The sequence below is a fragment of the Canis lupus genome, chromosome 12, assembly GCF_011100685.1.
Source record: "Canis lupus familiaris isolate Mischka breed German Shepherd chromosome 12, alternate assembly UU_Cfam_GSD_1.0, whole genome shotgun sequence".
Classification (NCBI taxonomy): Eukaryota; Metazoa; Chordata; class Mammalia; order Carnivora; family Canidae; genus Canis; species Canis lupus.
Window position 1 is genome coordinate 2,965,061 of NC_049233.1, and position 139,181 is coordinate 3,104,241.

The 139,181-nt window shown below is 47.9% G+C and overlaps 5 protein-coding genes, 3 long non-coding RNA genes and 1 pseudogene across 39 annotated transcripts in view; 5 read left to right on the forward strand and 4 right to left on the reverse strand.

Moving 5' to 3' along the window:
- Window positions 1–12,702: 12,702 nt before the first annotated feature.
- Window positions 12,703–13,528, reverse strand: LOC100687642 (annotated as a pseudogene).
- Window positions 13,529–21,315: 7,787 nt separating this feature from the next.
- KIFC1 (kinesin family member C1) lies at window positions 21,316–34,067 on the forward strand. 5 transcript variants are annotated; one of them, XM_038553721.1, is made up of 11 exons: window positions 21,537–21,663; window positions 22,116–22,370; window positions 26,585–26,722; window positions 26,849–26,948; window positions 27,665–27,718; window positions 27,837–27,887; window positions 28,096–28,493; window positions 28,999–29,778; window positions 30,304–30,594; window positions 30,679–30,752; window positions 30,897–31,943. In XM_038553721.1, the coding sequence occupies exons 3-11, from the start codon at window positions 26,696–26,698 to the stop codon at window positions 31,021–31,023; spliced, it is 1,902 nt and encodes a 633-aa protein (XP_038409649.1). In that variant the 5' UTR covers window positions 21,537–21,663; window positions 22,116–22,370; window positions 26,585–26,695; the 3' UTR covers window positions 31,024–31,943. The 5 variants fall into 5 exon arrangements, with proteins under 5 accessions (XP_038409648.1, XP_038409649.1, XP_038409647.1 ...); XM_038553719.1 differs by lacking the exons at window positions 21,537–21,663; window positions 22,116–22,370 and adding exons at window positions 21,992–22,072; window positions 33,983–34,067 and having other exon boundaries at window positions 30,897–30,972; XM_038553720.1 differs by lacking the exons at window positions 21,537–21,663; window positions 22,116–22,370 and adding an exon at window positions 21,316–21,470.
- Window positions 34,068–35,291: 1,224 nt separating this feature from the next.
- PHF1 (PHD finger protein 1) lies at window positions 35,292–40,333 on the forward strand. 6 transcript variants are annotated; one of them, XM_038553737.1, is made up of 15 exons: window positions 35,292–35,420; window positions 36,139–36,316; window positions 36,409–36,490; window positions 36,599–36,694; window positions 37,125–37,225; window positions 37,319–37,467; window positions 37,668–37,763; window positions 37,941–38,009; window positions 38,110–38,233; window positions 38,339–38,406; window positions 38,575–38,679; window positions 38,804–38,993; window positions 39,083–39,177; window positions 39,453–39,533; window positions 39,695–40,333. In XM_038553737.1, exons 2-15 carry the CDS (start codon window positions 36,158–36,160, stop codon window positions 39,981–39,983), a joined length of 1,704 nt encoding a protein of 567 aa, XP_038409665.1. In that variant the 5' UTR covers window positions 35,292–35,420; window positions 36,139–36,157; the 3' UTR covers window positions 39,984–40,333. The 6 variants fall into 6 exon arrangements, with proteins under 6 accessions (XP_038409665.1, XP_038409666.1, XP_038409667.1 ...); XM_038553738.1 differs by having other exon boundaries at window positions 39,456–39,533; XM_038553739.1 differs by lacking the exon at window positions 39,453–39,533.
- Window positions 40,334–40,436: 103 nt separating this feature from the next.
- Window positions 40,437–42,091, reverse strand: CUTA (cutA divalent cation tolerance homolog). 7 transcript variants are annotated; one of them, XM_038553746.1, is made up of 6 exons: window positions 41,937–42,091; window positions 41,337–41,545; window positions 41,098–41,157; window positions 40,948–40,993; window positions 40,777–40,826; window positions 40,437–40,657 (listed from the first exon to the last, which is right to left on the reverse strand). In XM_038553746.1, exons 2-6 carry the CDS (start codon window positions 41,516–41,518, stop codon window positions 40,531–40,533), a joined length of 465 nt encoding a protein of 154 aa, XP_038409674.1. In that variant the 5' UTR covers window positions 41,519–41,545; window positions 41,937–42,091; the 3' UTR covers window positions 40,437–40,530. The 7 variants fall into 7 exon arrangements, with proteins under 7 accessions (XP_038409674.1, XP_038409673.1, XP_038409677.1 ...); XM_038553745.1 differs by having other exon boundaries at window positions 41,805–41,941; XM_038553749.1 differs by lacking the exon at window positions 41,937–42,091 and adding an exon at window positions 41,876–41,920.
- Window positions 42,092–42,196: 105 nt separating this feature from the next.
- SYNGAP1 (synaptic Ras GTPase activating protein 1) lies at window positions 42,197–75,777 on the forward strand. 15 transcript variants are annotated; one of them, XR_005367557.1, is made up of 20 exons: window positions 42,198–42,338; window positions 47,707–47,828; window positions 49,927–50,032; window positions 56,241–56,332; window positions 56,768–56,889; window positions 58,693–58,846; window positions 59,071–59,169; window positions 60,658–61,284; window positions 61,430–61,574; window positions 61,802–61,946; window positions 63,442–63,678; window positions 63,825–64,026; window positions 64,235–64,413; window positions 65,067–65,108; window positions 65,500–66,574; window positions 66,980–67,153; window positions 68,829–69,040; window positions 70,150–70,240; window positions 71,052–71,129; window positions 73,842–75,777. XR_005367557.1 is itself a non-coding variant. In XM_038553726.1 (19 exons), exons 1-19 carry the CDS (start codon window positions 42,233–42,235, stop codon window positions 73,953–73,955), a joined length of 4,041 nt encoding a protein of 1,346 aa, XP_038409654.1. In that variant the 5' UTR covers window positions 42,197–42,232; the 3' UTR covers window positions 73,956–75,777. The 15 variants fall into 15 exon arrangements, 13 of the variants coding, with proteins under 13 accessions (XP_038409654.1, XP_038409659.1, XP_038409652.1 ...); XR_005367558.1 differs by having other exon boundaries at window positions 70,137–70,240; window positions 73,842–73,906; XM_038553726.1 differs by lacking the exon at window positions 71,052–71,129 and having other exon boundaries at window positions 42,197–42,338; window positions 68,835–69,040; window positions 70,150–70,243.
- On the reverse strand, window positions 67,382–76,500 carry LOC119874144. 2 transcript variants are annotated; one of them, XR_005367560.1, is made up of 4 exons: window positions 76,274–76,500; window positions 69,659–69,798; window positions 68,734–69,052; window positions 67,382–68,170 (listed from the first exon to the last, which is right to left on the reverse strand). It is a non-coding gene; the product is annotated as an uncharacterized LOC119874144 (long non-coding RNA). The 2 variants fall into 2 exon arrangements; XR_005367559.1 differs by having other exon boundaries at window positions 67,382–69,052; window positions 76,274–76,497.
- A 131-nt stretch (window positions 76,501–76,631) lies between these two features.
- Window positions 76,632–79,450, forward strand: ZBTB9 (zinc finger and BTB domain containing 9). Its single transcript, XM_038553750.1, is given in 3 exon segments — window positions 76,632–76,822; window positions 76,994–78,427; window positions 78,429–79,450. Coding segments are annotated over 2 exon segments (1,386 nt in total). The 5' UTR covers window positions 76,632–76,822; window positions 76,994–77,074; the 3' UTR covers window positions 78,462–79,450.
- Window positions 79,451–87,488: 8,038 nt separating this feature from the next.
- On the forward strand, window positions 87,489–114,118 carry LOC119874145. Of its 2 annotated transcripts, none has more exons than XR_005367562.1 (3): window positions 87,489–87,576; window positions 111,893–111,999; window positions 113,581–114,118. It is a non-coding gene; the product is annotated as an uncharacterized LOC119874145 (long non-coding RNA). The 2 variants fall into 2 exon arrangements; XR_005367561.1 differs by lacking the exon at window positions 87,489–87,576 and adding an exon at window positions 99,830–99,945.
- A 21,723-nt stretch (window positions 114,119–135,841) lies between these two features.
- Window positions 135,842–139,181, reverse strand: part of LOC119874147 — a 5,505-nt gene continuing 2,165 nt past the window's right edge. Inside the window, exons 3-4 of the long non-coding RNA XR_005367567.1 lie at window positions 139,141–139,181; window positions 135,842–138,782 (exon numbers count right to left, since the gene is read on the reverse strand). The exon at window positions 139,141–139,181 is cut by the window's right edge and continues 719 nt beyond it. This is a non-coding gene — a long non-coding RNA (uncharacterized LOC119874147). The remainder of the gene's footprint in view (window positions 138,783–139,140) is intronic.

Genomic DNA, 139,181 nt, shown 5'->3' on the forward strand with positions numbered 1-139,181 from the left:
GCATGCATGCGCATGGGGAGGGAAAGAGAGGGAGAGAATGCCAAGCAGGCTCCACACCCAGTGCAGAGCCCAATGCAGGGCTCCATCTCATGACCCTGAGATCAAAACCTGAACAGAAATCAAGAGTCAAATGCTTAACTAACTGAGCCACCCAGTTGCCCCATAATAAAGTATTTTTCAATTAAGATATGTATATTGGGTTTTTTTTTGACATAATGCTATCACACACTTAATAGACTACACTATAGTGTAAACATGACTTTTATATGTACGGGGAAATCAAAAATGTTCCTTTGACTTGTTTTATTGCGATATTCACTTTATTGTGGTCATCTGGAATCAAACATGCAAATTTCCAAAATATGCCTGTAAATCATGAAATCTTACCTTGTCTTAAATACAGAAACATATAGTGGGGCACCTGGGTGGCTCAGTCGGTTTAAGCATCTGACTCTTGGTTTCGGCTCAGGTCATGAACTCAGGACCCTGCGACCAAGCCCTGCGTCGGGCTCCCTACTCAGCGGGGAATCTGTTTCTCCCTCTCCCTTTTCCCCTCCCCGCAGATTATGCTTTCTTTCTCACTGTCTCTCAAATAAATACATAGAACCTTTAAAAAAATAGCCTATTTCTTTCATCAAGGTACCATAGCACCACCTTTCCTATCTCATTAAAAATGTACTTCTAGGGATCCCTGGGCGGCGCAGCGGTTTAGCGCCTGCCTTTGGCCCAGGGCGCGATCCTGGAGACCCGGGATCGAGTCCCACGTCGGGCTTCTGGTGCGTGGAGCCCGCTTCTCCCTCTGCCTGTGTCTCTGCCTCTCTCTCTCTCTGTGACTATCATAAATTTTAAAAAAAAATTAAAAAAGTACTTCTAATTTTTTAAAAAGATTTTATTTATTTATTTATGAGAGACACAGAGGCAGAGAACACAGCAGAGGAGAAGCAGGCTCCCTGCAGGGAGCCCAATGCGGAACTCATCCCAGGACCCTGGGATCATAACAGGAACCAAAGGCAGACACTCAACCACTGAGCCACCCAGGTGCTCCTAATTTTTAATTATTTTAAAAATGTGTGCAATCTTTATGCCATTTAATCAGTTCTGTCCTTATAATAATTGTGATATGGAGAAGTTCTAAAAAAAAAACTGCTGTCCGTGGTCACAAGAAAGGAAAATACTTTGCATTTCAGTTAATATATATATATGTATATGCAGGGGAAGTATGATAGATTGGTCAATAAAGACTTTCACATATAAAAGCCTAAAATTGTCTGTAGGGAAGTGGACTGATAATAGGTGTTTGAGGAGAAAAGATTTCATGAAAGAAGGAAAGGAATAATCCCAATTGTTAAGAGCTTGTTTATCTTTAAAAAAAAAATGGGTAGTGGTGACTATCCGGTCACTTTGATATTACCATTCCCCTGGACATTTAAAGGGTAATATGTTTTATTTTTAAATGTAAATGTTTTGGGGGTGCCTGGCTGGCTCAGTTGGTTTAAGTGGCTGCCTTCCGCTCGGGTCATGATCCCAAGGTCCTGGGATCAAGTCCCACATTGGGCTCCCTACTCCGTGGGGAGCCTGCTTCTCCTCTCTCTCTGCCGCACCCCCCCACTTGTGCTTTCTCGCTCTCTGTCAATAAATAAAATATTTTAAAAAGTGAATGTTTTAATATGCCAGAAATTACATCCTTGAAACAATTTTAATTTATGATGAAGATTTTTAGATGGCTCCTTAAAAATATGCAAGAAGTACAAACTTTTTCAAAATTATTTCCAGAGTATAGGTGCAAAAAATTTAAGACAGCTGTTCTAAGCTATCCCAGTGTCCCCTCGCACAGCCCCCAGCCAGTCCCATTCCCCTCTGCCTCCCCTCTCACCTCTGTAGCAGGGGAAGAGAATATTTATAGGAAAGGTGGTCACAATTCAGCTCCTCCTCCTTCTGAGGTGTTCTCAGGAGCCAGTCCCCAAACTTGTCCATGGTAGCAGCCACAGCAGCTTACAAACAGCCTCCAGTGTCAGTAGTGTCAGGATGAGAAACATGGAAGACAAGGAAGGCTTTGTCCAAGGCCCTACGGAAGGGACTCTTGGAGGACAGGGACCCTGGGGCAAATGCCAGGACACATCCTCCTCGTCTCACATCACCTTCCTCCTCAGCCATACTAACTCATAGTCTGAGAGCTGACAGGATCAGGGAAGACTGGGATGGAAGCCCTTGCTCAGCAAATTGAGGACTTAATGGGGCATGGCCACAGCAAGTCTTACACCTGCTGAGCCGGACCCTAATTCCCTCCACCAAAGAGAGAGAAAGGAGAGAGAAGCCTCTGAGCCTTTGAAATCATCATATGATCATCCAGTGCAATGTGAATGGTCCAGACTAAATGATACATAAAGGCTGTCCACCTTTACTGTAAACTGTGACCTGTCAACTGAAGGCCCAGCTGAGAGCTATGCAAGCTGGTCCAGTCATGTCAGGTCCCTAGGCTCAGGGCCCAGCGTCTTGGGCCCCTACTGACAAAGGGTGAACAAGAGGAGCTAGTATGAGCCGGTAAGCCGCTGTCAGCCCATTCCAGCTGTCGCAATGGGAGGTTGAGAAAAGGCCTAGGGGAAACTGAAGCGGGGGTGCAAGAGCAGCAGCAGGCTCCAGCCTGCACAGGCCTACCTCTCCCTAAGTCTGCAGACCCGTTGAAACCCAATGCACTCTCCTCCTCATTTCTGGGCCATGCTGTCCAGAGGACAACTATAATTGGAGGGCAGGGGCCCAAGGGAACGTCTGTAAAAAGAGAAAGATAGTGACTGGTCAGCAGAGCCGGAGAGTACTTAGGACCTTAAGTGTTGGGGCAATAATGAGAGCAGGAGTTCTGAGGAAGAGTTGCTGACTGGGAGTGTCATCCAGGAGATTGTCACTGGGGCAAGGGTTGAAGGCCATTTCTTGTCCCTGTTGCCCAGGGCACTGGCCGGAAAGTCCATAACAGAAGTGGAAGCCCAGTGGAGACCTGAGGATTCCCCCACCCTGCGATAAGTGGGGCAGGGGGTAGGTAGGGCATGCCAGCAGAGGAAGCAGTGTGTGGTGGTGGACCTCATACCCGGAGCCTTTAGGGTCTCTTACTTACCTTAATAGGAAGACCTTGTTCACCACCGAAAGGTACAAATGATATCACAATTTTATGTAGAGTCAACTTATGTTATTATTTGCTGTTGCCCCAAGAGGGCTGTGTTAAGAGTCAAAAAACCTGGATGGGTTCAAACAAATTACTTTTGAGGTATGTTAAATTTTTGTTTAGTATTATGTACTGGCCAAGTGAGGACTTATGTTAAATTAATTCAACAAGGAAGCCATTAGACTGAGGTGGCACTAATGGCATGGTGGCCTATATTAGCAAATCAAAACCTAAGCTTGTAAATTCCTCAAGGATAGAAACCAAAACACTGAGGACAGTCACAGCCATCTAGGCTTTTTTTTCTTTTTTCAAGATTTTATTTATTTATTTTTGAGAGACACAGAGAGAGACAGAGACATAGGCAGAGGGAAGAAGCAGGTTCCTTTCAGGGAGCCCAATGTGGGGGTCAATCCCAGGACCTGAGATCACAACCCCAGGAACACACCCGGAGCAGAAGGCAGACGCTCAACCATTGAGCCACCCAGGTGATCTGCCATCTAGGCTTTAAGCTATATAGCCAGTCAAGTAATTGCCTTTCTTTTCTTCTGTACTTTATCTATATAAGTCTGTCCCCATGCTCTGTCTACAGAGCATGCCTAAGCACTTCTGATCTGCTGCTGCCCCATTCAAATTTAAAAATTCAAATTTTTTAATTTAAAAAAAAAATATTTACTTATTTGACAGACAGAGAACACAAGCAGGGGGAGGTGCAGACAGAGAGGGAGAAGCAGGCTCCCTGCTGAGCAGGGAGCTCCATAGGGCTCAATCCAGGACCCTGGAATATGACCTGAGCTGAAGACAGATGCTTAACCAACTGAGCCACCAAGGTGCCCCTAGTTTTTTAAATAAAATTAATAAATCTCTCTCCTCACAGAATTGTTATAAGGAGAAAATGACGTCAGTTTTTTTTTTTTTAAGATTTTATTTATTTATTTATTCATGAGAGACACAGAGAGAGAGGCAGAGATACAGGCAGAGGAAGAAGCAGGCTCCATGCAGGAAGCCTGATGTGGGGACTTGATCCCGGGTCTCCAGGATCATGCCCTGGGCTGAAGGAGGCGCCAAACCGCTGAGCCACCAGAGCTGCCCATGTAAGGAGTTTTTTGTTTGTTTTACTTTTTGTAAATTGTGAAGTGCTATATTAATATATTAATTTCTGATACCCTCACTTACATTTCAGGCAAGTTTACAATAATGCTACACAAACACCTTTATCTTTCCTTCCACATGGTAGGTTTCAGCACCAATGTCTTGTATGATATATAAACCTAGCACTTCATAGGATTTTTTTTTTAATTTTGAAATAATTTCAAGTTTACAGAAAACATTTAAGAATGGTTTCAAGAACTCTAGTATGCAGGGGTGCATGGGTGGCTCAGTCAGTTAAGTGTTCGACTCTTGATTGTGGCTCAGGTCATGATCTCAGGGTCATGTGATTGAGCCCCACACCAGTCTCTGCATCTCCTGGCACCCCTCTCCCCCCCACACACTCACAGGTGTTCTCTCTCTCTCCAAAAAAAAAAAAAAAAATACTGGTATCCTTTTCATCCTACTTCCCCACTTGTCTACATTTGGGTAAATTTACTCATTTCTCTCAACCCCAATATAACCATCTGTTATGGGTTGCATTTTGACACACAAAATTTGTATAGTAAAGTCTTAACCCTCAGTATCTTAGAATGGGACCTTATTTGGAAATAGGGTGATAATAGATGTAATTGGATAAATTAACATGAGTCATACTGCAGGAGGGTATATACCTAATCCAAAGTGACTAATGTCATTATGAAAAGAGGAAATTTGGACACAGACCTGAATATAATGAGAACACCACGTGTGCATGAAGGTAGAGAGAGGGTTGATGTGTCTGCAAGACCAGGAATGCCAAAGCTTGCCAGCAAACCACCAGAAGCTTGGTGGAGACTCATTGGATTAGACTTCTCTCTCACATTATTGTTTAGAAAGAACCAACCCTGCCAACACCATGATTTCAGACTTCCAGCCTTTAGAACCATGAGGCAGGGATGCTGGATGGCTCAGCAGTTGAGCTTCTGCCTTTAGCTCAGGCCGTGGAACCTGGGTCTGGGATTGAGTCCCACATCAGGGCTCCTTGCAGGGAGCCTGCCTCTCCCTCTGCCTATGTCTCTGCCTCTCTCTGTGTGTCTCTCATGAATAAATAAATAAATAAATAAATAAATAAATAAATAAATAAATAATAAAATCTTTAAAAAAACCCATGAGGCAATAAATTTCTATTGTTTAAGCCACTAAGTTTGTAGTACTTCATTACTACCCTAGTTTGCCCTAGCAAACTAATACACTATTCTAAATAGGAAATCAGCACCACTGTTCAAATCCTGGATACCATTCAAATTTCACCAGCTGTCTCAATAATATATCTAATAATATAATTCTGGCCTTTTGGGTCCAGAATTACATATTGCATCTGGTTGTCACATATCTACAGTCTCCTTTAATCTGGGCAGATCCTTTATCTGCCTTGGCTTTCCAGAATCAGTTTTAAAGATCACAGGCTTTGGGTGCCTGGATGTGGTTTCAGCTCAGGTCATGATCTCAGAATCATGAGACTGAGCTTCACATTGAGGTCAGGGCTCAGCATGAAGTCGCTTGAGATTCTTTCCCCTCCCTCTCCCTTTGCTTCTCCATCTGCCCCCCTATCTCTCTCTCTCTCTCTCTCTCTCTCTCTCTCTCTCTCTCTCTCCTCTCTCCCCCCCTATATAATAAATAAATAAAATCCTTTTTAAAAACCCCAAAACTGGGGCAGCCCGGGTGGCTCAGCGGTTTAGCGCCGCCTGCAGCCCACGGCGTGATCCTGGAGATCCGGGATCGAGTCCCACATCGGGCTCTCTGCATGGTGCCTCTCTCTCTCTCTGAATAAATTAAAAAAAAAATTAAAAACAAAACAAAACAAAACTGGGATCCCTGGATGGCTCAGTGATTTAGAGCCTGCCTTCAGCCCAGGGTGTGATCCTGGATACCCGGAATCGGGTCCCGCGTCGGGCTCCCGGCATGGAGTCTGCTTCTCTCACTGCCTGTGTCTGCCTCTCTCTCATTCTCTCTCTCTCTCTCCCCCCCCCCCCGACTCTCTCTCTCTCTCTCTCTCTCTCTCTCTGTCTGTCTCTCATGAATAAATAAATAAAATCTTTAAAATAAAATAAAAACCCCAAAACTAAAGAGCACAGGCTTTTCATTTCTGCAAGGTGTCTCTCAACCCAGGTGCCACATAAGAGCAAGAGAAATATGATGTTGTGTCTTTTCAGTGCACCAGTGAATTACATCAAGAAATGCAAGAAGGAGGGATCTCTGTGTGGTGCAGCGGTTTGGCGCCTGCCTTTTGGCCCAGGGCGCGATCCTGTAGACCCGGGATCGAATCCCACATCGGGCTCCCGGTTCATGGAGCCTGCTTCTCCCTCTGCCTGTGTCTCTGCCTCTCTCTCTCTCTCTCTCTCTCTCTCTCTCTTTCTCTCTCTCTCTGTGTGACTATCATAAATAATAAACAAAAATTAAAAAAAAATTAAAAAAAAAGAAATGCAGGAAGTGAATGCACCTCACTCCTGTACTACCAACCCAGTTTAGCAGGTTTCTCCTTCATAAAGTCATCACTTGTCTGTCTATAATTCCTAAGAATCTGCTACATCATCAGATCTCTATCTATTTGCCTTAGCATCCATTGATAACCCCCATTGGAATAATCTCCATGATAATACTTATTAAATACTTATTTTTAACTCCATCATTTCCTCTTCAGCTTTTAGTCAACAATCTACTATGAAAGAGAGCATTCCCTTCTCCCTCATTTATTCATTTATAATGGATTCCTATCTTACTCAAATGAACTAAAATCCATTACTCTCATATTTATTGTCTGGACTGTGGATTTCTATTTTACTTAATGAATTATAATCAGTTACTATCATTATTATTTTGATGTGCAAATTATCCCAAATTTAGCTAATGAAATAGCCTTTCAAGCTGGATCCTGTGTCCTTTTGAAATTTTCTCAACATTATTTGAGTGCTTCCTTACTTTCTCGACAAGAGGTTATCCATGCTCTCAATCTGTACTTTTGCTGCTTCAGCCCAAGAATCAGCTATGTCTTTTTCTGGCTTCTTCGAATAAGATGGTACTTGGAAACCCAAATCTGGGTGGTGGACGTCATTATTGCTACAGGGATGCCATTGTTTCTAAGCCCTTCTGTAAACCAAGCTAGGAAATATGTGAACATACACACACACACACACACACACACACACACACTATTCCAGTTACTACTGCTGCCTAACATACCCAAAACTTAGTGGTATAAAATAACCATTTTATAATGCTTGTGGAATGATGTCAGGAATTCAGGAAGGACACAGTAAGACAGCTTATCTTTGCTCAGTGATGTCTATAGAGATCCTCAGCTGGGAAGACCTTAAGGCTGGGGGTAACTTAACTGCTGAGGTGGAATCATGTGGAGGCATCTTCTGACAGTTCATGCTAGCTGTCAGCTGGATCTCTGCTGGAGCTCTTGGCTGGAACACCCATAGGAGTCCTCTCCACAGAGCCTGGGCTTCTTCACAACATACTAACTTTGGGGTAGTTAGAATTCTTATATGGCCCTCATGGCTCCAAAAACAAGTGTTGCAATGAAAAGGGCAGAAGATGCATCACCTTTTAGATCTAGCCTCAGAAAGTGTACAGCATGACTTCATTGCATCTTATGCATTACACGAGAGTCATAAACCTGTTCATATTTATAGGGAGGAGATACAGATCTCATAAATCCACCTCTTGATGGAAACAGTGGAGAGAGTTCAAGAGAGAGAATGGTAGGTGAGTAAGAGGAGAACAAGAGCACAGCCAGCTCTTTCAAAGAATGTTGCCCTAAAGGGAAGTAGAGAAATGCAGGAGATATATAGGAGATATGGGATCATGAGGAAGGATTTTTTTAATGGGTATATTCTGGTATTTTTATCTGCTTATAGGAATGACTAAGTAGGGAGGGAGGAAACAAGGGAGTAAAGTGGTAATTATAGGAGTGGTAATATTCCTGTCCCTGGATTTTCTTTTCTTTTCTTTTCTTTTCTTTTCTTTTCTTTTGTTTTCTTTTGTTTTCTTTTGTTTTCTTTTCTTTTCTTTCTTTTCTTTCTTTCTTTCTTTCTTTCTTTCTTTCTTTCTTCTTTCTTTCCTTCTTTTTCTTATTTCTTTCTTTCTTTCCTTCTTTCTTTCTTTCTTTTTTTCTTTCTTCTTTCTTTTCTTAAGATTTTATTTATTTATTCATGAGACACAGAGACAAAGGCAGAGACATAGGCAGTGGGAGAAGCAGACTCCCTGCAGAAAGCCTGATTCGGGACTTGATCCCAGGACCCCAGGGTCACAGCCTGAGCCAAAGGCAGATGCTCAACCACTGAGCCACTCAGGTCCCTGGTAGGGGTGGTGTCCTTTAGTGAGAGGGCTCAGGGTTCAGTGTGTAAATAGAGGAGTTGGCCTTAGAAAGACACATTTGTAGTGCCTGGAGGGAAGACAGAGTCTAATGGCAGAAATGTAGTGAGTGAGGGAGATGTAGTGGGAGGTGGAGAAAGTTTTCTTCTGTTGCTTCTAGTGAACTAGGAAATAACATAATCAGTTGGGCACCAGGGGATAGATTCACCAGGGAGAGAAAAGAAGGTGTAGACATTTGCAGGGTCCCAGTGCAAGAGTAAAAATGGAGGCCTACATATCATAGGTCTAAATTTTTTTAAAGTCACTAATCAGGCTAATGGACTGCTAAGTATGTTCTTTACTCATACCTTGACAAATGTACCTTCATTACAAAATAAAAAAAATATGTAAAACAACACAATTAGAAGAACAAAAAATGACTACATTTAATTATTATCACATGTCCCTAAGTATTCTATTGGTGGATCAGATATAGTTGGATGAGTAATAAAGATATGCATTATTTACAAATTAATTATATATATATTGTTTTAAATTTATTTATTTATTTATTTATTTATTTATTTATTTATTTGAGAGAGAGATGGGGGGCGTTAGGGGAGGGGCAGAGGGGAAGAAAGAGAGAATCTCAAGCAGACTCCCCACTGAGTGCAGATCTCAGTGCGGGGCTTGATCTTACAACCCTGAGATCATGACCCAAGCTGAAACCAAGAGTCAGACACTCAATTGACTGAGCCAACCAGGTACCCCTAAAATATATATGTTATAAAATGAATTATATTTATCTTTACTTTAGCAAAGTCACTATGTTATTATAGTCAAGATTTTCACATAATCTGTGTTCTATTGATGGTAATGGGCTGAATTTAAAAGTTAAATGCAACCATATTCAAACTTTACAGTATTTGAATACATTTGCATACAGATGTATAATGAAGTTAATGTCAGATTAAAATTTTGCTCATGCTTTCAAATATTATTTTTCTAATGTTTAAATCAGCTATCCAAACTAAAGTATAAAATCCTGGTGCTGGCACAAAAATGACACATAGATCAATGGAACAGAATAGAAAACCCAGAAATAGGAGCACCTGAATGGCTTGGTCAGTCTGCCTTCTGCTGGGGTTGGGCTTCCTGCTCAACAGAGAGTCTGCTTCTCCCTCTCCCCACCTCCCACCCCACTTAATTGTACCAAGAGCAGTATTACTCTTTTTGAAGATCTCATGTGCCAGTAATTTTATTTTTTTAAAGATGTATTTATTTTAGCCCACACAAGTGGGTAGAGAGGCAGAGGGAGAAGAAGAGAGTCCTCTCCCCAGCTGAGGGGAAAGCCTGACCCAGGGCTCATCCCAGGACCCTGAAATCATGACCTTAGCCAAAATCAAAGGCTGGATGTTTAACCAGCTGACCCATCCAGAATGCGCATAATTTTAAAGGGCCACAATATACTCAGATTTTGCTGGTAAGAATTTCTGGATTGCATGATAAATCTTTCCACTGTTTGTGGGGCCTGAAAGGAATATTATCTTCCACTGTATGGCTCTGGCTTCTTGATATCAGTTAGGTGATATTTTTAAGTCACTGATTTTACCTAGATCATCTTGACATTCCAACACAGGAGATACTTGTTTCTCACATCCTCAGAAAACTGGAAATAAATCATCCACAGGAACTGCATTGAAGCAAACAACATTCAAAATAATGTGAATATCCACATCGAGGGAAGGAGACTGCATGATATAATTTCTAAAGCTTATGAGAACTTGGTGGAGGAGATTAGCATTGAGTCCATAATCAACATCCAGTTTCCGACTTTCTTTACCATTACAAAACTTGTCTAAGACCTTCCTTTATTTCATTCTTGTCCAGAGGGCAGGTTAGCTCAGCCCTGACTCTGCTATCTGCACTGGACCGTGAGGTTTCAAAGTCAGCTGAAGAAAGAGAAGAGAAAAGAGAAAGAAAGAAGAAGAAAGAAGAAGAAAGAAGAAAGAAAGAAAATTTCAACTTGGGGCATCTGCCTTGGACTCAGGTCCTGATCCTACGGTCCCCAGAAGGAGCCTGGAGCCCGGGTAGGGCTCCCTGTTCAGCAGAGAGTCTGCTTCTCCCTTTCCCTCTGCTCCTCCCCACACTAGTGGTTTCTCTCTAGCAAATAAATAAATCTTTTTTAAGAAAGAATGTCGGGGGATCCCTGGGTGGCGCAGCGGTTGGCTCCTGCCTTTGGCCCAGGGCGTGATCCTGGAGATCAGGGATTGAATCCCACGTCAGGCTCCCGGTGCGTGGATCCTGCTGTTCCCTCTGCCTGTGTCTCTGCCTCTCTCTCTCTCTCTCTCTGTGTGACTATCATAAATAAATTAAAAAAAAAAAAATGTCGGGACGCCTGGGTCAGCGGTTGAGCGTCTGCCTTCGGCTCAAGGTGTGATCCTGAGTCTGGGGATCCAGTCCCTCATGCGGTTCCCTGGGAGGAGCCTGCTTCTCCCTCTGCCTATGCCTTTGCTTCTCTCTTTGTCTCTCATGAATAAATACGCAAAATCTTTAAAAATAAATAAATAAACATAAAAATTTTTAAAAGAATGTCATCTTAAAAAATAATAATATAAACACCTTATTAACAATCGCTGATCATCCCTGTGGGCCAGACACCCAGGGCCCACCATGAGTCCTGCGCCACCCCTGAGCCTCTCACTCTGACTGATAGGGTGAGCAGTCATCCTTGCCTCCGGGCCTTTCCCGTTGCCGTCGCGGTTGCGGAGAGTGGAGAGGCTGGTGTCCTCTGTGAATTGCACGCACACCCGCCTGCACAGTCCCTGCAGCACCTTCCTGGTCCTGGTCAGCTTGATGGGCTGCAACAGCTTGTGTCCACAGTGGCAGCACCGTGGTGGTCAGATGGAGAGCTCCTTATTTTGAAAAAGAAAGAGATGGGGGAAAACATCATTTTAGGCTTTAAAAAATGTGAAGGCCTGGATGTGAGAGAACATCGTCCATTTTTGAGGAATTTAAAAAAGCTTTGCAGCTGGATTTGCCCAGGAGAAGTCTGGCCACGTGGACATGGGCAGCGCACTGGACCATTTAAGCCATGATGACAGAAATACACATGTAAGCCTGCCTTCTTTTTTCAAAGACTTTATTTTTAAGTAATTTCTATACCCAGCATGGGGTTTGAACTCATAACTCCAAGATCAGGAGTCACCAGGCACTAACTGAGCCAGCCAGGCACCCCTGTAAAAGGCCTTCTTTATAAAGAAAATATAATGGGCACCTGGTGGTAGAGTCAGCACTGCATGATGTTGGGTTGTGAGTTCAAGCCAAAGGTTGGATGTAGAGATTATTAAAAATAAACTCTTAAAAAAGAAAAGAAAATATAAGATCAGATATAAATTTTTCTTTGAAGGATAGAAACCTGTTTTTATTTATTTTATTTTTTAAAAGATTTTATTTATTTATTCATGAGAGACAGAGACAGAGAGAGAGCCAGAGGGAGAAGCAGCCTCCATGCAGGGAGCCTGATGTGGGACTCGACCCCAGGTCTCCAGGATCAGGCCCTGGGCTGAAGGCAGTGCTAAAGCACTGAGCCACCTGGGCTGCCTAGGAAATCTGTTTTTAGTTAGCAAAGGGCTCACTAACTGGACTTGGAAAACTTCAAAAAGCTAAATACAAATCTCAAAGTGAATTCATTTTTGCATTGCACTTACTGCTCTCAAGACTGTGGCATCCAAAGGGAAGAGAATGCGTATGATTGTACATACTGTGCTGAGGTTGTCACATCCATGATCTCTTGTTTTTGTCATTGCCTCTGTATCTGCTCATCTATCTGTACTCCTCACTGGTTGAGAACTTCCAAAAAGGCAGGGACGAGTCTGTCCTGTCTCTGCCGTGAGCCCAGCATCCAGCACAGTATGACACATGCACACAGCCCCTGACTCCGTGCCACAACTGACCTGGCTTCTTGTGTTTGTTTTAATTGCTGAGTCAACAGCTTTCTTCTTGGTCGCTTGTTTTATACTTATTAGATAAACCAAAAGAACTGTTGAGTTGGTTTTACAAACATGTGTAGAGGCATACATGGCTGAAATTAACCACCTAACAATAGAACATGTCTATGTTCAGAGTCCATCAATGGTTGGGGATTTTGAGGTATTTTCAAGTATGGAAAACTGACTGACTTAGCATCTTCATCTCCAGCACATGCACATTGTCTCATGTGATAATTAAGGAGTGTGACGGTCCTCCCAAATCCATAGTACATGTTTGCTGCAAGAGTTAACTGCAATTTTCTGGTCTTTATCTCCAACCCTGGCTAAGCCAACACAGTGTCTCCTTGTTGAGTATCGATTCTCCAGAAGTTGCTGTGCTGCTTGGATTTCATTCATATACTAAGAAGGTTCATAGGTCTTCCTTCTTTTGATGAGATTTTCCAAAGACTGCTCCTTTACTTCGATGTCTAGTAAGGAGAGTGTGTGTGTGTTGTTCAGTCTATTCTTCTTCACTTTGTCAAAGAAGCTTTCTGGTCTCCAAGTGTCTGTCCAAAAAACAATAGAAATTTTCTCTCCACATTTATACAACTGTAAACCACAGCAGCCTACAGCATTTATTATGGAAGCATTTTGAATAACTCGATAAGAGATTCCCAGTTTTGTTCCTCCCAGAATAAGATCACTGTGTATTGTATCCCCAAGTGGATTATCAACCATGAGGAAAGCAACATCATTGATATCAGCATCCTTCAAAATATTATCTGCTTCTTGTTCCACTTCTTCCCTATCAGCAAGAATCAATTTTCTTCCATGCTCTTCCAGGGTTTTCTTCCCTACTGTCAAGACTAAGGTATAGGCTTCCAGATACACTTGAGTGCAGCATTTTACAGCTTCCAGGCCCTTGAATGTTGATGTTCTTGGCATCACCCAAGCCCAAGCTAACCAGGTAACACATTTCAAAGTCCAGGGGGACAGAGACCACCAACTGCTCCCTTTCTGAAGAAGCAGTTAAGGATTGGAGTGCTTCTTACACTGAATTTGCATCCTGCATAAACATGAAGCAAGACAGGGGCACCTGGGTGACTAATTCGGAGACTGCCTTCATCTCAGGTCATGATCTCGGGGTCCTGGGACTGAGCCCCACATCAGGCTCCCTGCTCAGTGCGGAATCTGCCTGTTACTCTCTTTCTGCCTCTTCTCCCCCTCCCTGCTCATGCTCTCTCTTTCCCCCTCTCTCTCAATTAATAAAATCTTTAAAAATATGGAGCAAGACATTTTTAAGTGTAGTAACACTCTTTCTTCTTTTATGACTAATTTTTTCTGAGGAGCACTGATCAAAGAAAGGAAAATGGCTCCTTAGACCTACTTTGAAGGGTGTATCTTCCCTGAATCTTTGACACTGCTTTGCAGAGCGATAGTGGACCTCACTCCAGGGAGTGTCTGTCTCCTGTGAAGCCTATATGTGAGGAGAGAGGGTGTGGTGGTGTTTAGTGATGCCTCCTTGGCAATTGGAGACTGAAGAGGGAGGTCTGCTCTACAGGCCGGGATCATGAGCATTCACCCTCTTTTTATTTAACACCTTGCATTTCTCATCAAAGAAATGACAGTAAAATATAGAAAGCCCCATTTCTTTCTTCTAACACAACCTCTACCCTACTTATGTGACCAAATATTTCCCAGTCTGGATATGAAATCTTCCATTATGAGAAACTCTCTAGGATGTCCATTCAATATGGTTTGTAGTTGTGGAATTTTGTGATCCGGACATATGGTAGAAAAGAGCATTCTTGTAGCAATTTGAATTGGAATCTAGATGGTGCCTGGCCTCTGAAAGTGCCCTCCAGCCCAGTGTCATATGAGAATTCATCCCCCATCCCGCTGCCCCTCCAATTCCACATCTGTGCTGTTAGCTGAGTTTGGATAGTCCGTGAGAACGGGGAAGAATGAGATGGCAAAAGAGAATCCAGCCGTCTGTTTGTAGTTAATGCTGGGTGCTCTCTTATCACTCTGAGAACTGGAAAGTTATTGGGAGAATAAGTACCACATGGACTAAAAATCTCTATTGGTCTTTGGGTAGAAAAATGCAAACAGGAGTTTTGCCATGTTCCCCGTCCAATCTTTCTGTCCTCAAAAACATCTCAATGAATATCATGGAGGGGAGGGGGCAGGGATTTAATCCTCCATCCGGGAAAACTTTTTTTTTTAAGATTTAATTACTTATTTGACAGAGAGAGAGCACAAACAGGGGGAGCAGCAGGCAGAGGGGGAGGGAGAAACAGGCTTCCCACTGTTGGTCCTTCCAACAGGGACCTCAGATGCTTGGATTCAGGACTCAATCTCAGGACCACGGGATCATGACCTGAGCAGAAGGCAGATGGACTGAACCACCCAGGCGCCCATCAGGGAAACCTTTTTTTTTTTTTTTTTTTCAGGGAAACCTTTTTAAAATAACTTTTCATGCCTAGGTATCATAACCATGTTACATGACATTTGAAAACATAGTGAAAAGTTTTGCATTTTTATTATTTTTCTTTTTCTTAGGCATGCTCTTTTTCTTAAACACAATTTTGAATGTAGTGTATATGCAAGGGGGTGAACTTCTTCATGTACCTAACACCCTAAATGCTTTCCTTTGTGGAGAATCCAGATGTAGTGATGTGTTTTTGAAAGCAAATATGCTATACTTTTTTTTTTTACTTGAATAACTCACAAGGAAGGAAGCTAGATTTAGAATCTAACTTGGCAAGATAATATGTAGATATGGTTAATTATAACAAAATCAGCAAGGTCTCAAACTTGGTGTTATCAATATAAGGTCAATGGGCAAATGTAACTTCATATAACAAATATAGTTTTAACTTGAAGTGAACACACATACTTCGCTATGACAAATTCAATTTTCTACAATAAAAGAAAACAAAACCTTAAATTTTAGGTTATAATTTCTGGAGTTAGAAGTAGCCTATCAGAGAGGCTACCTGATTTTATCCCCCTTTTATTTATTTATTATTTTTTAAAATTTTACTTTATTTAAATTCGATTACTTAACAAATAGTGTATCATTAGTTTCAGAAATAGTGTTCAGGGCAGCCGGGTGGCCCAGCGGTTTAGCGCTACCTTCTGCCCAGGGTGTGATCCTGGAGCCTCGGGATCAAGTCCCACGTTGTGTTCTCTGCAGGGAGCCTGCTTCTCCCTCTGCCTGTGCCTCTGCCTTTCTCTCAGTGTCTGCCATAAATAAATAAATAAATAAATAAATAAATAAATAAATAAATAAATAAATAAATAAAGTGTTCAGTGATTCATCAGTTGCATTTAACACCCAGTGCTCATTACCTCACATACCCTCCTTAAGGACCATCACCCATTACCCCATCCCCCACCCATTTCACTTCCAGCAACCTCCTCTTTGTTTCTTATAGTTAAGAGTCTCTTACAGTTTGCCTCCCTCTCTGATTTCATCTTATTTTATTTTTCCCTCCTTTTCCCAATGATCCTCTGTTTTGTTTCTTAAATTCCACATTTTCCCACTTTTTAAAATGACATGAAAAAAAAAAAACAAGTAAAAAATAAAATGAAATGGTAGCTCCTCTTTAACTGCAGACAGAGCATGCCCAAAACTAATTTTGTAAAAGCTTCTTCCCTTGGCCAGATGTTGGTCCATTGCAACCTGGAGTCTAGCTTGATATTTATTGTCTTTTTTTTTTAATTTTTTTAAAATTTATTTATAATAGTCACACAGAGAGAGAGGCAGAGACACAGGCAGAGGGAGAAGCAGGCTCCATGCACCGGGAGCCCCATGTGGGATTCGATCCCGGGTCTCCGGGATCGCGCCCTGGGCCAAAGGCAGGCGCCAAACAGCTGCGCCACCCAGGGATCCCGATATTTATTGTCTATAGCTATAGCTCTACCTGTATGTGCCTGTACCTAAGCCGCACTGAAAGACCTCATGTCAACAAAGTGCTTTTCTTGCAACACTTCCCATTAGACATCACTCTCATTTGTAACTGATTTGAACCAAGGTTGAATTACAATCTTTTAAAATTTATAATTTATTTCTATGCCACACCTGCTACTGTGGAGTGTTTAAACGGAATGGCATTTAAGGTCTGTTTCTCCAATTGACTCTAAGTTCCCTGAAGGCGGGGCTGTGTCAGTTTGGGTTCAGGGTTGAATCACAGGCAATAGCACACATAGAAGATGCACGGCCCCAATACGTGTTCTATCTGAGGTATACGTGTTGTTAGAAATATATGCAAATTAAATTTACATCACATAATATAGTTTTGTCATCTTCTATTTAATAACTATCCACTGGTGGAGGGGTACCTGGCTGGCTCAGTCTATGGAGCATGCAACTCTTGATCTCAGGGCTGTGAGTTCAAGCCCTATGTTGGGTATAGAGCCTAGTTAAATTTTTATTTTATTTTTATTTATTTGAAAGAGCTTCTCTGCACTCTTTCCCCTAGAGCCTGTAGACAAGGACCCAGGAGTCACCTCAGTGCTGTAATACTCTAGGAAAAACTGGACGCCTTCCTTTCCAGAATAAACCATAAGACCTACTCCTCTCCTGACTTCCTGTGGAAATGAGTGGGTCTTCTCCTCACAGGACCAGTAACTATATGTCTTGGTTTTGTTACCAAATAACATCCTGGGATAAAGGGAGAAAAACTTTGGGGGAAATCAATCACCTCTGGCTGGGTCCTCTCAGACCCACAGAAGTAGATCCAACCTTTGGAACCTCAGCTTCCGGCCTGTAACCACATCTCTACTCCTGCCAAGATGGAAGCTGCTTTTTCTGAATGCTTACTTATCTCATCGCTCACAGCTGAGATGAGAGCTTCCTCTGGAAATCTTTCTTCAGCGCCTCACTTCTGAGAAAGGTGATCTAATAGCACTTGTGTTCCTTTCACCATATGGTATTGTTGTGGTATTATTGTTGTCTGCCCCTCACTCCAAAACTGGAAGCTCTGAGAGGAAAGAGATTATGTTTGTCTTCTTCATCAAAGCCTAGCACAGTGCATGGCATGAGTGGGCACTTCAGAAATGTTGAATGAATTGTACTTGAAAACTGAATGACCTATTAACATTTTTCATAATAGTTTTATTTTTTTATTTTTTATAATAGTTTTAGAAATAAAATTCATCCTTTAAAGTGTACAAATCAATGGATTTTAGCATAGTCACAGAATTGTTCAATCATCACCCTACTCTTTTCTTTTTTAAAGATTTTATTGATTTATTCATGAGACACACACACACACACAGAGGCAGAGACACAGGCAGAGGGAGAAGCAGGCTCCATGCAGGGAGCCCAACGTGGGACTCAATCCCAGGACCCCAGGATCACGCCCAGGGCTGAAGGTGGCGCTAAACCGCTGAGCCACCGAGGCTGCCCCATCACCCCACTCTTAAGACCAAGGGGTCTGAGGATCAAGGCAATGACAACCGATTTTGTGGGAGAAGGTAACAGAGGCAAAATACCTGTAAGGGTCAGGGCCTAAGTAACACACTTTCCAGGAGAGTGAACACAAGAATTTGCTGGGGTAGGGTGGGGGGATGGAGGGTGACATCTTTCAGACAATCAAGGTAATTTTACTGCACACCTTGCCGTCTGTGGAGAGGTCTACAAAGGGCTGGGGAAGAGAAAAGGAAACTGCCAGATAAGCCAGAAAGAGAAGCAGAGGAGGAAAAGATGAAGGTTTCAGGAATGTGATTTCCAAGGTAAGAAATCCTCCTCAGTTTGCAGGAGGAAATCTCTGGGGAAGAGTCAAGGACCACCAAGGGTGATCCCACTCAGCCTGCTCCTGAGATGAGCAGATGGGTGAGACTCTACTAAGACTAGGCTTGGAGAACTCTTAATATCCCCCTTGGCTCAATACTAAGGTCATGGGGAGAAGTGAAATCTTTACAATATCAAGTCTTTCTCTGCAAGCACACAGTTTATCTTTCCATTAATTTAGATTTTCTTTAATATCTTTCAGTAAAACTTTATCATTTTATCCACAAAGGCCGGCATACCTGTTCAATTTATTAAGTACTTTATATCTTTGTTGCTATTGCAAATGGTATATTATTAAAATGTTTGTGCACAACATTTAACAAAGTGCACAAATCAAGTATATACCTTGGCTTTATATATGTATATGTTCATGTAACCAAATGGGAAATATTTTAAAAAATGTATTTATTTGAGAGAGAGAAGGTGTGGACCTGGGGAAGGCAGGGGTGGGTGGTGCAAAGGGGGAGGGAGAGGGGGAGAGAGAGAGAATCTTGAGCAGACTCCCCACTGGGCACAGAGCTCAATGCAGGGCTCAACCTCACCACCCTGAGATGATGACCTGAGCTGAAATCAAGAGTTGGACACAACTGACTGAGTCATCCAGGCACCCCTTAAGTGGGAAATATTATTAAAAGTTATACCTTCTGATGGTTGCTGCTGCTAGAATTGCAATAGATATTGTATATTGATTTTTGCTATATTGTTTTATATCCAGCAACCTTGCTAAACTTACCAATTCTATCTTAATTTTCTTTTGGGGTTGCTACACACACAGTAATTTCATTCATGAATACTGACGTTCCTTAGTTTTTTTCCTTAATCCTTATATATTTGTTGCTGTTGTTTATTGGACTGGCTAACCTTCCACTATTGTATTGACTAGGGTTATTAAGAGCAAGCATCCTTGGCTTGTTTCTCAACTTTTTTTTTAAGACTTTATTTATTTATTCATGAGAGAGAGAGAGAGAGAGAGAGAGAGAGAGAAGCAGGCTCCATGCAGGGAGCCCGACGCGGGACTCGATCCTGGGTCTCCAGGATCGGGCCCTGGGCTGAAGTTGGCACTAAACCCCTGAGCCACGCGGGCTGCCCCTTGTTTCTCATCTTAAGAGAAATGCTTACTATTATTGTGACGTGTGCTGCAGGATTTTTCAAGATGTCCTTTATCAGGTTATGGTGCATTCTTTAACAGCAACAGATGTTAAATATTTTGAGTAGTTTTTACATGCCAATTGACATGAATAAACTGTTGCCCCTTTAATGGGTCCATACTTGTAGTCTAACGTTTGTTTTTAACTTTGAGTAATGTCTTTTGCCGTAAGTTTCTTCTCAGTTCTCCCTCTTTTTTTTTTTTTTTTTAAGATTTATTTATTTATTCATGAGAGACACAGAGAGAGAGAGAGAGGCAGAGACACAGGAGGAGGGAGAAGCAGGCTCCATGCCGGGAGCCCGATCCTGGGACTCCAGGATCATGCCCAGGCCAAAGGCTGGCGCTAAACCGCTGAGCCACCCAGGGATTCCCTCAGTTCTCCCTCTTTACCCATCCATTAAGTGTTGGTCTTATCACCATCCCCCCCCCCCCCCCCCCCCACACACACACACACTCCTCTCTCTTCTTTTCAAGCTCCTGCTTTTTGTAGGTTTCCTAGGCTATCAACCGTTGGGGGATGACCACCCAGTTTTCAGACACTGGGTTTTTCAGATCCCCAGTCTGCTCCCTCCACAAGCAGGTTTGAATTTAAGTCAAAGCACTGGAATAAGGACGCCTGGCTGAGGTTGAGCATCTGCCTTCAGCTCAGGGCGTGATCCCAGGGACCCTGGATAGATGGAGTCCCACATAGAGCTCCCTGCATGGAGCCTGCTTCTTCTGCCTATGTCTCTGCCTCTCTCGGTCTCTCATGAATAAATTAAATCTTAAAAAGTAATAATAAAAAACCTCCCACTGGAATAGAAGATGGGTGGCTTGATTCCAGCTCTGTCGATCTCCAAAAATGCACCAAGACAGAACTCCCCTTCCTTTCAGTCTCATCAATAAAATCCCTGTCCCACCTCCAGGTTGGTTGGAAACTCCGACGAATAAATGCAGTACAATCACTGCAAATTCCTCGCAGGTGAAGGGTTTGATGTCTTTGACACTAAGATTGTTAGAGGTTGTGTGGGGTAACATATAGCTTGGATTTTGAAGCTGCTGGAATCTAGATCCACTCCCGATCATGAGTGTGACCTTGTGCTTGGATACCTAACCTTTCTAAGCCTACCTTTGTCCAGCTTGCAGAGAAGGGATGCAAAACACTCGACCGTAGTAAGAGCTCAATGAATTTAGCGATTATTAAGAGATAATGCACGTGCAGACAGCCTGAGAAGCATAGAAACTTCCTAAATGTAAGCAGTCTGCCGTCCGTGGGATGGAGGCTCCGGAGCCCTAAGGCAGCTCCAGCACCGGTACCGGCGCCCAGGTACCGAGGACATGGGGTGCCGAGGGGGACTGCAGGGAAAACCCCTCTGAGCCTCGAATCCCCACTGTCGGGCTTCCAGGAGCGCCAAGCTGCACCTCAAGTCCCTAGGTTTGGGGGGAAATGCCAAAATGACTGGGGAGGGGGTAGACGCGGCCACTCTCACGCCACCGGCGGGCTCCTGCTCCCACTTCCCGGGAGCTTTAGGGACCTCGCCTCCGCGGCGAGGCGCCGAGTCACGAACCCTAATCGCACAGACGCGGCCGGGGGTAACGGGGGTGCTCCCCGCCGCACTCGCTGGGGGCGGGGGCTGCCCCGTCGCGTCCCTCCCCCTAAGCGAGTCCCGTGTGCTCTCGCGTGATTCCTTTCTCCCAGCGTCCCCGCCCCCACCCCGCTGAGTTCGCGCGGCGCCGTCCGGGAATGCTCTGACGTGACGTGCTGCAGCCGGGAGCCGAGCGGAAGTGCAGCCCGACCCCGGCTGGAGGCGGGGTGGGCGAGAGAGGTGGGAGGGCAGCCGGAAGTGTGACTAACCTCCTGCCTCCCGCGCGCCGGCGAAGCAGGAAGGGGAAGGTGCCGGCCTGGCGGGGTGTGGCCTCCAGAGGCAGGGGGCGCTGCGATTGGTCTCGGCCGTGGCGACGGCGACGATTGGCCCTTGCGTGCGGAGGGAGGTGAGAAGGGTGGCGACGGTTGGAATTCAAAAGTGGCGGGTGTGGCGTCGGTCGGGAGCCCCGGAGCCCCGCACACGCGTGGCTTGTGTCGCAAGCCGGAGAGAGAACGCGGGTCCCGGAAGCCCCGGCGCCCTGTCCTCTTCCGGCGGGCGCCCCTGGCGCGTGTGGGCCGGTGCTGGCCATGGAGCCGCAGGTGAGTAGGGCCGCGAGGGGTCTCCTGCCCGCGACGCTGGCGAGCCCCCGGCCCCCGGCCGGCCTCGGTCCTGCCTCGTGGAGAGCAGAGGCCCGTGCGTCCTCGCGCAGGGGACAGGCGGGAGGGAGAGGGCTGGGAGCAGCCCCGGGGCGTCGGGGTGCACGTCTGCCAGCCCTCCCCGCTCTGATTGATGTCTCCAGGATTTTTCGATTTCGAATTCTCGGGCTTATCTGACTCTGTACCCACCTCTCCATTCCTGCCAGCGATTGCAGTGTGTGATTGAGAGGAGTTCTGAGATTCCGTCTCCCTCGGGGAAGTGGTGCCTGAGGCCAAATCCGCGCTGATGATCTTTCCTGTTCTCTCCGGTTGCTGTCGCTTCGGAGGGCGGGAAGGGGATAGAGGGAATGCGGTAATCTGAACTGAAGGATTCCTCATTCTCTCTCCTTCGTCAGGTTTTACAGAGATCTCTGCCCCTGGGACTTAGTTTCTTCTCTTATCGGTGGCCCTACTGCACTTCACAACCATCAGCAGCCTCCCCTCTCCAGTCGAGAGAGATGTGTGACAGCCAGAGTGTATTGACTTTTGGTGCCAGAGAAATGCTCCTGCCTGGATCCTCTGTTTGCTAGTATTTCACATTCAGATTTACCCAAAGCAGGTTTCAGACTGAAGAGATATTGTTTGTATCCCGACAGCTAAAGAGCAGATGAGTATGATGTGACCGTGAAAAACAGTAGAAGCCTTCTCATATTTACTGAGCACCTACTGTGTACCAGGCACAGTGGTAGATACTTGGGATGCAGCAACAAACAAGACAAATCCCTGTCGTCCCTACAGATGCCATTCTATGAGAAGCTGCCATTCTGTGGGGAGCCAGGAAATATAAGTTACATAACTCTATTTCAAAGTGATGAATGCTATGAACAGAAGGAAAAACTTGAGCAGATTAAGGAAGAGGAGGGGAGGCCAACTTGCAGGATACAGTATTAAATAGGGTGGTCTTAGTAAGCTCCATTATGAAGATGAAAGTTGAATAAGTGCTTTGAACAAGATGATGGACAAAGGCTAGTGATTACTGAGGGAAGAGCGTTCCAGGCAGAGGGAATCTGCTAGAGCAAAGTCCTTCAAGAATTGTGTAGCAAAAGCTAAAATGGAGTGAGCAAGGGGGCAAATTGTGGGAGGGGAAGTCAGAGCATGGAGAGTGGGATTGTCGACCCCATTGCTTCTTGTTGGGGCTTTGTTGTGAGGCCCTTGACTTTTGGATGGTTTTAAGCAGGTAAGATCTGTCTTACATTTTAAGAGGATCACTCTAGCTGCCACACTGAGAGTAAACATCAAGGGTAAGGAAAGAAACAAGGAGGACTGTTAGGAAGGAATACAGCAGTTTTTCTCAACTTCCATACTATTGACATTTTTACTGTAGGGGCTGTCCTATACATGGTCTGATGGTAGCAGCATTCCTGGCCTCTGCCCACTAGATGTCAGTAGCAACTCCCACCTAATCAATGTCAAACTGTCTCCGGACCTCATCAAATGCCCCCTAGGGAGTCAAATCACCCCCAGTTGATAACCAGTGGAGAATGATAACCTGAGAGGTGATGCTGACATGGATCGGGGTTGTAGCAGTGGAAGTAGTAACATGTGGTCAGTTCTGTCATCCTTTGCTGACATTAGATGTGGTATGTAAGAGAATGAGAAGACTTGGGATTTTTTGGCTTGAACAACTGAAAGATATATATCAACTGGGATGGAGAAAGCTGTAAGAGGACCAAGTTCGAAAGGGATTTGGACATTAGAAAGTCCATTTGGATGTAAGTTTGACACGTTTATTGGACTTCCAAGTGGAGACATTGAGAAGGTAGTTGCATAGAAGTTCAGGAACAAGGTCTGGGCTAGAGGTATAAATCTTGGAGTTGTCAGCGTATGGATGAGAGTGCACTGGAATGTGGATAGAGAATAGAAAGACCATCATTAAAGTTTGGAAAGATGAGGAGGACCTGCCGTGAGAGATGGGGAAACCAAGAGAGGATGGTCTCCTGGAAGCTCAATGAAGAAAGTGTATTAAGGACGTGAGAGTGAGCAGCTCTATCAAATGCTGTGATAGGTCAAGAAGCAGGAAGATGCAGAGTTGACATAGCAACACACAATGTACTTGTGACCTCAAGGAGAGTAGTTTTGATGACACAGTGAGAGTGAAGGCCTGATTGGGATGAGTTTAGGAGAGAATCTGGACATGGTCAATATTCTAGTGAACACTTAAGGGTTTTGCTGCAGAGAGTAACAAAAAGCTGACAGGTAAAGCAGAGTCAAGAAACTCTTTTCAGTTTGGAAGAAATAATAGCATGTGTTATAATACAGATAGGAATGATCCAGTAGAGTGAAAAGTTGATGGTGTAGAGGAGAAATGGAAGGATTGATAGGATTCTTTCCCAATAGATAGATGAAGGACTGGAGTCTGATGTATACATGGAAGGGAAGCATTTCTCTTATGCTTTTCATTGTGGATAGTTGGGAGTCATTGTGTCTGGCTCTATATCACAGATGGGAAGAGAATTAATACTGTACTCTTTGGAGTTGTCCTTAATAAACAAACCTTTGAGGGGCACATGGGTGGCTCAGTGGTTGAGCATCTCCTTCGGCTCGGGTGATCCTGGGGTCTTGGGATCGAGTCCCACATCAGGCTCCCTACAGGGAACCTGTCTGGAAGGGCAGGGATTTTGTTCATTACACTCACCTCACCTTCTAGAACAATGTCTGGTCCAGAGCAGTCTTGCAACAAATCTTAGTGCAACAAATCCTTATTGGATGAAGGAAGAAAGGAATGATGAATTTTCTCTACCTGTCATATCCCTCATCATCTACTTCTTCACATTGCTTCACACTACTTTTTTGGTACAAATCTAGTCTTACTACTCTCCTAACTAAAAACCACCATCAGGGTCCCTCTTGCCTTCAGTAAATGCTAGACTCCTTATCATGGCATACTGCCTGCCATGCACACTCCATGTGTCAGCTGAACAGAACAACTTGGCATCCTTGCATGCACCCGTCCTTGCTTTCTGCCTGGGAGGCTCCTCCTTGGCCCAGGTCCCCTGGCTAAGTCTTTCTCATCATCCAGGTTTTGCCTAAAAAGACTTTTTAGAGGTGTTCTCTGACACTCTCCGCATCTGAACTACATGCTCATTCCCTCCTTGGGGTATACTTTTTTTATGATACCACTCAGTAAAATTTTAATAATCTCTTTAAAAATGCTTCTCTGCCTCTCTCTCTCTCTCTGTGACTATCATAAATAAATAAAAATTGAAAAAAAAATATTAAAAATGCTTCTCTTCTCCATTTTCCCTGAGTATTTTGAGGGCAGGGATAACATCTATTATTCCCAAACCCAAATCATTTTCTGGCATAGTGAGCACTAAGAGTATTGAGTGAATAAAGTGAGCCAAAGGGCAGAGAGACTAGCCTTGGAATTAAAAGTTAACTATAGTGAAGATTAAACATTGATCTGTATACATATTACTCTCCTGATGGTCAGATAGGAGCAGGGTTTGCATAATTAAGGACCTGGTTTTAGCATGGAAAAGTTCTCTGTCCTGAGAAACCCTTTAGTCCTGGGCAAATTAGAATAGTTGGTCACCCTAGTCGAGAGTAGCCATGGAGTGGACATAATATAATCTCTAAGCACCAAATTGCAGTGCTTAGGAGAGGATCTCTCCCACTGCCCCCGCCCAATACCTGTACTTTGGTGGTACATGTGTCATGCTGCTTCTTAGTTCTCTTCATGCAAGTCGGCCTACTTGTAACTCTTTTTTTTTTAAAAAAGATTTTATTTATTTATTCATGAGAGACGCACAGAGAGAGAGAGAGAGGCAGAGGCAGAGACACAAGCAGAGGGAGAGACAGAGGAAGAAGCAGGCTCCATGCAGGGAGTCTGATGTGGGACTCAATCCCGGGTCTCCAGGATCACGCCCTGGGCCAAAGGCGGCACTAAACTGCTGAGCCACCCAGGCTGACCTAACTCTATTTTTTTTAAGTAGGCTCTTTTGTATACTTTTCACATGCCTGACCAGAAACTATATCTGGTTCTCCACATAAATGAGGCTAAAGCCTAAACTCCTTTGCCTGGCATTAAAGACACGCATGGCCTCCAGAACCAGACTGTCTAGATTTTAACCGTGGCTCTATCTTTTACTCACTGATGAACTTAGATAAGCTATTTTACCTCTAGATGCCTTCCTTCCTCATCTGTGAAATAAGGCTAATAATAGCACCTTCTCAGTGGGCTCCTATAAGGATTAAGTTGATACAGATGAAGCATTTAAAACAATTTCTAAAATGTTACCCGCTTGAGGTGCCCGGGTGGCTCAGTTGAGCATCAGGCTCTTGGTTTCGGCTCAGGTCATGATTGATCTCAGGGTCGTGAGATCGAGCCCCACATGGGGCTCCTGCTGGGTGTGGAGCCTCTCAAAATAAATAAATAAATAAAAATAAAAATAAAATGTTACCTGTTCCTCCCATCATCTAGTCTTCAGCCTTACCCATTTTCCAGTCTCTCCCTTAACTGTGATCCTACATTCTAGCTGAAAGAGCCTGTTGATTTCCCAGCCATATATCATGTGCATGTTTGAAGTTTTGCCTTCTGAAAAGAGTGTCCATTTCTCTCTGCCTGTGTAGGTACTACCCTGAGAGTTAGCTGAGGTCCAGCGTCTGTCCAGCTCTTCCCGTAGAGATTTCTCCCTCTTTTGCATCATGTTGCACTTCTATCTGTGCCTTTTGGCTGGTACATAATCCGTGGGCCCCGGTTTGTACACGAGAGGTACTCAGTCAGTACTTGATGGTGGTTGATAATTAGGCTAGAACAGGAAGGGGAGTTCTTAGGACTTTTGGGCTCCAAGGGTTGTCTGAAGGGTCTCTCTTTTCCCAGCAGAGGTCCCCCTTGTTGGAAGTGAGGGGGAACATAGAGCTGAAGAGACCCCTGGTCAAGGCTCCTTCTCGGCTGCCTCTCCCTGGAACAAGGTTTAAGAGGGGGCCTGACCAGATGGAGGATGCCTTAGAGCCTGAGAAGGTAAGCTGGGTTTGGAAAGCTTTGCATGCACGTGTGTGTGTGTGTGTGTGTGTGTGTGTGTGAGAGAGAGAGTGTGTCTAAGCCAGTGAGAGAGACTAAATGGACTCCATTCTTGTCTACCTCCAGAAAAGGACACGAGGACTGGATACAGTGACTAAAATTGCCACATCCCAATCCAGAGCACCAGCCCTCACTGCAAGAACACAGACACAAAACCAGATCACAGGTGGGCTCTATGAATGGGCAGAAACCAAGGGCATGAAAGTCCAGCGCTCTTCAACTCACTTATTTCTTTTCTTTCAATTTTAGCTAATTTTGGATAAGTAATAGGTTTCACTTGTTTCAGAATTACAAAGGCACAAGGGGCGGGCTGGGTGGCTCAGTGGGTTAAGCATCCGACTCTTGATTTCGCCTCAAGTCAAGTCTCCCATCTCATGAGATGGAACCCTGTGTCAGGCTCCACACTGGGTGTGTAGCCTGCTTGGGGTTCTCTCTCCCCCTCTCCCTCTGCCCACCACCCCCAAATTCCAAACGCACAAAATGCATTATACAGTGGAAAGTTTCCCTCCGACCCCTGTCTGCCAGCCACCCAGTTCCCCTCCCCAGGGACAACTGCCTTGTCCCTTCCAGGGCCAATTTATGAATGTTCAAGCAAATCTGGACATGTTCTCCAACATTTTATTATTATAAGTGGTAGCATACTTAACCCAGTTCTGCTCCCTGCTCTTTTTGCTTATCTTGGTCCAACTTACTCCTTGGTGTCTTGAGTAATTTCTGGTCATGGGAGGGATATCTTTAGAAGCTGGCCAGATTTCAGGGATGAGGGAAGTTATCTTATTTCTCACCCTCAGAGAAAGCAATCTCTCTGCCCCTGGCCCAGCCAGAGCTCATGCCATCCTGAGACTGATTGTTCTACTTTTTTCTGCTCCCATCTCCCAACAGCTCCAAAAGTTCCCAAGAAGACAGGACCCCGATGTTCCACAGCGATTGCCACGGGTAATAGTGCTTCAGAGTGGGGGCTGGGAAGAGATTCGGAGTATGTGGAAAGGGAGGGTGATGGAGGTAGAAGGATACTGGTGCTGTGATTCCTTATGTTCACTCTCCAATTCTCTAGTGCTGAAGAATCAGAAATCGGGCCCTGCTGTTCCTGCCCAGAAGCCTGGAGGTAGGTGACTGCCATAACCATTGGGTGAGAGGCTAGGAGCGGGAAGAGAAGAGGTGGTGAGGACTCCCCTAAAAATCTGTTTGATTCCCTCCCTGTCTGGAGGGGAAAGAGATGTAGCATCAGGTGTGGAGGCTTTAAAGGCTAGGAGGGGGGCAGAGAGGGAAAGCCACGACCTCCCTGACCTTTGCCCTTTCTATGTCCATCTCAGCAGCTGCCCCTCCAATGGTGGGAGGGAGGAAACCCACCAAGCGTCCGGCCTGGGACTTAAAGGGTCAGTTGTGTGACCTAAATGCAGAGCTGAAATGCTGCCGTGAGAGGACTCAGACACTGGCCCAGGAGAACCAACAGCTGCAGGACCAACTCAGGGAGGCCCAACAACAGGCCAAGGCCCGGGGGGCAGAGTGTAGGACACTGGAAGGGGAGTTGGCCAGGGTGCAGGCCCAGGCTGAGCAGGGCCAGCAGGAGTTGGGGAGCCTCAGGGCCCGTGTCCTGGAATTGGAAGAGCAGCAGTGCACACAGGAGGGCTTGTTGCGAGAGCTCCAGAAAGAACAGTTAGAATTGCAGGAGGAGCGGAGGGGACTGGCTGCCCGGCTGGAGGAGCAGGAGGTAAGGGCCATCGTCTCAGCAAACGCCAGCCCACCTTTCTGGGTTACCCTGAAGTCTCTGGGGGTTGGGAGTCCCTGACCACCTCTCCAGCAGTATTCCTCTGTCCTTCTGTCCTCTGTCCTTCTCCACCCCTGCTCACTCCTGTATCTTGCTTTCTGCCCCACTTCTCCCTACTAGATGGAATTACTTGTCATTTATCAAATGATTTAATCATCTGTTTGGGGCAGTTTGCATATGCACTTCCCTCTTTGTGGAATGTTCCTTCCATTCTCTGTCTTTTTGTTGGCGTATTCCTATACTTTTGGGTATCATTGTCCTTGTGCCCCTTTTGGCTCTTTCCATAGCACTCCCTAATCTGGGACCCTGGTTCCTATTTTCTTACCTCTTTCCCTGGCAGACTCAGTCCCTGGGGACAGGGACCACCCTACCGCCACCACCCCACATCATCGTGACTTGTCCTTACTCCTCAGTGTCTCACTCTCTCTGTCCATTCTGTTCCGGACAGAGGCGGTTGCAGGCATCAGAAGCAGCTCTGTCGGGCAGCCAAGCAGAGGTGGCATCTCTGCGCCAGGAGGCCACAAGCCAGGCGGCCCTCCTGGTGGAGCAAGGAGAACGTCTCCACGGGCTAGAGATGGAGCGCCGGCGACTACACAACCAGCTACAGGAACTCAAAGGCAACATCCGCGTGTTCTGCCGGGTCCGCCCTGTCCTTCCAGGGGAGCCCACCCCACCCCCTGGCTACCTCCTGTTTCCCTCTGGCCCTGGCGGGCCCGCTGATCTGCCCACACGCCTCAGCGTTTCCCGGTGTGATGAGCGCCGTGGGACCCTGAGTGGGGCGCCAGCCCCTGCCACCCGCCACGACTTCTCCTTTGACCGGGTATTCCCCCCAGGGAGTGGGCAGGATGAAGTGTTTGAGGAGATTGCCATGCTTGTCCAGTCAGCCCTGGACGGCTACCCAGTATGCATCTTTGCCTATGGCCAGACAGGCAGTGGCAAGACCTTCACAATGGAGGGTGGGCCTGGGAGAGACCCCCAGGTGGAGGGCCTGATCCCTCGGGCCCTGCGGCACCTCTTCTCCGTGGCCCAGGAGCTGGGCGGCCAGGGCTGGACCTACAGCTTTGTGGCAAGCTACGTGGAGATCTATAATGAGACTGTCCGAGACCTGCTGGCCACTGGGCCCCGGAAGGGCCAGGGCGGGGAGTGTGAGATCCGCCGGGCAGGGCCTGGGAGTGAGGAGCTTACTGTCACCAATGCCCGATACGTTCCTGTCTCCTGTGAGAAGGAGGTAAGGACTGAGGGCCTCTGGGGCTGGAGAACGGGGAAGAGCGGATGGAGGGGGCACAAGGTGCAGGTGGATGGAAAAGGAACAGGAGAGAGTGGGAGGATGGAGGAAGGGCAGGTTGCGTGGGTGGGTGGTCACATCAGTTTTGGCCTATGGGCCACAGGATAAATTTGTCTGCCTTTGGGAACGAGGGGGTAGAGTGGTGCATGTGGCCGAAGGCTTCCTGGCCCCCACCCACCGCATCTCAGGCCTCATTCCTACTATAGCTCTAGCCGCTCTGCTGTCTCCAGGCACTGAAGCTGTCCCTGGCCATCTTGTCTAAGATTGCAACCCTCACCCTACCTTCACACACTCGTTACTTTGCTTTATTCTCCTCCTTGGTACTCTCAGACACACCGTGCATTTTACTTAGTCATTTTGCCTCTTCAGTGGCTAGAAAGAAAGCTTAGGGTGCTCTGGTTCCTTGCTACTGACATAGCTGTCTGCTGATTCCCAGCCTGCTTTTGCCCTTTGCTACCCCCACCCCAGGTGGAGGCCCTGCTCCATCTGGCCCACCAGAACCGGGCAGTGGCCCGCACGTCCCAGAATGAGCGATCATCTCGTAGTCACAGCGTGTTCCAGCTGCAGATCTCTGGGGAGCACACCGGACGAGGCCTGCAGTGTGGGGCCTCCCTCAACCTTGTGGACCTGGCTGGTAGTGAGCGGCTAGACCCCAGCTTAGCCCTTGGCCCTGGGGAGCGGGAACGCCTTCGGGAAACACAAGCCATTAACAGCAGCTTGTCCACCCTGGGGCTGGTCATCATGGCCTTGAGCAACAAGGTAGGAATGGGGATGAGGGCCAGTGGGACCTGGGGTAGGTTGGGGTGCTCCTATCCTAATCACCTATGTCCTTCAACCCTCTAGGAGTCCCATATTCCTTACCGGAACAGCAAACTCACCTACCTGCTGCAGAACTCTCTGGGTGGCAGCGCTAAGATGTGAGTGAAAGGGACAGACAGAAGGGGTTGGCTGGAGACTGTGAGGCTGGGATCAGGGGTGGGAAAGGGGAAATAGTGGGAACCTGGTGCAGGCTCCACCCAGCCACTGATGTTGGGGTTTGGCTCCCACTTCTCTCTCTACAGGCTCATGTTCGTGAACATTTCTCCCCTAGAAGAGAACGTCTCTGAGTCCCTCAACTCCCTACGCTTTGCCTCCAAGGTGCAGTTACCACCAGGCCCAGGCCCTGTCAGGACTCCTGGATGCTTGTAGGCTTCTCCATTCTGACCCTTTAGGGATCCATTCAGTCCTTTAGGCCAAGGGCACATTCATCTGGAAAGGATTCACATTTGCCGGGCATCTGGGACACTACCTCTCTGAATCCATTTTTAGCTATTGGGTTTTGGGGTTTTTATTTTTTAAAAATAGGTAGTTAAGAGGTCAAAACTGTATAAAAGCTATGCACAACATGGAAGTTTTACCATCTCCCGTGTGTACCCCATTCTCCCTACCTGTCCTGGTAGAGGCAGTCATTTTTGTCATTTATCATTTTACTTATCCTTTCAGTGTTTCTTCTTGCAAATAGAAGCAACATGCATATTATTCCCTTACCTCTTATATAGAAGACATCTATTTTTTCATATATGTATGTTGTTCTGTACTTTGTTTTGCTAAACAGACATTCCTGGGATTACTCTCCCACCAGCACACAGAGATTACCCCATTATTTTGATGTCTGCCTAGGACTCCGCTGTGTGGCTGCACCAAAGTTTATCCACCAGTTCCCTCTACTGGACACTTGGGTTGTTTCCACTCTTTTCTCTATTACAAACAAGGCCACGTTGACTAACCTTATACATAGATGTCATTTTGTATTTGTTCAGTTATAGCTATCTAGGGAGATTCCTGGAAATGGGATTGCTGGATCATAAGAGACTTGGATACGGGCGCCTGGGTGGCTCAGTTGGTTAAGCGCCCGACTCTTGATTATGGTTCAGGTCATGATCTTGGGGTCATGAGGTCAAGCCCCACATCGCATGGAGCCCGCTTAAGATTCTCTCTTCCTCCCCTTCTACCCTCTGCTCCTCATGTGCACACATTCTCTCTCTCAAAAAAAAAAAAAAAAAAAAAAAGTTTTTCAGACCATTCCGAGTAGAGTGAATCCAGATTCCAAGACCCACTTAAACATTAAATAGAAGGCCATGCCATGAATTCTCTAGGAGACTTATGCTCCTTTCAGTAAAGTTTCTTTACTGTCTGTCTCTGGAGGGTGATTTTTTTCTCTGGCTGCTCCTTTCCAAAGGGATAGCCCTATGATGGGTTCTGGCTTTATTTAGGATCTCTGGGCAGGTGTGCCCTTCTGCTATATTCAGGTCTTCTCCCCAATAAGCATTGGTTGCTGCCATAGAAGTGGTCCATTCCCTAGGTACCCTGCCCTGATTTTCTGCTTTGATCAGGATTTCCCTTGCTATCTTGCAAGTTCAATTAAAGTTATAGCAACGTCATTAACAGCCAACACCATAAACTCTTTAGTATCCTTAAATTACTATGTTATTACATTTTACCTGATTGTATCAGAAATGTCTTTAACATATTAGGTTTGTCCCAATTGGGATCAAAGCAAGGGCCACCCATTTCATTTTAATTCTTTTATTTTTTAAAATTTCTTTTAATCCGTAATAATCTCACCTCCTTTTATGTCTTTTTGTTGTTGTTGTTGTTGTTGAAGAAATAGGGTCATTTGTCTTATAGAAAATACCATATTCTGGATTTTGGTCAGTTGCTTCCTCCTCCTTCCATACTTTTTGTTATCTAGTAGTACACTTAAGGGCTTGGATTTGAATTTGATTTGAATCAGGCTTATTTCTTGACAAGAAAACTTGAAACGGTACAGTACACTTCATTGCATCAGAAGTCACCTAATATCTAATAGCTTTACTTTTTTTTTTTTTTTAGAATTGCTTTACTTTTTTTTTTTTTTTTTTAATTTATTTATGATAGTCACACAGAGAGAGAGAGAGAGGCAGAGACACAGGCAGAGGGAGAAGCAGGCTCCATGCACCGGGAGCCCGACGTGGGATTCGATCCCGGGTCTCCAGGATCGCGCCCTGGGCCAAAGGCAGGCGCCAAACCGCTGCGCCACCCAGGGATCCCTAGAATTGCTTTACTCTTAAATGAATTAAAAATCATCAGATTTGGGTGTTACCAGCTTGTGACCATTTGAAAACTCCCTGTTGACCTAATGATTTCACTTAGTGATTTTTGGAATAATGATCGTACCTAGATTTGTTACTTCATCAAGGAGTTTAATTTTCTCAGTAACTTTACATTTATTAGTCTTGTCTCTTCTACAAAGAATTTTTCCCTTGCCATTTATTTGGTTACTCTGAAATCTAGTCTATGTAGCAGCAAAGGCAGGATAAATGTAGGATTCTTTTTTTTTTTTTTTTTTTTAAGATTTTATTTATTTATTCATGAGAGACAGAGACAAGCAGAGGGAGAAGCAGGCCTCATGCAGGGAGGCTTGATCCCAGGTCTCCAAGATCACATCCTGGGCCAAAGGCAGGCGCTAAACCGCTGAGCCACCCAGTGATGCCTGTAGGATTCTTTATCAATTTTCAGTATTAGAAGTTGATGTCTTGGCAACTTCCAAAGGTGACCAAGTGAGTTTTGGTTTGGGAGGTGTCATTTTGCAGATGCTTATTGATTTGATATATATCCTTTATAGTCATTATTCCTTCTGATGTTCAGATTGCCCCGTCATTGGCCAATGGGAGCTCCTTTAAGTTGGCTCCTGTGTCCTTTAGACAGGACCCAGTAGTCTTTATTCTAGACTCATCTTGTACCTATCCTGCGTAGACTTGGGATCATTTATTTTCCAAGGAGCCTTTGTTCTTAAAGGAGTGTTGTTCTATCTAACTTATTAACAACTAAATGGTAGGAAGGCTTGGGGTGTCCGGGCCATGGTATTGCTGGAAATGGAGGCTCCATCTATCTCTGCTCCTGTGTGTGGCTTCTATCCCTTCTCAGGCCTCTTCACTTCCTCCAGTCCTGGTGTGGTTAGTGGGCATAGACCTAACCTTAACTGAGACCAGGCTGAATCTGCCTTCAGAGCCTTTGTTTTAGTATTTTCTGAGGGCAGCCCCAATATTGGGGGTGGGGGGTGATCTTGGAGAAAACTGTTATTTTGGTTACTCACAAAATATTTTTATTCTAAAACCTCTGCCCGCAGGTGAACCAGTGTGTTATTGGTACGGCCCAGGCTAACAGGAAATGAAGACAGATCCAGATCCTCTGTTTGGGAAGGGGGGGTGGGGGTGGCGCTGAAGGATGCTTTGTTGGGGGGAGGGGCGCTCTGTGACCTGGGTCTATCAAATAAAGAACAAGTTTTTTTTCTTTAAATAAAGGTTTTGTTAACAATGGCCCGTATCTGTAAAAATGGGAACTGTGGATCGTCTACTCTGCCGAGTATTTGTGTTTTGCAGAGCAAGGGTTTCAGCTTTTCTCTACCTGGCTATCTCCTGGAGACTAGATGGTTACCCTGGTTGTCCGCCTCTAGGAGATGTGCCCACTGGCCGACCGCCGTCACTGGTTTGCCGCAGGCCACCCAGCTCCACGCGGAGAGCTCGTCTGGTGGGTGCGGGAAAGTGGAAGCCCGAGTCCAGAGGCCGGGCCAGCGAGCCCTCCTGCAAACTGCGGGCTCTCCCTCCCGCTCTTTCCTTGCCGTCCCATTCGAAGAACTGGGGCCGGCCCGCCCGCTGCCCATTGGCTGGCTCTCGGCGGCGTTACCGCCTCGCTACTAGCTCTCCCGGTCCGTGTACCCGCCCTACAGGCGCTGGGTGGGCTGCACGCCCGCTGACTCGCTCGCGCCAACCGCCAACGGCCACCGCCCGGCAAAGGAGGGGCTCGGTCCACCCAGGTGCCGCGCGCGGGAGGGGTCACGCATGCGCAGAAGCGCGGCGGCGGTGTGGCGGGGGGAGACTTACCACGGGGAGGGCGGGGCCGGGGCAAAGGCGGGAGGAAGGCGGGGCACTCGAGGGAGGAGGGCGTGGCGGGGGCGACGGGACGGGTGAATGGGGGGCGGGGTCGTGAACTGGGGCCGAGGGGCGGGACTTGGAGTGACCATGGAGGTTGGGGGGGCAGTTAACGGATGTGGCATGGGGCGGGGGCCAGGCTGGAGACCAGCTGCGGGGAAGGGGGGGATTCCCTGCTGCCCCGAGGGCGGATCTCCCTCCGAGGAAGGGGCTGCAGGGATTCCCTCTCGCACTGGGTCTTGACTTTCCACCCGCCCCAGCCGTGGGGAGGCCGCCACCCGTTCGGCGCCCTCCAGGCCCGTTGGAGGTGAGGGAGGTGGGGTGAGGTGGTGCCCGCCCCCCCCCCGGCTCCTCCTTCCCCTCAGTCCTCCCCTCCCACTACCCTCCCCCCGAGCCGGTTTGTCCCTCCCCTCCCCTCCCCTCCTTCCCCCCGCCGCCTCCTCCTGCCGCTGCCGCTGCTTTGGCTGCTGCGTCATACGCCCCAGAGCTGCCGGGACGGAGGGGCTGGGCCTGGGGACCCCCCGGCCCTTGCCTGCCCGCCCTCCGACGCCCAGACGTGCCCTCCCCGCGCGGGGGGTTCGCCTCGGTCTCCCACGTCTGCCTCTGCCCGGCTCCCGGCGGCCCCAGCTGTCACTGGTAAGGAGGCGGCGGGAGGCGCCCGTGGGGGGGGGCAGGGAGCCGGGGGTCGGCGCGCAGGGCGCGGGCGGGAGAGCCTCGCCGCCCAGGCATCAGCTCGCGCTGGGCTGACTCAAGTCCCCTCTCGGACTCGCTGTCCTGGGGAGTAGAGACCGGGACTGGGACACGCCCCCCTCCCAGGGCACTCAAGGAAGTTATCTAACCCGGGGGACAGGGAGCCCCGTATTTGAGGGTGACCTGCCATAACCTGGCATCGGGATTATTGTTCTGGAGACACAGGGGCCCGGGGAGGCAGCCGTTTCTAATTTGGAAAACATTTCCAGAAAAGCTCCCAAAACACATTCTCTGGGTAGCAGAACACCCCAATTACAGTATCTCTAAACAGAAGGTGACAGTAGAAACTGAATGGTAACCTTTGCTTCTGCAACCATCATTCCTCCTAAAATCTCAAGGCCAGGATACAGTATCCCAGGGGAGCTCTGGAAGCTGGGAAACTAGAGAACTAGGTTGGGGGGTGGGGGGTGTTAGGGAGAGGAGAGCCAGTCACCAGAGTTGGAAAAGCTGGAGTCATGAAGCTTGGGAGGGGTGCTGTGTGATTTCCTATCCAGGTATTTCATATTTGGAGACTGGTAGCACAGCTGCTTGAGTCCTTGAGGCATAGAAAAATGGGGACAGTTTCTCAACATTCATAACCTTCTCCCATCCCACTTCTGGATAGCCCCCCCCCCCAGGATGCAATGGCACAGCCCCCCCGGCTGAGCCGCTCTGGTGCCCCCCCACTTTGGGACCCAGCCTCCCCTGCTCCCACCTCAGGCCCCAGGCCTCGACTTTGGGAGGGTCAAGATGTGCTGGCCAGGTGGACGGATGGACTGCTATACTTGGGGACCATCAAGAAAGTAAGACCTTTGACTTCTGACTTATTACCTTCCCCCCATTCTCCTTATGTAGTTCCGATTCCTGTTTCATCTCCTGTGCTCATCCATTCCAGGTGGACAGTTCCCGGGAGGTGTGTCTGGTCCAGTTTGAGGACGATTCCCAGTTTCTGGTTCTATGGAAAGACATTAGCCCTGGTGAGACCTTAGAGGCCCAAATATATGCATGCTGTGGAAAGCAGAAACCTGGCTTGGGGGATGTAAAGGGGGCTTAAGGACAGGCCCCACAACACTGTTCCCTCACAGCTGCCCTCCCCGGGGAGGAACTCCTCTGCTGTGTCTGTCGCTCTGAGACTGTGGTCCCTGGAAACCGGCTGGTCAGCTGTGAGAAGTGTCGCCACGGTGAGAGGGCAGGATACCTAAATGGTCTAGCTTGCCCTGAACCTTCCAGGCTGCCTCTAAGTCTTCCCTCCACCACTGATCCTTAGGCCACCTGTCCTGGCTGAGTCCCCAAGCCACTGCTCTGGCCAGTCTGCTCAACTCTGTAACCTCTCTTCCAGCACAGGGAGAAATAGCCATGGAATCAGGAGGTGTGGGCTTTGTAGACAGAGGATGGTTCAAATACACCTTTACTAACCATAAAACCTTGGGCAAATTCCCAAGCCCCTAGGAGCCTGTCTCCTCACCTGTAAAATAAGGGTAACTTATCTACTGCAGCCAGATCACAGTCAAAGATGAAATGAGGTGGCCCAGACTCCTCCTATCCCAGTCACTAGCACACACAGGTATATTGTGCAATAAATGGTCTACCATCAATATTATCATTATTCAGCTTATCACCAGGACTGCCACGTTCCAAGAGCCCCAGCCCCTGGAGAGGGAGAGGGCACATCCTGGGTCTGTCGCCAGTGTGTCTTTGCCATTGCCACCAAGGTAAGGTCACCATTCTGTGGGAGCCTCCCCCACCACCTCTCCCAAGCCTTCCTGTTCCCTACCCGTCTGAGGTGGCCTGTTTCCTCCCTGCAGAGGGGGGGTGCACTGAAGAAGGGCCCCTATGCCCGGGCCATGCTGGGCATGAAGCTGTCACTGCCATATGGACTAAAGGGGCTAGACTGGGACGCTGGACATCTGAGCAACCGACAGCAGAGCTACTGTTACTGTGGTGGCCCTGGGGAGTGAGTAAATGAGGGACAGGGGTGGAGGAGTGGTGGGGAGGGAATGAATGATGGAGTGGGTGGGGGGATCCTGGGGAATGAAGGAGAAAAAATAGGATGAAGGGAGTGCTGAAGAAAGCAGAAGTAGGTGGTGAGTAGGGTTTGGGGCCATTCAGGTCGGGGCAGTGTCTGGAGGTCACCAGTCCTGTGTTCCCTCTCAGGTGGAACCTGAAAATGTTGCAGTGCCAGAGCTGCCTGCAGTGGTTCCATGAGGCCTGCACCCAGTGTCTGAGCAAGCCGCTCCTCTACGGGGACAGGTGAGATGGGGCTGGCTCTCTGGGAGCCAAGGGAGAATACTCTTGCCCTGCTCTACCCTCTCAGGCCCCCATGCTGCTTCAGCTCCATGTCTCCCCAGCCTCTGAAGCTCACCTCCCCTACGCACCCCATCCTTATTCATAAGTCCTCCACGCTCTCTCCCCCTCGCCCACTTCCAGGTTCTACGAGTTCGAATGCTGTGTGTGTCGGGGTGGCCCTGAGAAGGTCAGGAGGCTACAGCTTCGCTGGTGAGTGGGCACCACCTCCACATGGCTCCTCTCTCAGCACCCCCAGCCTCCCACCTTGGGCTCTCCAGGCTTTTGTATTGACAAATCATTATTTCTCCAGGGTGGATGTGGCCCATCTCGTCCTCTATCACCTCAGCGTTTGCTGTAAGAAAAAATACTTTGATTTTGACCGCGAGATCCTCCCCTTCACCTCTGAGAATTGGGACAGTTTGCTCCTCGGGGAGGTAAGGGGTATTGAGGCTTTGGGGGTGAGAGTGGAACAGGGAAGGATGGAGAAAGGGAGAAGGGAGAGGGACTACTTCTCCCCTGATCCCATTCTCCTTTCCCAGCTCTCAGACACCCCCAAGGGAGAACGTTCTTCCAAACTCCTCTCTGCTCTCAACAGCCACAAAGACCGGTGAGTTGGAAAGAGGTTCAGAAAGAAATGCAGACGCAAATATGGAAGCCTGGGAGGGAAGGGGCTGCGACTCACCTGGAAGATCATCTCTGAAAAAGATTGAATAATAGCATCAGAGGGGCCCTTTATTATGGCACTGACCCTATATCATTTCTTTTCTCACCCCAGTTTCATTTCAGGGAGGGAGATTAAGAAGAGGAAATGCTTGTTTGGTCTCCATGCTCGGATCCCTCCCCCTGTGGAGCCCCTTACTGGAGACAGAGCCCCCACCAGGTCACTGGTCCAGGGAGGATGGGGAAGTTCTCAGGGTATTAATGGAGGGAGGCATATGTATGGATATGGGGAGGTCTTTGGGGTGTCCGGGAGGGGGCTGGGGGGATAAGGAGGCCTCTTACAGCTTCCCTTCAGGGCAGGGCCCTGGGGGAGGGGTCTCACGTCCCCTGGGGAAGCGCCGGAGGCCGGAGCCAGAGCCCCTGAGGAGGAGGCAGAAGGGGAAAATGGAGGAGCTGGGGCCACCCTCAGCAGTGCGCAATCAGCCCGAGCCCCCGGAGCAAAGGGAGCGGGCTCGTCTGCAGAGGGCACTGCAGGTACAGGGGCAGGGGCACCCCCGTGGAGCCAAATGGTGGTGTGGGAAGGAATCAAGGATTCCCTCTCAGTCCTTTGCTCCTTCTTCTAGGCCTCAGTGTCTCCACCATCCCCCAGCCCTAACCAGAGTTACCAGGGCAGCAGCGGCTACAACTTCCGGCCCACAGACGCCCGCTGCCTGCCCAGGTCAGTGCTCCTTCCTCATTCCAAGCAGATGCATGTACCCTTAGAATCTCTCCTTCGATTGTCTACATCTTCTGGACTTTCTTACCCAGAATTATTGTCCGTCTCCCACTTGGCTACCCACTTCTTGTCCTAGAGATACTTCCAGAACCAATGTCTGGATCTCTAGTGTTCTGGGGATGGGGATTCCTTGGGGCTGTTTGAGCTTTGCTCTTCTTCGTGGGAGAGGATCCTGTTCCCCTGCTTCGGGTCCTGACTTTCCCCCTCCCTAAACCCAGCAGTCCCATCCGGATGTTCGCTTCCTTCCACCCCTCTGCCAGCACCGCAGGGACCTCTGGGGATGGTGAACCCCCAGACAGGTGAGATTCTACCCCTTTACCTGTGCCACCCCTCTTCACCTGTGTGCTCTTAAGTTCCTCAGTCTCTAATGTGATATCTTGGTGCCTCTGATTCACATGTCAGCTCCGTTTTTGGTCCATCCTTATCAGCATCTGGACTCACGATTGCCTTCTCTCCCTAGGTCACCCCTGGAACTTCACATTGGTTTCCCCACAGACATCCCTAAAAGTGCCCCCCACTCGATGACTGCCTCATCTTCCTCAGTCCCAGCCCCCTCCCCAGGTCTTCCTAGACGCTCTGCACCCCCTTCTCCCCTGTGCCGTAGTTTGTCTCCTGGGACTGGGGGAGGAGTCCGAGGTGGGGTTGGTTACCTATCCCGAGGGGACCCTGTCCGGGTCCTTGCTCGGAGAGTACGGCCTGATGGTTCTGTGCAGTACCTGGTTGAGTGGGGAGGTGGGGGCATCTTCTGAACAGCCTGCCTCTGCCTACTTCCCCATTCACACACACCGGCACTTTCATACCCTGACCTCTGACCTCACCTACAGCTGGGATGTACCTGGGGAGGTAGGGGGATAGTTCTCCCTACTGCCCAGGCTGGAATCCAGGTGAGGGGTCTGGGGAAGAGGCTCTCTCTTCTCTATTCCCTTCCCGATTCCTGACCCTTCCTCCATCCCTCTTCCTATTTCCTTTGATGTTATTTTGTTACAGCTTTTTAAATATTTTTTAAAATTATTTAACCCCTGGGGACGGAGACTGAGGAGGGGGGGAATGATAAGGGGTCCCAGACTCTGTATGATTGAAATAAAGGTAAATAAACAAATCTAGCAGCCCTGGGTCATTCTGGAAGATGAGAACACCAGGGACTAGAAGCACTTCTAATCTTCCCAGCCAAATTCACATATGTGACAAGGAAAAAGGCAGAGTGAACTACAGACAGGATTTATTAGGGGCCCAGTCATCACCTGGAAGTCAAGGGCATTGAAGTATATGAGAGGAACATGGCAGAGACAGGGTTCATCACGGTAGGGCTGTGCTGGAGTCTGAAACTGACTCTGTAACCTGGCGCACCCAATGCAGGTATGGGGAGTTCCCCTGCTCCACAGGCAATGCAATCACTTCAGCCACTTCATAAGGGTGCACAGAACTGTGGAAAAATGGGAGGGGATCACTCAAAAGATATACCTAAAGGAGCCCCCACCCCGAGACCACCCAGCAAGTGCCCGACCCCCACACCGTCATGGCTACCCACGTCAAAATTCTCACCGAATGAAATCTGTCAAAGCTGGAACCAAGGAACTTTGGGTTTTAATCATCTAAGAGGCAAAGATAAACATGACTGAATCAAGGAGTGGGGTTGATTCCAGGATATCAGATGAGGGAGAGGGATGAGAGTCAGGGAATTGAGGTTTCATCGGATGGGAAAATGTTTCTCACCATCAGCACCTCATTGTCTTCCTCAATCTTTCCTTTCCACTCATAGCTGAAAAGGTTAGGGAGAGTGTTTAGGGAGCAAAGATTGTCCTCAAGGAAAAGTACTGCCCATAAGCCCCTAAAATTAGGTTAACCCCCCAACTCCTGACTCACATGGATGTAATCTGAGGGATGAGGTTAACGCAGGCTGCCAGCCGCTTCTCCACCACAGCCCTGAAGGTGAAGACAAAGCCTCATTCAGAACGCCCTATGACCTGACTTTCTGCACTGGCAGCCCAGAGACAGGGTTCCAAAGCCCGAGATCAGGCAGGAAGCTAGGGAGCGCACTCTTTCCCACCCCCAACCCTCTCCGTCATGATCCTCCTTCCTGGCTCCACACTGAGGCCCCCCACCTGGCGATCTCCTTGGCGACCTTCTCGTTGGGGCAGGTGACAAAGGCTGCAGAGACAGAGCCGGGAACATAGCCGGAGCTTGAAGCCGGCGAAGGCTGGGACGGGGGGCTTCCTGAAGCCATGGACAGCAGAGCTCGGGGTAGCAAAAGCAGGCGGGAGGCCACAGGCAACAGCGCCGGCATCCAAAGGAGAGACAGGAGCAGAGCGGCCTGAGAGCACGAAATGAACCTGGTGTCACCCCACAAGTACCCGAGGAAGTCGCATCTCGGGAACCCTTCCCTTGAATAGACAGGCCTGCCCACCCTCTTCTGCACACCGAAGGAAAAGGTCCCTGAAGCTGGAAGAGAAACTTGGTTAACTAAGGCAGACTCGGCTTTCGCTCCCCCCTCAGGAGCCAACCTCTAGGGTTTTGGGTGAGGGCGGTGGTCGAGGCTTCGAGGACCGGAAGGGGCGGGGCCGGTCACTCACCCCTCCGCCGAGCAGGATTGCGGGAGCCCGCCCTCCCCTCATGCAGCCTACGCTGGCAGGGAGTTGAATACCAAAAACCGCACGGAACGCCGAGAAGGGACCCCAGACCCAGGAAGAGCGGCCTCTTCTTACCTGGGCAGCACCCACGTGATAAGAAAACCGCACACACCACGTGACAGTAGAAGCCGGCCCCGAACCCCCAGAGCCCGCCAATCCTGGCCCTCACAGGGCCCGGTTTGCCCCGCCTCCTGCTGGGGGAGGAGCGAAAGGGAATTTGGCCAATCGGCAGCTGGATCTGCAGACGTGCACGGAAATGGCACGCGCGTTTCCGAGTAAACCGGAAACAGCCAATTGCGGCCTGAGGAGAGCCGCAGCGGCGTTCCACTGTCACGTGAGGGGGCCGGTCGTCTTCAGGCGGCCGTGCCTCAATGAGCTGCGCGAGGAGGCCAATCACAGGCCAGCCCCGCAGGCCACGTGACGAGAGACCTGGCGCTAGAAAAGGGGGCTGGAGACCCCGCCGACTAGATGCGTCAGGTTGTGGCGTGGGGAGTCGTCCTTAACCCCCAGAGTGTGCCCAGTTACAGCCCCTGCGCTGTTCCCGAGGCCTTAAAGAGTGGGCGGGTCTGAGAAGATCGAAGCTCAGGGGTGGAGAGCGCCCCCTGCCTCTTTGGCCAGGACGACACATGCCGGGTTGGGTGGTGAACCACGATAATCTGAGGAGCCAGCTGGCCCTGGGCAGGGGACAGTGATTAGGCAGGGATGGGCAATGCAAGACGATGGTCAGGTGGGAAAGATGCATTTTAAAAGGACAGTGAGACCCTGTAAGTGGGATAAAGGGTGATGAAAATGGGGCTGAGGGCAATTCAGCCTTCCTAATTGAAACCCCAAAGGAGGAGACAGACTGGTGAAGGGGGGAGCCGAGGAGAGAGAGGGCTTCGGGTTGGGGTTATGGAGGACACAAGGAAGCAGTGATAGTCCTTTTGTCCCTTACTCTCCCTCCTATTTAACTCTCCCGGACTAGTGTACCTCTGAGTCTTGGGTCTCCTTCCCTTAACCCATCCCCCTAGGAGCCAGGACCTGTCCTACATAACTTCCCTGGGGCCCAAGCACATCCAGTGACCCAAAAATGGAGAGAGGGGCCAATGAGAGGAGAGACCGGTGGGAGGGAGGCAGCAGAGGAAAGCCTCTTGCCACTCCCCCTACCCAGTATTCCCCCTCCTTTCAAGTTTTGGGGTCTCCACCTGCTGGGTGGGTGTGACTGGGTGTTGATCAGAGTTCTCTCATAGCTGCATCTCTGAGGATGGGGTCTTCCTGAACTCTGTCTTTGGGTTTGGAGTTTCTGAGCTAGATCTCTGTAGGGCCTTTCAGTATTTGCAGTGGGATCTTTTTCCAGACCAAGTTTCCTTTTTGTTTTGGGAGTTTCTGTGTTTCTGGGAGCTTGATGACTCTTTCTCGAGGTCTTTCAAACTCTTTATGAGCTTGGGGGTCTCTGCATTTAACATCTCTGAGCTACATGAATATCTCTCCCTGCCCCTCTGCCTTCTCCCCATCCTCAAACCCCAGGTCTGGAGTTTCTCTGTCTCTTTCTTGAGTTATCAGTCTCGGAGTCTGCAGTTTCTTTTCTCTGCGATTTAAGTCTGGGGTCTGGTATCTCTCTGGATCTGAGTCCCCTAAGAACTAATTCTAGCTCTGTTTTTTTCTGAATCTGGATCTCATCTTTTTCTTTGACTCTAGGTCTCTGATCTTGGTTCCTGAAATCACTGTCTGATTCTAGAGTCTAAGACTTCTGTGGCTGTGGAGAACCTTTTTGAAACTGGACACTCATATTTTGACCTCTGACCCTTCCCTCAATGGGGGACCCGGGGTCTTTTTTTTTTTTTTTTTTTTCTCTGAGATCAGAGTCTCTTTTCCTCTAGATTTCAGGTTTTGTGCCTCAGATTAATCCCCACCCCTGGGGTGGGCAACAAGATATCTGTGGTCTGGGGTCTGTCAGTCTCGGGATCTGAGGTCTACATCTTTAGAACTGTACTCTCTCTCAGTCTGGTGTGTGTTTGAGTCAGGGGTCTCTCTCTCTGGTTCTCACTCAGTAGGGGTGGGGGCCGCAGAGTCTCTCTCTCCTCCTCCTCCTGCTCTCTCCTCTCTTGCTCGCTCCCCCGCCCCCCCCCTCTCTCCCGGCTGCCGCTGCTGCCGTTGGCTCCTATTCTCCTCCTCCTCCTCCTCTCTCCTCCTCTCCGCTCCTCTCCGCTCCTCTCTCCTCCTCTCTCCTCCTCCTCCTCCTCCACCTCCTCCTCCTTCTCCCCCTCTCTCTCCCCCTCTTTCTCTCTTCTCTTTTTCCCCCGTCCCCCCGCCCCCTCCCCCCCAGGCCTGATGAGCAGGTCTCGCGCCTCCATCCATCGGGGGAGCATCCCCGCGATGTCCTATGCCCCCTTCAGAGGTACGGTGGGGAGGGGAGGGGGAGGGCCAGTGGGGGGGGGCAAGAGGGGGAGGGGCAGGGGCGGGGGGGGGGGGGAGCAGAGCCGGGGCCAGGGAGGGGAGCAGCTGAAATGGAGGGAGAGAGAGGACCGGGAAGGCTGGGATGGGAGCAGTGGGGAAGGAGAGATTGGAGGCCAGAGGGTAGGGGTAGCTAGGGGCCGTAGGCGCCAGGAAACAGGCTTTGAAGGGGGCTGAGGGGAAAATGATGAAGAGGAAATAGATCGCCAGAAATGGTGGGAAGAGAGAAGGCTAGGGTTGGGGGAAGAGCTGCAGAAATAATTTGGAGGTAGGAGCTGAGAGATGAGGAAAATATTAAGGAAATAGGAGGACAGAGTCTTAGGAGAGGGGCTAGGAGGGAGAAATGAAAACATAGGGGTGAAAAAAGCAAAGAAGATGGGGGGTAGAATACGGTGGAAGGGCTCAGAGGATGGTAGGGGGTTGAAGAAGAGAGGAGGATGGAGGGAAAGAAGAAGGGGCCAGATGGAGAGAGAGGGAGGCAGTGGGGGGTGGGGGAAATGGAGGGTCCAGATGGAGGGAAGAGAGGAGAGAGGGAATGGGCTGGGGGAGGATAGACCAGGGCAGGGGGAGGGCCAAATTATGTGTGTGTTTATTGAGGGGGGAGGGGGCAATAGAAGTAAGATTTGAGTGATGGAAGTAGAGGACAGGTTAGGACCCTGTCCTAGACTCTGACCCTCCTTAAGGCCTTTGAGCAGTGAAATGTATCCCCTGGGGTCCTATCCGCTCCCTTCACTTCACCACTTTTACCCCCCTCCCCCACCTCCAGTCCCTATTACCATTCCCCCCTCCCTCCTCTGGTGTCCCTCACCTATATCTTTCCCCCCATATGGTGTCCGTTCCTTATATGAGTCCCCCTCTGTCCTTCCCTCATATCAGTCCTTTCTCTGGTCCATTCTCTCTCCCTCTGTTCTATCTGGTAGCTCCCTTATATCTCTACCACCTCTTCACCTGTCCTTCATGATCCCCTTGTCTAAATACCCCTGTTAGGTGCACCTCGTTTCCTCTGCCCCATGTCCAGTTGGGCTCTTCTCGTATATTCCCTTGTCCCCAGGAATTTACTCTCATTTCTGCGTTCTTTTCTCTGAAATCTATCCCTGTGATTTGTCTCCCAGGCCATCCTCTGTCCCTGCCTCACTCCCCATCTTGTCACTGCAAATCTATGCCTACCCACTTTCCCCTAACACCTCAGCTCTTACCACCCATTCCTCTTTTCTTGTCTCCTCTACTTCCTGGGGTGTTGGAGATTTGGGTGCAAAGAGGCAGGTTTTGATGGTTGGAACAGGGCCTACAAGGCATCCCCATCTGATCCCTGTGGGACTTCTTATCCTAGTAAATTTTTCCCTTTCCTCAGCTGTGTTGGTCTGTCTCTTGCATCTGCCTCTCAGAATCATCCTTACTTAAGTCTAGACAGTATGTGTGTGTGGGGTGTATGTCTCCAGAGTGGCTTCTAAGCTAAGATCCCTGTATCCTTCCCTGCTCCCCAGGAGGAAGGTATCCCCTGAACTCTAACCTGCCTCCCTGTGGTTGCAGCCTGAACCAGCCCCTCCAAGAATTATTAGATATATCAACAGATTTCTCCTCTGGGAGTCCTCAGAGTCTGAGTGCAGTGGGCATGTTGCCTGCAGTGTGTGCAGTCTCAGAGCCCAGGGACTGGTGATCTCTGTATCTGGCGGGTATCAGATGGAATCTCTGAGATGGCTCTAAGATGGTGAAAGTCTCAAAGTGTTGGGGTTTCTGAAGATTGTATGCTAGGGGTTCATCTCTGACTCTTATTTGCAGTTTGGGTAAATTTGAAGAACACGTTTGTAGACAGAAAGGGGCTAGACTTTTCAAAAAGTTTCCTGTTCAACGTATTCAGTTACAGTGAAGTTTAAGGGCCAAGTTATTTTCCTGCACTGTACTCATGATTATCTTGTAAAGGTGACAGAATTTGATTCTTCTTCCTCTAAATTGTTTCTCACTCTGATACCTTAAACCCATTTTTTTTTTTTAATTTATGATAGTCACAGAGAGAGAGAGAGGTAGAGACATAGGCAGAGGGAGAAGCAGGCTCCGTGCACCGGGAGCCCGACGTGGAATTTGATCCCGGGTCTCCAGGATCGCGCCCTGGGCCAAAGGCAGGCACTAAACCGCTGCGCCACCCAGGGATCCCTTAGACCCATTTTCTATCCCTTTAATGTCACCAATTTGATTTCCTTCTCACTTCCATAAGGCCTGTTGTTCCCTGTGATGGTGTGTGGCATTGGGATTTAAAAGAGAGACAGTTTGCAGGGATAGGGGATTGGGAAGAACAGCTAAATTGGGTAAGATGCCCCTGGGGGCACCTCTGAGCATGGGCAACGCTTGGTCTACTGTTCTTTTCTAGAAGTTTGTCTGCATCCCCAGCTTGAGCTTTTGGAGGCCCCCTCTCCATCCCAGGCCTGGATCTTCCTTTCTTCCTTCCCCTTTTTTCCTCAAGCTCCTCACTGTGCCTTGGAGAGGTTCCTCACCTGTGGAGTTGGCTTTCATCCTGTCTATGGAGACTAAGTGAAGAGAGGGGGCAGTATAGAATCTCTGATCTCTGGGCATGGAGTGAGAGAAGAGATTGATTCAGTCTCTGTTCCTTCAAACAAAGGCATATTTCCTACCTCCTCACTCTCTAGCCGTGCCCCCCTATAGCCAGATGTTGACAAGACCTATCCTTCCCCTACCATCAGAAGAACCAGAACTTTCCCTAGAGGTTGAGCAGGGTTGGGCTAGGGGAGGAAAGAGCTGAGAATAGAGGGGAGGCAGAAGAGGCCCTCTCCTGTCTCTGACTCTGAACAGGTCATCTCCCTCCCTTCCTCTCTTTTCCAGATGTTTAGCTCTCAGAATTTCAAGACCAAATATTCCTACACCCCTACCCCATCCTTCTTTCTCACAGCTGTGTAGCTTTTTCCACTCAGTTTTACAGCTGGGGGAGCCACCTTCCCTCCAAGTCCTTATCTTCTGCAGTTGTCTAGATGCCCTCCCTCTTCCCTGTCCCCTGCCACCACCATCTGTGTGTGCTTTTCTTCTGCCAGTTCTGCTGTACCCTCAATCTTTTCATTTTTTGGACATGGATGGAGATCTTGACTATCTTTCTCTGCCTCTGAATGTGTACCCTCTGTGTCATGATATAATTCCCCTCCTGGAGCACCCCTCTGTATTTCTTTCCTCAAGTCTGCAGAGCCCCCTGTGATGTGATTTCCCCTCCTCTCCTTCCCCCCAGACATACAGGCTTATCTTCTGTTCCCTTAAAATAAGTTACCATGTGCTTCCCCCCCATCTGTGATCTCAGGGCGGGTGGGGTCTCCTACTCCCACTTTGTGGACTCTTTTCTTGCCATTTTGGGCCTCTGTCTCCTAAGTGCATAGAACCTCCCTTACCGTTTCTGTGTGTCTCTGTCCCCTAGATGTTCGGGGACCCCCTATGCATCGAACCCAATACGTTCATTCCCCATATGATCGTCCTGGTTGGAACCCACGGTTCTGCATCATCTCGGGGAACCAGCTTCTCATGCTGGATGAGGATGAGGTGAGCAGAGTGGGAAGGCTGGGGAAAGACCTCTGGGTAGCATGGAGAATGTAGAGAGAAAGATAAGGAAAGGTTTCATTAGCGAAGGGGTGAGAGACACAGAGAAGGCAAAAAGAGAAACATTTGCAAGCGGTCTGAGGAGGATGGCCACTGAGATTGAGATTTGGATTGGGGTGTGCAAAAGTGCGGGCATTCTCTCACCTTGGCCAGGGGATCTTTCAGGGCCATGTGCAGTGTTGGGGAGGAGATGTGGTTCTGAAGACTTAGGGGTGGCTCCTGTTGTAGCTCTGCCCAGATTGTGGGATAGGTTAGGACAGGAAATAGAAACAAGGCCTTGGGGAAGGGGTGGCAAAATGGGCATTGCTTTGGAGGGACCACTTCCTGAGTGGTCCTCAAGAACCCTCTCCTGTTCTCCCCCCACCCCAGCAAGACCCATCACTCACCACTCCCAGGCCTGCCTCTATCATGGGAGGAGTGGGGACTGAGGGAAACTGGGACTGAGAGGGGGTCAGAGGGTACTGGGAGAAATGATAGCATTCTGGATCTTGGTGTGAATGGTGGTGAAGCCTGGGAAGGTACCTGAGGTCAGGGTTTAGAGAGACCAGTTGGGCTTTCACCAGGCACATCAATGGGGGGTGGGGGATATAAGGGAAGAGGTGCCTGGGGAATGAGGGGAACTGGAAGTAGGGGACATTTTCTGAAGAACTTCAAGTGGAAGTTGGCAGGGACTAGTCAGAGTGTGGGAGCTGGGGCCCATGCAGAGCTGTTAGAGTGGGGGTGGGGGGTGGGGGGGGTGGCGGGGGGGTTCCAATTGGGCACTGGGTCAGCAGCAGAGGACTCATCAGAGGAAACAGAGGGTACAGATATGAAAGGTAGATGCCCAGATTCAGGGAGTGGGGGTGATTTGGGTAACCTGCTTTAGAGAGTGATAGGTAGCCTTGGAGACAGGTGAGGTCATGAGAGATGTGCTTCTGATCCTGTTGGGGAGGGTGTGGTGAGGCAGGGCTAGAATCAGAGTTGGGGTTAACCAGGGTTTGGAGGCACCTGAGAGCCAAAGGAGAGTGTAGAGAGGCTGGTTAGAGCTTCCAGGTCACAGAGTGAAATCCAGGTGTCTAGGGGAGGACATGATGACTTTAAAGGCAGAGGTGGTTCAAAAGTCCCAAGTTTTAGGCATTGAGGGGCATTTGAGTGATTCACTAGTGGTTGTAGGTCTTGACCAAAGGTTGGAGTCTGTAGGATGAACTGGGGGAACTGGAACCAATAAGAGTGGGGATTGTTGTAAGGATGAGGGTGGGGTAATGAAGGAATGAGAGCTGGGCACAGGTCTGAGTGGGAATGGTGGGGGTGGATGGGGAGGTGAGCAGTGTGTAGAACCACACGGGGCTGGAAGTGGGTAGGCTGTGGATCTGGGGCTAGGGGCTAGCAAGGTGGGGTGGTTCTTGTCCAGCTGGAGAAGATTGGAGGATTGGAACTGGGGATGAGGCTCAGGGAGAGGGAATGGCTCAAGAGAAGGAGGCAAGTGACTGTGGTTGAGTGGGGGGCAAGGGAAGGAGATGAAGGGTGGGGGGAGGTGACCGGGCCCTCTGAGGGGAGCGGGGAGGTTGGGTCCCAGTCTGGCCGAAAGCCGGGCCGTGGGAGGGAGACAAGCTGTAGATCCTGATTATAAATGCAGCTTCTGCTACCCCCATGACAGGCACGGAGGGAGGGAAGGTGGTGAGGGAGGTGGGAGGTTGGGAGAGAAGCGGGGACAATGGAGGAACTGAAGGTCAAGGGGAAAGGGGATTACCAGAGTAGCAGACTCCCCCGGGGTTGCGGGCATAGCTGAGTCGGCTTCGGGAGAATTTCCCGGAGGGGTTTTCAAAAGAAATGGAGGAAAGAGGAGGGTGGGACGGGAGGGAAACGAGGGAGAGAGACTGGGAGAGAGTGGGGAGAAAGAAACCGACTCATCCCGAGACACTTGGAGTGTGTGCAGGGGCCGGGGCCAAAGGTGGGCAGGCCCGGGGGGAGAGGAAAGGGAGGTTCCCATTTCTCGGTGGGAAAGGGAGAGGCGAAGGCCGGCCGGGGCCGGTGAGGTCTGACACACCCCCGCATCCCGTAGATACACCCCCTTCTGATCCGGGACCGGAGGAGCGAGTCCAGTCGCAACAAACTGCTGAGACGCACGGTCTCCGTGCCAGTGGAGGGGCGGCCCCACGGCGAGCATGGTACGGCGGCCGAGCAGGCTCTCGTGCCCTGGACAGTCGCGGGGACAGGGCTGGAGGTGGACGGGGCTGCAGGGGAGGGGTGGGGGTCGGGAAAAAGAGAGCTGTCTAGGGGTGGGAGGAGGAGGAGGAGGAGGAGGAGGAGACGACGACACAGTCTCTCATCCCGCGAGTGGGAGCCTGGAAGGAGAAGGCGCCCTCTTCGGGGATCTGGAGCGGGACCGGGGTTGTGGGTGAGAGGCCCCAGTGGTCTTTGCTCTGTTTCGCTCCCCTTTTCCTCTCCAGCAGTGAAGTTTGCCTGTTTTCCCGGTACTTATAAAAATAGTCTCCTTAGATCTTTAGCTTCCCGTCCCAGCGTTCCTGCCCCTGCCCCTCCCAGCCCTTGGTCTGGGATCGTGGAGAGAATGACCTAGTTCCTGCCCTTCCCCTCCCCCTCAGACCTTTGCCCAACCCCCACGCTCCCAATTCCTCTTCCAGCCAGACCTTCTGGCCTGTGGGCCCTCCTTCTTTTCTTGCCCCCTTTTCCCTCTTCTCTTCAGCTGCTTCTATTTTCTGCAGTCCTGTTCCCCCCCCCTTCTCTTTCCTCCCCAATTTCTCTTATTTTCCCCACCCCTCCTGATTTCCTCTTTCGGACCCCTCCTGGTCCCGGTGGAACTTCATCAGACCCCCCATCATCTCCTTTCTGTCTGTCTGTGGAGCTATCTGCTCAGTCTGTCTCTCCAACTCTCTCCCTCTCTCCATCTGTCTCTTCCCCTCCCTCCCTCTTTCTGCCCCCCCTTCTACCCCCCTCTTTAGTCATTTAAAAAAAGATTTTTGTCTTCCTGAGAAGTTCGCTTAAAAGGTTTCCATGGGAACAGTGAGGAGAGATGAAGGCAGAGAACAGAGATCTGCAGCCAAGGTGCAGAGAGATGCCCTCGGCCCCCAGAAACCCCCTTGTCACTGCCATTTACCACTGCATTTCCCTTCCAGGACTAGGGATCCAGTTCCTCTATTCCCCCAACCCCTGGTGACCCCTTTCTTCCACCAGCAACCCCTCCCCTCAGGAATCCAGTATCCCAGTTTCTCTTCCTCCAAGAGATCCAGTGGCCTTAGCTCCCTATATATAGCCCTCTTCTGATAGGCCCAGGTCTCATTGCCCTTGGGGGCCAGCTCTGGGACCTTGGGTGGGTGGGTGGGTGGGCAGGGATGTGTGTCATTGTCATGGAAACCTCTGACCATGGGGGTGTGCAGATAGCACATTTCTGTGAAGCAAAACCAGGGTGGTGGTGGTGGTGGTGGTGGTAGTGGTGTGTACAGAGAATGCGTGTGATGTCTGTCACATCTGTGTGTGTGTGTGTGTGTGTGTGTGTGAGTCATGTCCATGTCTGGGAAAGATTTGTGTGTGTGCACATGTGCCTACCTGTGTGTCCAGGCCAGAATTGTCACATGCTCATGGAGCATGTTTATCATGTTATCAGGTGGTTGATACCACTCTGCCCACTAATCCCCATCTTTCTCCTTATCCTGAGTCCTCAAGGGTCTGGGGTCTCTATGGGTCTCCTGTGTGTTTTGGGTGGGGGCACCCATATGTGTCCGGAGTTGGGGATGGTGTGTGGAGGTTGCTGTGTTGGGGGTTCAATAGGGGTTGGAGGAGGGTCCTGGAGTAAACATAGTTGGGGGGAGGGCTTGGTGAAAGAGTTGACGGCTGGCTGATGGCTGGTGAACATTGGGGGTTTTCAGGGGGACATAGAACGTGTAAAGGGCATGGAGGCTATGCAGGGGACAGAGGGATCTTTGGGGGCTTGGGGGCCTGGGTCCGCGAAGGTGTGTGCTGAGGCTGTGGACGCTGGAGCCCAGGAGAGGTCGCCGGACCTTTGAGGGGCATTGGAATCCAGGGCTCCTCCTCTGCTGGGTGGAGCCGCCGCCCCTAGTTCCCTCCGCTGTTTTGGTGGGGGGTCCTGCTCGGGAGGGGATGGTGGGAGACCCGGTTGGTTTTGGGGGTCCCCTCGCCCCCCTCCCGCGTCTCTCTCGCGCTGTCTCCGGGCGACGGGGCTCGTGACAGAGGCGGCCACGGCAGCAGCGGTCTCCTAGCAACGGCGGCGGGGCCCGGGCAACGGCGGCAGCGGCGGGAGCGGCGGCGGAGGGAGCCGTTCCCGCGGCCGTCACCGCGCGGCCGTCCGGGCCGCCCCGGGCCCCGCCGCCGCCCCCAACGCGCCGGGCGGCGCGAGCCGGGCCGCGCCGCCCCCTCTCCCGCCGCACCCCGCCCCTCCCCCGCGCAGGGGCGGGGCCCCTCCCCCACCGGGGACACCCCCGACCCCCCCCAGGGGGCGGTGCGAGGTAAGGGCGGGGCCGGGGGGACGAGGAGCGCGCGTGGGGGCGGGGGCGCGCGTGTGCGTGGGCGCGGGGAGGGGGGGGAGCCGCGGCGGCGGCGGCGGCGGCGGCAGCTGCTCCCTCCGCATGTTCTCGCTGCATCTTCCGAGTGGGGGGAGTTATGGTAACTGGAGGGGGACAGCGGAGGTGGGGGGTCGGGGACCGGCCTCGGGGGGGCCGGGGTCTCGAGCACGCGGGGGAGGCCGGTGTGGGGTGGTCTCGGAGCCCTGTGGTGGAGACGGCAGCCCGTGTGTCGGTGTATGTGTTCGTGTCCATGCTCCTGTCCCCCGTGTGTCAATGCCATGTGTACCCGGGGCCCAGTTCCTCATATGCACACATGTGCAGTCAGCCGTGTGCAAGCTTGTCCTGTTTCATCGTGCCTCTGTCTGATGCCTGCCGAGGAGGCTGCTGGGCGGGCCACTGGCCATACTGATACATGTCACCTCTGACCCTGAGCTTGCATGTCCCTGCCTAGGGCTCATCTCCAGTCAGTCTCCTGTGTGTAGGGATGTGTGGCTGCATGAACAGGATTTTTCTCTGTCCCTGGTGGCAGCTGTGTGTCTTTGCATGTGTTCCATCATTGGCCTGGGTATCTGTGTCAATCCCAGCACGGGTGTCCAGGGCGTGTCTGGATGTGGGTGGTGTGCGAGTGGGGGAAGGGAGTGAATGTGTGTGAGTGGGTTTCTTGGAATCCTACTATGTGTGGAACACCTTTGGGCTGGGCAGGTGTGAGCCCCTCATCTGTCTGGGAGAGGGGGAAGAAAAGCTGAAAAGGAAAGGAGCAGGGAGAAAGTAGAAAAGTGGGGAGAAAGGAGGTGACGAGGAATGAGGGAGGCTTGGCTAGGATAGAAGGACTAGCTGGAGAATGGGAATGTAGGAGATATTTAAGCCAGATTGAGGAGAAGAGAGCTTAAGATGGGGAACTGGATGGAAATGGAGAGAGAAGGGGTCTGGGAGCTGGGGAGGTGGCGTGGGGAGAGCAGAAAGGCCTGTTCATAAGCTATCTCTTGAGAGAAGAAAAGGGGCAAAATGAGAGGGCACTGGCTGGTGTAGATTGTATAAGATCAGGCTTAGCTGGATGAGGGATGGCCACTCAGGCATAGAGGCTGGCTCACGGTGAGGCCTGTCACCACAGGGACTGACATTAGAGTTTCCTGTCCTCAGCACAGAGTTTTGTCCCCCCACCCCCCTGTTTCTCTGCTCTGTCCAACTCTGTTCCTCATCCTGCTCTGGCAGCCTCCCTCCTTGGCTCTCCTCAAGAGCTGCCAGCTGGGTATGACAAGGAAGAAAGGCTGAAGGAAAGGTTAGGGATTTGGCGGATTGGAGGGCAGGGGGAGATTTCTGTGGGTGATGGCAAGATTAGACAGGTTGGAGAGGTGGGAGTCCAAGCCCTTGCTGTGTGTGTGAGAGTGCAATTGTGTGTGTACACAGGGTGTGTACATGTGTGGGTGTGTGCACAATGCCTGTGTTACGGGTGTGTGTAGGTGGCTGTTATGTGTGTGCATGTGTGTATACATTGTGCAGGGATAGGATCACAGTGTAAACTTACCAGGTTTGCTTGTATGTATACATGGGTTTGTGCTGTGTTTCTGTACATGTCACTGAATGCAGCATCAATAACAGAATGTCCTGTGTTTCTGTCATCCTCTACTTTCTTTCCCGTGCTAGTGAAAGTCTTTGTAACCATATGTGTATGTGGCCTCCATGTACCTGTGACTTATGTGTGAGCTCCTGGATCTTAGTTCCTGGTAACATGTAAGGTTATGTTACTTCCAAGAACCAAGTAAACCAGTTAGCAAATTTGTTCTCTTTCTGTCCATTCTTTAGTTCCAAAGCAAAATTTTAGTGGATTTGAAGTTTGTCTCTGTGCCCTTATTAGGGGAGCTTGCATATGAGAAGTGGCTGAGTTTGGTTCTTTGGAATGGGGGTGAGGCAGCCATACCTGAGAAAGGCAGAAACTAAGAAAAAGACTTGCTAACCCCTTAGATGCATTGTTTAGTGTGTCCTAGAAGGGTAATTGATGCATTTACTCATTTTTTCCTTCTTGGGAGAGCAATCATGGGTGCAGGCGTCAGAGTCAGAGAAGGGCTGGGGGAGAAGAAGGGATCGTGATGGAGTGGATATGGTCATACTTTTCATGTGAATGAAGAATGTTTGTGCTTTTGGGGTACCAGGATACCTTGCTGTGATTGGGATCATGGTATATTCAAACATGTAGCTTAGAGATTAAACTGGCTTGTCGTGCGTGTGTGTGTGTGTGTGTGTGTGTGTGTGAGGGTTAGGTGTCCATTTCTGTAATGTGCTGCCCACATGATTGCCCAAGGGACTGGGGCCACATGTCCACACCAGCAGGTGTCTGGGTCCAAATGTGTACTCCCCTGTTGCAGTGTTCACATATGTCTAAGCATATCCCGTGGGGGTATGTGGGCCTCAAGGTCTCAGAATGTGGATCTGTGGCACTCCCCTGCTCACAGTTGTCTGTATGTCTCATAAGCACCTAGATCTCTATTTTTTTGTATTGTGGTTATATACACGTACCCCCACAGTTCAGTGTGTGTTTCTGTGCTCTCTACACACTGTTCCCAAGGGTTGCAAGGGTTCCTGCGTCATGGGGCCCACATTATTGTGTGCGGACCTTCTAACACCTGGGCTTTAGAGGCAAAGGGAAGCTGGAGACTGATTCTAGGGCAAGTTGCTGGTGATTTGCAATTCTGGAAGTAGACAGTGAAAATGTAGCTGTGGTCCTGCCTAGTTCTGGAACCTAGAGAGTTAACAGGCAGCTCTTCCGGTCCCCGCCCCCCCCCCCCCAGCCTGTAGCTTCTTGTTGCCTTGGAGATGGTAGCCCCGCCCCTGATGCAGCACCTGCCCCCCCATTGGCTGCAGTGGTGACTGTGGGGCTGAGGGGGGAGCCCAGGCCTGGGCAGCCATTCTGGAGCTAGAGCCGGAGCTTGGCATGCCCCCACTTTCATTCTCCTCTAGCCCCTTGGCCCCTCTAAATTCCCTGGCAGCAGAGCTTCAGCTTGCCTCCTCGAGCTGCCACCCCTCCATACTCCTGGCAGGCTGAGCTTCATCCGCATTCTCCTCCCCTCCTCCTCTTCCTCTCCCCACCCTTACTTGGGAGTCCCCTGAACCTCCACTGCTCACCCCCCCACTCTCTGCCCACTCCCCCACTCCCCTGCATTCCTTTCTTTTCCTCCCAACCCCCCTTCCCTTCTGAGGCCCTGCCACTGCAGTGCACGTGGACCGGCCCCTTCTTCCCCCTCCCCCCATCTGCCCCTTCCCTGAATTTCCTGTCCCCAGGCTTCTTCCCCTGCCACTCCTCACAGGTCCTTTCTAAGACTTCCCCCCTCCAGACCAGGGAGGGGGTCATGGGAGGCAGCCCTGGCCCTCCAGATGGACAGGGGTTCCAGGATGGGGGAGCTGGTGGAAGATGTGCCCAGCTGAGGGGAGGGGAAAGCCTGCCTCAGGTCAATGACTTTTAACCCACTCTCCCCCCCAGCTAGCCCCTTCCTGGGGGGGTGGGCACCAAGGACCTAGCTTGTGTGGATCTTTAGTGTCCTTTTACCACTGAGGTTTTACTGACCCCCTCAGCCATGCCCTTCTGCTGACTGCCAGTCCCAGTCATGGGCCTAAGGCCTCCCACCCCATCCCCTTCGGGGGGCTCCGGCTCGGGTTCTTTACCCCCTCCTTCCCGCCGCCAGCCTCTCAGCCGACGCTGCTCTTCCTGCTGCTTTCCGGGGGGTAGGTGAGGCTGGAGCTGAGGGGTAGAGGGAGGTGGGCGAATGGGTTGGGGTCAGTGGTGGTCACCTGGGCTGACAGCGACCCCTGCCAACCTCCCTTCTGGCTCTTTGCCCCCCTCCAGAATACCACTTGGGTCGCTCGAGGAGGAAGAGCGTCCCAGGGGGGAAGCAGTACAGCATGGAGGCCGCCCCCGCTGCGCCCTTCCGGCCCTCGGTGAGTGAAGGCGCTTGCCAGATGTGGCCCAGCTGCGCCCCCTCCCCTCCAGCCCCAGCTGGAGCCCAGCGTTCTAAGAAAGGGGGCTGCAGGGAGAGAGAGTGAGAGTGCGCGCACTTGCCTCTTCCCATCTCTTTGGTTTCCCCCTCCTTGGCTCTGTCCCCCTGCTTTTCAGACCAGCCCTCCCACCTTCTCCAGGCTGGTGTGTGTGTGTGTGTGTGTGTGCGCGCGCGCGCGCGCACACACAGCTTGTACCCTTTGGGAGCAAAGGAAGACAAATTGGTAGCAGGTCTCCCATCTCCGTTTCCTCACCTCTAGAGACTCCCCTTCACCCCCTCCCACTTTCATCCAGGGACTCTTTACCAGCTGAGGGGGGAGTACGTAGAACTGACCTTTCCCCAACCCACCCCTATCCCCATTTCACCCCCACCCCAGCAAGGCTTCCTGAGCCGGAGGTTAAAAAGCTCCATCAAACGCACGAAGTCACAACCCAAACTTGACCGGACCAGCAGCTTTCGCCAGATCCTGCCTCGCTTCCGAAGTGCTGACCATGACAGGTACAGGGATTAGAGCCGGGGTGGATGAGTTGGATACAGTACAGGGGCTCTTGGGTGAGACTGGAGGGCAGGGGCTTGTCCGGGCTCAGAGAGCAAAGGCCTCAGATTGGATGAGGGATGTTTTGGGGCAGGAGACAGAATGGAGAAGAGGCAGTAGCAGGAGAGGGGCAGGGTGCAGGGAGAGGACAAGCAGAGAGGCAGGATGGGGAATGAAGGTGAGGCCAAGGAGGGCCTCTTCCAGACAACAGAAGGATGGGTTCCAGCCCAGGATTCAGGGAGCTCTACTGGACAGAGAAGTAGTGGAGCCCAGGAGGAACATTGAAGGGATCCAGAGAAGGGGGCAGTGGGTTGATAGGAGAGGGAGCACTGTGAGCTAGGGAGCAGGGTGTGAGGGAATGGCAGCAGGTTGAAGTGGGGATGAGGCTGGCAGGTGCTAATGGAGGAGGGAAGGGGAGGCTGGCACAAGTGTACAGGTTGATAGAATGGCCAGGGGAAGCTCTAGGGTTAATCACAGACTAGAGAATGAGGAAGAAGCCCTCAGAGAATTCGGGAGGGTACTGTCAGAGAGTACTGTCTCCAAGGCCTAGGCCAGCGGTGCAGGAGATCTGATATTGCTTCTGTTGTCTGCTTCTTGGGTCCTCTTTGGGTTTCTCCCTCACCCAGTCACTCCCCAGGGAGAACCCTGTCCTTCCTTTTCCCCCATGTCTGCCCGCCCCCAGGATTGGGCAGGTAGGAAGGTTGGGATAGGTGAGTCACACCTTCCCCTACCCCCCTCCCATGTCACCAGAGCTGGATTTGAGCCTGGTGGGGGGGGGGGGTGTGGGGTGAGGGCATGGTATTCCTGGCCGCGGGGGCGGGGGTGGGGGGTGGGGGGCTGGGGGAGCGTCTCGCTGACGGCAAAGGAGCCCAAGATGACGGGGCTGCTATAAATAGCTTCATGGAGGCTCCCACACCCGAGCTCCCCCTCCCGCTTTCCCACTGCTCTCCACTCTTCCTCCCCTAGCCATCTCCCAGCCGCTCACTATCCCATCCCTCTGTATTGTGTGGCCCATGTCCTCCGTCCCTCAGCCCTCTGTACCTTCTGCTGTGGGGGGGAGGGCAGTTTCTGCCCCCCCCACCCCCGTTCCCATGCCCATCTTTCCACCTGCTCCTCCTCATCTTCTCCCATCCCGTCTTTCTGCACGTGGCTTTGCCTCCACCTGCTCCCTCCTGCCCTACCTCCTCCTCTTCCCCAGGCCCCATTTCCTAGTTCTTCCTTCTCACTTCTCTGCCCATAGCTTTCTCCTATTTCTTGTAACTTACTTTCCCTCTTTCTGCTGATTTTGCTCAACCTTGTCCTCTTCATGCATTCTTTTTGGAATCACTAAATGTTTCTTAGATGCTAGCTGTGTGCCAGGCCCAAAGAGACATCTTCTTTGTACTTCTGGTTCTTGAGTTCCACTTTTTTTCCTTTATATTGAGACTCTGGTTTCAGCTAGAAGTCCTACCTGGAAGTGTCCCAGGCTCACCTGTTCTTTTTTTTTTTTTTTTTGTCTCATGGATCATTTTGGGGTTGAGATATTTCCAGGTGTCCCCAGTACCCCCTCAGGTGTGAATTGGGGGTAGGGGTCTCTTAAAGCATCCTGACTTCTCTCACTTTCCTCCTGTCCTTCCTTAAGGATAGGCCAATGTTCTTTTCATCTGTGTCCCCGTGGGGGAAGGGGATTCACGGGGCTCTTTCCCCAGGTCTCCATCCTAGAGCTGGCCCCTGAGTGTGTAAGAAGAGTGAGGCCCTGACCCTGTGGCCTGACCCTTCCCCGCCAGGGCCCGGCTGATGCAGAGCTTCAAGGAGTCACACTCGCATGAGTCCTTGCTGAGCCCTAGCAGTGCGGCCGAGGCCTTGGAGCTCAACTTGGATGAAGATTCCATTATCAAGCCAGTGCATAGCTCTATCCTGGGCCAGGAATTCTGTTTTGAGGTACTGGGTCTAGTGGGCTGGGGAGGGCAGGAGTGATGGAGGATGAGGGCACAGAGACCTGGAGAAAGTGGCACAGGTGGGGATGATGAGGAAATAGAAAACCTCTAGGCCTGGGAGAGAGGAGGGTAGGCCAGGGAGGGGAAGACATGGTGATGGGGGGTGTCTCAGGTGCTTAGGAGTCACCTCCCCTCCAGAGCCCCATCTCAACCCCCACCTCTCTCTAGGTAACAACGTCTTCAGGAACAAAATGTTTTGCCTGTCGTTCTGCGGCCGAAAGGGACAAATGGATCGAGAATCTACAGCGGGCAGTAAAACCCAACAAGGTATCGGGAGTAAAGGAGACAAAGACAGCATGGGCAAGGCAAAGGTCAAGCCACAGGGGAAGCTGGGGGCCTAGGGGGCAAGGTGAGCCAAAGGGAAGGGAGGCCTGGGGAGGAGGGGACCTGGATGACCAGGAGGTGACCCCCACTTTTCTGAACTGCCCACTTCCTTTACCATTTTTTTCTGCCTCATGGTCTGTTTCTCTACTGTAGAAGTCACAGACCTAGAGTGTTGATCTGTCTTCTATGTAGGCAGCGGTGCCCCACCAGCACCCTGACAGCCGGATGCCGTGCCCCTGCTTGCCGCATCTCCATGAGACTCTTCCCGTTGTCAGTTAGCCAAGCTTCCAGACCTTAATTTCCTCTCCATAAAGCTGGTGGGAATGGGGTGTATGTGGGAATTGGGTTTATGTGGGAATTAGATGATCTCTAAAGTCCCTCTGGCTCAGAAATTCTGAGTCTGCATTCTTCCCAAGGCTTCTATTTCCTAGGAGAAATGCTTCCGGTTCCACCAGCTCTTCTTGGATCCCAGGGTACAGTAAGCTCACAGCCCTGGTGACCCTTCTCTGGGGGATGCCTTGTTTTTCGTTGTCTATAACTAGACCCAAGAGGCTGGATGCTGTTTGACCCATGCAGAGTCGGAACACCTGCTCTCTTCACTCAGCAGCATCCTGAGCTTCACCAGGACCTTGTGGTCCACTGTATGCCCCAAGCCCTTGCACACGAACTCTGCATATAGCCTCACCCATCCTGTATTTTTACAACTCGCTTTTTTGTTTTTGCAATCAATCTCTGGTTGTCTTTGGGGAGGACCCCCCAATTCTGCTCTTTAAATTCCACCTTATTACCTTTGGTTTATTCTTCTAGCTTTTGAAATTTTTCCCAGTGCCGATTCTATTGTCTGATGTATGAGCTACCATCTATATTAGTTTTCTAGGGCTGCTGTAACAAATTACTATAAACAAGATCACTTACAATGAAAGAATTTTATTCTTCCAAGATTTAGAAGACCAAAAGTCCCAAATCAATGTGTTGGCAGAACCTTGCTCCCTCTGAAGCTCTAGGAAGAATCCTTCCCTGCCTCTTTTTTGGGGGTTTTTTGGGTCATTTTTTTCTTCCTTGCCTCTTGATAGCTCCTTGACTTATAGCTGCATGGGTCCAATTTCTGCCTCTGTGTGTGTCCGGTGTCTAAATCTCCCTCTGCATATAGATATGAGGCATTGGATTTAGGGCCCACTCTAATCCAGAATGAACACATTTTAACATGAGTAGATCAGCAAGGACCCTTTTGTCAGTGAAGGTCACATTCATAGGTTCCGAGTGGACATGAATTTTGGAGAAGGGTACACTATTCTACGCGGTACACATCTTCTCAGCCTTATGATTGCTGTCTTAGAGGCTCTGTCTCGTTTTCCAACTGTCTCTCCTCTTCTGGTGTCTCTGTCTCCTCTCCCTTCCCCTTTACCTGCCATTCCCACCCCACCACCCCAGGACAACAGCCGCCGGGTGGACAACGTGTTGAAGCTGTGGATCATAGAGGCTCGGGAGCTGCCCCCCAAGAAGCGGTACTACTGCGAGCTCTGCCTGGATGACATGCTGTATGCACGCACCACCTCCAAGCCCCGCTCAGCCTCAGGGGACACCGTCTTCTGGGGCGAGCACTTCGAGTTTAACAACCTGCCGGCTGTCCGTGCCCTGCGGCTACATCTGTACCGTGACTCAGATAAAAAGCGCAAGAAGGACAAGGCGGGCTATGTTGGCCTGGTGACTGTGCCCGTGGCCACTCTAGCTGGGCGCCACTTCACAGAGCAGTGGTACCCCGTCACCCTACCGACAGGCAGCGGGGGCTCTGGGGGTATGGGGGGCTCAGGAGGGGGTGGGGGCTCGGGAAGCGGCTCAGGGGGCAAGGGCAAAGGAGGCTGCCCAGCTGTGCGGCTGAAAGCGCGTTACCAGACGATGAGTATCCTGCCCATGGAGCTGTATAAGGAGTTTGCAGAGTATGTCACCAACCATTATCGGATGCTATGCGCAGTCCTGGAGCCCGCCCTGAATGTCAAGGGCAAGGAGGAGGTTGCCAGTGCACTGGTTCATATTCTTCAGAGTACGGGCAAGGCCAAGGTGAGTGCTGTGCCCTTAGGAATAGGTGGCCTGGGAGTGGGCACTTGCTTGGGGCAGGGGATGGATAGTAGGGATAGGGCACTTCTGTCTTCAGAATGAGCTTAGGTTATACAGAGGCTGATCCTTGGATTTTTCCGGGCCTCAGGACTTCCTTTCAGACATGGCCATGTCTGAGGTGGACCGGTTCATGGAACGGGAGCACCTCATATTCCGCGAGAACACACTCGCCACTAAAGCCATAGAAGAGTACATGAGACTGATTGGTCAGAAATACCTCAAGGATGCCATTGGTATGGCCCACTCTCAGGTCTTCTTCCCAAACCTACCAGATGCACATCCCAACCCTAAACTTGGCTACTCCAGACCCCAAGTCACCCTTCCTCAGCTTGATGCTTCTAAGCCTAGAGTCCCCGGACTCCAGCCTCCAACCTTGGGATCCTGGGATTCCCCAACCCAGGCAGCCCCCATCCCTGCCCTTGACAAGTGTGACCACCCTCTGTTGTGTCCCCCACCCCAGGGGAATTCATCCGTGCTCTGTATGAGTCCGAGGAGAATTGTGAGGTGGACCCCATCAAGTGCACAGCGTCCAGCCTGGCAGAGCACCAGGCCAACCTGCGGATGTGCTGTGAGTTGGCCCTGTGCAAGGTGGTCAACTCTCACTGGTGAGACTGGGAACGCTGGGTGGGGGCTGGGGCCCGGGTCATGTGTTCATCTGTTCATTCATCTGTCCATCCGCAAAAAGGACTGAGTACTGGTCATGGGCAAAGCGGTGTGCTGGGGGCTGTAGAGCAGACAGAGAGGAATGAGGCCTGGCCCCTTCCCTTAGAGGGCCTCGCCCAGAATGGATAGGGTCAGAGTGGATACACAGAAAGCCACAGAACACTTTAGTGTGTGTTAAGCACCAAGTGAGGGTTCCCCCAGGCAACATAAGATCAGAGGAGGCCAAGCTTTGATTGAGATAAACAGGGAAGGCTTCACGGAGGAGATGTTCCCCGGGGCTGGGCTTTGAAGACTGGGTGGGGTTCTGATAAGTGGATATGGTGGACAAAGAAGCCATTTTAGGAGAAAGCTATGGGATGGGCATGTGTGTGAAGGTAAGGGGCCTGGGAGCTTTCGGGGGGCCAGCAGTTAGCTCAGGTTTAATGGAGCATGTAGCTCATAATGGAGAGTGCAGGAGAAGAGGTCCGGACAGGGGGTTGAACTTAGAATCTGGAAGTTCTCAGCTGCCAGGCTAAGGAGATGGAGTTCATCGGTAGGTCATGGAATGCCATTAGTGGTGCTTGTGCCAAGAAGTATCATGATTGAGAAGAGTGGTGTGGAGCGTGGGGCATGACTGGAGTAGAGGGAGCAAAGTCCAGGCTATTTGGAGGTAATGGTTGATGGATGAGGTGTGGATCAGGACGGAGACAGGGAAGGGAGAAAGGGGCCCACTGTGAAGGCCTCTCTGAGGAAAGGATCAGCTGGAGCTGTCAACTGCCTGGGAAGAAGGGAGCTTGTCTGTGGGGAGTCAGGGATGACTCAAGAGGCCAGGAGGCTGGTGTTTGAGACCTGTGGCCTCATTGGCAGAACTGGGGAAGTCAGGAGGAGGAGCCAGTGTGGGGGCGATGGTGAGCTCTGCTTTACACTACCGGAGTCAGAGTTTAAGGTGTCAGTGGGACACTCAAGTGGAACAGGGAGGTGGGGGAGTGAGCTCTGAGCCACTGCAGGGAGTGGGGGTCACGCAGGGGCACCTCCATCCCCATTGCCCTGGAATCCAGAAGAGTTGGGGGGTCCGAGCTCCCTGTACCTCAAGTGACCCTCCATCTCTCTCCCATCTCTGTCTCTCCCTGGTGTCTGTTTTTCTTCTCCTCCTCTCCTTGTCTCTCTCATACATCCTCCGTCTCTCCCCTGCATGTCTCTCTCCCCTCACCTTCTCTCCCCCTCCATTTCTCTCTCCCTGATCTGTCTGTTCCCTCTGCCATAGGCCTCTTCTTCCAGTAGCCTCCCGTCTTCCTGCTGCAGACCCCCCCTCCCTGTCTCTCCCCCACTCTGTTTCCACACCCTCACCTCCTACCACCCCCCTCAGCATGTTCCCTGGAAGCTGAGGGTCTCTGGGGCTCAGTCCTGGTCTCTCTCTTTCTTTCTCTCTCTCTCTGTCTCCCCCTCCCTTCCCCTCAGCGTGTTCCCGAGGGAGCTGAAGGAGGTGTTTGCATCTTGGCGACTGCGCTGCGCAGAGCGGGGCCGGGAGGACATCGCTGACAGGCTAATCAGCGCCTCGCTCTTCTTGCGCTTCCTCTGCCCAGCCATTATGTCGCCCAGTCTCTTTGGGCTTATGCAGGAGTACCCAGATGAGCAGACCTCACGAACCCTAACCCTCATCGCCAAGGTCATCCAAAACCTGGCCAACTTTTCAAAGTGAGGGAAGCCTCAGGTGGGGGTAGGGTGGGGATGGAGGTGGCAGGAAGGGTCTCCCAAGTCCCCAGAGACCCTGAGACAGGCGGGTGTGAGGCCTGTGCGCGCGCGTGTGCGTAACACCTCTACCTTCTGGATGCCTTGGCCAGGTTTACCTCAAAAGAGGACTTTCTGGGCTTCATGAATGAGTTTCTGGAGCTGGAGTGGGGTTCCATGCAGCAGTTCCTGTACGAGATCTCCAACCTAGACACGCTAACTAACAGCAGTAGCTTTGAAGGTTACATCGACTTGGGCCGAGAGCTCTCCACACTCCACGCCCTACTCTGGGAGGTGCTGCCCCAGCTCAGTAAGGTCAGCAGATGCCCCCCTGCCCCTTCCCCAGATGTCTCCAGAGGCTCCCATGGCCTGAGAGACCACTCCCTGCACAGTGCTTTCTCTCCTCCCTGTCCCCAAAATGTGTCTCCACTGCTCCCCCAGCTTGGACACCCTTCCTCCACTCCCTCTGGCGCTCTCTTCGAGCTGGGCGCTCAGCCCTCAGGTAACAGCCTCACCCTTCCAGGAAGCCCTCCTGAAGCTGGGCCCACTGCCCCGGCTCCTCAACGACATCAGCACAGCTCTGAGGAACCCCAACATCCAAAGGCAGCCAAGTCGTCAGAGTGAGCGGCCTCGGCCCCAGCCTGTGGTGCTGCGGGGCCCATCAGCAGAGATGCAGGGCTACATGATGCGGGACCTCAACAGGTGAGTACCTGGGGCTCCCCGCACCTGTGCCCTAAGGGCCTCTACTTTTCTCTTCCGGATACGCTTCCCTGGGCCCCCGTGCATCTCTCTAGGGCTTGAGAGGAAGGAAAAAGAGGCAGGCTCTCAGAGAAAATGGTAAGGAGACAGGTAGAGTCAGCGGTTAGTCTGAGAGCCCATTAGGGCCAGAGAGAGCAAGAATCTCAGAGCCCCAGGAAGAGTGCGGAGGCTCCTCCGGCTCCAGCTTGCTATGAGCCTGGGGTTCCTCTCAGTCCCTCTGCCTCTGTGCCTGTCCCAGAGCTGAGGTTCAGCCAGCCACGTGGGGTCAGCCATGTGGTAACAAAACGTTGAACTAGTTGTACTAGTTGGTAAATAAGCACTGGCCCAGCCACCCACCAGAACTGAACAGGCCTCAATCCAGCAATTGAGAAGTAGCATACACACCCTAGCAGGACCTCCTAAGCCCCAACATCTGTTCCAATGCAGTGGCCTCAACTGCTGCTTGTTCTGCTGACCGCCCCACTTGTTCCTCCAGCCTAGTCTCCCTCCACAATGCCATCCCCATTCCACCATTCCCACCTCTCCTTCCATGCGTCCACACCTTCCACCCACCTCCTTCTCTGTCTGTGCTTGCCCCTCTTCCCATCTCTCTCCAGCTCCATCGACCTTCAGTCCTTCATGGCTCGAGGCCTCAACAGGTGAGGGGCTCTCCCCTCCCCCCGGCCCCCTCTCCTCTCCTGTCTGCTCCCCCTCCCCCTCCAGTGGCCTTCACTCTCCTCTCCTCTTCTCTTCCATGCACCCTCATTTCCTCCATACTTGCCCAGACCCACCCCTCATCCCTCTTCTCGGTGCCCACACCTTCCCTCCTCAAGGCCTTGCTCCCTTCCCAGAGGGGCCTTTCCTTCCTCCTTCCCACGTGTCACCTCCCGTGCTCCCTTCCAGCCCTCTCTAGAGCTGCCACCACCAGCTCTCCACCCTTCCCTGCGGGTCCCACTCCTCACCCCAAGGCCTGTGCCAGACCACAGCAGGCTCGATTGCCGGCAGCGTCGGCCTCACCTCCTGTTCCTCTGCCCCTTTCCCTTCCCGCAGCTCTATGGACATGGCTCGCCTCCCTTCCCCAACCAAGGAAAAGCCACCCCCACCACCCCCTGGTGGGGGTAAAGACCTGTTCTATGTGAGCCGTCCACCCCTGGCCCGTTCCTCGCCAGCATACTGCACAAGCAGCTCAGATATCACGGAGCCGGAGCAAAAGATGCTGAGCGTCAACAAGAGTGTCTCCATGCTGGATTTGCAGGGTGATGGGCCCGGTGGTCGCCTCAACAGCAGCAGTGTATCCAACCTGGCGGCTGTTGGGGACCTGCTGCACTCGAGCCAGGCTTCCCTGACCGCGGCCTTGGGGCTGCGGCCTGCGCCTGCTGGACGCCTCTCCCAGGGGAGTGGCTCGTCCATTACAGCGGCTGGCATGCGTCTCAGCCAGATGGGTGTCACCACGGACGGTGTCCCTGCCCAGCAACTGCGCATCCCTCTCTCCTTCCAGAACCCTCTCTTCCACATGGCTGCTGATGGGCCAGGCCCCCCAGGGGGTCACGGAGGGGGTGGTGGTCATGGTCCACCTTCCTCCCATCACCACCATCACCATCATCACCACCACCGAGGTGGAGAGCCCCCCGGGGACACCTTTGCCCCGTTCCATGGCTATAGCAAGAGCGAGGACCTCTCCTCAGGGGTCCCCAAGCCCCCCGCTGCTTCCATCCTTCACAGCCACAGCTACAGTGATGAGTTTGGACCCTCTGGCACTGACTTCACCCGTCGGCAGCTCTCACTCCAGGACAACCTGCAGCACATGCTGTCCCCTCCCCAGATTACCATTGGTCCCCAGAGGCCTGCCCCCTCAGGGCCCGGAGGTGGGAGCAGCGGTGGGGGCAGTGGTGGGGGTGGCGGAGGCCAACCGCCTCCATTGCAGAGGGGCAAGTCTCAGCAGTTGACAGTCAGCGCTGCCCAGAAACCCCGGCCATCCAGTGGGAATCTGTTGCAGTCACCGGAGCCAAGTTATGGCCCTGCCCGTCCACGGCAACAAAGCCTCAGCAAAGAGGGCAGCATTGGGGGCAGCGGGGGCAGCGGTGGCGGAGGGGGTGGGGGGCTCAAGCCCTCCATCACCAAGCAGGTACGTGAGGGTGGGAAGAAGGACGGATGGGTGAGGAACAGGGAGGGTGGAAGGAAATGGCTTTGTGGAAGTGGGGGCAGAATAGAGTCTGGCATCTGAAATCATACTTTTCTCACATCCTCTCATTCATTAAAGAAATTGTATACAGAGTCCCTGCTAGGTGCCATGTCCTGTTCTAGGCACTGTGGGTTTGACACTGAGTGCCACACACACCCTGCCCTCATGAAGCTCACCTCTCCAGAGGGGAGACATGATATGTAATTAAATAGCATTCACAAGGAGATTGAGACTAGAGCAGGGGAATGAGATGGGAATGGTCACCTTCTTTAGCAGTGCTCTCTCCTAAATGCACCCTACCTTTTCCCACCTTTCCTCTCTCTTCACTTCCACCTTGCCCCATCCCAGCATTCTCAGGCACCATCCACACTGAACCCCACAATGCCAGCCTCTGAGCGGACAGTGGCCTGGGTCTCTAACATGCCTCACCTGTCAGCTGACATCGAGAGTGCCCACATCGAGCGAGAGGAGTACAAGCTCAAGGAGTACTCTAAGTCGATGGATGAGAGCCGGCTGGATAGGGTACGCTGGGCCCCTCATCTTCCCATTACCCACAGGGGCAACCTCTAGATGCTTCTCAGGGAAGGACCCAGGGGTCAAGTAGTTACAGTGGAAAGAAGAGACAAAGACCTGATCTCCTTTCTTAAGAAGTGTCCAGTCTATTAGGGGACACTGGGTACACAGTCTGTCGGAAAGCCAACTTCCAACTTTATTTTGTGGCTTATACACATCATAGACTGCGGAGAAACGTTTTATGTTAAAGCTTATTTCCATTTTATTTCCATGTTCTTCCCCAGGGAGAACAGAAGCCCCGATTCCTATGACTACTCAGGAAAGGGACAGCTAGCTACTCTGCCAGCAGTGTGAGCTGATAAATTGGGTGGGGGGCCAGAGGGCTGCAGTTGTACTACAGACCATGTCCAGCTTACCCAGGCATTGTTCCACCAGCACAGATGATAGAGGGTTGGTGTTGGAAAGTGGTATATGTTGGCCCACGTGTGGAAAGACCAGATCCTCAGCTGGTGGTGGCCTAGAGCAAAAGACAGCAAGAGCTCAGGGCACACACACATAGCTCAGCAGTGCTCCTTGGAGAGGCTGTTGCTCCAAGGGCTCTGAAGAAGAGGGTGGCTGTAGGATTAGGTTAACGTAAAGACTGTACGACTCCAACTCGGGGAAGCAGAGAGAGGTTTCTTGGGAGCTGTGGTTTTTGAGCAGAGGAAAATGTTGGGACTGTCTAGATGGACTTGGTATAGCAAGTCCCATGAGAGAATTAAGCCCTAATGCCCAAGGTAGCCACCTTTGGTAATAAATGACATCTCTCCTTTGCTTCCAGAGTGGGGTTGGTTCTGTATGTATCATCTTTGGAGAATGAGAAAATACTCTCAAGTCGTTTTTTCTGTACTATGACTTGGATGAGATATTTTTGTTGAGGAAGGCTCTAGAACAGTACCATCCAGTAGAGTTTTCTGCAGTAATGAGAAACGTTCTATGATCTGCATCGTCCGTATGGCAGTCACCAGCCTCATGTGGTTGATGCAGCTGAGGAAGGAAATTTTGTTTTATTTACGTTTTAAATAGCCACACATGGCTAGTGTCTACTGTATTGGATAGCACCACAGCTCTAGACTCTAGAGCCAGTAGGGCAGATAAAATGACTCCTCTGTGCCCTTCGAGCCCCAGAATTCCAGAATCATTATCAACAGAGGCAGTCTTAGATTCTCAGCCTGGAGTTGTTTAAAGCCCAGACCTGGAACCCCACATAGCCTCTCCTTATCCAGTGTCTTTTCTTCCTGGGTCTCCCCACCCTCCCCATGTGCTCTGGTTGGACTGAGGAGTCACCTTAAGCTTTCATTTCTAGGTAGGATCACTCAAGGTGAGTGGGAGGGGAGTCTGTATATGTTTGTGTGTGGGTCCTTGTGTGTCCAGATTTACATGTGCGGGCAGGTATATACTGCTCAGGGCATGGGAGCATATGATCTTGGTCCATTTTAAAGGAGCCTTAGGTAGCTCCATAGAAGGGTCTTCTCAAAAGCCACCATGTCTGGTATAATCAGCAGGCAGGGAAAGGACTGCAGAAGGCACCTGGGTTATCTGTCCCTTACCATGCAGTGGCTGCTTGGTAGGCAAGAATGGAGACGGGGTGGTGGGTCAGGGTGAGGCGCCCCTCACAGTGCGGGGTCGTTTGCCCGGCGGGCAGGTGAAGGAGTATGAGGAGGAGATCCATTCACTGAAGGAGCGACTACACATGTCCAACCGGAAGCTAGAAGAGTATGAGCGGAGGCTGCTGTCCCAGGAGGAGCAGACCAGCAAAATCTTGATGCAGTATCAGGCCCGACTGGAGCAGAGCGAAAAGAGGCTAAGGCAGCAACAGGTGGAGAAGGATTCGCAGATCAAGAGCATCATTGGCAGGTGAGGGGCGGCCTGGGGAGGGGTCACAAGGGAGAGCCTGAGGCTGAGGAGAGCCAGCAAGTTCCCCCTCTAGCCTTCAGCCCCAAACTCAGGACACCATGAGGAAAGCCCACCACCTGCTCCCAGAGATTGCCACTCACTACCAATCACCAAATGGGGAGAAACTTCTCGCTCAGGGCATAAATGAACCCTGATCTCTCTCCCGATAGAGTAACTTCTTAAATTCTTGGACTCCCCACTGGTTAGTCTCAATCCAGCCTGTGATGTTCTCCCCAAATCTAAGCAGAGACCTCTAGCCAGAGTAGCCCCTAGCCATTCCTATCCTGGGTAGCCCCTCCCTCCAGCCCTGAAAAGATGTTCTCTTAGAAACTGAATGACCAAAAAAAAAAAAAAAAGTAAAAGAAACCGAATGACCCTTCTGTTAGCATATGCACATTTTCAACTGCTCTGCCAAGGCCTGGCTTCCAAAGAAGGTATCTCAGCAAGGCGGTCAGCTTATCCTGAGAAGTGGTGGGACTCCAGGCTGGACTCTAACTAGAGCCAGTCCCATTTTGATCCACTCTGAATGTAGTTTGGATTAAGATTAATTAGAAGAAAAAGGCTTGACTTGAAACTTACTTTGAAACCCTGTTGTAATTGACATCCTTGATGGGAAATCGTTTTGAGAATCTTCATCAAAGGCACGGAGGTGCTGGGAATGATGATTGTAGAGACCCCTCTTGGTCTTGGGGTATCCCAGGGGTGGCACTGGTGGTGTCCTAGGTTCAGTGAGATGGAATGGGAGATGTAGAAGTGAGGCCTTCAGCCACAGAGGGGCTGTGGGAGGGCACTGTCCTGAATGGGAGGGTGGAGGGCCAAGGGGGCATCTGGGTGATAGAGGTCTTTGAATCCCAGAAAGCTGTCCTTAGCAGGGAGATGTGAGGGTCCCTGAGGGGAAGGTTAGTATAGGGAGTCTTTGGGTCATAACAATAGAAGGATTCTGAGGGCAGAGGAGAAGGACGCCTGAGGCTTTTCCAGAGAGCTGCAGGGGCTCCCCCAGGATCAGGAGTTCCACTGGCAGGCTCCGAGCCCGTGCCCGCCACTAACCCCACTGAAGCCCGTCCCTTCAGGCTGATGCTGGTGGAGGAGGAGCTGCGCCGGGACCACCCCGCCATGCCTGAGCCGCTGCCTGAACCCAAGAAGAGGCTGCTCGACGCTCAGGTGGAAATTACAATGTCATTTATCTTCTCCGTGTCCCATCCCCATCCATCCCACTGTCCTTTGTGCACTCACTGCACCAGCCACCCAGCCCCATTGCCATCTGTCTCCCACTGTCCTCCATTTGTCCACTGGCTGCTCCTGGCAGCACCCCCAGTGACCCCATCTTCATCCCATCGTCTATGCCTTTGTCACTCCTAGCAGTGTTAGCCCCACCCCTGTGCCTTTCTACTCTGTCTTTCCCACTCCTGTCTGGGTCTTGGAGCATCCAGCAGAACCTCAGTCTCTTTGCCCCCAGATCCCACCCAGTTCCTGGCACCCCTGCCCCATCTGTGCCTGTTCCTGTTCACACAGGGAATTCAGCCTCCTCTGAGCTCTTCTTGGGCTACAGGGGCTAGAGGCTGTAGTTTGCTAGAAGAGAGCACAGGGCAGTACGAGTTCTAGCTTCCCAGGTTCTAAATGGCCCCCATCACCTCTTGCCTCCTCAATTTTCCTATCTCCTGGATAGCTCCCGAATAGCTTCCTCCTCTGACTCTTCAGCTCTTGAAAGCCCCCCCCCCACCCCCACCCTGTAAGCTTGCCTTCCCTCAGTATTTAACCCCAGTGAAGGCCTCTGGTCCTTAAACCTGTCCAGCTCTCCAGCGCCCTCTGTCCTCAGCCAGCTTTTAGAACTTCTATCCTGCACCCTTGCCCCTTGCTCTCCCCAATTCTACTTTCCCACCCATGCTGCTCCTTCCTCTGCTCTGACCGCCAGGCTTCCCCACCACTACTGCCAAGGCTCCTGACCCCATGACCCCACTCTCTCCCCCTGCAGCTCCTCATCAGGTAATTCTCCTGGTTCCTTTGACCACGGGCGGAGGACACAGGGGGAGGTGACTCCGGACCACTGCAGGTTGGTCATGAAGCCCACTCCCCTCTGACTCTCTGGAGCCTTTCCCCACCCCACCCCTCACTGCTGCCCTCCACATACCCTACCCTCCTGACACCTCCTGCACAGACCCATCTCCCAAACCACTGCCCAGAGAGAGCACTTCTTGCTGCTCCGGGAACTGTTCAGGGACACCTTGCCAACACCAAGCATTTTACCTGGGACACGCCCAGCACATCCCCACATCTCTCTTTGACAAAACCCACCGCCCAGCCTCCTCTCAATCCTCTGCCTGTGCCTCTCCAGTGTATGTCTGTCACCCCCCATTTCACCAGAGCGTCCTTGGGAGTTTGGGACGTTGGGAGTGGGGCTTGTTAAGGGGTGGCAGTGATGACGGGTTGGGGGACCCTGGCTAAAGGGGCTATGCTGACTGCAGCAGGTAAGTGGGAGTTTCCTCTTCTTTCCCTAATCTCAGTTCTCCACCCCTCCTCCCACTCCTCACCTGTTTCTCTCTTCCTCCTCCCTTATATTGGTGAGATCGAAGGCATCTTTAGCTCTTATTGGGCCCCACTGGGTAGGAACTAGGAATGGGGAGCTAACTCAGGAAGACTTTGGGGGAGGGAGGCTGGAAAGAATGCTTTTCATGATGGCAGGACACTAGGCAGGGTGAGTGGAACAAGGAACAAAAAAAGGAGCCTCGGCAGATGTCAGGACGCAGACCAGCCCATGTGGCGTGGGAGTTGGAAGTGGGGTGAGCCGTCTTCCTAGATAAGATCATGGGCTCAGTAGCCATGTGGATTCCGAGGCAGAGATGCCAGGAACAGCATGTTAAATAAACTCTGTTCTTCTCAGCGGAGCTCACTCCTCCTCTCCCGCCACCCAGTGGCCTTGCAGGATGCAGTCCTACCTACAAACCAGTAAATGGGAACCTGTCAGCCACTGACATCATTTCTGAGGGGCTTTCTTTCTGTGGGATTGATCTGCAGTGGGCAGTGGCTCCTCACACTGTAATTTTAACACTCTGCCTGCCCAGCCTCTTTGTCAAAGTAGTTCGTGATCTGTAAACAGATGCTAAAAGGCACCAGGGGACCTCACCATTTAAAGGACTCCTGCAGTGAATTCTTTTGTAAAATGAATAATGGCACCCTAATTTATCTACGTTCTAAATTTGGGTCCATGGGGGAGTAGGGGGCATGCCTATGTTCTGTTGCCAGCAGACAAGCAGAGAGAAGGGAATCTGAGGTTTCCTTCCCTTGCTGTCCTGCCATACTCAGGATCCCCTACCATACATAATTTCCTCTCTCGCTGACTTGGGAGAAGTGTGTGAGATGCTCAGCAAGCTAAGAGGGTGGCTTTGCTTAAGGCTGGGGTTTCAGTGACCTGAGAGGTGGGTTCTTTGATTTGGAAGGGAGAGCTGATCTCGAGGCCTCTACTTAGAATATTTTTGTATCCTACAGAGATATGGTTACATGTAATGGGCCTAAATGCCCCATGGCCCGGGAAATAATCTGGACACTTTCTAAATCACTTTTAAGCACTGGTCCCTCTGCAATGTAACCGTTCGCTTAAAAGTTAATTTTGTGCCTGTATCTTAAATAAAAGGCAAGTGAGTGACCAGAAGTGTCATACAGGAGTACCACAGTGTGGTTCCTCTCCCAGCATAGGAACAGAAACCAGATGTGAGGGCAGGAGGCAGGAGGCAGGAGCTGGTCCAGGGGTGGGAGTAGGGTCTGCTACCCCTCTCCCTCTAACTGGGATCCCAGGGAGAGGGATTGAAAGGAACATGGAGGTGGAAAGGAATGAAGCAGTTTTGCTTCCTGGGGACACAGGGATGGGGGCACGCTGTGCCTCTGCAGACACTCCTAGTCATTTCTGCCCAGAGAGAGGCAGCCCTCCCACATTTTTTACCATCCCCCATCACTTCCTCCAATCCCTTGCCTTCCCCCCTCCCCCCCACCACCCCAGTACAGTTAAACCTCTCTAACTTGGACTGGTATATTGGAGAAGATGACTGCTCTGAACAAATGACAAAACTGAATGGCAGTGTCTATTTAATGAAATGTATGTCTTCAAAATACATACAGTAAGTGGGGCTCAATGAACAAGGCTTTTCCACTCGAGGTCCTCAGGGAGCATGCGTTAATGAATAGATAGATTCAAAAGCCTGTTAGCTGGTACCCTCCTACAGACACGTTTCTACTGTTAATTTGCTTAGCACACCCTTTCTTCAGAGCTAAAGGAAAACTCAAGCCCAGTTTTTGTTCAGATTATGAAAAAAGTCCAAATCCGCAGGGGTTTGGATTAATGAGGTTTTGCTGTACTGCCTCCCCTTGTTCCCTCAACACAAAGTTCCTACCTCGGATTGGGGGTGGGCTGGGAGGGGGTTCCATCTAAGAAGAGGAGGGAGGCTGGGTAGGGGAAGATCCAAGGGGTTAGGTTGGGGTGAGGTAGGAACTTGTTTCATTTGAACTGGTTTCCTGGTATGACTCCCTGGGTTGAAGGCCTGTTAGGAGTCGGGGGTGAGATTCTCTTCTCCCTGATCCCAGAAGATGTAACTTCCTCTGCAGGTGAGAAACAAAATAGGAGGATGGGGTGAGGGGTTGTCCTGGGGGCAGGGAGGGAGACACGGTTTATGGAGTGGGTTGGCTACTGGGGGGGCACAGCTCGGGGAGCTGGCACCCAGGCTCCCGCGAAGCGTCTCAATAAGTCCGCGCTCTCCTCTTTGGTGTCTTGCAGGAGAGGCAGCTTCCCCCCTTGGGTCCAACAAACCCGCGTGTGACGCTGGCCCCACCTTGGAACGGCCTGGCCCCCCCAGCACCGCCCCCCCCCACCCCGGCTGCAGATCACTGAGAACGGCGAGTTCCGAAACACCGCAGACCACTAGCCCACCCAGCATCACAGACCTCCTCCTCCCTCCCCATGCACCCTGCCCTGGAACAGCACCCACCACCAGGACTGGATGTTGCCAAGGGACAGTGGGATTGCCTCCCTGAATGCCTCCTTGGGGGGCACCAATCCCCCACCCCCACTGCACCATTTCCAGCGGGGAAGAGTGGGGACCCTTAGCTGCCCCTTTTCCTTCCTGTTGGAGTGCTGCCCCCTGTGACCCCCAGGGACCCTTGCCCCAGGACACCACCTACCCCACACAGACCCCTTCAGTCCGGGGTGCTATCCCCATCCTCTGCCTCATCGTTCCCCTGAGCACTGGGGGACAGACCCTCACCCCCACCCTGGGGGTGTGGCACCTCCAAACTTTCAACTTCAGGGTGATTTTTTAGCAGTAACCAGAGCTGACAATCTAATTCCCCTCCACCGCCCCATTTTGGCCTCCCCTGTCCCCCTTGTAATGGGGAGGGGACCCCGGGTGAGGGGGCCCTATTACCCCTTGATTTCTCAGGAGCGTCTGGGGGGGCTCAGCACGCACAAACTCCTTCTCTTCCTACTACTCTTAAATTTACTCCCTCCCCACCCAGAACCCAGATGGGGTGGAGGGGCCACCGGGGCAGGGAGGGGGCGGCAAGGGGGGAATGGGAGTTGTCTCCCCTTCCTCCCACACCTGATCTGCTCTTGGCTGGTCCCAGAGCGGGGTGAGGGGGCTTATGCCCCCCCCTCCCCCAGTGTGTTGGGTGGGGTGGAATTGAGGTTAGGGTGAGGGGTTAGGGTCTAGGAGGGTGTGTATGTTAGGGAGGACAGACTAGGTGATCTGCCCTACCCGGACACACACAGCCCTCCTTGCCCCTCCCCTCTCTCTTCTTGGTCTCTACTCCCAGGGGGAGGGGGGAACTTACTCTAGGAAAAGCCATGTCTCTCTCCCCCAGGGTGGGGGGACCTGTGTTGGAGGAGGGGTGTTGGGGGCCCCCTTCCATGACTCTGTCCCCCCCGGGGGAGGTAGGACAGGGCTGGGCTTCCCTCTCATCCTCCCCCCTCCCCAATCTCCCTCCACCTCCCTCCCTCCCGCCAGCTCCACAATTTTTCGGTGTTTCTCTGTACATAGCTCTCTGGCGGGATAGGGGAGGTAGGATGGATGGGGTTTAGGGTGGGTAGGTCATGGGAGGGGAGAAGCCCCTCCTTGGCACCCCCTCTTCCCTGACTGCTATCCCCTACCCAGCCCTGCCCCCTCATCCTTTCTTGCGTTTGGTATTGAGACTCTTTCCAGACTTCACCCTTCTTTCTTTTGTATGAACAGTTCTCCTTCAGACCCATCCCCCTACACACATACACCCAGCCGGGGCCAAATTTATACTTATATAAAAGTTGTAAATATGTGAAATTTTATCCCTGTGCCCTTTCCCTACTTTCCCAACCCCAGACCCTCCCCCTGGACCTCCTTTCCTCCTCTCTTTGGCTGTTGTAATTATCTGGGGTTTGTACTGTACATATTTGGGGGTGTGTGTGTGTGGGCTGGGGGCAACCCCTCTGTATAGAGCTTCCTGGCCCCCTCCCTCCCCCAGGCTTCCCTCCCCCTCCACCACCCTAAAGGTAGGAAGATGCTCTTCCTACTTGTTTTATTTTGTTTTCTCGTTCTCCCTCCCCACCTTGTCCCACCCCACTCCCAGCCTTCTCTGTCCTCCACCACTATCCCTTTTTCTCCACTCCCAGCCCCATTTCCTTTTTTTCTGGAGTGTGTGGTGAAACAGAAAAATCATGTTTAATAAACGGAGATTGTTCTTTTTTCGCTGTGCTGACTTTCCTAAGCTGGGACATTCAGACGTATCACCCTATTCAGTAGGGTGATAGGATCTGCTTTTTGAGAGGAAGCTGGCAGCCTGGGAGAAACCATATCCCTGCATGATGCCACAGTCTCCTCCAGAATAGCACTCTCCCACCCGGCCATAAGATGTATTCTGTTTCTGAGCAGGGGTTGTGACCTGGCTAAGCTTACCCAATCCAGCTCTCCCCTCTCCACTGCCCCACTTAACCCTATGAGTAGAGAGGCCAGGGAGCAGGAACACTATCTGACAAGGAATTCCAAGTATATATATCTACACACACTCACAACTATATTTAGTAATTACCTAGAAATAAGGTTGATTTAATGGCTGGTTAAAATGCTCCCGTACGGAATGGAGCAAAGAACTTGGTCCCTGAACAAATCTGAGTTGCAATCCCAGGCCGGTCACTTGCCAGCCTCCGTTTCCTCCGAGGAAACTGAGCAGAGCAACACCTACCTTGTAGGGCTGGGGGAGGGTACAAGGTGATGTGGACGATGCCTGGCCCACACAATAGTTCATCTCGCCTTCTCAGCACTTAGAAGGGAGCGGGCGCTACGTTTAATCATCCGCAGGGCTTAAGGGCCGCCCCCTCCTTCCAGGCTACCATCTCCCGAGGCCCAGCTCAGATTCCTCCGGGCGTCAGACACCTCCCGCCGGCACCGCCTTCTCGCCCGCGCAGCCAATCAACGCGAGGCTCGTAGCCCTCCGCCCTCCGATTGGCTGGGGCTCTGGCACCGCCCCCCGCACCTGGCGTTGGCGTCCGGCGCGAAGGCGGTGGCTTCCGGCCCGGGACTGAGCGGTGGCTGCCTGGGCGCCCCGGCCCGGTGCCGCCGGTGTAGCCGCGGGGGCGTGGCGGCGGGAAGGGCCTCCCGGCTGGCTGGTGCGGCTCCCCGGGAGCCGGCCCTCTGGGCGCCGTGAGCAGGAGCCGTCCGGGGCCGGCGAGGCCAGGCCGGGGCTGGAAGGATCTCCTCGTCTTCCTCCGCAGGCCCTGGAAGTGAAACCCCGGTTGGTCTTTTGTTGTGGTGTTTTAGTTTTTCTTTTCTTGGTGGGGGAGTGTGCGGGCCTGATCTGCGGGAACCACCACTCACTGGAAAGTTTCCACTTTGCCGGGTTGGGGAGGCGGGTGTTGTTGCCCTTACCCAGAGCTTCTGTGACCCGCGTGCCTTTCCTCCGCAGCCTTCGTCCCGCGGGGGTGCGCCCCCAGCCCCTCATCTCCAGTGTTCCGCCCTCTGGGATTTCTCTCTCTGAGGAGGCCATATGGATCTCTCGACGCCTTTGCCCCCCGTACCCTGCTCCCCGACCCGCAACCCAGCCCCACGGACAATCCAGATCGAGTTCCCACAGCATAGCTCGGTGCTGCTGGAAGCCCTGAACCGCCACAGGCTAGAGGGAAAGTTCTGTGATGTGTCCCTGTTGGTGCAGGGCCGGGAACTTAGAGCTCACAAGGCAGTGTTGGCTGCTGCCTCTCCCTACTTCCACGACAGACTTCTGCTGGGGGATGCGCCACGTCTCACTCTACCCAGCGTCATTGAAGCCGATGCCTTCGAGGGGCTGCTCCAGCTCATTTATTCAGGACGCCTCCGTCTGCCTCTGGATGCTCTGCCTGCCCACCTCCTTGTGGCCAGTGGCCTCCAGATGTGGCAAGTAGTAGATCAGTGCTCAGAGATTCTTAGAGAACTAGAAATCTCAGGTGGAATTTCAACCTGTGGGGCGACGTCTTACCACACTTTTCTTTCAACCACATCCTCTCCAGGAGGCTGGTGCATTCGCTCTTCCTCTTTCCAGGCCCCAGTGCAGTCTTCCTCCACCTCTAGGGAGAACTCTGTTTTAGGGGAGGGGAGTGAACTGGGAGATGTGTTACAGATTAAAGTTGAGGAAGAAGAGGAGGAGGACCAGGGGTCAGCAGCCCCTTCTCAGACACCTCAGCCTCAGAGGGTATCAGGAGGGTTTCCCTGCCCTCATGGATCCCACCCACTGCCTGTATCCACTACATATTGTAGGGTTCCTTGCGAGAGTGCCCCACTTGAGCCTCCTGCCCTTCATACTGCACCACCCCCCAAAGTCTTCTACATTAAGCAGGAACCCTCTGAGCCTGAAGAAGAGATACCAGGGGGTGGAACTCAGTCTGGAGGAGCAAAGGAGGAGACCAAAGTGTTTTCTGGAGGGGACACCAAAGGGAATGGAGAACTAGGGTTCTTGTTACCCTTAGGAGCAGGGGCAACATATGGAGGAGGAGGAGGTCCATCCTGGAAACCAGTTGATCTTCATGGGAATGAAATCTTGTCAGGGGGTGGGTGGCCTGGAGGGGGAGGACAGGCTGTGCATGGGCCTGTGAAGTTAGGAGGTATACCCCCTGAAGATGGAAAACGCTTTGGTTGCTTGTGTGGAAAGCGGTTTGCAGTGAAGCCAAAGCGTGACAGGCATATCATGCTGACCTTCAGCCTTCGGCCCTTTAGCTGTGGCATCTGCAATAAGCGCTTCAAGCTGAAGCACCATCTGACAGAGCATATGAAGACTCATGCTGGAGCCCTGCATGCCTGCCCCCATTGTGGCCGTCGGTTTCGGGTACATGCCTGTTTCCTTCGCCATCGGGACCTATGCAAAGGCCAAGGGCTGGGCCACTGCTCACTGGACTTACAACTGACTGCCAAGGGCATACACGAACTTCTAGGATAAGAGAGCCACTGCTGCTGATGGATACTTTTTCATCACCACCATCACACCCTGCTCCTGGATCTTGTAATCATGCCAAGAAAATAGATATATTCCAGACATCTGGTTCTTAAGTGTGGATGTCAACCTGGCAGATTCTGGGATCTCAGATTTCTTATAACCAAGTTTTTTGCTAACCACCCCATAGGAGGGTGGTTTACAGGGCATATGTAAATTGATCACTTGCCCCATAACAGACCTTTCGTGCAGGAAACCAGATTTCGGATTAGAAGTTTGGTGAGAGAAAAGTTAGAACAAAAGATGTAATGATAAACATTTCACTTGGTCTCCATGAGGTGTTGAAGGAGCTGGTCTCTATTCTAGGGATGTCTGATTCTAGGGTCCAGTAATTCAGAAACCAATTAAGGTCTATGCTCTCCTCTCCCTTGTCATTGCTGAAATGATTTAGGTAGAGTTCTTTTTATGTACTTTCTTTTGTTCGATCTTTCCAGAAGCCTCTCAGATCATAACTCATTCTGCACCTTCCCAACACTTCTTTTATTAACATTGTAGTTGAGCACTTTAACAAATTGAGCGTTCCATGTGTCATTAGAACTCTCTTTTTAATAGAGGATATCCCCTAAATAGCCTGTGCCTCTTGTTTACCTTTGTCCACCACTGATCACCCATATATTGATCACGGTGATTAGAATATGACCAAAGAACTCAGGAGATGGCCACTGACCTAAAATGCTCTCAGGGTAGCACCACTGTTTTTGAACAAGTGGCTGTTGTCAGAGACTGAGACAGCACATACAGGAAAGGCTGAAGAGTAACTGCACAGTAGGACCATACCCCTTATCCATCCCACTTACACATGATAGGCCCTTGTTTGAGAGAGATAGAAGAGTAGATATTGGAATGGGGAGACTGTCACAGGTTACTTAATTTCTTCAAATAAACTTTGCCCTGAAATTTAAACTGACAGTGGATTGGATTGAGTAATTTACGTGGGAGAGACAGCACGAAAGCAGAGTTGCAAAGACTTGGATATGTTACTTATGCAGCAGGGTTATATTGATGAGGGGAAAATGGGATGGTTTCACACTGGTGCAGAGAACACTGTCCTGGACTTCAGTGGGCCAGATTCTAGGCCCTGACTTGCCACTGAATGATCTCAGGTAAGTTACCTTATCTTTCAGAGTGTGAACTGTTTTTGTTTTTGTTTTTGTTTTTGTGGGGTAGTATGCATCTCCTAATTGGTTCTCTGTCGTCTTATTTTTAAAGGGATTGGTTCATATGATCTTTACCTATAATCTTCCCTGACTTCATGTATTACATATAATGTTTGGTGGTTGTATGGTTTGTTCTACAAACATTTAGTGCAATGCAGTATGCTAGACCCTTTTACTCTGACCTCAAAAAGTTCACAGCTACTTTCAAAGCTAGACAAATAATAACACTGTGGTATGATAAGTTCATATTAGTGGGCAGTACAGGCTAATGTAATGGCATAAGTGAAGTCAAGAGAAGGTCTCATACATCAGCAGAGGTTTCACAAAGATCTCTTTATACCAGAGATAATAATATGGGTGGCTGAACATGAGTGAACTTGAAGTTATAACTAGGGCCAAGATTGATAGCTTTCCCCAAAGCATTTTCCTTAAAAGTTGGTATGGGACCCAGAACAGGCTGAAAAATGTGACTTTATGGCTGAGGAGGTGAATTCTAGCTTCTGTAAAGAGCCATGCCATGGTACCATCCTCATGGTTAAGGACTGTGAACATATTGGGAAGGGAGTCAGGGAGAGGGCTACCAAATGCCACCTACCTGTCATTCTTTTGACACATTCAGTAGGTGGCTACAGACATACCTCAGATATTACAGGTTCAGTTCCAGACCACTGCAACAGAGCAAACCAAATGCATTTTTTAGGTTCTCAGTGCATATAAAAGTTATGCTTTTACAGTAACCTAGTAAGTGTGCAGTAGTAGTATTATTTCTTTAAAGAAAATAAAGTATATACCACAGGCACTTGGGTGGCTGATGTGGTTAAGCGTCTGACTCTTGATCTCAGCTCAGATCTTAATCTCAGAGTATGAATTAAAGCCCTACATTGGCCTCCACATGGCATGAAGCCTACTTTAAAAAAAGAATGTGCATACCTTAAAAAATACTTCGTTGCTAAAAATACTAACAATCATCTGAGCTTTTAACAAGTAGTAATCACAGACCACATAACTAATATATTAATAATGAAAAAGTTTGAAGTATTGCAAGATTTACCAAAATGTGACACAGACACAAAGCAAGCAAATAGTGTTGGAAAAATGGTGCCAGTAGACTTGCTGCAAACCTTTAGTTTGTAAAAATAAAAACAAAAAACCCCTGCAATATCTGCAAAGTGCAATAAAGTGGAGCACAATGAAATGGTGTGCCTGTCTATCCATTGAGCAAGATCCTTTGGTTGCAAGCAAGAAAAGCTGGCCTTGACCTTCCCAAAACAGGATCTATGGAAGTATGTGAAATGGCTCCTGAATTGGAAGGAAGGGCTGAAGGACCAGCCTTTGGAAGGATAAGCTTGAGGGGTCCAGGGAGAAGGATTGCTCCTGGGGAATCTTTTCAGGTCATGTTTTGGGATGACAGTCATTCTTATTTCTTTTTTATTTTTTATTTTTTTTTCATTCTTATTTCTTTTGTTACTTAAGTCATTTGAGTGGCTCAGTCAGTTGAGTGTCTGACTCTTGGTTTTGACTCAGGTCATGACTTCAGGTTCGTGAGATCGAGCCCCACATCAGGCTCAGCACAGAGTCTGCTTGGAGTTCTCTTCTTCTGCTTCAGGTCTCGCCTCTGGCCAGAGGACCCTGAATCATATGTTCCATCCATCAAGGCAACAAAGTGGGCATGTAATCCTCAAGGGGAAATTGAAGTCCTGGGATAGAAGAGGGGAATGGGGAATAATGCTAGCCAGCCAGCCCACAGGAACAGAGGTGCACTCCAATCTCCACATGTTGCCCATCTTGGGATCCTTAAAGCCTCAGATATACTCGCCCTCTGAACTTAAGGCAGAATTGCTTCTTTCCTCTCCTTAGTCTCTGTAATACTTTTTTTATTACTGCTGTAAGTCAATTAAAATACCATGTTAGAGTTTTGTTTTTGTTTTGAAGTTATTAGGAATTATACAGAAAACAAATTCCTTAATGAAAGATCTGGATTGATTGAAACTGATTTTTAAAGATTTTATTATTTGAGACAGAGAGATGGAGAGTATAGAGGGAGAGTGTAAGGGAGAAGCAGATTCCCTGTGGAGCAGAGAGGCTGGTGCCGGCCCAATCCCAGGACCCTGAGATCAGGACCTGAGCCGAAGGCAGATACTCAACCAACTGAGCAACCCATGTGCCCCGAAAGATCTGGATTTTGACCAGTGCCCTACTTGAGTCATGGAGTAGCCTTCTTCAGGCTCCTCTGCAAATGGGCCCTGTGGCCAAAGGCCCCAGTTCCTGCCACCCAGGATCGTGCACCCAGGCCTGGGAAGGGTCATGCGGAGGTTTCCACCAGCCCAGGAGCTATCCCCTCCAGTGGCTCATTCATGGCCACCCATGACTATTATACCACCTGGGTTCCACTTCCAGGAATAGCTTCTGCGGAAGTGCAAAGTATCTCGGGGAAGCCATCTCTCACCACCCTGGTCTCCCCAGAACTGACTGTGACCTGAGTCACTGGTGGGCAAACTTCTTTTTTGGGAAGTCTGTTCTCTCAGTCTTGTTTACAGTACTAAGAGTTCCCAGAATGCTTGGAATCTCCCCAGGCCTCCAGCAGCACAATCACCTGTGACTTGACTCTGGAAGCAGCCTGGTGGCTAGCCAGGTAAAGCTAGCTGGCAAAGGCAACACAAGGCCCCAGTGTTTGTATGTGTGTTTTTAAGATTTTATTTATTTATTCATAAGAGACACAGAGAGAGAAGGGCAGAGACACAGGCAGAGGGAGAAGCAGGCTCCCCGCGGGGAGCCCATGTGGACTCAATCCCAGGACCCCGGGATCATGACCTGAGCCAAAGGCAGACGCTCAACCACTGAGCCACCCAGGCGTCCCCAGGCCCCAGTCTTGAGTGGTGTTCACCAGCCACAAGGTTTCAAGAGGCACTAGGCTCATCAGAGCCTCTCCCCTCCCCCATAGACTAGGCCAACTGTAGCAAACAGAAGCAGTTGGATTCTTTTATAACAGCAAAACACCAAAAAGGAAGTTGAGAGAACCCCACTCTTTACTATCCAAATCACATGCAAACCTTCCTGACACCCTGTAACTATATGCCTTGCACCAAATGGAAAATAAACTCTAAGCAGCCAGTTAAAAAAACAAACAAAAAAATTTATATATATATATATATAAATTATAGAGTGTACCTCTCTACCTCTGTCCTCTCCTTCTTATAATGGAAGAGGTGTCCCTCCTACTGACCAAGGCTAATCCCCTTCCCAAAACCCTTGCTCGTTTAATTACCCCATCTGTTCATCATTTTCACTCTGGAGTTCCTCATTTGTCCTTACTCATGCTCACAGGTTTGTAAGAATTAATACATGTAAAATGCTGAGGACAGTACCTTGCCCTCAGTAAACTTGATAAATGTTAGCTGTTATTATGAGGGAGACCATTAGTTCCCCACTAATGGGGAACCTTTACTGGGATCAGTGATCTCAGGGAGGGGTCAAATATATAAGGGGAAATATTTTCAGCTAAGGGGGAAATGAGGCATACTCAATGTCATTATTACCTTTCTCATAAATACTAGAGTTCTTCAGGGGTCTTTGCACCCTCTTCTAACTTTATATATTCCTGGGTGATTTTTATCCACTCTTCTGAGTTAAACCATTTAAATACTGATGACCCTTAATTTTATATCTCCATTTTTCCCGACCCCCAGATTCACTTAGATTTCCTCCTTTCCTTCCTTCAACAATAGGGCCAGCTGGGGCGCCTGGGTGGTTCAGCTGGTTCAGCTTCTGACTCTTGATTTCACCTCAAGTCTCCATCTCAGTTGTGAGTTCAAGCCTACTTTAAACAAAACAAAACAAAACAAAAAAAAACCCAATGAAGCCTGCTGTGTACCTGGCACTGATGAGAAGAGCAGGATTATCACTTGAAGAGACAGATGTTTAAACCAGGTATGTCTAAATAAATAAATAAATAAATAAATAAATAAATAAATAAATAAACAAACCAGGTATGTCTGTACTTCATGGGCCTCTCAAGCTCAATTTGTCTAAAATACTGTATCCCACCTCTAGCCAGCTGCTCTGTTGTTTCGAGGTTTAGTAAAAGTTCCACTATCCACCCAAATGCCCAAGACTAAAGGCTGGGAGTATTCCTGGGCCCCTGTCTCACATCCCATACTGGCCCTATCAATGCTATCTCCTAAATATTTCAAATTGATACGTTCTTTCATTCCCAATACTGCTACTGCACCCTCCTAACTGTTTTTGTTTTTTTTTTTGTCTTGCTTCCCTTTGTGTCTCATTCCCACACACTATGGCCAGAGTGATCTTTCTAAAGCATAAAGTACTGTTTCACTAGCTTTCCAGCTTAAACCTTTCATTTGCTCCCTCCTGCTCTTTGATGAAGTCCAAGGATCTGCTCCCAATTGTTGCACTCTTGCCACTCATGTTTTCCTTAGGCCTCTGCTTTTTTTTTTTTCTTTTTGCTCCTCATGCTTATCACTCTGCCTAGAATAGTTACCTACCCTGGAAATAATCTTTAGTGGGCTAATTCTTACTCTCTTCAGATATCAACTGAAGCATCACTTCCTTTAGAAATCTGACCATTAGGCCAAAGTGGGACCTCTGCTGTGTACTCTAATAGCTCTTATTTTGCTGTCATAGAATTTTCTTGGCATTTCCTTTACTCAGTAAGTATTTGTCAACTATCCACTGTTATATGTGGGTGCTGTTTTAGGCATGGTGGACAGTTCTTACCCTCATAAGATTACATTCCAGTGCTGTAAGGAAAATAAATCAAGTAATAAGGTGGAGGATAACAGAAAAGGAAGGCATGCTGTACACATTGATTTAGTATCCAAAGGAGAAGAAAGACCCAGACTTACAAAGTGGGACAGGGGAGAAGGTTCCAATACAGTATGTAGCAAATGCAAAGGCCAAGAAAGAAAATGAGGCAGGTGTGTGACAAACCAATGGACTTGGAGAGGAATGAGATGTTGTCTTAGTCTATTGGGGATGCTATAACAACACCATAGACTAGGTGGCTTATAAACATTTCTCACAGTTCTAGAGGCTGGGAAGTCCAAGATCAAGCACCAACAGATTGAGCTTCATGAGGACTTGCTTCCAGGTTCATAGATGGGTATCTTCTTACCATGTTCTCACATGGCAGACAAAGGAATTTCCCTGAGGTCTCTTTTATAAGGGCACTAATCCCATTTATGGGACTCTACCTTCATGACCTAATCACCTCCCCAAAGGAGGTGGGAGAATTTGGGGGAGAATACTATCACAGTGGGGGGTTATGATTTCAACCTATGAATTTTGGGGGAACACAAATGTTCTGTCCGATGCAGATGTGATAGAAGAGATAGGCTGGGGCTGAGTTATATAGAGCCTTTCAGATCATGTTAAGGCATTTGGGTTTCATCTGAAATGCAATGGGAAGGCAATAAAGAGCTTAAAGTAGAGAGGAATGATCTTTTAACATTTTAAAGAGATTCCTCTAGCTACAGAGGGAATATTGGATCATTTGGAGGCAAGAGTGGAAACAGAGACAAATCAGACTATTTCAGTAGTACAGACAAGAGGTGGATAAAAGCAGCAGATATGGAGAGAAGTAAACGGATTAAAGCTATTATAATTGGAGGTAGGGCTAACACAGGACGTTCTAACAGATTAATATAGAGATTGTGGGAAAATAAAAATCAAGGAAGACCACCAGAATTTTGGCTTGAGTAATTGAATTAGAGGCCATTTACTGAGTGGAAGACAGAAGTAGAAGAACCTGGGAGGGATCAAGGGTTTTATCTGAATGGCTAGAAGCAGCTGGCTGTACTTGTCCAGTGCTCTTCTACACCAGGGGTTGGCAAACTTATGCTATAAAGGATCAAATAGTAATTAGGCTTTGCATGCCAAAAAGTAAAATCAAGGATATAACATAAGTACATAAAAATTAAAGAAAACATTTCCACAATTTATTAATGACAGAACTCAAAGTATAATGATTGAGTACAATTTTTTGGTAATAGAGGTTTGCTGCTTAATTGAGGTACAAAGTTAGTATTCCCTGTCATCAAAATCAATTGCAAATGTTCATTTGTTAGTGTCGATCTGTAATGAGATTTTACATATTTCGTCTTTGAATATGTCTTTCACACAGATAGTACTGCCAAATGCTGATATTAATCCAATAGTGTGTAATTTTAATTGAGCATATTCATCACCTGAGAGACATTTATAGAATTCTTTTATATTCTTTCCTTGATATTTGCCTTTTACCATGTTATTACATTGTGGATTAATCACATCAAAATGAAGGAGGAAACTCCTCAACTGCACAATTAAGTGAAATATAGAAATTTTCTTTCCACTTGCATTGAGATTTGAAAAACACTGCTGGAACTTTAGTTCAAGCTCAGAAAATATATATGCTTCAAATCCATGAGGGAATGGGGATCTTGCTTTTTTTTTTTTGATCTTGCTTTTTGTTTTAACTTTTGATAGCACAGGAAGTGTATACAGCCCCTTGACATTACCTGAGATTCATTACCTGATGACTTTGCTGCAGTATATGTTTCCTATATTATCACTGCTTTGCCTTGTAATTTTAGATTAAATTCAGTAGGAAGTATTACCATGTTTGCATCAAGTATCCACTGATGGGTGAATGGATAAACAAAATGTGATATTTACATACAATGGAATGTTATTCAGCCTTAAAAAGTTAGGAGATCTTGTGCATCCCTGGGTGGCTCAGTGGTTTAGCACCTGCCTTCCGCCCAGGGCTTGATCCTGGGGTCCCAGGATTGAGTACCGCATTGGGCTTCCTGCATGGAGCCTGCTTCTCCCTCTGCCTGTGTCTCTCCCTCTCTCTCTCTCTGTGTCTCTCATAAATAAATGAATAAAATCTTAAAAAAAAAAAAAAAAAAAGTTAGGAGATCCTGACTCATACTACAACACGGGTGAATTTTTTTTTTTTAAGATTTTATTTACTTCATGAGAGACCGAGAGAGAAAGAGAGAGAGAGAGAGAGAGGCAGAGACACAGGCAAAGGGAGAGTAGGCTCCATTCAGGGAGCCTGATGTGGGACTCAATCCTGGGACCCCAGGATCACACCCTGAGCTGAAGGCAGGTGCTAAACCACTGAGCCACCCAGGTATCCCCAATACGAGTGAATTTTAAAGACATTATGTTAAGTAAAATAAGAAACCAGAAAAGAAAAAATACTATTTGATTTCATTTAAATGAGGGATTAGGAACAGCCAAGTTCATAGAGACAAGAAGTAGAGCGGTGGTGGCTAGGTAAGGGCTGATGAGAGGAGGGAATGGAGAGTTACTGTTTCATGGGCGCTGAGTTTCAGTTTAGAAAGATGATAAAGGTTCTGCAGATGGATGATGGTTGTAAAGTTTCTCCTGCCGACGGTGGTAAGAAAAGAGGCTACAAGGCAAGTGGATCTGAGAGATGAACTTTATTGCAAGCACCCTCGGGCGAGGTTCCACGACTCACGGAGGAGAAGAGAAAGAGAGAGAGAGTGTGAGTCGTGGAAGTCGCGCTGGGAGGGAGTTGGCAGGGTCCTTTTATCGGGTTGAGGCAGGCCATAGGCTTGTGTCCGTATTAGGTAAGGTAGAGAGGTCATGGGGTGGGAGAAGCCCGTGATGGACAGTTCCCAACTGGGAAGTTCCTGGGTGGAAAACTTCAGTTTCCTGGTGGTGACCTGGAGGCCGCAGTGAAAGTGGCGGGAAAGTCGCCATCTTGGAGAGGGTTGGCCGGATGATCCGCCATCTTGGAGCCCCGGTCCCCCCGCTCCCCCCCCGCGCCCATCAAGATACACTGCGTAGCGGTGTAAACGTACTTATTGTTCCTGAACTGTATACTTGAAAATGGTTTAAGTGGTAAGCTTCATGTTACATATATTTTATCACAATAAGACAACAATATCAACAACAAATAACCGAACCATGAATGAACTAACGGACATAGGCATTGGGCATTAGTGGTGCAAACAAAAAAGAAACAAAAAAGACTATATGTGCTTCTTATGGAAAAGACCATGACCACCTATGAATTAGTCTGGCCCAAAATATTGAACTTGAATGTGATCAAGCCTCAAAATATAACTACCAATTCACAGAAAATGCAGGGGACAGGGAAACATGTCAAACCACACCACAGCGAGGTAATCAGCAAAACAGACTGCAAGAAATTCTAAGGAACAAACACTCCATTTTCTTCACCAAAAAATTTCAAAGGGACAAAGGGAAAGGAGGGAAATCTGTAGTTTCAAAGATTTTCTTTTTTAGAGTTTATTATTACTTTTTTTTAGTAATCTCTGCACCCAACATGGGGCTTGAACTCATGACCCCAAGATCAAGAGTTGCACACCTCCAACTGAGCCAGCCAGGAACTCCCTAAAAGATTTTAAAAGACATATTAACTGGGGCACGTAGGTGGCTCAGTTGGTTAAGCAGCCAACTCTTGATTTTGGCTCAGATTATGATGTCTCAGGTCATAAGACTGAGACTCACATCTCCTCCATGCATAGCAGAGAGTCTGCTTAATATTCTCTCTTTCCCTCTCCCACTGCCATCCCCATGCTCATTCTCTCCCTCTCTCTCTCTCTCAAATAATAAACAAATAAATAATAAAAGACATAATAGCCAGCCAGAGTGTTCAGACCTTATTTGGATCATAGTTTATTTAAAAGATTAAAAAAAAAAGCGAGAGAGACAATTCTGGCCCTTATGAGATAACTGGGGACTCAACTAAGTGACTGGACACTTGCTAATATTAGGAGTTACTGTTAAAGTTTTTAGTTGTGGGGCATCTGGGTGACTCAGTAGGTTAAGCATTCACTCTCAGCTCAGGTCATGATCCCAGGGTCCTGAGATGGAGCCCTGCATGGGGCTCCCTGCTCAGTGGAGAGCCTGCTTCTCCTTTTCTCCCTTGCTGGTGCTGTCTCTCACTACCTCTCTCTCTCTCAAATAAATAAATAAATAAATAAATAAATAAATAAATAAATAAAATCTTAAAAACAAGATTTTAGTTGTGATAAGGGTATTGTGGTAAAGAAGGATTCTTGTCTTTGGATGGTATTTGTTATTTATGGGTAAATAAATTTATTCATAGTTATGGATTGAATAAAAATATCAAATATGGGGATCCCTGGGTGGCTCAGTGGTTTAGCGCCTGCCTTCGGCCCAGGGCGTGGTCCTGGAGTCCCGGGATCTAGTCCCGCATCAGGCTCCCTGCGTGGAGCCTGCTTCTCTCTGCCTGTGTCTCTGCTTCTCTCTCTCTGTCATAAATGAATAAAAATCTTTAAAAAATATATCAAATATACACATACATAAGTACTAGATAATTGTATAAATTAAACTATAATTTGTGTATTTATAGTCAATTTTTTTAGGGCAGCCCGGGTGGCTCAGCGGTTTAGCGCCTGCCTTCCGCCCAGGGTGTGATCCTGGAGACCCGGGAACGAGTCCCAATTGAGCTCCCTGCATGGAGCCTGCTTCTCCCTCTGCCTGTGTCTCTGCCTCTCTCTCTGTGTCTCATGAATAAATAAATAAAAATTTTAAAATAAATAAATAAATTTAAAAAAAATAAAGATTTTTAAAGAATAAAATGGAAAACAAAAGAAACAAACAAAAAAACAAAAAGTATGGTTTCTTTAAGCATGTATTTTGCTTTTCCAGTAAAAGTTTATTTTAGGATAACTGAATAGTTCTAGTTAATAAAGAGAATTTTCACAGAATGCTAGTTAAACAATGTAAAAGAAATAAAAGAATTAGAAAAACATAATTTCATGAACTCCAACAGAACTGACTCAGGCAAGGATTATCGATTGGTGTTAAAACCAATAGATGGGGATCCCTGGGTGGCGCAGCGGTTTGGCGCCTGCCTTTGGCCCAGGGCGCGATCCTGGAGACCTGGGGTCGAGTCCCACGTCGGGCTCCCGGTGCATGGAGCCTGCTTCTCCCTCGGCCTGTGTCTCTGCCTCTCTCTCTCTCTCTCTCTATCATAAATAAATAAAAATTAAAAAAAAAAAACCAATAGATGATTGGTAATTGTAAACATGCATGCAGAGTCAAAGTAATACCATGTGGATTACTTTCTAGTCTCAAAAGGGAAAGCATTAACTGTAAATCGAGGGATCATTCACCACTAATTTAATCTAGGGGTTCAATCTCAGCATCACTAATGATTAATCATAGGTGTCTTCTAATGGGATGCAGCATTAACTATACAATAATATAACTATATGACTTTATTCTTCCTAGTATATTTTATCCTAGTTCTGGTATCCCTCAGAAGATCTTTAAGAATCCATTCCTAAAAATATGTTGGATAGTGAATTTTTAGGTAGTGGGAGTCTGTAACTCATTATTCTATTTTATTTTTGCATGTCATTTTATTTTCAAATTTTATTTAAATTCAACTAATTAACATGTAGTGTATTATTAGTGTCAGAGGTAGCATTCAGCAGTGATTCATCAGTTGTGTATAATACCTAGTGCTCAGGCAGCCCAAGTGACTCAGCTGTTTAGTGCCTCCTTCAGTCCAGGGCGTGATCCTGGAGACCCGGGATTGAGTCCCACGTCGGGGTCCCTGCAAGGAGCCTGCTTCTCCCTCTGAGTCTCTGCCTCTCTCTGTGTCTCTCATGAGTAAATAAATAAAATCTTAAAAAAAAAAAATCCAGTGCTCATTACATCCCATACCCTCCTTAATGCTCATCTCCCAGTTATGAGATACTTCCACTCCCCTCCCCTCCAGCCACCCTCAGTTTGTTTCCTATGCTTAAGAGTCTCTTATGGCTTGTCTCCCTCTCTGATTTCATCTTGTTTTTCCCTCCCCATATGTCATTCTTTTAAATGAAAAAAATAATACTGTATTTCCAGCAGGTCTAAAAACCCCAACCAATTTCCCTCAGTGCTTAAAACACTCTTAAAAATCTATATAACAATCAACTAGGTTTCTCTGCCTTTAAAACACCAGTTACTTAATTAACACTTAATTAACTCAATGAGTTTATTTGTGCAATAACATAGGATACTGATGTTTTCCTCTTAAACAATTGTTACTGTAATGTAAGTGAACAGTGAAATGATATGTTCAAAGGCAAATAACACTCAGCAGCAGTGAAATAAACAAGGCAAGTTTTTAAATGTGGTTACTGAAATTGCAGTGTCCCTTAAGTGAGGTTGGAGATGAGAAGGGAGATATGGAAGTTGTAGTCACTGTTGCTGTTTAGTGGGGGGATGAAGGTGAACAAGAATGAGCTTGAGCAGGAGTGAAACAGTAAATGTCTGAGGTTCATCCATGCCGGTGGATAATTAGCTTACCTGAGACTCAGCAATGAGTCTCAGAAGTGGATGGTCATGAATTGTCTTCTGAAAGTATTGACAAAGCACGACAAGAAACTAAAAATGGACAATATTACATTCCGTTTGCTTGTGTTATGCAGCTTTTGATAACCATAGACTGTGCTGGAAATTGCATTTTTAAAAAAGATTTATTTATTTACTTTAGGGGGAGGGGAGAGGGGAGGGGCAAAGGGAGAGAGAGAGAATCCCAAGCAGACTCACCCCCTGAGAGTGGAGCCCAATGTGGAGCTCCATCTCACAACCCTGAAATCATGACCTGAGTGGAAACCAAGAGTTAGCTGCTTAACTGACTGAGTCACCCACATGCCCCGGAAATTGCATTTTTGGATGTGATTTTTCTGCTCTTGTCATGATCATGATCTCTTATAAGCAACAGTGATGATTCTGTCTCTATAATCTAGAATTTCTCTTAGTGGAGCCTACCTGGTTCAGTTGGAAGAGACTCTTGATCTCGTGGTTGTGAGTTCCAGCCACATGTTGGATGTAGGGATTATTTAAATAAATAAAAACTTTTAAAAATAAATAAAATTTCCTTTAAATATTTGTCAGGGATGCGTGGGTGGCTCAGCGGTTGAGCATCTGCCTTAAGCTCAGGGCATAATCCTGAGGTCCCAGGATCGAGTCCCACATCGGGCTCCCCACGGGGAGTCTGCTTCCCCCTCTGCCTGAGTCTCTGCCTCTCTCTCTGTCCCTCATGAATAAATAAATACAATCTTTAAAAAACAACAAAAAAAGATTTGTTGTCAAATATTAGTCTTCTAGGGCTGCCATTACAAAATACCACAGACTGTGTGGGTTAAATGACAGATATTTCTTTCCTTTTTTTTTTTTTTTTTTTTAAGATTTTATTTATTTATTTGAGAGAGGGAGCAGGAGTAGGGGGGAGGGGCAGAGACTCACCACTGAGTAGAGAGCCCAACAAGGGGCTCAATCCCAGGACCCTGAGATCAGGACCTGAGCTGAAGGCAGATGCTTAACCAACTGAGCCACCCAGGCGACCCATGACAAATATTTCTCTTCTCACAGTTCTGGAGACTAGAAATTCAAGATCAAGATGCCAGCAGGTTTGGTTTTTCCTGAGGCCTTTCTCCTCAGCTTGCAGTCTGCCACCATTCTTACTGGTCACATGGTCTTTCTTAGTGCACGGGCACTCCTGGTGTCTCTATTCTGATACCAGTCATATTGGGTTAGGCTTTCACTCTTATGACCTTATTTACCTTTAATTACCTCTTTAGGGACGGTTGGGTGGCTCAGCGGTTGAGCATCTGTCTGGCTCAGGGCGTGATCCTGGAGTCCTCGATAGAGTCCCACACCGGGCTCCCTGCATGGAACCTGCTTCTCCCTCCGCCTATGTCTCTGCCTCTCTCTCTCTCTCTTCTCCCTCTGCCTGTGTCTCTGCCTCTCTCTCTCTCTCTCTTTCTGTATCTCTCATGAATGAATAAATAAAATCTTTTAAAAAAATTACCTCTTTAAAAGCCTTATCTCCAAATACAGTGACATTGAGCATCAGGGCGTCAAATACAAAATTGCGGGGGAGGGGGGACACAATTCGGTTGGTAATACTGCTCTTCCTCCAACTTAGCTCCTCCCAGATTATTACCTCCAGTGGAATGTGTTTCTTGGAAGGAGCATGGTAACTCTCCGGAATGAACAAAACTTTAATCATTTGTGTTTGTTTTCTCTCATACAGGAAATAAGGTATTCCCTGGAAACACGTGCACGGCCATGCATATATATATTTTTTTATGCCTTCACCTCTTAGTACACTTTATCACTTCCAATATACATGTCTCTCTAGTCTTTTTTTTTTTTTAAGATTTTATTTTTAAGTAATCTCTACACCCAATGTAGGGCTCAAACTCACAACCCCAAGATCAAGAGTCCCACGTTCCCCTGACCCAGGCAGGCGCCCCTCTCTAGTCTCTTAAGTCACCTGCTTTCTTCACAGTTTTTCCGTTTACTGTGAAAAATATTACTAGGAACACTGGTGAACGAAGATCTGTTTGAGTCCTTATTTTCAGTTCTTTGGACTATATACCCAGAAGTGGGTATACCGTCAAAAGTATACATAATTTTTTGTTGAAAGGTGGACATCTTGAATATTATGAAAAAAAAAGAAAAGGTAAGGAAAATTACTCTCTAGATCTTTCCAGATTGGCTCTGGATTGCAGTAACTCCTTCAGTGCTTAACTAGGCCATTTACAACTCTTTCTTAGCCTTCACTTCCTGCTTGCATTGAGCCTACAGATCAGCCAGAGATGAATGCCTATGCTCTTCTCAGGTCTTTTCTGAGCATACATTCTTCCCTGGACATATGTATGGATTTTGAGTTCCCACGGTATACATGAGAGCTTTTCAAGATCCCTGTTCCTCCCCAAATCTCTCTGGCTTTTCCTCCCAGGTTTTTATTGTGTCTGTTGTTTGCTCCAACAGCTTTATTTGCCCCAGAAGGCAGCAGCTTCTTCATTTGTCTTTCAATATTCTCAAAGAATATCCTCAGCATAGGGAACTCTGCCCGGGTAGAGTTCTGACATAGGGAAATGAAGGTAAGGTCCTTATGTTAATCCTTCAGGAAAACTCCAGTCAGGTCAAAACAGACAAACATAATTCCTTGGGAACAAGGTCCATTCTTTTCCTTCTGAACAGATTGTACACACACTGGGAATACAATCTGCCATCTTTGAGACTGCCACCAAGCCAGGGAGAGAGTGGACAAGACTAAGTTAAAACACTTCAAAGAAAACAACAACAACAACAACAACAACAACAACAAAACACTTCGAAGCTCTCTTGCCTTGTTACAGTGGCCTTTCTCCTGGTTAAGCATTTACTTGGTTGCTGTAAGCCCTTCACTACCTTCCTGAATACAGGGAGGATTGAGCTGAGAACCAGGCACAGGACTTGATTTCAACAGTAGCAGAATTATAGAGAAGGCTTAAAAGCTGTTAAGACTCCTACATCTGGGTCGCTGGTTGGCTCAGTCAGTTGAGAGTCTCTTAATTTCAGCTCAGGTCATGATCTCAGGGTCATGAGATTTAGCCCTGCATCAGGCTCTGCACTAGGTGTGGAGTCTGCATAAGATTCTCCCCCTCTCTCTGCCCCTCCTTTCCCTGTTTTTTCTCTCAAAAAACAAAACAACAACAACAACAAAAAAGACTCTTACATCAAAATCAGTGCCCTGATAAGAAGAGAATGACAACACTCTGGTACTTGAAATGGGGATATTGTGTGGACATGCTTGAGCTCCAGATTCCCCTGAACTTGCTGGACCTAAAGAAATGTCTCATTTCCCCTTTGTTGGATGATAACAGCTTCCACTTATTCAGAAACATGTGGAGGCAAATGCCTTGTAAGATGATACCTGAAGATTTGCCTCCAACCTCCCATGGTTTCTAGGTCAATAATTTGGATCATTCACTCAGGGGATCATTCACTCCCCTGAAGATTTGCCCCCAACCTCCCATGGTTTCTAGGTCAATAATTTGGATCATTTTTTTGTCACAGCCCACCTGGGGAAATATTGACTCCATTTTGGGAAGAAAAAAAATATATATATTAAAAAATATATTCATGGATCTTTCTAATATATACCAGTAGCAACTGGGAAAATATGCCAGTTTTGAGGGTGTTGGACCAAGGGGATTGGGACATAAGATTGGATAAAGAAGAATATATTAAGGACACTCTTTGTGACTTGGGATTTAATGTTCTGGAAAAGACATCTAGAATTGATCCTAGTACATCACTGAGGAAGCTCCTTGATGCTTGGAAAAACAGTACCCCATAATAAAAGTAAATGGAGACGCTGGAACTGCCTTGGGAAATTTAGTATAGATATGCTAGAATGGATTTATCTTAAGATCAAAAATCCTATCAGTTGACTGTGTTCCCTGAAAGGCTCAGAGGATACTCTCCTCAATAAAGCAGTAAAAAATATGCTAGATAAGAGCACTGACATTGTTGAGAATATCAGTAGTAGCTGTTCTTTGAAAACTAAGTTTCATAATAAAGGAGGTTGATAGGGAACCAGAGTCCCTGGGGTCAATGAGGGTGATAGGATTTTGAAAGAGCAGAGGCCCTGATTTAATTAGAGGCAAGGTGGATATAATTACCATAATAAGCAGCAAAGCCAGAATGGCATCCAGAGGGGAGAAAACCATGGAGATTTGTGTCAATGGCTAATAGGCCATGGAATCCCCAGCACAAGATAGATAGAAAGCCAGTTAATATATTACTCAATCTATATAACCAAAAAAAGATCAAGAGTGGTTGAACCAAAGTCTGATATTTGCTACTGAAAAAAATCACAATCCCCCACTCAGTTGCTAGGCTTGAGCCAATTCTCAGACCCAGAAAAGACTGAATTATCTTAAGGAAGGACTGTGACAAAGCAGCAGCAATTTCTCTTATCCTAAAGGGAACTGATACAATTAACTAAGGAAACTGTACACAGGAAAAAAGAGAAAACAGCAAGATCTTTTGAGAGGTGTGGGTTTCAGAGTCTCAGGTGGCACTTGTATCAGGTACCTAAAGTGACAGCATGTCCCCCCTGTTAAGTAGTGTATGGAGCCTGGGTGATAGAGTCCTGACCCAAGTTTTTCTCATAGTGGATCTGTGGACACATCCCCTGGTAATATCTCTAATTCCTAAGAGCATGGTAAGGATGGATATATTTAGATTTTGGTAGGCCCTCGCAGTAATTCCCAGGCCAATGGAGTAAGATCCATAATGGTGGGAAAAGACAAGTAAAATCCCCTAAAACTATCTTTCCTCTTCCCACCAAACCAAGATAAGTTAGAAGTAGTTTTGCATTCTACATGGAAGACATAGATTAGTATCATCCTCAGATACTTAAACAATACAGTTGTTATATATATTTCCATTTATTTCAGCACTGTGATGCCTGTGAAAACTAGATTGATCATGGTGGATGGTAGCGGACTCTGTGGTAGTCCAACATAGCCTCTGGATCTTGTATATGGCTTTTGATTTGGTAATTGTGTTCTTTTCTATATCAGGAAGGAAGATCAGAAACAATTCACATTCACATGCAATAGATTGCAGTGTACGGTCATGGTCGTTCCCAGAGCTACTCTCCTGCTCTCTTGTTCCATTATAGGCTACCACGACCTTGGTCATCTGGACATTCTCTAGAATATTATACTGATCAACTATATTAAAAACATCTTGGGGAAAAAAAAAACCATCTTGGGCCAGGAAATAGGAAGTAGCAAGTAGCCTGGATACCCCTGTAAGATGCAGGTACGCCAGAGGGTAGAAGACAAGCCATACACAGATTTGGGGCTCATATTAGTGAAGAAAAAGGTGTCCAGATACATCTCCAAGGTAGAGGGGAACTTACTGCACCTTACGTCTTCTGCTACCAAAAAGATGCACAGTGACTGTTGGTCTTTTTGGATTTTGAATGCAGCAACAGCTATTTGCTGTAATTTTTTCCCCTCTCTCTTTGGTTTTCAGCAGTTTTATTATGATATGCATAAGTGTGTGTGTTTCTTGAATCTGTAGTTTGATGTTTATTAATTAATTATTGGGAAAATTTTCAGCCATGATTCTAACAAATACTGCTTCTGTCACATTCTCGGTCTTTTCATCTTCTAGAATTCCAACCACACATATGTTACACTTTTTACCCTTTCTTACATGTATCTTATGCTCTTTTTGGTATTTTTAATCTCTTTGTCTCTGTTTCAGTCTGAATATTTTCTACTAACTCATTTTTCTGGTCACTAATCTCTCTTCAGCTGTGTCAATTTTGTCAAATCTATTAAGTTATCATTTCATTTACTGTATTTTTACATTCTAGGATCTCCACTTTTTAAAAAAGATTTTATTTATTTATTCATGAGAAACACAGAGGGACAGAAACACAGGCAGAGGGAGAAGCAGGCTTCATGCAAGGAGCCCGATGTGGGACTCAATCCTGGAAATCCAGGATCACTCCCTGAGCTAAAGGCAGACGCTCAATCACTGAGCCACCCAGTTGTCCCTAGAATTTCCACTTTATTGATTTTTATAGATTCCAGCTCTCCTGAAAACTCTCCATTGTGTCATCTTTTTTCTTAAACATATTAATTAGGTATTTTAAAATCTTCATCTGATACCTCAATATCTGGATCACCTGAGTCCATTCCTATTGACTTTCTTTCTTGGTCCCATTTCTTGGTATGCCTGGTCTTTCTTTTTTTCTTTTTTCTTTTTTAAGATTTTATTTATTTAAAGAGAGAGCATGAGCAAGGGGAGGGACAGAAGGAGAAGGAGAGAAAGACTCCCAAGCAGACAGTAAGCCCAGTGTGGAGCCCATAATGGGGTTCAGTCCCACAACCCCAAGATCATGACTTCAATTGAAACCAAGAGCTGGATACTCAACCAACTGAGCCATCCAGGTGCTCCATGACTGGTACGTTTTTATTCAATGCTGAATATTTTATGTGAAAATTGTAAAAAAAAAAAAATTGTAGAGACTCTAGATGAAGTTACCTTTTTTCAGAGAAGACTTATTTTAGCTTCTCTAGGCAGGAAGTTAGAGATACGACAGATACATTGATCAGGAATTGAACTAATCTGTGGCTGTTGTGCTCTGTAAGGCTTTCTCTATTTCTGATTTCTGGTTTTCCTTTATTTTTTTTTTTAAGATTTATTTATTTATTTATTCATGAGAGGCACAAAGAGGCAGAGACACAGGCAGAGGGAGAAGCAGGCTCCTCACAGGAAGCCGGACTCAGGACTCGATTCCAGAACCCCAGGATCACCACCACCCTGGGCCAAAGGCAGATGCCCGGCCACTAAGCCACCCAGGTGTCCTAGATTTCTGGTTTTCCATTAACTCCAAGGATTTAGATCTTATTTAACTGACAGCCTGGGGTTTATAGGGAACTCTCCTCCTTAACTGGCCTGAACTCCATGTTTTACGTCCCTAACACCATGAGATAGCCAAGAACTCCGTTTAGATTCTCATCCCCTTGGTATATGTTTTCCTTTCAGCTCCTCAGCCTCCCACTGTGCCCCTTGCAAAGAGGCAAATGCTTCACAAAGAAAGTCATTTGGGGGGACTCTCCTCCCCAGGATCTGGGCCCCTCAGGTCCTGATTGTCTCAAGAGCCCCCCTCATCCCTGTGAGGTCATTGAGGAACCTGCTGAGCTTCTTGGCCTCTTAGTGGCCACTTTCTGACCAGCTTCTTAGTGTCTCACCCTGTGCCACTTATAAACTAGCAAAGACTTATTCTTTATGAAGAATTGAGTAGAATTTGGACGCACCTCAATGATTTTTCATTCTTTTTGGAAACTTGGCCCCTCAAATTCTGGCTGTCTTGGTAGCTGTCTGATGCCTTCAAATAAAATTTGTTTTGTTTTGTTTTTAGCTTTATTCAGCCTAGCTTGTTCTTGGTGACAAGAACAAGCTACCCCATCATAGCTGAAAGGGGGGGGGGTCTCTTCTTCACTTGGCAGCCCTTTCTTGCTTTATTTGCACATCATTTATAGCCAGTTGATATCTTTTTATGTTTGTTTATTTATTGTCTGTCTTCACTCATTACAATGTGAGTTTTATGAGAGCAGGCAATTGATCTCTTTTGTTCATTACTGTAATGCTAGGACCTACAACGACCTAGTACATAGTAGGAGATGAATAAATAGTTTTAAATAAATAAATGTTGCAATAGCCTGACAAATGAGTTGTAAGCACATTCCTTCTCTTCTTCTCCCCACCTCCTCCCCCGCCGGAACTGTTTGTATATAAGCACTATAGCAAAGTAATTGAGAGTATTATGCCAGCTATCAATTTATTAACACTCAGCTCCAAATTCACCCTTCAGAACTTGCTCTGCAGTAATGGACTGGACTATTTAAGCACTTCTTCTGTAGAGTGAGTATAATGTAGAGGGCACAGGAGGACAAAAGGAAGAACGGAATTTTTCTTCCTGGTTCCAATATGCAGCATTTTGCTTTTATTCCCCCTGATACATGGTCGATCAGCAATGTGTGTATGTGTGTGTTTGTGTTGGCCTAGACAGGAACCATCCAGGAGTGCTCTGCTCCAGCCACGTACCCAGAGAATGCAGCCCTGCAGCCACCATGAAGCCCCAGAGGCCCCAGTGCAGACCCAGTACACTCCAGGCCTCATGGCTGTGCAGTGCCACGACTCCCTCTGCCTGCCCACCCACCAGCCTCAGCTTGCTTCAACCCAGTTATTTCCCACTTGAGGTGAACACCACATATTCTACATGCCTCAGCTGTCTCTGCATGTCTGCCCACCAGCCTCAGTTCACCCACGCTCTGGAGGATTGTGTCCTGCTTGCCTGCTTGCTGACTAGCTCTGGCCTGGGAAACCCAGCAAACTTCTCTGCCATCCAGTAGGTTGCGGCCATACCTTCTCCAGTAAGTTCTGAGCCATAGGCTTGGGCATTCCCCTCAGCTTTAGGATACTTCTTAACTTCTTTGTAGTTACTGACCTATCATTGTTTAACAATTCTTTACATTAAGCTACATTGTTTAAATTACTATGTGGTTTCTGTCTCTCAATTAGACACAAAGTAATAAAGAATTGGTACCAGGAATGGTCCTAGGAAGTAGACCCATGGAGGTGGCATTTGGGCATTGGTTTGGTAACACCTTTCGGCTTGAGCATGGCACTGATCTCTTTGTCAATGAGAAATGGGCTGCTAGTAATCCATAGCATGCAGTGGCATCACAATTACTTGGATTATCTATCATATGTAGTTGATTGTGATGAAGTGCCAAATGAAGCACATGCCTTGGGAGTCTATGTGGTTGTGGCCTTTCACTGTTATGACACTAACGATGACCAGGAAAAGTGCCAATGGCCTGGCACTCAGTGGAGTGTGCAACTATTCATCTTGGTGTTGTGAGTTCGAGCCCCGTGTTGAGTGTAGAGATTACTTTTAAAAAAATCTTAAAGATTTTGACTATAAAGATTGTGGTGTGGGACAGGTTTTTTTGTTTTTGTTTTTTGTTTTTGTTTTTTTTTTTAGTATACTTGAGCACTTATAAAAGGAAAATAATAGCTCAGTCTATTAAGTCTCAGCTCAAGTATGGAAGCTTCCATGATAACCCTAAAGGAATTTCTTTTTTTTTTTTCCCTTTTAAATTTATTTATTTATTTATTTATTTATTTATTTATTTATTTATGATAGTCACACACAGAGAGAGAGAGAGAGGCAGAGACACAGGCAGAGGGAGAAGCAGGCTCCATGCACCAGGAGCCCGACGTGGGATTCGATCCCGGATCCTCAGGATCGCGCCCTGGGCCAAAGGCAGGCGCCAAACCATTGTGCCACCCAGGGATCCCACCCTAAAGGAATTTCTTATTTCTTATAGTTCCAGGGCTGATATTACTAAAAATCAAAACCAAAATTTAATTGTGTAGGTTGCTGAATTATAATGGCTATTGAATTAACAGTCTTGCCAAGTTTGTCGTGTGAAAGTTAGGCACTGATCTGGAAAGAATGGGATTCTGAACCTTGAAATTGAGACATCCCAAATGAATTGAGACATCCAAATAAAACTGATAATCTTGAACCCCCAGGTCATACTGAGCCCCCAGAGTTTGCCCTCTCATGTCTGAAAGTGATGGTTTTTCTCTACTTAAAAAACTTGTGACAATCTGACCTGAAGCAGATGCCTTGAAAGAGGATGATAATTCTTCTCCTCAGGATCCACCACAGCCACCCCCTTTTGCCACTAGGCCCATAAATAGTGTAAGCCTTAGCATGCTCCAGAGGTACAGGAACACAATACAACCCAGGAGAAAGTAATTTAGGCTAAAAAGAATTGCAGAACTTTTCTAACATGTGTTGGTAGTAACTGCAGAATATGTGTGGGAATGGGTTCTTAGGTTGGTAAATCAAGGAGGGCAAGATATATAACACTAGATCAGAAAAATTAAAAAAAAAACACTATATCAAAAATTTTAAACATTTTTAAATTTATGTAAGTAATCTCTTCACCCATTTTGGGGCTTGAACTCACAACCCTGAGATCAAAAAACAAAAAAAACAAAACAAACAAAAAAAAAAAACCTGCTTTTCCAATGGAGCCAACCAGATGCTCCCACTATATCAAATTTTTTGTATAAATATGCTTACTAGAATTCCAGATGTAGTATGTTAGCTTGTGTAGCTAGAGGTGACTTTAATTTATTTGGTTGGTTGACTGAAACTTGAACTCAATATTCCAGTTTAATGAGGTTTAATTTAATGCAGTCAAGATGCCAGAGCTTTTCTGGTGTGAAGTGAAGGAGGAAATCCAGATGTGCAGGGAGGTTGCCATGTTGGATTGGATTTATCATGTGTGACCTATCCCCTAACTATATTCTATGTGAAGGGGGAAGGCATTGTGAAATATATTTGTGAGGGAAGCACCTCTATCCTTTAAAAGGTCTGTGGTTTCTCTCCCTTGTAGGCCAGTTATGACTGTAGGGAATGCCACTTTCTTTTTTAAGATTTTACTTATTTATTTGAGAGAGAGAGAGAGGGAGAGAAAGAGAGAGAGAAAGAGAACAAGCTAGGAGGAGGGGCTGAGGGAGAGGGAGAAGCAGACTCCCCGCTGAGCAGGGAGCCTGATGTGGGGCTTGATCCCAGGATCCTGGGATCATGACCTGAGCCGAAGGCAGATGCCCAACTGACTGAGCCACCCAGGTGCCCCAGGGATGCCACTTTTAAACTGCACTTCTTTTTTTTTTTTTTTGTATATTTTTAAATTGGAGTTCGATTTGCCGACATATAGCATAACACCCAGTGCTCATCCCGTCCAGTGCCCCCCTCAGTGCCTGTCACTCAGTCACCCCAACCCCCCGCCCACCTCCCCTTCCACTACCCCTTGTTCATTTCCCATAGTTAGGAGTCTCTCATGTTCTCTCACCCTCACTGATATTTCCCACTCATTTTCTCTCCTTTCCCCTTTATTCCCTTTCACTATTTTTTATATTCCCCAAATGAATGAGACCATATGATGTTTGTCTTTCGACTGACTTACTTCACTCAGCATAATACCCTCCAGTTCCATCCACGTCGAAGCAAATGGTGGGTATTTGTCATTTCTAATGGCTGATTAAACTGCACTTCTGATTTTTTTTTTAAAGATTTTATTTATTTATTCATGAGAGACACACACAGAGAAAGAAGCAGAGACACAGGCAGAGGGAGAAGCAGGCTCCATGGAGGCAGCCTGACGTGGGACTTGATCCTGGGTCTCCAGGATCACACTCCAGGCTGAAGGCTGCGCTAAACTGCTAAGCCCCCGGGCTGCCCATGCACGTCTGATTTCAATGAGGATGTTGGTACTGTTCCATTGTAGCAGAGGCCAAATAGAAGCACTTAACTGTCAAACACAGGGTGGGCACCTCAACCGTAAAGGGCATTGGGGATGGTTCAGTAATCAGAATGCCTTGGCCTGTGGAGATCTCTAGTGGTAACTAATTGATCATGGTGTCTTTAGGATGAAATAGATAATCAGCCTACTAGAATTGCTTGATCCATGTAACAGGAAAAACTCTACATCTGGTAGCCAATCACCTAACTTGGGTCACCATAGTAGAGTATGATGCCCTCTCACTCAGTGTCCAGACCCAAACCCAGTCAGTTTGCAGACCCAAAGCACTTTCAAAAAGCCAGGTTCCCTAGAGAAAGGACCTTGCTCCACCGCCAAAAATAAATACCTTAATCTTCCTTCAAGCATTCCCAAAGAAACGCACAACTATTTACTGGAGTGACAGTGCACTGGGGAAAAGGAATTACCTGGGCCTTTCGGGGGCTACTAGACAATGGCTCTGAACTGATGCTAATTCCTTGGGATTCAAAATGCCAGCAAGGCTCACCCCTACCCAGAGTAGGGGTATCTGATGGATAGGTGATAGAATCTCAACTCCCAAGTGTGACTCTCAACAGGCCCATGGCCCATGAACTCACCCTGGGGCTATTTCCCTGGTTCCTGAGAATGTAATTGGAATAGATGTTTGGCCAATGTCAGAATCCCCACATTGGCTCTTACCTATGGGATCATTATGGGGTCGTGATGGTCGGCAGGGATAAGTGGAAGCCTCTGGAACCTCCACTCCCTGCCAAGATAGTAAACCAGAAGCAACACTGCATCTCTGAGGGAAATGAAGACATTGACACTCCCATCAAAGACTTGAAAGAAGCAGAGCTAGTGACTCCTAACCCTTCCCATTTAATTCACCAGTTTGGTCTGTGCAAGTCAAGTGTAATCCTAGAAAAATGACTGTGACTTAATCTGGTGGGATTCCAGCTGCAGGTGCTATTTATATTCAAGATGTAGTCCCTTTACTGGACTTCTGACTCATCTTAGAAGTTGCGTGTGTGGGATCCTGGGTGGCTCAGCAGTTGAGCACCTGCCTTTTGCTCAGGGCATGATCCTGGAATCCTGGGATCGAGTCCCACATCGGGCTCCCCCCAGGAGCCTGCTTCTCCCTCTGCCTGTGTCTCTCAAGAATAAATAAAATATTTTTTAAAAAGTATCTTCTTAAAAGATTGATTTTAACTTGATTGCATTGTAGTCTAAGCATATTGTCTTCTATGATAATGACCTTTGCAATTTGCTAAGACTTACTTTTTCCCCAATACACAGTCAATTTTTGCCATTTTTGTAAGTGTCCCACATGGACTTGACAGGAACGTGAATTCTCTAATATTTGTATGCAAGATTGCTTATCTATGGGGTGCTAATCTACTTCTCACTTTGTCTACCTAATCTAGATAGTTCTCAGATACATGTTAAATCACCCATTGCCATTGGGAATTATAAATCTCTCCTTTTGGTTCTGTTAGTGTTTGCTTCTTATATTTATAAAGAATATGGGGCAGCCCTGGTGGCGCAGCGGTTTGTCGCTGCCTGCAACCTAAGGTGTGATCCTGGAGACCCTGGATCGAGTCCCACGTCAGGCTCTCTGCATGGAGCCTGCTTCTCCCTCTGCCTGTGTCTCTGCCTCTCTCTCTTTGTGTCTCTAAGAATAAATAAATAATCTTTTAAAAAAATAAACTATGTTATTTTGTGCATACAATTAAGAATTTTAAACTCTTCCTTGTGCATTATATCATCTGTGATTATATAGAGATCCTCTTCATTTTTTTAAAAAAACTCATCAGGAAAAAATAAAAAAATAAAAATCATCAGGCATTTTATTTTATTTTATTTCATTTTTATTGAAGTATAGTTGACACACAATGTTACATTAGTTTCAGGTGTATAGTGGTGATCTGGCTAATTTATAGGTTATGCCATGCTCACTTCAAGTGTGGTAACATTTGACATCTGTCATCATATAACACTGTGACAATACCATTGACTATATTCCCTATGCTGTGCCTTTCATTCCTGTGACCTATTCATTCCATAATGAAAGCCTATTTCTCCCATTCCTCTTCACCCACTTTGCCCAGCACCCTGCCCTGCTCCCCTCTGGCAACTGTCAGTTTGTCCTCTGTACTTATGTGTCTGTTTCAGCTTTTTGTTTGTTTATTCATCTGTTTTATTTTTTAGATTCCACATATGAGTGAATCATATATTATTTGTCTTTCTCTGACTTATTTCACTTAGTATACTACCCTCTAGGTCCACCCATGTTGTTGCAAATGGCAAGATGTCATTCTTTTTCATAGCTGAGTAATATTCCACTGTGCATATATACTACTTCTTTACCCATTCATCTCTCAATGGACACTTGGGCTCCTTCCATATCTTGGCTCTTATAAATTAAGCTGCAATAAACATGGTGGGGGGTCTATATGTCTTTTCAATTTAGCATTTTCATATTCCTTTTTTAAAGATTTCTTTATTTATTTGAGAGAGAGAAAGTGCACAAGGTGGGGAAGGACAGAGGGGGAGAGAGCCTTAAGGAGACTCCACACTGAGCATGGAGCCCAATTCGGGGCTCAGCCCCCCGTCCTGAGATCATGACCTAAGCTGAAACCAAAAGTCAGATGCTTAACTGACTATGCCACCCAGGAGCCCCTAGGGTTTTCATTTTCTTTGAGTAAATACACAATAGTAGAATTACTCGGTCATATGATATTTCTATTTTTTAATTTTTTGAAGAACTTCCATACTCTTATCCACACACAGCATCTGCACTAATTTACATTCCTATCAACAGTTCAGGAGGATTCCTTTTTCTCCAGATCCTTGCCAACACTTGTTTTTCGTCTTTTTGATTCTAGCCACACCGACAGGTGTGAAGTAATATCTCATTTTGGTTTGGATCTGCATTTCCCTGATGATGAGTGATGTGGAGCATCTTTTCATGTATCTGTTGGGCAGCCATATGTATTATTTGTGGGTTTTTTGGGGTTGAGTTTTATAAGCTCTTTTTAAAAAGATTTTATTTATTTGACAGAGAGAGATCGAGAGAGCACAAACAGGGGGAGCAGGCTCCCTGCTGAGCAGAAGCCTGATGTGGGGGCTTGATCCCAGAAGCTGGGATCTTGACTTGAGCTAAAAGCAAACTGACTGAGCGACCCAGGCTCAGTTCTTTATGTATTTTGGATATTAACCCCTTACTGGATATATCATTTGCAAAAATCTTCCCCTATTCAGTAGGTTGATTTTTCATTTTGTTGATGGTGATCCTCTTCATTTCTTTTTTTTTTAAGATTTCATTTATTTATTCATGAGAGACACACAGAGAGAGGCAGAGACATAGGCAGAAAGAGAAGCAGGCTCCCTTCAGGGAGCCCACTGTGGGACTCGATCTCAGGACCTCAGGATCATGCCCTGAGCTGAAGACAGACGCTCAACCACTGAGCCATTCAGGTGTCCCCGATCCTCTCTCTATGTTAGTTTTTTGTCTGCTATGTCTTTTTAATTTTTTTTATTTTTTGAGAGAGAGAGAGAGAGAGCATGCAGCAGTGGCAAAAGGGGCAGAAGGAAAGGGAGAGAATCTTAAGCAGACTCCACACTGAGCCCAATACAGGACTTGCTTCCAAGACCCTGAGATCATGACCTGAGCCAAAATCAATAGATGCTTAACCAACTGAGCTACACAGGCACCCTGTCTGATATGTTTTTTTTTTGCATCTATCTATTTTAAACTTTTCTGTACCTCTTTGTTTTATATATGCTCTAGTAAATAGCATATGGCTTCATATTTAAAATTCTTCCAACCCAACAATCCTTGGAAAGATAGGAAGATAATATCTATTCTGATTAGTGATATATTTGGACCTATTACTATCATCTTGTGCTTTGTGACTTTCTTATGATGCTTCTTCCTTCTTTCCTGCTTGCATTTGGGATGATTGTGTTTTCTTTTTTCCTTTATTTCCTTTCTAGAGGTTTGAAAGTTATACTCCTGTTTTTATTCTTTTGGTAAATATCTTTAATATTTTGGGGCACCTGGCTGGTTCAGTTGGTAGAGCATGCAACTCTTGATCTTGGTGTTGTAAGCTGGAGCTCCATGTTGGGGGTAGAGATTACTTTAAAAAAATAAAATAGGGGTGCCTGGATGGCTCAGTCAGTTAGGCATCCAGCTCTTGATTTCGGCTCAGGTCATGATCTCAGGGTCATGAGATCAAGCCCTATGCTGGCCTCCGCACGGAGCATGGAGCTTAAGATGCTGACTCTCCCTTTCCCTCTGCCCCTCCTCACACTCACACTCTCTCTAAAAAAATAAATAAAATCTTTAGTATTTTAACATGCATACCTGCCAGTTTAAATTTACTTAACTTCTGTACCTTCTTTCAGAAAAATAAAGGGCCTCTGAGTGCTACTACACTGACCATCTCCCTTCCATCTGATGTGTTACTGTATCTAGTACACAGTTGTAACTTATTTTATATACCCCATATTTATGCTATTATTATTGCTTTATATAATCTAAACATGTTTACATGTACTCAAGTCTTTATTTGTAAATTTTTCTCCCTTGCATCTCAATGTCCCGTTTTTCCTTCATCCTGAAATACAGCCCTTAGGAATCTTCCACTCTGAGTTTTTCTTTGAAGGAAGATGACCTTATTTCACCCTCACTTAAAAAAATTAACTTGGGCAGCCCCGGTGGTGCAGCGGTTTAGTGCCGCCTGCAGCCCAGGGCGTGGTCCTGGAGACCTGGGATCGAGTCCCATGTCAGGCTCTTTGCATGGTGTCTGCTTCTCTCTCTGCCTCTCTCTCTCTCTGTCTCTCTCTCTGTCTCTATTAATAAATAAATAAAGTCTTTAAAAAACATTTAAAAAATTAACTTACTTTACATTTTTAACATCCAGAATTTTAGATGTCTTGATATTTCAGTCTTAAATATTTGTGCCTACATTTTGAAAAGAACTCTTACTCACATAGACCAAATTAATACAAACACATCTAACAACAGGAACAGTAGTAATTCCTTAATATCATCAAATGTCCATTTCATATTCAGATTTCCCCAATGGTGTCAGATTATCAGATTCAGATTTATCAGATAATTCAGATTATCCCCATGGTGTCTGTTTTTCCAAACTAGATCCAATCTAGAACGACATCCTGCATCAGTTTATTTATTGTGTCCCTTAAGCCTCTTTTAATTTCAAACTCTTTTTTTGTGACACTGATTCGGTGGAATAGGCTGGTTGTCCTATGAAATATCCTCGCTTCTGGGTCTGATTGTTTCCTTATGGTGGTGTTTAGCCTGTTCCTCTTTCCTCTATATTTCCTTATAACTGTAATTTAGGGTCCAAAGGCTTGATTAGATTGATTGATTGATTGATTGATTGATTGATTCATGAGAGACACAGAGACATAGGCTGAGGGAGAAGCAGGCTCCACTCAGGGAGCCCGATGTGGGACTCGATCCCAGGACTCCAGGATCACTCCCCGAGCCGAAGGCAGATGCCCAACCGCTGAGCCACCCAGGTGTTCCAGGCTTGATTAGATTTAAAGCAAACATTCTTGGCTACCTCACATCACAGGTGATGCAGTATTCACAATACTATGTTACTGATCCAGCTGTTAGATAATAAACATTCTTGCACAAAGTTCTATGCTAAGATTGTGCCCCTTGCTAATTGGGGCTTTGGGGGCTTTTTTTAGATAGGACTTCTGGGGACACCTGTGTGGCTCAGCAGTTGAGTGCCTGCCTTTGGCTCAGGACATTATCCTAGAGTCCCAGGATCAAGTCCCACATTGGGCTCCCTGCATGGAGCCTGCTTCTCCCTTGGCCTATGTCTATCTCTGTGTCTCTCATGAATAAATAAATAAAATCTTCAGATAGCACTTCTGTGTGATAGATTCCAGGGAAGTTCCGATAAACAAAAGACTGGGAAGTGTTGGAAAATGCATGCTGAAGATGGAAGGACATATATATTTAACTGCTAACTAGCACACAGTATGGTAGGACCATCTAGCTTATGCCTCTGAACATGTAGACTTTCGCTAGGATATAAAGTTAAAATGTCACTGTTGGTTCACAGCATTAGGAGTTTCCTGGTATAATCTGAAACTAGTCCCCATCTACAGGGGGAGGGAGAGACAGAATAAAGAGGTGGGGCACCTCAGATTGGTAGGTGGCAGTTTTAATAAGCAAGGGAAATTACTTATGGGCTTGTCTTGGGCAGTGAATAGATCCCCAGCACCCACCCACCAAATCTTATAAGTTTATATAGAGGCTTTAACTTGTTTCAGTCATGTATCCCATCTAGGTGGTCTCAATAACATATTTCTTTCTCAAGGCTTCGTATTTGAAAAAGGCTCCCACCATGAGAATGGAAGGGAGAATGTACATTCCAAGGAGAGGGGAGTGTGTGATGAGCCTTGGGTTCAGCTCAAGGGTCAAATGGCCATTACATCCTCTTGACCAACTTCTCCATCAGCAGCATCAATGGGCAGAAGGAAACTGCATCTTTGACTCTACCACTTGATACCAAATTACTTTCCAGTTAGCCAATTTATGCCTCCACCAATGCCAATACTTGGTATTTTCAGACTTTTCTTTTTTACTTTTGACAATATGACTAGATGAAATAATAGCTCATTATGTTTTTTAATAGATTTTATTTATTTATTCATTAGAGAGAGAGAGAGAGAGAGAGAGGCAGAGACACAGGCAGAGGGAGAAGCAGGTTCCATGCAGGGAGCCTGACGTGGGACTCAATCCTGGGTCTCCAGGATCACGCCCTGGGCTGAAGGCGGCACTAAACCGCTGAGCCACCCAGGCTGCCCTCATTGTGGTTTTTGGAAAGTTATTACATACATCAAGAGATTTCACCCCTGAATACTTGAGTATTCATCTTTTGAAAATAAGGACATTTCCTACTTACCCACAATATCATTCTAACAAAAGAATAATTCCCCATACAATCTAAATTTGTCTATATTCATATTTCTCCAATTATCTGAAAAATCAGTAAGGATTTAGGTTCAAGGTTCAAGGCACTTTTATCCTCAAATAATGGATTAGCTAGGTGTGACGGTCCAAGGTATCAGGTATTTCCTCTAAGAACTAGGAAGACAATAATCCTCTGTCTTGGGGTTTCTATAGTTGCTGTTGAGAAATTTATTATTGGTCCTGGCATCACTGTATTATGGAAAACATGTTTTCTTTCTGGTTTCTTTTCAAAGGTTTCCCCATCTTTGAGTTCTTCAGTTTCTCTCTGGTGTATCTGGATGAATATTTAGTAGTGTATCTTGGAATTAATTTCCTGAGACTGAGAATTCTTGTCCAAAATCAGTTCTGGAAGATGATCAACCATGATCTCATCACCTCATTATTGGTGAAAGATTATGCCTGGCACACTTTAGGTGCTTAGTTGTTGAATAAATTGGTAAATAAATGAGCATTTTCTCCATTCCCTGTCATTCTTTTGAGTCTCTGGTGCTCAGATTTTTTTACAGATATTTGTTCAAACATCTCACTCTACCCACTATACCTTTTCCTCTATTATTTTTCTTGCTACATTTTATTTTTTTAACTCACCATTTTTATTTATTTATTTATTTATTTATTTATTTATTTATTTATTTAAGCTCTACATCCAACTTGGGACTTGAACTCATGACCCCGAGATAAAGAGTTGTACCCTCTACCCACTAAATCAGCAGGCATCCCTTTTTCTGTGCTACATTTTAGATAATTTTGTCAGATCTATCTTCTAGTGCTCAATTCTAAGCTCAGCTACTTTTTTTTCTTTAAAGATTTATTTATTCCAGAGAAAGAATGTGTGTGAGAAGGGGGAGGGGCAAAGAGAGAGGCAGAGAGAATCTCAAGCTGACTCCATGCTGAGCACAGAGCCCAATACTGGGCTCGATCTCACCACCCTGAGATCATGACCTGAGACGAAACCAAGAGTCGGATGCTTAACTGACTGAGCCACCCAGGCTCCCTTAACCTCAGCTACTTGTAATCATTTGCTTAATTCATCCATTGAGTTTATAATAATCATTTGTAATCATTGATACCGGACCTTTTTTTTATAACATTCTGTTATTTCTCATGCTTTTGATTCTTTGTTTTATGATGTCAATAACTTTTAACATACTTATAGCTTGAAGCTTATACTAATTCCATTGTCTGAAGTGATCCAGGGTCTAATCCTGCTCTTTGTTAGGTAGGTAAATTTTCATTCATGGTGGATTATTTCCTTGTGGGTTTTCCAGTTTTGGATTGTGAACTCATGTTGATGGCCTTCAGGAGTGACCTTCATAGGCTATAGTGAAGATTAAATCATTAAATCAATGAACTCAGATATGTCTCAAGTTCAGGTGGAAATTAAATCACATCGAAAAGAGTATACAGAAGGGCAAGAACTGTCCACCAGGTCATGCTATATATAAAAGCAATGCAGGGCAGTCCGGTGGCTCAGCAGTTTAGTGCTGCCTTCAGCCCAAGTTGTGATCTTGGAGACCTGGGATCGGGTCCCATGTCGGGCTCCCTGCATGGAGCCTGCTTCTCCCTCTGTCTATGTCTCTGCCTCTCTCTCTCTCTGTGCCTCTCATGAATAAACAAATAAAATCTTAAAAAAAAAAAAAAACAAGGCAAAACCCCCACAAGATTGACATGCTTAAACCATCAAACTCTGGCCAGACTCACACTAGGGAATACTACAAACACTGTCTCTCATGTGACAGGCACTTTATTCATATCTTTAACCTTCATATCAACTGCAAGGAAGGTGAAATTCCCATTCGACAGAACAGAAACTGCCAAAGAATCATTAATTTATAGCTAATTGGTGGACTCCAATTAAAACTCAGGTCGAATGATTGTAAAGATCATGCTTTCTCAAATTGACCCCATTGTTCCTCAGAACTATTACTGGAGGGTGAATGGGTGACGGGCACTGAGGTGAGCACTGGGTGTTATTCTGTAAGTTGGCAAATTGAACACCAATAAAAAATAAATTTATTAAAAAAAGAACTATTACTGGAAAAAAACACCATCATTTGGACTACATACATATTTTTTCTAAGTTCCAATTTTAATTGAGGCCAGTTAACCCCATGGATCATAAAAACATGTTGAGTAAGTAGTGAAAAAGGAAAACGAATGCATTAAAGCTACAAAAGAGTTGCATTTTAAGTAAAGAAACTTTCATTCCTCATTTCCTTTCATTTTTCCAATTTGAGATTTTGCTTATGTACGAAAAAGGCAATTAACAAGAAGCTTACTTATGAGAAACCCCCGGAGCTCCCAGAAGCTAATAAAAATGTATCTGAGCATTCTGAGTACAACAAAGCAAGCCAGTGTAAATTTGATCTAATAAGGAGTTTGCAAATATACCTTCAACCTAAGCAATTTTACATCAGTAAACCAGGACAAGTTAAAGCCAATTGGTGGCAATACTTTTCAGCTGTCAATCCTTTGTTTCCAGGTCCAGAGAGGCCACTGCAATGTGCCCGCTCCAAATGTAGGTTGGAGCACCCCCACCCCCCTTGCCTGTCCAGCTCTTCCAAGAATCATCATCCAGGGATCACTGAGGTAATCGGGAATCGCCAACTGTCTTAAATATTATCAGCATAAATTGCACCTAGTATATGGAGTTAGAGGGTCTGATTTTAATCAGGTTGATTCAATTTGTGACTTACTTAAAATGCTGGTCTGGGTTTCTTGATTTAATCAACTTTCAACAAAAGTTAGTGCTTATCATTTGATAGAAATTTTATACATGATCTTCACCCCTCAGATCTGGCTCTAGGTTACATTTTACTATGGGGACTTTAAAATGATATTAATACCATTGAATAATTAACTAATTAAAATTAATCATTAACTTTGCAAATGTATCCAAAGAAATATAGAAAGACGATTCTGCTAATAAATTTAGGAAAAATAGAGGATGTAAATAATTGTGGAGTCACTGGGAGGTAAACTCTGTCCAGTTAATTGGTCAGTTTTGTATTTTGACCATGAGTTTATTTTTGTTAGACTCTGTGAAGAGACGACCATTACTGACGTTATTAAAGTATTTTATTTTCCTAAAAGAGCCACATCATATAATCTGGATTCTTTCTTCTATCTGTTTGACTTTAACCAAACCGATTAAGTGATTTTAATGCTATGAAGCAAAACAAATAAAATATTGTTAAAATGTAAAATATTGTTAAAATTTGTAATCATCTCAACGTGAAAAATCACCTTGCCTTCCTATTTAGAGCCCCTTAAATATAAGCTTTCTTCCTCTTTCAGTTTCCACAGGCTACAGAGTAAATTATTTCTTTTTTTTAAAAATTTTTATTTATTTATGATAGTCACACAGAGAGAGAGAGAGAGAGAGAGAGAGAGAGAGAGATAGGCAGAGACACAGGCAGAGGGAGAAGCAGGCTCCATGCACCGGGAGCCTGACGTGGGATTCGATCCCGGGTCTCCAGGATCGCGCCCTGGGCCAAAGGCAGGCGCCAAACCACTGCGCCACCCAGGGATCCCTAGAGTAAATTATTTCCACTGAAAATGTTCTATCCACATCTGCTTTAAGAAAGCCACTGCTGAAAAAAAAAAAAAAAAAGAAAGCCACTGCTGGGGTGCCTGGGTGGCTCAGTTGGTTGAGCGCTGGATTCTTGGTTTTGGCTCAGGTCGTGATTGCAGGCTCATGGGATCAAGCCCCCCACAGTGGGCTCTGCGCTCAGTGCTGAGGTTGCTTGAGACTCTCCCTCTGCCCCCCCTGCCCTGTGCTCTCTAACTAAAATAAACAATAAATCATAAAAAAGAAAGCAAGTCGGCCACTGCAAGCTGCATGCTGGCGTTCATCCCAGCTGCTTGCACTCCCGCACAGGCTGGGATGAAGGTTCCCAGGCCTGTCTCTGCACGGGTCTGGGCAGGGCTTCTCTGTGCTCTGAACCCAGGTGAGAGTCGGCACATGTGCCAATAGCACAAAGCACCACAGGTGCCTCTCCAGAGGGCGGTATTCTCTATGTATCCACAAAAGTTGCCCAAGGAGCCCAGCTCCCCAGCTCTTGGCCAGTGTTTCATATTTCCCACGTTTCTAACTTTGGTCTCTCTGACTGGGGTAAAGAGGTTATCTCATTGCCATGAATTTTTCATCTCATTTTTTTTTTTTGACAGATCCTGCCGCATGTTTATTTGTACAAATAGCGCAGGAGGACACCAGCCCCATGCAGATAGAAGCTCATGGGTCACACCCGGCCTTCTGTCCTCACACTGGCAGACTGGAGCCTCTGCACTGGAGCCTTTGTGCAAAGGGGCCTGGGCACCTTTGGGAGCCTGAGCCGCAGCAGGAGCTGCAGCTGGAGTCACAGCTGTAGTCTGAGTCTTGTTTAAGCCTTGGTCTTGGACTTCGGACTCCAGAGCCCTGAGACCCTGGGCAATGCGGCAACGAGCAGATTTCCCAAGCTTGGGGTGAGCGATGCAGGCAAGTTGAGCTTGCGGCTGCCACCCTTTGGGATCTTGGGCTTGACCTCCTTGGGGACTCCTGGCCTTGGTGTTGTTGGCCTGCGTCTTCTTCAAATCTTTCTTGTTGTGCTTCTGGGAAAAGTGCATGTTCCTTAGGAACATAGGATCTGCCCTCTTAAGAGAATCATATCTTCTTTTTTTAAAGATTTTAGTTATTCAGAAAGACACACAGAGAGAGGCAGAGACATAGGCAGAGGGAGACGCAGGCTCCATGCAGGGAGCCTGATGCGAGACTCAATCCCAGGTCTCCAGGATCACGCCCCGGGCCGAAGGCAGAAGCTCAACCACTGAGCCACCCAGGCATCCCTCATATCTTTTTTTTTAAAGATTTATTTCTTTATTATTTGAGAGAGAAAGAGAGAGAGAAGGAGCAGTAGAGAGAGAATCTCAAGCTGACTCCATACTGAGTGCAGAGCCCCACATGGGGCTTGATATCACGACTCTGAAATCATGACCTGAGTGAAAACCAAGAGTTGGACACTTAATTGACTGAGCCACCCAGGCACCCCAAGATTCATGTCTTTGTGACTAGGTTTCTCGATGCCATTTCTGTGCCATCTTTGTGACTGGTTATCCACGGTGTTGGTTGCATTTGGCCATGCCTGAACCCGAGCCCGAGGCTCCCAACATGCCTTCCATTTCATTTACTGCATTTATTATTTGTAGAAGTCCAGTTTGGTTCTTTTAAAGATGTACCCGTGTCACTTTTTCTACCTTCCTATTCCCTGTAGATATATTCAACCTATTTCTTTACAACAATAAATTTTTTTAAAAAGATTTTATTTATTTATTCATGAAAGACACAGAGACAGAGGCAGAGACAGAGGCAGAGGGAGAAGCAGGCTCCACACAGGGAGCCCGATGTGGGACTCGATCCCGGACCCCGGGATCACACCCTGAGCCAAAGGCAGACGCTCAACCTAAAACTAATGTTACACTGTAGGTTAACTAACTAGAATTTAAATAAAAGAATTGCCATTTGAAAATTGAAAAATTAAAAAAAGGCAGACACTCAACCGCTGAGCCACTCAGGCATCCCCAACAATAAACTTATTTTATCATGTGTATCATATAGTTCCATTATCTAAAGTCTTTACATGGGGCTGCCCCTAGGCCTTAGGGCATCTTTCTACAAATTAGAAAAAGTGGCCCTTCTTCAACCACATGTTTTTGAAAAGTTAGAAGATTACCACGAAACCTGACCAGCTCCACCAGGGAGAAAATTTCAACTTGGGGGTGGCACACACATGCACACACAGTGTCGTGCACTCACACAATGCCTGGCCACTGGGGCACACGGCTCCTGATGCCACACACTCCCTCCGTGCCACCCCACCCCTAGGTGTCAGATGTGGAGTCTAGCAGCCGGGCAGATGTGGAACCGGGCTTCTAGGGCAGCAGGCTGGAGCCTGATTTCCGTGTTTCCCGAGTTATCTTTGACTATATGTTGGTTATTATATTTGAAAAATTATTTGTAGGAGTAATTTGGGATGAAGGTAATTTCCTCCACAGAGAATTTGTGTTTGCTGCTTCCAAAAGCCTGAGGGCACTGCCAGCGCTGAGATATTCAGAGTCAAGGCCGCGGATACCCTGGGTAACCCAGGCAAATGGAAGCAGGCTGTTCATTCTGGCCGGTTGGTCCACTTCTGGTTTACACTTAACCTGGCTTACTGGGGGCAATGGGGTCTCCCATTAGACTTTTCCCCGCCCCCGCAGGGCTGTGGTGGAGACACATTCATCTCAAGAGGCCATCAGAAAGAGAGCTCAACCCTCCACGGTGGGCAGAGGTCCTCAGGAAGAGAGCAACCTCTGAGCTCCTCCCTCCTTGATCCCTGTGCCCTGTGCCTTCCAGCTTGTCAGCTCCTTACAGATGCAATTTTGGACATTTTATCCAGCCTATTTAGTTGTTTCAGCAGGAGGGTTGCTGGAGAGAGTTATCCTCTTATTACTAGAGAGTCCCGTTGTTTTAATTTGCAGTCCTTTGATTAGCGGTGAATCCCAGCCTCTCTGGTCGCAGTTCCAATTTCCTTTCCTGCGAAATGCCTGCTCACCCCCTGTGCCTCTTTGCTCCCGGTTTCCTGCCTTTCTCTCATTGACGTGAAGGTGTTCCTTAAAAACTCTAGATGTTAATTCTGTGTTAATTGTATATAACATTTTCTCCTGGCATGTTATCCAGCCAGTCAGTGCCTTTCTGGTGGCCTCTGCTGAACAGAAATCCTTGATTTTGATGTGGGCAGATTCAGCATATTCTCCTCTCTAAGGTCTGTGATGTGTCACTATCACCCTTCATGGGACACCTGGGTGGCTGAGTCAGTTAAGCATCCCACTCTTATTTCAGCTCAGGTCATGATCTCAGGGGCCTGGGATCCTGCCCTCCAGCAGGGCTCCATGCTCAGTGAGGAGTCTGCTTGAGATTCTCCCTCTCTCCCTGCCACTCCCACTCCTGCCTTTTCTCTCTCTCAAATAAAGAAATAAATCTTTTAATAAATCCCCCTTCATGATTCAAAACCAGGTCTTCCAGCGTCATTTGACCCGCATAAGTAGAGGGGCCCTGACCTCCCTCTGTTGTTCACTAAGCCTGTATTTGCACCGAGTCTCCAGTGTTGGTGACCTTGCCACATCACTGCCTCATTTGTTAGCGTCCAATAAAAACCAAAGTCCCTGCCACATGTGGCTGTGAGGTCTACCCACCCCCATCCTGTGCTCCGCAAGCTGAGTCTGAGACCCAGAGGGAGAACACAGCTCTATTATTTTTCATCTTGAGTCAGCCCACCATCCAGGCTGCTAAGTTATATTTGGACCTCGATTCTCTCATCCAGTGCTTCGGCTGTCCCAGTTTTTTGGCCACCTGAAACTTTGGTAAATATGTCATCCGTTCCTCCACCCAAGTCACAGGTAAGAAGGAGCAAGGAGAGAGGATGAAGGCCAGAACCTTGGCCCACGTCCCTGGAGTCCTTTTGGGCAGGTATCGATTAATTAATGATAACATTCCCCCTGAGTTCTCCAGGCGCAACTGAGTGCCGATCCTGCGCTAGTGCTGGGGAGGAGGCGGCGGGGCAAACAAGTCCCCCACCCTTGCAGGGCTCACACACTGGCGGAGGAGGCAGAGGCATGCCATCTATAAATGATCACTTCCACTCATTCTGTGATTTCATTTTTACAGAGAACCCGCTCACGGAGGATCTCTTTTGTGCTCTGTTTGGGATGGGCAGGCACCTGGGAGCAAGTGGACTTAGCCACAAAGCAGCCCACGTGTCCCAAGTTACCTTGCAGGGCTTTTGGGGAGTCAGCCCCGCACTTTGCTGAAGTTCCTGCGTGGCCGGGACTGGGCACCTGCTGCCAGCGGGACAGACCTGGCCCAAGGGCTTCCTGGCGGGTGCGCACCCTCCCCCTCATAACTGCTAATTCTTTGTTCATCATTCACTGCCAGTCTCACCTGCAGTGCCTCCTGAAAGGTCTGGGAGGCACGTTCTCCTGCGGTGCTGGGGTGTGATTCATCAGGACCCGGAGATTCCAGACGGGCCTGCAGTCCGCTCTGTTTATCTGGGGAGATGTTTATCCTCCTGCCCAGCAATTCAGGGGGCTTGGTAAAGCCCTCTTCTGGGTCCAGGGTACCTCCTCCACTGGCCAGAGGCAGTGATGCTGGGCTTCTCCAAGTGTGATGGGCATGGGTGGGGGGGCCATTGGGGGTCCTGTCCCATTAATGGATGAAGAAATGCATTTAGGGCAGCCCGGGTGGTGCAGCGGTTTAGTGCCGCCTGCATCCCAGGGTGTGATCCTGGAGACCCGGGATGGAGTCCCATGTCAGGCTCCCTGCGTGGAGCCTGCTTCTCCCTCTGCCTGTGTCTCTGCCTCTCTCTCTGTCTCTCTGTGTCGCTCATGAATAAATAAATAAAATCTAAAAAAAAAAAAAATGCATTTAGCAGGCCGTGACCAGCATTTTTCTTTACTTTTTTTTTTTTTTTTTAAAGATTTTATTTATTCATGAGAGACACAGAGAGAGGCAGAGACACAGGCAGAGGGAGAAGCAGGCTCCCTGCGGGGAGCCCGATGCAGGACTGATTCCCCCAATCCTGGGATCGCCCCTCTAGCTAGAGGCAGCTGCTCAGCCACTGAGCCACCCAGGCGTTCCTAGCATTTCCTTTTAAATAAAACAGAACGAAGAGAAGGTATCAGCGAGCCCTGCAGGTGGTAAGGGTACCTGCTGTTTTATGAACTTTTCCTTTCAGTTATATATTAGATCTATGTGCGGTGGGTTCAGATCTAAGATCCGTCTTTTACTGTGGGTCTTCATGGCAGAGGTTCCAAAGCTACAGGCACAGTGATTAAATCCATCCTCTTGAGTCTGCTAGAACAGGGTTCGGCTCTGTGACTTTGGAGTCTGTTACCCAACCTAAGAGAATTTCATCAATAAAGCAGGATTGTCGTACCTATCTCCTTGGGCTTTTATGAGGATTAAATGAAATAATAAGTGGAAATTGCTTGGTTCAGCACCTGGAATGTAATGTGTTCCGAAGATGGGCTTGTTTTCTTGCTTTGAAGATATGCACACATGGCCTGGTTTCCTTCTCATCCCCAGCGCTATTAATTTCACTTCCTACTTTCTATTTTCAGCAGTTTGGAGAAGCAAGTCTGTGGCTTTCTAGCAATCCTGGATTTCATGGATATTATCTCTCACATCTCAGAGGGTTTCAAGGCTCATAAACCTGCTTCTCTTGGGGCTCGATGCCTGTGCTGCCTGTAGTTTGGGACCGGCCCCCGCCCACCGTCCTTTGGAGGCCCGCCTCCTGGGCCCTTGTTACCTCTCCTTCCTTTTCCTCTGAGGAATGGAAACCTTTTCCTGTCTGTCCTCCCAGAGGGGTAAACTCTCCCGCATTCCCTGGGCCGGGCCTCTTTTCCCTTCTGCCGCCTCCCGGAACCCCTGCTGCTCAGCCCACGCCCTCTGCATCCGCATCCCGGGGCTCTCGCTGTTCAGACCCCGAGCGCTGGAGACAGCTGGCACCAGGGTTTGAGGGATCCCTGAGCCGGGATCCAAGAGCCGGGTGGGCAGACGGAAAAGCCCAGCTCCTGCCAGGAGCAGCACCGGGTTGGCTTGACTGGTTGGCTTTCTCCCCACGTGAAAGCCCCGCAGCCTCTCATTCATCCGCAGCCAGGGCTGGAGGTACCAAGATGAACGAAGGACGGCTCTCTGCGTTCAGGGGCTCAGTCTGGAGTCTGGGGGTGGCTCAGTGGGTTAGGCGTCTGCCATCGGTTTAGGTCCTGGAGTCGAGCCCCATGTGGGGCTCCCTGCTCAGCGGGGAGCCTGCTTCTCTCCTCCCTCAGCCCCTCCTGTGGCTTCTGCTCTCTCTCTCTAATAAATGAGTAGGATCTTAAAACAATAACAATAACAACAACAACAACAACAACAACAACAACAACAACAAGCCCTAGCTCAGTCTAGGCCTAGTCTTTAATGCCCCTCCTTGAAAAGGTTTGCATCAAGCAATGGGTGCAGGGGGCGGGGATACCTGCAGGAGGTCACCCAGAAGGGAACCTCTAACAGTGGAAATCACCTTTCTTAACAATAAAATTTGAATTCAAATATGTCACAGTTTATAGTCTGATAGAAGCAGGATCAAAGAAATGTGGAGGATGAGAGTTTGCTTTTGAAAAAGCATTTCAGGGACTCTCCTCCTCAATTGTAAAACAGAAACCATCCTTGTTTTTCTTTTCAGATTACACATTGAGCGCTGGGTGTCAGGAGCGGGGTGGAAGCCAGAACATCCCTTCTGGGCCACGCTGAACACAGCACGACACAGAGAAGACCCTAGGTCATGAAGTCTGCTCCTCGTCTGGGAATGGGTCCCTAGCTGACCATGGGACACCCCCCCTCTGTTCACAACTCGCAGATAAATATAACTTAGAAAAAGTATTGCTGTCAGTACACCAAAATGGATACTTTTCAAATATTCCCAGACTATATACCATTTTCAGCAATCCCATTAGAACTAGGCTTTGATTATTAAAAATGCCAACTTGATTAGATAGAAACTATTTTCTCTCAACTTTCCTTTTATCACAAAAATGTGATAAAATTTTTAAAAAATATTTTATTTATTTACGAGAGAGAACACACACACACAGAGGCAGAGACACAGGCAGAGGGAGAAGCAGCCTCCATGCAGGGAGCCTGATGTGGGACTCGATCCCGGGTCTCCAGGATCACGCCCTGGGCTGAGGGAGGCGCTAAAGCTAAACCGCTGAGCCACCCAGGCTGCCCTGATAAATTGTTTTTAATCTGTGCTTTACATACCATGTGGACCTGGTGTGTCAAAATTAAATTTCAAGAGAAATAGGTGTATAGAAAGATCAGTGGAGCAGAGCCCTCATCCTGAAAACAGTACATATAAAAGATACTAGTAACTCATGGTTGGTACACATATTTTTCAGTATTTTAATTTCTCTTTCTGATTACAAAATACATTAGACGCACATGACACAGAAAGTGAGCTTCTCCAGTAATTCCATTTCCAATATCAAATTTCAGAAACAGTTGCCTGTCTGGCCCACCTCGTAGGGAACAGAGAGATGCCGGTGCATGAACACTTCCAGGAGCATACGTAGAACTAGAAATGTTTGGGGCGTCTGGGTGGCTCAGTCAGTTAAGCGTCCGACTCTTGATTTCAGCTCAGGTCATGATCTCAGGGTCGTGACATCGAGCCCCGTGTTGGGCTCCGTGCTCAGTGTGGTGTCTACTTAAGACTCTCTCTTCCTCTCAAATAAGATAAGTAATTTCTTTGAAAAGAAATAAAAGGACAAATGTTTGCTTCCATTAGATGGTTTGAAGTACTTCTGCCTGGGGAGAATGCAGGGGGCAGAGGACCTTATGCCAGCCTTCGGGGCAGCACCCTGCCAGCCCTGCCCTGTCTCTCAGCTAGAGCTGGTGACTGGGAGTGTGTGTGTGGGGTGTTCCTCCTTATGCCATTCGTCAGTCTGGGACTAAGGACAGGGAAGGGAAAGAGCTGGGAGGTGGCAAGCAATCACTGCGGCCACAAGAGGCGTCAGGAGAGGCAAATGCGCAGAGAGAGGGTCGCACACACCCTGCCCTCAGTGACCTTAGGAGACTGCCCCGTGCACCCTGCCACTGGGGCTGTGGGGCACCTGCGGGTGGGCAGGCGGCAGTGGTCCCCCTGGCAGCACAGAGTGACTGCTCAGGATGAAGCCCTCCCCAAGGGACATGGGGACCGGCAGGTTGCGCCTCCCCTTCTCCGGTTCATGCGGTCAGCGTTAGGGATGCTGGGCTGGTCCTCCATGGTGGAGCTAGGCTGAGACTTGAGACAGATCCTCCCCACCAGCCGTGCTCCCCCAGGTGCTCTCCCTCCATCCCTCCTGCCATCACCATCGGTCTCCTCTCAACAGGGCCTGTTGCAGCCAAGGCCTCCGCCTCAGACCTTCTGCTTAGCTCTCTTTTGCTCAAGCCGAGATGACCTCAACTCGCAATTCCCGAAAGCACACCACCATTTGTGGCACTGTTCAAGAAATCCTAGACAATAGAGCTGGGGTGAGCAATTGCCATCGGAGAGGGCAAGCCTAACTAACGCGGGGTGCCCTGCATTCAAGAAGACTACCTCTTCGTCCTGCAAGTTTGGGAAGTGGGTTTAACTATGTGAGGACAGGTTTCTTGTGGCTGTGGGGAGGATGTGCCAACGGTTTTATGGATAGTTGCCTCAGATTGCAGGTAACCGGCTTCTGCGAGCCCCCCCGCACAGCCCCTTCCAGAGGGGCCCACGGAAGTTGGGCCATCACAAGTTTGGCTGTGTAACAGGAATGCTTTGCTACACCTCCCCACTTCCTCTGTCCCCTGCTCCTGAGAATGTGTGCAGCATACGTGTGCGTGCGTGCGTGTGTGGAGGGGCACAGGGTGCTGCATCCTACTCAGAGAGCCGGGTATCATAGGATCCCTGCTTTCATCAGGCAAATGTGACTCAGTCGTACCCTCCAGCTGAGACTCACTCGCGGACTACACTACCTCCGCCCCCATTCTTCCCAGAACTGGCTCCTGTCCTTCTTTTTTTTTTTTCCTGTCCTTTGTTACCATTTCCTCGCCAACAAAACCTGGCATGGGCTGGATTGTGCCCCTGGAACCTATGGATGCAAACGGATTTGGGAAAGCGGGTGTTTGCAGATGTCATTAAATCAAGAATCTTGAGAGAGATCATCCTGGATTATGAGATGAGCCCTCAATCCAAAGACAAGTGCCCTAGGAGCCATGGAAGAGACACGACAGGATAGCGGGCCTGAGAAGACACCTGAGGAGCCTGGATTTCCTGCACGGGTGGCACACCGAGGAGCGCCAGGAGCTCTGGGAGCTGGCAGAGGCAAAGGAATCCCCCCCCCCCCCCCCAGGACTGAGAATTCCTCCTGTTTTAGGCTCGGCTGGTGGTCATGTGCCTGGGCAGCTCCGAGCTGGGCCTTCCGGGCGCACCGCCCCCGCAGCAGCAGCGCCCTTGGGGTGCCCGCCCCATCCCCCGATGCGCCCTTCGCCGCTGTCCTGGCCCCTCCAGCCGTTGGCCTGCCTCTGGAAGCCTTCGCAGTCTTTCCCGCTGAGACCTGTCTTCTCTCTGCAGCCAACTGCCCGAGGCCCCAGCGTGACCTTCGTGATTCCCCTTGGTGAAATTCATCCTGTCTCACGGCTCCAAACGCCCTCGGCACACGGTGGACGCTCCCTATTTCCCTCTGCAGGAACCTGGCCCAGCAGGAGCTCAAAACCTATTTGGAAGAGTAGAACCTTTTCACATAAATCACCATTGTAAATGTGTTTACCGTAGAGGGGCGCCCAGCTGCTGGCTCCACTGGAGGAGCATGGGGCTCTTGATCTCGAGGTTGTGAGTTCGAGCCCCACGATGGGGGTAGAGATGACTTAAAAAAGTTAATCCATGTGTTTACCATATTCACTTTGGAAGCACTTTCAGATATACTTTCTTGCTCTTCTTAGAAAAGCGCTGTGGCTTTTAAATGACCCAGTGCTTGCCTTCAGCTATTTTGTGGTAATACCCAGGTTTCTGGATCTTTCATGCCTCTCTGACAGCCTCTCTGACAAGGCCGGAGCACCCCCGGAAGGCTCTGCTCCACTGATCCTGCAGTGGCAAGATTTCTCTGCAGGAGGAATCCCGTCTAGTGACTGTACTCTGACTATCAAGGCTTCCTGAGAGGCTTCCTCTCTAGAACAGGTGTTGGCCACATACAACCTGTGGGCCAAATCCAGCCGGTTCTCTGTTTTTGTAAAGCAAACCATACGGGAAGGCAGCCACATTCATCAGGGTACATATTTCTGGTGCTTCTGTGCTCCAACAGCAGAGCTGAGTCGCTTCAATGGAGACTGCAGAGCGCATGAGCCAAACGTTTTTATTCTCTGGCCCTTTACAGAAGTGGCTTGGCGGCCCCTGCTCTGGAATTAGTCACAGGGAAGGCTTTCCCCTCCTGCTATGTTTGCACAATCCGTCTCCTACATCCACTCTGGGAGAAGGAAGGTGTGATCTTTTTCTGTTTTCCCACACATCACACTCCCAGGATTCGAAATGGTATGAAATCTACTACGTGAGTGACAGTCTTCGTGATTGTTAACCACCTTTCTTCTCTCCTCCCTCCCAGCCGAGGCCTCCTCCCAGAGTGGTGTGTCTGGTGATCAATAAGGCTGGGATTCCTCAGAAAGGCCTTCCCACATTGGCAATACTCCCAGATCCCTCTCTTGTGTGGACTTTTCTTTTCTTTCTTTTATTTTTTATAAAAGATTTTATTTATTCATTCATGAAAGACAATGAGAGAGAAGCAGAGACATAGGTAGAAGGAGAAACAGGCTCCATGTGGGGAGCCTGACGCTCAACCACTGAGCCACCCAGGCGTCCCCTGTGTGGGCTTTTCAATGGAACCTTCGATTCGGTTTGGCTAAAGGCTTTTCCATGCCTCTGGCACTCAAGACTTCTCTGGAGGGAACATTGGGTGGCTCAGTGGTTGAGTGTCTGCCTTCGGCTCAGGTCATGATCCCAGGGTCCTGGGATTGAGTCCTGCATTGGGCTCTCCACAGGGAGCCTGCTTCTCCCTCTGCCTGTGTCTCTGCCTCTCTCTCTCTGTGTCTCTCATGAATAAGTAAATAAAAATCTTAAAAACTTCTCTGGAGTATGAATAGCCTGATGAGTGATGACATGGAACTGCTCCCTGAAGGCTTTCCCACACCCGCCACAGGTAAAAGGCTTTTCCCCAGAGACTACTCAAGAGGAAGCAAGTATTGGGAGCTTTGACATTTGTGGGGCTTCTCTTCAGGGTGAACTCTATGGGGCTCAGTAGTTGATATAATCCATAAAAGCTCCTCTACCCTTGCTGCACACATGTGGCCTATCCGGGGTATGAACCCTCTGGTGTGTGATGAGGTGGGACCTGTCTCTTTGAGGCCTCTACAGCTTTTTTCTAGCATGCACCGTGTGATCAACAACAAAAAAAGCAGCCTCCTGAGCAAAGGCCTCTTTGCGCTCACCAATACACACATACTTCTTCCCATCAGGAAGAAAAGGAGAAAGGGCCTCGTTGTCCTGGAAGGTTCTCACACTTGTTACATTTATGGAGGTTTTTTGATTACAAAGTATTGATGCGAAGCCTGAATGACTGACTCCTGGTACTTCCTCTCCATCCTCAGCACTCAGGAGACTTCTCCCCACGAGTCGGAAGCTGGGAGCTAGAGCTAAAGGTTTTGCCACATTGCACTTGTTCACAGGCCTTCTGACTGTCGTGGATGGTCACGGGCCTGCACACAAGACTTCCCACACCTGCCACAGAAGAGGGCTCTCTCTCTGTGAGCAAAAACCCACCTGAGGACAGAACAATCAAAGAGAGAACGGAGGCGTGTGGCCCTCATTCTACCTACCCTTCACAGCAAGGGAGGGAAGGGGCCTGGGATGCGGCAGGAGCCGGCAGGCAAAGAAGGCCCACGGTGCTGACTGATAACATGCAGAGACTAGGAGGGAGGAACACAGGCCTGGGCAAAGACGCAGGGAATGAACAGGGAAGTCAGCTGATGGGTAGAGGGGAAGTCAACCCCCAGGAGGACGGGGTAAGAAAACAAAGCTGCAGGAAAAGGGGTACGGCTGTGGGCGGAGGTCCTCGGTGTCTTCAGCAACTGGTCGGTAGAGGCATGGCACCAGCCAGCATCCTCTGGGTGCCGAGGGCTAACCCAGGGGAGAGGAGATGGGCACCAGCGTATTACCGTATTACTGTGGAGGTTTCTATCAGATTTCCACCTACTGGCTAAGAGACTGAGAGAAAAATGAGGAGTCACCTAAATCGGGGCTCTGCCCTCGGTGCGTCAATGTTTCAAAAGGCACAAGGGAAGGCAATGCCACAAGGAGGGGTGCTAGTGGGCTCCCCTCACTCAGCCATGCAGGTGAAGCCCTCCATCCTCAGTGGCCAGCAGATCTGGTACCTGCCATGCCTCTCCTTGTTCCCGGAAGATGATCAGATCAGGCTAGGAAAAATGAAATCCTATTCATAGCACTGAAAACAGGAAAGGGGAGATAATGGGCCCAAACCAGGCTTAGTCCTTCTGCCAACATGAAATAGATATGGCCAGGGGCTGCTCTCCAAGGGGGGGACCATCTCAGGCCAGAAGTAAAATGCCCATGGGCAAGGTCTTCCATACAAAGGCAGATCACTGGGTGCTGGAGAGCATAGACTCAGATCACAGGAAAGGTGCCCATTTCCAGTAAGGGAGATATCACAGTATGACGTTTATGGGAAGCAAAAATAGTGCACTTTTCATCAGGAGGGAGCATGCAGCTTACAAGGATTCAGAAGCTAAAATCAACTAAACTGAAATCTTTATTTTATTTGTTTATTCATGAGAGACACACAGAGAGAGACAGAGGCAGAGGCAGAGACACAGGAAGAAGACAGAGGCACAGGAAGAAGCAGGCTCCATGCAGGGAGCCCGACGTGGGACTCGATCCCAGGTCTCCAGGATCACACCCTGGGCTAAAGGCAGCACTGAACCGCTGAGCCACCTGGGCTTCCCTAAACTGGTCTTTAGACCATGCTGCTAACAAATGGGTGGTGACAATGACTTAGCAGTGGAGGAACAGAGTCACACAGAGAGCCCTTACCCAATCAGATCACATTCCCAACATTCTCCATCACGTCTTAAACGGAGATTCCTCTCAGAAGGGTCACACAATTCCAGTTCCTATGAGCGAAGTGTATGGCCATGGCCTCACACATCCTCAAAGATCACCCAATCCTGAAACACAGGATTTCTGCTGTCACCAGAAGAAGAATCCTTGGGGAATTATTCAGCAGGATAAAGAGGAGGCTCTGAGTCTGTGTTTATACCTGATGAGCAAGGACAGATATGGAACAAGACAAGGGTCTTCCAGCAGGGAAGGGAGTGGTTAGGGCTGCTGTGTCCAGCAAACGCCACAGCAATGAAAGTGCAAGGGAAAACTGTATTTCCCTCCCCTACTCTCGATACTTCTGGTCACCAAATATGTGTGTAGGGGGGTGTTCCCACACCAAACAGTTCTCTGACACCAGCTGGGTGTCCCTCAATTTTTTTTAAAGATTTAATTTTGAAATTTTTTTTTCTTCATTTTTTAAATTTTATTATTATTTATTTTTTAAAGGAATCTCCACATCCAACATGGAGCTCAACCTCACCATCCCAAGATCAAGAGTCTCAAGCTCCACCGACTGAGCCAGGCAAGTGCCCCAAGAGAGTGGAGAGAGCATCAGATCCGATAGGTGAAGGGCTCAGCCCCACCAGGCTGCCTCCACTTCAGATGCTAATCACAAGTCCAAGTCGTCACCTGCACTTCTGATTGAATGGCTAAAAATCAGAGGTTCCTATGACCCTCTCCTCTCCTCAGATTCAATCAATTTGTTAGAGCCACTTTCAGAACTCAGGAAAACAGTTTACTTATGATTGCCAGCCTATTCCAAAGGATGTTAAAAGATATGACTAAATGGCTAGATGAAGAGTGTAGATACTTCTGTCCCCAGTGGACTTAGGCTGTGTCACCTCCTTGCAGAAGGATGAGCCCCAGGAAGAGCTCATCAAATCTCACTGCCCAGCAGTTCTTATCAGGCTTAATATCCAGCCCTCTCCCCTTCCCATAGGTTGGCAGGTGGGGCTGGGAATTGCAATCCTCCAACTACTTGGTCTCTCTGGTGGCCGGTCCCATCCTGAGGCTGTCCGGGGACCCTACCTGCCCTAAGTCCCCTCATCAGCATAAACTCCTGTGTTCTTGGAAAGGGACTCCTTAAGAGTAACAAGAGACAATCCTATCACCCAGGCAAGTCCAAGGGTTTTAGAAGCTCAGTGCCAGGAATCAGGGCTGAAGACCAAATATATTTATTATACCGTGGGAGGGAATGCAAATTCCAATTGATTAATTCGCCAGCCAAGGTCTCCCGAAGGAGCAGAGGAAACAGAGCTTACCAGATCCAAGTGCTAGGGCTGCAGCCACCATGACTGGGCCTCAGGACTTTCTTCTGCAGAGGGTGGGGGCTTCAGGGCCACAATGGGCAAGTTTCTGAGGAACACACACACACACATACACATACACATACACACACACACACACACACACACACGAGAGGCAGCCCTCTACCTTGTACCCTGACCCATTCCCAATGCCCACGGAGGGACCAAACACACAGAACAGGAATATTTACAGAGGGGGAGTGTGCACAGCCCTGTAGTTCTGACCCTGCATTCAAATCTGCTTCAGAAACCAGGCTTTGAGGCAGCAATGGACAGTAAGTACCCAGCATCCCTCATGTGGAAGACAAGTAGGCTTCACTCTAGAATTTAAAAATCTTCCCACATGTACCCTAACCATCTTAACTTGGGCCGCTAAATAAGTAAACAGCTAAAAGTATCGCAAATAATAAATCTCCATCGGTCAGATGGATATGGCATGTCTCTGCTGTGAAATCCATGAGCTATAAAGAGCATAAAGTAGACTTACATGGAAAGACCTGGAGATGTTTCATGATGTAGTAAGGTGCTATAAGTGGAAAACCAAGATTTGGCTTGATCCTTTTAAAAAACACATATGCTTGGGGCACCTGAGTGGTTCAGCAGTTGAACAGCTGCCTTTGGCTCAGGTCGTGATCCCAGGGTCCTGGGATCGAGTCCTGCATTGGGTTCCCTGTGGGAAGGTTAGCTTCCCCTTCTGCCTATGTCTCTGCCTCTCTCTCTGTGTCTCTCATGAATAAATAAAATCTCTAAAATAAGTAAATAAATAAAACCAAAAACATATATGCTTACCTAAAATCTGGATTTTATTCTAAATTCTTTCAAAAAAGGATTTAAAAAGGTATCCATTCACTTTCCACATTTTTACACAAAGAGCTTTATGAAAAACATTTTCTCTCAAATTCTTTTATTATGCTAAGTAATATATAAACATAAAATGTATTTCTTGATTTTTATTTATTTATTTATTTATGATAGTCACAGAGAGAGAGAGAGAGAGGCAGAGACACAGGCAGAGGGAGAAGCAGGCTCCATGCACCGGGAGCCCGACGTGGAATTCGATCCCAGGTCTCCAGGATCGTGCCCTGGGCCAAAGGCAGGCGCTTAACCGCTGCACCACCCAGGGATCCCTATTTCTTGATTTTTTAAACAATAGCAAAGATTTATTTTTCACTCATGTTATAGAAGGGCTGTGGCTGGCTATGGCTTTGCTCCATGGCACTCAGGCTGAAAGAACCCCAACAAAACTTTCTCATGGCTGAGCCCAACCAGCAACCACTTTTTTTTTTTAAGATTTTATTTATTTATTCATGAGAGACAGAGAGAGAGAGAGAGAGAGGCAGAGACACAGGCAGAGGGAGAAGCAGGCTCCATGCAAGGAGCCTGACATGGGACTCTATCCTAGGTCTCCAGGATCAGGCCCTGGGCTGAAGGAGGCGCTAAACCGCTGAGCCACCCTGGCTGCCAGCAACCACTTTTTAAAAAGACTGATTGATTGGTTGATTTAAATATTTTATTTATTTGACAGAGAGAGAGAGAGAGAGCACAAGCAGGGGGAGCAGTAGGCAGAGGGAGAGGGAGAAGCAGGATCCCTGCAGGAGCAGAGAGCCCGGAGTGGGGCTGAATCCCAGAAGCCTAGGATCGTGACCTGAGCAGAAGGCAGACACTTTAACTGACAGAGCCACTCAGGTGCCCCTTAAAGATTTATTTGTTTGAGGGAGAGAGACAATCAGAGAAGGGGCGGGGGAAACCATCTTCAAGCATACTTTCCACTGAGCGCGGAGCCCATGTAGAGTCCAACACGGGGCTTGATCTCAAGGTCTACGAGATCATGATCTGAGCTGAAACCAGGAGTCAGATGTTTAACCTACTGAGCCACCCAGGTGTCCCTCAACCACTCTTTTTTTTTTTTTCAACTCTTAAAAAAAAGTTGTGGTATGATGTATAGAACATAAAATTTACCGTTGTAGTAATTTTTAAGCATACAGCTAGGTAGCATTAAGGACATTCCAGCTGCTGGGCAACCATCTCCAACATCCATCTCCAGAACTTTTCTCATCTCTCATCTACCCAAACTGAAACTCCATATCCATTAAATAACTTCCTCCCAGCCCCTGGCAAGCACTGTTCTACTTTCCTTTAAGAATTTGGCTCCTCAGGACTCCCGGGTGGCTCAGTGGTTGAGCGTCTGCCTTTGGCTCAGGGCATGATTCCCAAGTCCTAGGATTGAGTCCCATGTCAGGCTCCCTGCATGGAGCCTGCCTCTCCCTCTCTGTGTCTCTCATGAATAAATAAATAAGATCTTAAAAAAAAAATTTGGCTCCTCAAGGTACTTAAGTGGAGTCAAACAGTATTTGTCCTCTGTACTGTCTTACTGCACTAATATAATGTCCTCAAGGCTCATCCCCATTGTAGTAGCATGGTCAGATGTCCTTCCTTTAAAAGTCTGAGTAACAGTCCAGTGTACAGATACTGTGTTTCATTTCTCCAGTCCCCCACGGGTGGATCCTGGGTTGCTTCCACTTTCTGGTTATTATCACTAATGCTGCTATAAACATGGGTGTGCAAATAACTAGAGTCCCTATTTCCAATTCTTTTGGAAATATACCAGGAAGTAGAGCTGCTGGGTCATATGGTAATTCTAATTGTTTTGAGGAACTGCCATGACATTTTCAGAGTGGCTGCACCATTGTACATTCTCACCAGCAATGCACAAGGGTTGTGATTTCTCCATAGCCTCACGCCAACATTTGTAGTTTGTTTTTTCTGGTAATAGTAATTGTAATGGGTATGAAGTAGCATCTCACTGTGGGTTTGACTTGCATTTCCCTAATGATGAGTGATACTGAGCATCTTTTCCAGTGCTTATTTTGCCATTTGCATATCTTCTTTGGGAGAAATGTCTATTACTCAAGTCCTTGGCCCCCTTTTTTTTTAACTACTTTTAAAAATATATTTATTTATTCATGAGAGACAGAGAGAGAGAGAGAGAGAGAGAGAGAGGCAGAGACACAGGCAGAGGGAGAAGCAGGCTCCATGCAGGGAGCCCGCTGTGGGACTCCATCCCAGGTCTCCAGGATTGCGCCCTGGGCTGAAGGCGGCGCTAAACCGCTGAGCCACCCAGGCTGCCCTACTGTCTACTTCTGTATAGTGATTTAGTGTTTACAAAGTACTTTTATGCGTATTTTTTGATAAAATAGAATTTTATTTAAATTCAATTAACATATAGTGTATACTCCAGTTACCCGAGCCCCCACTCCCCTCCCCTCCCACAACCCTATTTGTTTCCTATGATTAAGAGTCTCTGGGACGCCTGGGTGGCTCAGTGGTTGATTGTCTGCCTTTGGCTCAGGGCGTGATTCTGGAGTCCCGGGATTGAGTCCCACATTGGGTTCCCTGCAGAGGCCTGCTTCTTTCTCTGCCTGTGTCTCTGCCTCTCTCTATCTCAGGAATAAATAAAACCTAAAAAAAAAAAAAAAGAAAGAGTCTGTTATGGTTCGTCTCCCTCTCTGATTTCATCTTTTTATTTTTTCCCTCCTTTCCCCTATAATCCTATTTTGTTTCTTCAATTTCATGAGTGAGATCATAATTGTCTCTGATTGACTTCTCTTAGCATAATACTCTCTAGTTCATCTATGTTGTTGCAAATGGCAAGATTTCATTTTTTTCTGATGGCTGAATAGTATTCCATTGTATATAGATACACATCTTCTTTATCCATTCATCTGTCGATGGACATCTGGGCTCTTTTCATAGTTTAGCTATTGTGGACATTGCTGCTATAAACACTGGGATGCATGTGCTCCTTTGGATCACTACATTTGTATTTTGGCGGTCAATACCTAGTAGTGCAATTTCTGGATTGCAGGGTAGCTCTATTTTCAACTTTTTGAGGAACCTCCATACTGTTTTCCAGAGTGGCTGCACCAGCTTGCATTCCTACCAACAGTGAAGAGGGCTCCCCTTTCTCCATATCCTTGCTTGGCCCGTTGATTAATGGGAGTTGTTTGGTTTTAATTGTAGGAGTATTTTATTTATTAGTTTATTTATTTGAGAAAGAGAGAGCATGTGTGAAATAGCAAGAGCACAAGGGAGAGCAGCAGAGGGAGAGGCAGAGTGAGAGAGAGAAGCAGACTCCCTGTTCAGAAGGGAGCTCCCTTCTGGATGTTCAGAAGGGAGGGATCCTGATGGGGGCTCCTCACGGGGCTCCATCCCAGGACCCTGAGATCATGACTTGAGCAGAAGGCAGATGTTTAATCAATTGAGCCAGGCAAGCATCCCTAATTGTAGGAGTATTTTGTATATTTTTGGATGACTTTCAATTTTTAAAAACTTTCTAAAAAACTTTTTGCACAGGGAACCCTGGGTGGCGCAGTGGTTTGGCGCCTGCCTTTGGCCCAGGGCATGATCCTGGAGACCCGGGATCGAATCCCACATCGGGCTCCCGGTGCATGGAGCCTGCTTCTCCCTCTGCCTGTGTCTCTGCCTCTCTCTCTCTCTCTGTGTGTGACTACCATAAATAAATAAAAATTAAAAAAAAAAAAACTTTTTGCACAGAAAATGCCTACAATTCAAGAATACTGTTTACATTTGGATTGGGATTTTGGAGATTTCTTAGTTTTTTTTTTAATTTTGAAATGGCATATCTCAAAGGATCCTAGATGTTTGCGTCTGGAGTTAGAACAGCATCACAGGCTGAATGTAAAGGCAGAATAAATATGCAAAGCTAAGCAAGAGAGTTAGTCTCTTAGCCCATCTCTGCCCCTCCAGCCCTCCGCCATGGTCACTTCACAAATCAGAGTGGGAAAACTCTAGTAGAGAGAATTTGCATCTGGGAATAGTGACAAGGGCCATCACTTCATATATATTACAAAGTTATTTTGGTTTTACTGAGAACATCCTCAGAAAAAATTTCTACAAAGGGTAGGCAGTGGAAATCATACTTTCTTACCAAAAATGAACTGTGACAATTAACAGGACAGTTTTCAAAAAGCTGCTTCAATGTGATCTGAGCACTCTGTCAGAGGCTGCTAGTCACCTATAAACACCTCTCTCTTCTTTCCTACTAACAGAAACACATTTTTTAAAAAAGATTTTATTTATTTATCCATGAGAAACACAGAGAGAGAGGCAGTGGGAGAAGCAGGCTCCACACAGGGAGCCTGATGTGGGACTTGATCCCCAGACTCCAGGATCACGCCCCAGGCTGATGGCAGACGCTCAACCGCTGAGCCACCCAGGCGTCCCAGTACAGATAATCTAAATAAATTTATTATTTAATATTTAAATAAATTTAATTATTTATTATTTAATATACTATTATATTTAGATTATATTAAATTTAATATAATATTATTTAAATTTTTTTTTCCAAAAAAAAAAGTAATTGTCTACTTTTGGGTGTGGGCTGATGAGAAAATAGGGAATAAAGTAAATGAGACCTTGCTTAACTAATGGTGACAAGAGACCTCAAATGGAGTATAATTTGCACACCCTTTACTTCTAAGGTTCAAAAAACTTCCAGCTCACATCACATACATTTTTGATTAAACATCTACTCACTGGCTTGAGTTAAGTCCTTGGTTTTCAGATTTACTAAATAACTTTTGGCTACATTTTAAAATAAAAGGATCCTTAAGAGATAAAGACTAGTCACATTTCAGGCTCACATATATGTATCCATTGCAAAGGCAGCTCAAAAAACACTTGAGCCAGCACAGTAAAACTAAATGAAGTAGGTAGGGCCTTCCAGGATCCCTCCTTTAAGGGGAAAATGTTGAAACACACACATTTAAAAAGGAAGCAATGCAGCTTCCTGTTGTGTGCACTCCCTTCTCTCCCTTTCCTTCTTGCACGGCTCTCCACACTCTGTATATAAGAATATTTCAAGAACTAAAACACACACACACACACACTAAGCTGTCTTTTGAATACAGCTAAAGTTAAAATGTGTATGTAACAATCCAAATTGGCAAAATTCAAACTAAACTAAAACTGTAACAGGAGAGTGGCTCTGTAGATACTAGCATATTGATGCCACCCAGTGAAATTCAATAATGCCCACATCTGACTCACTTACACATAAATTCATGAGGGAAAGAATTTTTATCTTTTCTGTTCATTGATGATCTCAAGCATCTAGAACAGGATGTGGCACATAGGAGGTGTGGGGGAAAAATTTTTTTGGAAGGACTACATAGCAATAAACAAAGTCTCTGCTTGAAGTAAAGGGTATTGAATAAGTTCCCACTAATCTGTGTACTCATCTAAGTGTATAAAGTGAATACAAATCTTATCAATCAAATACTTAGATGTTACAAACACATGGATTTTCCCCACACAAGGCAATGAGATGTAAATTATGGGGGTGGGGGAAAGATGACGAGGCAGCATGTACACATGATGGACAACTGTGAGGATATTCAGGTGCCAGACCATGGGGATGAGAACAGGCACTCAGGACCCAAAGAGTGGAAGGAAAGACAAGATTAATCACTTGCAAACTCACGCACCTCAGGCTAGATTTAAAGGTGAGGATCAGAAGACCCCGATGTGCGTGATTTGGGCTTTGTCTTTGATGTAACTTGGAAAGCTGTGATATAGACAATCTTATTCAAACATCTTCAAATCTGTATTAACAGGCTACCACGTAGCTTGCTGATACGGGTTATTAAGATCAATGTCCCTTTTTTTAAATTCTATGATATAATTTGACTTTCTATATCCTTTTTATAGGGAAATGATGTGTGCCCAACTTGCAGAAATAGTCTTGTTCGCTTGCCAGATTTATTTCTCATTGTAAATTCACATGCTGGCTAATTATAACAGCTTGGAAGTTACATAAATGTCCAACAATAGGGAATTGGTTAAGAATAAAATTCATTATAGTGCATATGTATAAGACAACGCAGCCATTAAAAAACATGATGTAAAAGTAGATTATTGCAACAGGAAAATATCCACAAATAGAGGGCATATAAAAAATCAGGTTATAAAACAGATGCATCAAATAATCCCAGCTGTTTAAAAAACCTACTCAAGAGGGAAAAAAAAACCTGGTAGAATTTTACTAAGCATAGGGTTATGTATGCCTTAGGGTACAATTAGAGATTATCTGTTTTATTCTGTAGTTTTATAAATTTAGGTCTTATTTTTCTGTATTTTCCAAATTTTCTATAACTGAACAATAATTACTTCTGTAATCAGAAAATAAGCAGCAATAATTTCTCAATTTTCACTCATATGACCTTAGGGAAGTTAATCAGCGTGTCTGTGCTGGTTTTTTTACCTGTAAATGGGGACAAAAGCACCCCAGCCCTTAGATTACTAGAACACGTAAACCCTTATAACAGTCCCTGGCAAGTGGAAATTGCTTAGTAAAGGTTGGCTATTGGCTCTGAAATTCTTGCGAGTACGGGGTTATGTGCTTGAGGACCAGGCCTGTCTCACCTGTGGGGACTCTCCTTGTAAAGTCAGCCTAAGAAGCCCATAGGTGCTTTCAGCTCTTTCTACTAACAGCTAACAGAGGTAGAAAGGGAAATTGAGGGCTGAGCTCACAAATTCCCCAGTCTCTAGGCACCAGGGAAGAAATGTAAATGTGAGTGAAGCAGCTGGGAATCTGACAAGGGGGGGGGGACCCTATGGCTCCCCAGAGAGGGTAAGACTCCCCAAAAGTAGCTCAATTCAGCTTATTTAATTTAATTTTATTTATTTTAATATATTTTTTTTAGTTTTTATTTATTTATGATAGTCACACAGAGAGAGAGAGAGGCAGAGACACAGGCAGAGGGAGAAGCAGGCTCCATGCACCGGGAGCCCAACATGGGATTTGATCCCAGGTCTCCAGGATCGCGCCCTGGGCCAAAGGCAGGTGCCAAACCGCTGCGCCACCTAGGGATCCCAGCTTATTTATTTTATATACACATATGTATTTTAAAAGATTTTATTTATTTATTCATGAGATGCATACACACACACACACAGAGGCAGAGACATAGGCAGAGGGAGAAGCAGGCTCCATGCACGGAGCCTGATGTGGGACTCAATCCCGGGACTCTGGGATCACACCCTGAGCTGAAGGTGGGTGCTCAATGGCTGAGCCACCCAGGCGTCCCTACATATATATTTTAAAGATTTATTTGAGAGGAAGCACACAAGGTGAGGAGAGGATAGAGGGAGAGGGAGGAAGAAACTCAAGCAGACTCTGTGCTGAGCAAGGAGGCTGATCCCACAACCCATGAGATCACAACCTGAGTCAAAATCGAGTTGTACGCTCAACCAACTGCACCACCCAGACACTGTATTTATTTTTTAAAGATTTTCTGTGTGTGTGTGAGAGAGGGGGAGAGAGAGTATGTGGGGGGAGGGGGGGCAGAGGGAAAGAGAGAATCTCCATCAGCCTCCATGCCCAGCTTGGAGGGCCCGTTCTCACAACCCTGAGATCATGACCTGAGCTGAAATCAAGAGCCAGACACTTAACTGACCCACCCAGGTACCCCTAAACATTTCATTTTTAAGTAATCTCTACACCCACCTGAGGGCTCGAGTTCACAACCCCGATATCTAGCGTTGCATGCTCTGCTGCCTGACCCAGCCAGGTGCCCCAGTTCAGCTTATTTTAAAAGCCTGCACTGGCCCAACAGCACATCTGCCCTGGAGCTGCCTGAACCGTGCATTAAAAAGTATCCACAGAAGGTGCACCTGGTGGCTCAGTGGTTGAACGTCTGCTTTGGGCTCAGCTCATGATCCCAGGGTCCTGGGACTGAATCCCACATCAGGCTCCCCATGGCACGCTCTGTGTCTCATGAATAAATAAAATGTTCCAACAACAACAAAAAAGTCTCACAGAAAAGAATTTAAAGTGATGGGGATTTTAGAGGTTGTTAATAAGCCACTCCAGTCAATGCTTCATTCTCTTTAGGGTGTTTATGACTGGGTTTCAAATATTTGTCAGTGTTCCCTCAGGGAGGAAGTTGTTAAAGCACACAGCAACCTACAGTTCCCATACTCACATGCCAGAGGCTGTATTAATGATGGAAACCAACTGTATGACCTACCTGTGGTGAGAGAGATTCCAAAGCTTGCCTGTTGAGGGGTCTGAAGGCAAGTCAGTCTGACTGATTCCGGCCTGAACGACTGAAGAGGTAATTCAGAGAGTAGGAACTAATCCTTCAGCAAATGTGAGCTGCCTTAGAACTCCAGGGACCATATAATTTGTTGTCACAATGGGGATACTTCTTACCTCTGAGAGTGGAAGGGAATGCTATTAATAATTACACCAGGACACTGGGTCTTGACTGGAAATGCCTCAAACAAACTGGGATATGCGGCTACCCAGTTAAAATCAAAGCATTCCCTGAGGCCTTGGGTAAATTCCAGCTCTTCACCTGAAAACCATCTACTTACGTGGCAGGAAGAAACCACTCTTTTCAAACCACTGTTTACTAGAAAATAATCCAGAAGACCTATTTCAAGGGCTTACTACCCACAAGAGTTTGGGATCTTCATCTCTGAAATCCCTGGACTGAAAGCAGAGAGGCTTTACAACCAGGATGAGGGCCCAGCTTCCCAGAGCTGATAGAGTGAAAAGTGTTTCAGAAGGAAAGGCAGGAAAGGTTAGTTGATCTCTCAGTCCCTGGTCCTCCAGAGATCCCTGACACCACCCCAGCCTCAGTGAGGAGGGGAGGGAGGGAGCTATTCTGAGTAGCAGCTCCATCTGAACTCAGCAGGGTCAGAGTCTATGCCACCAGTGAACCTCTGTTCCCCTTTTCCCACTGGACTCCAGGGGTTACAGCCGCAATATAATGTCAGAAGCCACAGATACAATAATGACAGGAGGCCATGATTTCAGGCCAAAGACCACGTCCATAGCTGACACCAGATGGGACTTAAATTTGATGCATGTTCTACCAAACAAGTGTCTTCTGCATTCTACAGATGGAAAACGGACTCCTTTACATTCCCATGGTCTTTTTGACAATTATCCTACCCAGCCCTTTTCCTATGTTGTGAATTTTTAGCTTCTTAAATTTGCCTCTCTCTTCCCTCCTCCTGTACTAATTAACAGAATCCCAAGTCTGGCTTTGAAACTACAGAACTTCCCAACTACCGGTGAAAAAAGTCTCAGCGAAATCGGGAGGAAAAAATATTTCTCTCTTCTACAGCTGCAGAAAAGCAAGCACCATACAATGTCCCGAAAGTGTTCTTGCTGAGGTTATTTTTAAGGAGTCTTTCAAACTCCTGGACTTCAGACACTTACTACATCCTGGGAAAGTGATCTTCAAAGTCTGTAAATTTTAAAGAATTTAATATCGACGATTCTGATTGGTTACTTCATTTGTAATCCTGAGGGGCACCTGGGTGGCACAGTCAGTTGAGTGTCCAACACTAGATTTCAGCTCCGATAGTGATCTTAGGGTCATGAAATCGAGCCCCACATCAGGCTCTATGCTCAGCTCAGAGTCTGCTTGATATTCTATCTCCCTCTGCCCCTCCCCCCACTTGCACACATTCGATCTCTCTAAATAAATAAAATCTTTAAAATGATAATAATAATAATTTGTAGTCCCAGTAGCACTATTTCAATAGATATGGTAGGTTTTTTTGGAAGGTGTGATTTTTTCATTCTTAAGCCAGGAAGAGGTTCATTACTAGCAACTTTGTCTATTCATAAGAGCATGGAGATAAAAAGGAATAAAAACAGTGGCTTTATTGGATTTTGTTTTTAAAGAGAATTTGACAATCAAATGTTTAAATTAATTTTATCAGCAATAAAGCACCAACTGTTTCAATGTCTGATGGTTGAAGTTATTCTTTTTGCTTTTAGCAAATCTGTAAGAGGACTGACCCAAGCTGTCTGAGTCATAGGGAGTGCATCAATCCTACACTGGGGCCAGGTATCAAGCCCCAGCAACCAGAAGTTGAACAGGAATGGGCTCTTGGCCCTTCAAGCAACCAGGAAAGGTCTTCACCTTCTATAGGCAAAACAGTCTGTCCTCTTCCTGTTCACTGGGATGAGAAGTCCCAGTAATTTCACTAAGAGGACAGAGGTGAGGAAGGAGGGTTGGAGGTCCCACTGCCATCACCGAGACCTTTTCTCAGTCCAAAGTCAGAATAGGGGCCAGATTCAGATTGGTGCTTATTTGAACATGAGGGTTCTGAGAATTTGAGGGGGTCCAGATCCAAACTCCCATTCTCTACTCTGCCTCCATTTCCAAAGAAAAATGAAAATGCAGATTCTAAATAGAACACATAAAAACTGTAAGTGCTATGAATACCTGGCTGGCTCAGTCAGCAGAGCATGTGCTCTTGATCTCACGGTCCTGAGTTTGCGCCCCATGTTGGGCATAGGTTACTTAAAAAAAAAAAAAAAGTTAATTAACAACATATGAAAAGAAAACCTTTAAATGCTACTACACTCTGCTCACTTAGAAATCTTAAATCCACTGGGACCTGAGGAGGGTGGGAAGAAATCCATCTTAAGTCTTCCTTCATAGTGACTCTGAACCAGAGTTCAGTGCTGAGGGAAAAGGCTTGGATAGTCATTGGTAATAGTAAAATAAACCAAACTATATAAATAAAATAAAATAAACCAGGAGGAGAAAATTAACTGGGATGAACCTAATTCTTAACAAGCCTTTAGAATTACTACTATAATGGGTATAAGTTGAAGGCAGACAAGACAGGGGTCCCAAAGGCCTTCTTGCACGTACCTGGCTATGGTTTTGTCCAGTCCAGATACACAAGGCTTCCC

What these genes read in the sequence shown, in the direction of transcription:
- PHF1 (XM_038553737.1), top strand. Translation starts at nt 36,158, where the DNA reads ATGGCACAGCCCCCCCGGCTGAGCCGCTCTGGTGCCCCCCCACTTTGG. An exon ending in ACTTGGGGACCATCAAGAAA is followed by an intron (nt 36,317 to 36,408) that starts GTAAGACCTTTG and finishes CATCCATTCCAG; the next exon opens with GTGGACAGTTCCCGGGAGGT. An exon ending in GTCTGCAGAGGGCACTGCAG is followed by an intron (nt 38,994 to 39,082) that starts GTACAGGGGCAG and finishes TCCTTCTTCTAG; the next exon opens with GCCTCAGTGTCTCCACCATC.
- CUTA (XM_038553743.1), bottom strand. Translation starts at nt 41,846, where the DNA reads ATGAGGGGAGGGCGGGCTCCCGCAATCCTGCTCGGCGGAGGGGTGAGT. An exon ending in GTCGCCAAGGAGATCGCCAG is followed by an intron (nt 41,158 to 41,336) that starts GTGGGGGGCCTC and finishes CTTCACCTTCAG; the next exon opens with GGCTGTGGTGGAGAAGCGGC. An exon ending in AAGACAATGAGGTGCTGATG is followed by an intron (nt 40,827 to 40,947) that starts GTGAGAAACATT and finishes TTTGCCTCTTAG; the next exon opens with ATGATTAAAACCCAAAGTTC.
- KIFC1 (XM_038553719.1), top strand. Translation starts at nt 22,007, where the DNA reads ATGATCTTTCCTGTTCTCTCCGGTTGCTGTCGCTTCGGAGGGCGGGAA. An exon ending in ATGCCTTAGAGCCTGAGAAG is followed by an intron (nt 26,723 to 26,848) that starts GTAAGCTGGGTT and finishes GTCTACCTCCAG; the next exon opens with AAAAGGACACGAGGACTGGA. An exon ending in CTGTCTCCTGTGAGAAGGAG is followed by an intron (nt 29,779 to 30,303) that starts GTAAGGACTGAG and finishes CCCCCACCCCAG; the next exon opens with GTGGAGGCCCTGCTCCATCT.
- SYNGAP1 (XM_038553724.1), top strand. Translation starts at nt 42,233, where the DNA reads ATGAGCTGCGCGAGGAGGCCAATCACAGGCCAGCCCCGCAGGCCACGT. An exon ending in ATGAGAGCCGGCTGGATAGG is followed by an intron (nt 67,154 to 68,828) that starts GTACGCTGGGCC and finishes CCCGGCGGGCAG; the next exon opens with GTGAAGGAGTATGAGGAGGA. An exon ending in ATCAAGAGCATCATTGGCAG is followed by an intron (nt 69,041 to 70,149) that starts GTGAGGGGCGGC and finishes CCGTCCCTTCAG; the next exon opens with GCTGATGCTGGTGGAGGAGG.